Here is a 115,228-nt window from a genome sequence, read left to right as displayed (position 1 = left end):
GTCTTGGGGTGGTCCTCTTTGGATTCCTTTTGTTTGGGGTTCTCTGCGCTTCTTGGACCTGTAAGTCTATTTCTTTCACCAGGTGGGGGAAGTTTTCTGTCATTATTTCTTCAAATAGGTTTTCAATATCTTGCTCTCTCTCATCTTCTGGCACCCCTATAATTCTGATGTTGGTACGCTTGAAGCTGTCCCAGAGGCTCCTTACACTATCTTCATATTTTCAGATTCTTTTTTCATTTTGCTTTTCCAGTTGGGTGTTTTTTGCTTCTTTGTATTTCAAATCTTTGCCTTGATTCTTGCACTCCTCTGGTCTGCTGTTGGGAGTCTGTATAGTATTCTTTATTTCAGTAGGTGTATGCTTAATTTCTAGTTGGTTCTTTATCACAACATCGAGGGTCTCATTAGATTTCTCGAGGATGTCATTAAGTTTATCGGCGGCTTCTAGGCAGTTCTTGAGAGACCTTAAAAGTGTGGTTCTGAACTCTATATCTTCCATTGACAATTTTGTCCTGTTTCTTTGTCTCCGCATTTTTTATGCTTTCTTGGTGCACCCCCTAGTGGTCTTTGTGCGCAGTCTTGTAGTTAAGCCTTGATTGTTGTAGCTAATACTAGGGGGGATTTGACCTCCAGGCCAAGTGGCTGTGAGAATCAGCTGTGTCTGCAGTGAGAGAACTTCTGTCCTCTAGGGAGGTGCTAATCTGGCATTTGCCTGAGGCTATCCGGCAAATGCCTTTGTGCAGGGCTTGGGCAGGGCAGGTGGGTCGCACGGGATCAACAGGGTGGGCCGGAGAGAGCAGTTATGGCTGCTCTCAGTCCTGTCCCCAGGGGCTCTGCCTCTCTGAGTCCCAGCAACTGCTGTAAACCTTGGAGAGAAAGCTGCACTCGCTCCGACCGAAGCCAGACAGTCCCGCTTCTCCCGTTTGAGTCTGGGTCCCTAAAGACTCGCCCGGATCTGGAGCTCAGAGTCTGCGACTCCCTCCCGATTGAAAACGCCAACCGCGCCCTCAGCCACCAGCCCGCTCTGCATGCACTCCGCACCTCAGTATTTGACTTCAGCACTGCGCCTCCTCTGAGTGTCGGTATGCGTTTCTCTTTCCTCCTAGTTGTAGGACTTCCACTCAGCCAGCGTTCCTGTGGTTCTGGGTGATGTCCGTTCCATCTTTTAGTTTCACTTTTGAAGTGGTTGTTCGAGGCAGCAAACTCCGGCGTTAACCTATGCCGCCATCTTGGTTCTCTGTAGAGCCGCGAGTTGTTATCTGGTTGTTTCTGAGTGACAGCAAGACTGCTCCTCTAAGTGCCTCTGGGGACTCCAGGAAAGGCGGGCTCTGCTGGGGTCCTGTGTCCTCAGTTACCTCCCCAGGCTCACAGGTTCCCACAAAAGAGGGGATGGAACGGGCCAGTGAGAGTCCTCCTGCACTGAAGCACCCTCGTGTATGTGTGCGTGCACGGCTGCATGGGTGTGCCTGATGGTGGCTCCCCCTCTCAGCTCTGCTCCGTGGGCCTTCAAGCTTCTCACTTCTCTGTGAAAGTGAGGAAGAGGCAGGTGTGCCCTGAGGCTGCTGGAGCTTAACCATCAGTACCTCTACTTGATCAGGCTCCTTTCAAAGCCCTGCATCCAATGCTGTGTTCATGACGTAGGTCCCCTTTCCTAAAAACCGGCCTCAACACTGTATAAGCTTCAGGCCTGTGATAGATGGTCCCACCCTCTGCTCTTTACTCCACCGTTGTTCTCACTGAAGGGGAGGGTCTACCCCTACCCTCACCCCCACTCCTTGAGTCTGGACCAGATCTGTGCCCTACTTTCCCAAGAAAACCCAGCAGAAGTAACGGTGCACCAGTCCCAGACTCAGCCTGCGGAGGCCTCCTGTGCTCCCTCTTGCTCTCATCCACCTCTGCCTCTGCCGTGACAACACAGGGGCCAGCGTTGGGTGGATGGAGGAGACACACGTGGAGCAGAGCCAAGCTGCCCCAGCCAACAGCCGATCAACCCTCAACGCCCAAGGGAGCCCACCTGAGCCCAGAAGCGCCTCCCAGATCAAACCGTCCCCTCACAGACTCACTCTGTGCCACTGTGTTTGGGACCATTCATCGCAGCCTTCTTGTGGCAACAGAACATTTAGAGCAGATCCTGCAAAACCTAGACCCGCCCTTCAGTAGCTGCCTCACCCCCCACTCTGTACCCCTTTAGCTGCCCCTGGCTCGGTCCACCCAGCTGCTCTCTGCCCCTTCGACGTCCCCTCGCAGCTCCTCAGGGATGACCCCCGCCCGCACCTCTTTCTCGGATGTGGTTCAGAAGGGAACAGACCAGTGTCACCAGCGGGGAGAGGTCCTCGTCTCCCCCGTTGCTCGTGGGAGTGGACTTCTTGCAATTTCCCGAGAAAAAGCATTTTCTGAGACTCGTATGGGAGAACGAGTGGCTTTTATTCGCACGGAATTAACTCCCAGAGTTCCCCTTTGTCCCACAAGGAAGAAGCGTGGCTGTGGCTTCCATCGGGCTGGTGTCCAGCGTTTCCTCGCCGCGTACGCGCCGCGACTCAGAGTCAGGCAGGCTCAGCTCGTGCCCCCCCTGCACCCATCAGTCCATTGCATGTGGGGTCCGCGTGGTCGTGGGCCCCACAGGCGGATGCAAGGAAGCTTAGAGCAACACGGCCAACAGTCACACCAGCCAACTCCTTTGTTTCGGGGATTATGTGTTCCCCAATTTCCCTGGGCTTGCCTTGGCTCCACCCATTCTGGCCAATCATGGTTCCCCAGGCTTGATTGGCAGGCAAGTACCTTCCCTAGTCACCCCAACTTCGCTGCTCATGCATCTATTTTCCCTTTGTTGGACCCCTCCCCGCAGTGGTTCTGCAGGGAATGGGCTGGTGGTTCCCTGGAGAGTGCAAAGTGGCAGCTTCCTGGTGAAGCTGCCCAAATGACAGCCGTATAATGTCTGGCCTTCCCTTTGCTCCTTTCCTGTTATTAATAACTAGCGAGTTTTTTACGAAGATGGCGACGAAAGGTAAGTTGGTCTTTTGGGGATCTTGAAATCTGGGCATAACACTAAGAAGGAAGCCCCTGCCCCTCCCAAAGCCAAAGCCAAAGCATAGGCTTTGAAGGCAAAGAAAGCAGCGCTGAAAGGCGTCCGCAGTCACACAAAAAAGAAGACCCCCACGTCACCCACCTTCCGACGGCCAAAGACACTGAGGCTCTGAAGGCAGCCCAAATATCCCTGGAAGAGCGTCCCCAGGAGAAACAAGCCTGCCCACTGTGCGATCATCAAATTCCCCGACTGCCGAGTCAGCCATGGAGAAGAGAGAAGAGAACAAGACACTGTGTTCCTTGTGGATGTCAAGGCCACAAGCACCAGCTCAAACAGGCTGTGAGAAGCTCTAGGACATTGATGTGGCCAAGGTCAACGCCCTGATCAGGCCTGATGGCGAGAAGAAGGCATATGTTCGACTGGCTCCTGACGATGATGCTTTGATGTTGCCAACAAAATTGGGATCATCTAACCTGAGTCCATTGCCTAATTCTAAATACAAAAATTTTACACTGAAAAAAAAAAACCCTCGCTGTGGTATCACTTGGACCACTAGCACCATCTGTGGCATGTGATTCAAAACAAGAAGTTGGTCTAAATTACAAAAGCAATACATGTTCATGTTAGGACAATAAATTGTGAAACACACTATGAACAACTCCATTCCAACAACTAGGCAACTTGGAGGAAGTGGACATATTCCTAGAAAAATACAACCTCCCAAAACTCAATCAGGAAGAATCTAAAAATCTCAATAGGCCGATAACCATGGAGGAAATTGAAGCAGTCATCAAAAAGCTTCCAGCAAACAAAAGCCCAGGGCCAGACAGCTTCACAGGGAAGTTTTACCAAACATTCAAAGAAGAACTATAACCTATCCTCCTCAGACTATTCCAAAAAATTCAAGAGGAAGGAACACTTCCAAGCTCATTCTATGAAGCCAGCATTACCCTAATTCCAAAACCAGATAAAGACAACACAAAGAAAGAGAATTACAGGCCAATATCCCTCATGAACACAGATGTCAAAATCCTCGACAAATTCTAACAAATTGGATCCAACAATACATCAGGAAGATCATACACCACGACCAAGTAGGATTTATCCCGGGGATGCAAGGATGGTACAATATCCGCAAATCAATAAACATGATACATCACATAAACAAACTGAGAGATTTAAAAAAACAATTGTGAAAACACAGATAAGGTAAAAAAAAAAAGAGAGAGAGAGAGAGAGAGAGAGAGAGAGAGAGAGATTTAATTGCCTCTAATCTCACCACCCCAAGATAATCACTTTAACATCTTTTATCTCTTCCTGCAGAAATGCATTATTTCAGAAATCAAGCAGAGTCGCTGATGTGTTACATGAGTTCATGTCACTCATTGCTCAATAGATTTTTGTTGTCAGCTTTGGGGAAAGATGACCTATAAACAAATACTGTCAATGTATTTGTCTTGGTGGAAATGCATACAGGGACTGCAAGCCCACACCCCTCTTGGTCAGGGTAGACTTGCAAACTACAGCTAATCTGCTATCAGAACCCAATCTGTCCATAGGTGGCAGAGCCCGGTTAGTTGCATATCTCCCACTCTGTATTATAGGGCTGTGTCCCGAGTGGCTAAAACCACATTGGGCACATAGTAGATACTCAATAAATAACTGATGGAAAATGAATAAATGAATGAACTATTTTTACTACATTGTTATTCTTCCCCTGGGTGCTTGCCTTGCAAAGTAACTCTTGTCCATTTTGAAAGTAAGGCATTTATCCACTTATTTACAGTATTCATCCCTTCATTCACTCACTGAGAGACTACTGGGTACCAGCCCTTGGGTGTGTGTACAGAGTGGGGCAAAAGTAGGCTTACAGTTGTGAGTACAGGAAACACAGAGTTTATTCTTTTCTTTTTTAAAAAAAATCCTCACCTGAAGATATTTTTCTACTGATTTTTAGAGAGACTGAAACAGAGAGAGAAAGGCAGAGAGAAACACTGATGTGAGAGGAACATCCATTGGTTGCCTCCTGCACAGAGCCTGGGCCGGGGAGGAGCCTGCAACCGAGGTACATGCTCTGGACCGAAATCGAACCCGGGACCTTCGGTCCGCAGGCCAACGCTCCATCCACTGAGCCAGACTAGCGAGGACCAAAGTTTATTCTTGTACTATTACGTATTAATTATTCAGCACCTGAACTTCCACGCTGATTCTCCCCGCTTCTTCCTCCCAGTACAATGTGTCCTTCCCCTCTTTTCCCAAACTCTGCTTCTCTTTGAAATGTTCTCTCCACGGCCTTGTTCCAGGGCCAAGTGCAAACTCTTTCTTCCCAAGGCATGTAGCCTGGCGTGCTGATCTTTCCTGTCACTCCTGTTTGAGACTTCCCCACACTGAGGGCCCGTGGTGCTAGTCCAGGTCTCCCAGGAAGCAGGTGTGGAAAGGGAACTCGCTGTGCAGGGACTGTTTTAGGGGAAACACCAGGTAGAAACCAGGAGAGGCAGGGAGAGCCTGCAGACCATGGTCTGACCCCAAGTGAAGGACAGAGGCCACCACACAGTCTCTGGAAGGTTCTGTAAAACCATGAGGAGGTCCCCCAGCCGAAAGCAGCCATGAGGAGGTCCTGTATCCCCAGAAACAAGCCCCGCCTCCGAGTCCCTGCCACGCTCCGCCTTTGGCTGGGATTGCCCGTGTGAAGTCGCCTCCGGGCACACACACCAATGGCCAATGGTGATTGCAGAGCCCGGGGGGGAGAGGGGGGGCGGGCAGTTATGCCCCTGAGTTTAGGCGCCTGAGAGGCACCTTCTCATGGTCACCTCAGACGTGTCTTAACTTGGGGTGAAACAAGATTTCCTCTATGCTTTCCTGCCTCCTTCAGCGAATGTGCATCTGTGTGTATGAGTGTGTCTCTGTACATGTTGTGTGTATGGGCATGCCCTCTGTCTATGTGTACATCTGTGTGGATGTGTCTGTGTGTGTGTCTGTGTGTGGGTTTGTGTGTGTGTGCACACATGTGTATGTGTGTTTACAAGGAGCCCACTGTCCCAGCCACAACACCATCTCAGAAACCTGCTTCACACTGCAGCTCCGCCTCTCCGTTGCTCCCTTCAGACCATCCTGGTGGGCGACAGTGGCGTGGGGAAGACATCTCTGCTGGTCCAGTTCGACCAGGGCAAGTTCATCCCCGGCTCCTTCTCGGCCACTGTGGGCATCGGATTCACAGTAAGTGCTCCCCGCCTCCGGGGCCCCAGGTGGGCTCTGTCAGGGTCCCAGCAGGAAGCAGGTGGTCACTCGTGTTGGATCATTCTAGGAGGTTTAATAAACAGACTATTGACCAAGATGTTGACAGGGTGCTGGGAAACCAGGAGGGATGGTGCAGTGTTTTGGGGTCCTTATAGGGCTTCCATCCCCCACCCCACTCCCCAGCCTAAGAGAGGTGAGAGGAGGGAACCATCACAGACCCAGGGACCAAGAGGGCTGTGTGCAGGGGGCTGGCGGGCAGGAGCTGTGACCATCAGTGGAGGAACGCAGCAAAGCCTAGTAACCCTCCCCCCACACTGCCCTCCTCCTGCTCCCCCCATATCCTATGGGGCTCCCCATTGACTGCACACAACCGGAAGCTGGAAAACAAGGACATGTGTTGATACAGATTGCCCATGTCCACCTCCAAGGCAATAAGAACCTGGGGAGGCAAGGGTGTGGCTTAAAATGACAAAAACAGTCCAATCCTGGCATTGTGGTCCTAGGGCACTGGGAGGGCAAAGTTAAAGTTCTATTTTTAGCTCTTGGTCTCTCCCTGGACACAGCACGGGGGCAGCTCAGATTAGAGAAGTGGTCCCAACCCATAGCCCCTCGTGGGCCAGGAAGGGCTCCCTCCACCCCTCACCCTCTGTCCACTCTCACCAGGGCTGCGGCTGCTCGGTAACCCCTGGTCCCGGGAAGGCCTCTGAGGGGACTTGGCTCTGGGCATGGACTATTCTCAGGAGCTGCAGGGCCTTCTTTGGGGTCTCCAGCGTCCTGGGGAGGAGCCCATGGCATTTCCTGGGCGGCGTGGGTGTTTGGGAGGCCAGCCTCTGGGGCCAACAGAGCACAGGCCTGCGAGGCCACTCGGCTGGGACGCGGCAGAGTCCCGCTCATGGAAAGAGACAGGGGAAACCCCAGACACTGAGCTTGCCCGGGTCACAGGGAGGAAGGCCAGGGCCCACCACGGACAGGGCTTCCGAGTGAGGCTGAAATGTGAGCTCAGCCTCGGTGCTGAGCCCAGAATCCAACCTGACACACCAGTGCCCCCAGCTCTCCAGCCACTGGGAGCCGCTGGGCTCCGGAGTGCAGGGCTGAGCCCCAGGAGGGCGAGGCTGTGCTGACGGCACCTGAGGCCTTCCACGACTCGAACCAGGCTGGCTGGTGCTGGGCGTCCCCCACCACGGGCACATGCCCCGCCTGCCCCCTCAGCACACAGGGCCCACGGTGCCCTCAGAGTCACACTCCACTCCCTGCCCTCTTCCCACCGGTCAGACTCAAAAGGCAGAGTGTGGGCTGGACATGGGTGTGGCTACGGGTGCACAAACTCTCATTCACGCTCGGCAGATGCACGGGGTGGGACCTCCAAGTTTTGCCCCTAACCTGTGAGAAGGAAGGAAGTATGTGGTTCAATTGAGAGCCTGGCACTGCCTGAGACAGGACAGGCTGGGCTCTCCCTCTCTCCTGGGCTGGACCTTCACGGGATGTCCTGGAGACTCTGCTCAAAATGCTTCATAACTTCATGAATTCACCTGATACCAAACGATTAGGGCCTACTAATTGCCAAAGGCGGAGGGCCACGCGTGGGAAGGCCAGCCCTGCCTTCAGGAGCGCCAACTTAGACGCAGCCACAAAGGCACTGCGTCCCGGGAGTCCCAGGGTCTCAGGGCAAAGGGCGCGGGGAGGGGTGGCCCTCAGAACCCGCACAGGAGTGCCCAGCCCACCTTGCGCGTGGGATCGCAGCTTGGACTGCAGGGCGGGGAGAGCTCAGAGGCGGGGAGAGCCCGTGATGGGACATTCTGGACGCAGCCCCGCAGGTCAGGGAGAAATGAGAGGCGGTCTGCGCTAAAGGGTCAAAGTTCCAGCACCAACCAACCAGCGCCCATGGGCTGCAAGATGCATAGGTCGGTAACTAAAATTATATTCACACGAGCTCGGGCTGGGCTGCGTAGTAACAGTGAGGCTGCCTGGGCTCGAACGCAGCACCGCGAAGGTCAGGGGCGGCCCAGCCTCTCCCGGACCCCACACCCGGGGCACCTGTGGGCCGCCAGCTGGCGAGGCTCGGGCGCCGCCTGCTGGCCGCGCTGCGCAGCGACAGCGGAAACCCCGGCGCCGGTGCGCGGGTCCCAATGATGCCAGACCTTCCGTACCAGGCCGGGCGCACAGGCACTGCCGACCGTGGGAACTTAACCCCGACGGCTGGCGACTTTGGGAAGCCGGTCCTCGGGGTGGATCTGGCCCCCGCCTCAGAGCCAGAAGCCGGTCAGTGTTGCGTCGGGGTCCCGCTGCCCCCCGGGCGCGGCGCTGGCGGGCGTGCGGGTTGGCGGGGCAGAGGGAGGAGCCTGGCGGGGTCCCGGCAGGGGCGGGGCCGGTAGGAGTGGGCGGGGCCGGTAGGAGTGGGCGGGCCTAAGGCGCAGCCGTTCCTGCTCCGTCCGTCGCGCGCAGCGGGGCCAGCTCACCTCTGGTCCAGGAACATGACGGGCACGCCTGGCGCCGCTGCCACCGAGGATGGCGAGGCCCCCGAGCTCTCGCCGCCCTGCAGCCCGAGCTACGATCTCGCGCGCAAGGTGGGTGGCCACTGCGTCCAGCGCTGGGGGCGCCTGTGCGGGTGCCGAGGGCCACCCCTCCCCGCGCCCTTTAACCTGAGACCCTGGGGCTCCCGGGACCCTGCGCCTTTCTGGCTGCGTATGTCCTTCCCCCCAGCCAGGCAGCCGGTGTCCCGGAGTAGAGGCTCATCCCAACTTCTGGTACCTGAGCTGGCTCTGCCAGGCCAGGGAGAGGAAGCTGGGAAGTGACTCCCCAACCCAACTTTCTTCTGCCACTCCCGGCTAATGTGAGTCCCCGGGGACCCCCAGGCTTCTCGCTGAGGGTTAACGCTCCTGGACGCAGGCACCCACCCTGGGTGCTAGGAAGCTGGATGCCTGGACACCCAGAGAGGCCGGCCCCTGGCGGCGAGCAACGGGGTTAATGCCCTTCTCCCAGCTAAGCTCTTAGCTGAGACTTGACATGGGTTCCTTAGGCCCAAAACTCCAGCTGCCCCCAGGTTCTGCCTCTTCCCTTCCCACTGCTGCCGCTCCTTCCTCCAGAACGCAGGCCCACCTGGAGGTTTGGGAACCTGAGAAGGATCTCAGTGATTGCTCACAGGTCCCCCCACCTGGGGAGTGGAAGTCCGCTCTCTGGGCGCAGTCCCTCCACGGGTGACCCATACAGAAGCAGGCGAGGGTGGCAATGGACGCTGGTCTGTGTGCTCTCCTTCCAGGCCCTGGGGGCAGCCGGGTACCAGGGACCCTGAAAGAGGTGCAAAGGGAGCTGGGCGCTCCCAGCCTTCTCCCAGGCTCGCGTTAGGTGGGCGGGTCGGCGCCCCTCTCAGGATGCAGGGTCTTGAAAGAGACCTGCTCTTTCTGTGCCTTGGTTTCCTCCCCACACGCGGGGCTCACTAGCCAGGAGCTGGGGCCTCCGCCCCCATTGTTTCAGGGGAAGCCACTCCGCAAGTCACCCGCCCAGAGCCGTTGAGATAGGCGCCCTGTGTGGGCTCTTGGCAGGAAGTGGGCCCCTGGGCCTTCGGTGGGAGGGAAGCTGGGGGGAGCCAGCTCAGGCTGGGGGGACTGCCTGACCTCCTGGCCGGACAAGCCAATGAGCTGTTTGCTTAGGAGGTGGCAAGGCTGGGCAGTTGTTTGTGTTTAGTGGTCGGTGGCTGGCAGCGTGTGCTCAAGGCAGCTGTCATCTGTAAAGTACACAGGAGCTCACTCTCCTTCCCTCCTTCTTGGGGGCTGGGACCTACGAGTCCAGGAGCAGTGTGGCGACAGAGGGCTCCGGCCCCGCCATCTGTCCCCTGGGCCAAGCGGCCTCCACCAGCCTGGGTGCCCCAGGCCTGCCCAGGAGACTGGGTCCAGGACAGCCTGGCAGGAGCTCCTGGGGCTGCCTTAGAAGGAGGGGGGGGGCTGCAGCAGGCAGTGCCCCCCTGCACCCACTCGTCTTGGGTGCTTCATGCAACATGATTGGTCCTGGCCATTAACAGGCTCTAGAGATGCCTCAAAGAGAGTCTCCCTCCGTCCTTCTAGCCACTGTGGGAGCCATGCACAGTTCAGGAATCGTCCCAAAGCCCCCCTTCACAAGCAAGCCCTTCACAAGCCAGGACCCCAGCCTTCATCACCTTTTGCTCAGCCCCCTTAGCTTCCAGCTCAGTTAGCTCATCCCCATATCCCACAGGCTCAGCAGGAAAGCCTTTGTCAAGGTCAGAGCCTCAAGAATAACACAGGCCTAGTCCTTCTCCAACCCATTAAGCTCCTAATGGGCCAGCTGGGAAAATTCCAGCATCAGGTCCAGACCTCTGTTCTCCAATATTGAGGGATATCCGGACAGGGGGCTCGTCTCCCCGACCCCTGTGCTCCCCAGTGAAGATGAGCAGAGACTGGCCTAGCGATAAAGGGGCGGGACACACCCCTCCGCCCCTCACCCCTGCCCGACAGTGACCCAGTGATCCCAATTTGTGGCCATTTGTCCCACTTGGGAGGTTTCTGCTGAAAGAACTTCAGACTAAATGTCGCCCCACCTCGGTATAAAGTTGAATCTTTGCTGGCTCATGCAATGTTTTTTTTAAAAAAAGTTTTTTTTAATTTTAAAGAGAAAGGACAGGAGAGAGAGAAAAAAAAATATTCATGAGAGAGAAACATCAACTGGTTGCCTCCAGCACGTCTCTTACCAGGGATCGAGCCTGGAGCCCGGGCATGTGCCCTGACCAGTAATCAAACCGATGGCCTCTTGGTTCATGGGTTGATTCTCAACCACTGAGCCACACTGGCCAGGCCATGCAACCTTTTTATAAACATGTAACATCAAATAAAGAAGAAAAAAAAACATGTAACATCATCAGAAACTTCCAAATAAGTGTGGTGACCAAAAGGATAGTGAGGTTAGAATGTGCCTTTGCAAAAGCGGGGCCCCCGCCCCATCAGGTGGTGACACCTCCCTCTGCTGGGAATCCTGTCCCAAGTATTAACATTTCCTGATTTTTTTAAACGTTTATTGCCTGTTTCTCTGCCCACGCATGCGCGCAGGCACAGCTGGAACACGCAGTGCGAGGGGGTCTGGGCCCGGTGGGGCAGGGCCGACGTGTCTGAGACCGATGGGGTGGTTCTCCAGGGCCAGGGAACACATCTGGGGACCCGGTGGTGCTGACGTCTCAGCACAAGCTCCCAGGAAGTTGGGGAGGACTGAGGTCAGAGGGAGAGCCGAGAGGCGAGAGTGTGGAGGGAAGAGGTAGAGCGGTAGCAGATGCCCCCTCCCCCCATGTCAGCCTCCTCCCCTAGCCCTCTGCCTCTCTGTCCGGGGCTTCTCTCCCTGGAAGCCCAGAAATGCGCCCCAGCTCCCCATTAACTGCCTCTGCCCCCATCTCCTAGGTGATGCTTCTGGGAGACTCGGGCGTCGGGAAAACCTGTTTCCTGATCCAATTCAAAGACGGGGCCTTCCTGTCCGGGACCTTCATAGCCACCGTCGGCATAGACTTCAGGGTGAGGTGGCTGCCGGCTCTGCCTCCCGCAGCGAGCCGGGCTGTGGCTCAGACCCGGGGCACTGCCTTGCCCTCGCCTGTCCCCAGCTGCAGGACGGTGGCTCACTGCCCGGAGGGCACAAGGGCTGCCCCAGGGAAGGGACCACTGAGGTGGACCCGTGTGCGGAGGTCGGGCTGGCTCCTTGCCCGCTGCAGGATATGAACATTGAGAGACTGAGTCTTAAAGTTCAGCTCCCAGTGGGGCAGACACAGCCCCTTGCTCGGTGCCCCCTCGCCGGGCTTTCCTGGCACTCCGGGAGGCACCGCCACACCAGGTGGAGGAGCTGGGCTGGCCAGGTGGGGAGAGAGCAGCCTGCCAGGGTCCCTCCTCTCACCTTCAGGGTCCTTCTTGACAAACCAGGGTCCCCTTGCATCGGGACACTGAGGCCTCTGAGCGCTGCTCCCCCAAAGGGTCAGGGGAGTGAGGGCCTAACCCTGGCAGGGGTCCACCAGCGGTGGGGGGCGCCTCCCATGGAGGGGAAGGCAGCCCACTAGGAGGATTGGGGAGCAGCCAGAGGAGGTCCCCGGGATGCTGGGGCATCTCACCTCTCAGAGCTTGGTTGCAGGATGGGACCCAGCTCCTGGAGAGGCAGGCGGAAGTGGGGGAGGGGTGGGATCCCCAGTTCTCAGCCCTCTGCCAGGGGAGAGCCAGGCAGGTCCTCAGGCTCCCTTTAGCCTCGTATAGTGAGAACAGACAGAGAGAAGAGGGCTCCTCAGCAGGACTCTCTGGGGACAGGGGTCCACTGCCCTGATGGGGTGATCTGGCTGGGACAGCTCTGAGGCTCACCACACCCCCTCCAGTCCTGGGGAACGACCAGGACAAGACGCTCCTTCCTCGTAGGACGTCAGCAGAGCGCAGGAGCCGGGGCTGCCCTGCCCTCTGGCCACCCTGTGCCCTTTTCTCTTTCAGAACAAGGTGGTGACCGTGGATGGTGTGAGGGTGAAGCTGCAGGTGAGAGGCAGGCTTTGTGGGAGGGAGGGGAGGGGAGGGGAAGGAGGGGTGGATTGGCCTGCCCTGGCTCTACACCCCAAACCACAGGAGGCGTGGCCTGCCCCGTGCCTGGCCTGGGGTAATTTCCTGTGGGGCCCGCAAGAAGCAACAGCGGCTTTTGTTCCTTTGATGTCTGCAGAAAAAGCAGTTCCCAGGCGCCCTCCCTTCTAACAAAGGCGCTCAAGTGCCTTCAGACAAGCTTAGGCTGGCTCCTCCTCCCCTGCCTCCCGCTCTAGTCTCCTGGGCTGGGGAAGGGGCCACAGCACTGAGGAAGCTGGAGGACTCGGACCTGTCAGCAGGCAGGGATCGGCAGGTGTCAGGAGCCCGTGAGAAGCAGAGGCGCAAGGAGGTCGCCTTCCCACACACCTCGCACCACGACACGAGTTTCCTTGCCCACCCCCGCCCCTGCACCTGCCTCCTTCTGACCGTGTGTCCGTCCCTTCCTAGATCTGGGACACCGCCGGGCAGGAGCGGTTCCGCAGTGTCACCCACGCTTACTACCGAGATGCCCAAGGTGAGTCCCAGGTGCACGCCAACTCCTTCCCCAGCCCACCTGGGACACCCGCCCTTCTGCCCCAGTCCCCGTGTGACCTCTCTCTCCCCCTGCAGCCTTGCTCCTGCTGTATGACATCACCAACAAGTCTTCCTTCGAAAACATCCGGGTAGGTCGCTCTGTCCACCACCACAGCAGAAGGCAGGGCTGCGGAGTTCAGGGCTGCCTCCTGCTCTGGGGCAGGGGGTGGAGCCCGGAACGCTGCTGCCTTCGCAGATACCTGAGCTGTGACTCAGGCGTAATACGCTGCCTCTGGGTATGCGATGGGCATATGGGCATGGAGACCAGGCAGTGCTGAGCCTGATGGTGATTCATGAGTGTGCTTCATGACAAAAGTTCAGAAAGTACCCAGCTCCACCCTGGGCAATTACCCCCAGGAGCCAAGGGGAGGACAAGCAGAAAGGTCTATCCGAACATCTAGTCCAAGTTGCAAGAAATGACTCAGACGGGCAGAGTGTGTGGCTCTGTCCTCACCACCAAACTATTGAAGAAAATAGACGATCGCTCAACAAATATAAGCACTGACCCTGTGTGTAACCCCGTAAAGGTTTCCCATGCTCTCTGACCTCAAGGGGTCGACAAGCAAAGTGGGGGACAAGACAGATATAAAACAGCTTATAAAGAGAATGGAGCCCTGGCTGGTGTGCCTCAGGCAGTTGAAGCATCATGCCCTGCACCAGAAGGTCGTGGGTTTGATTCCTAGTCAGGGCACATACCTAGGTTGCGGGTTCCTCACCCGGTCAGGCACATATTGGAGGCAACCAATTGATGCTTCTCTCTCCTCTCCCTCTCTCTCTCTCTCTCTCTCTCTCTCTCTCTCCCTTGCTCCCTCTCTAAACTCAAACAAAAGAAGAGGATGGCACTCATACTGCCACTGCCAACCCCATGCTCATGGCAGACATTACTAATCAATCATCGTATTTTTTATCACTGAGCCCTTATGCGGCCTTAGAATCCTCAACGGGAAATCACTGGTGACTGCCAACTGATGTCTGAGACAAAGCTGCTGCCATCTCTATAGAACTAGGAGTCCGCTGTGTGGGGTTTGGAACCACTCAGGACTGGGGAGGCCAGAACAAGGATGCGGATACGAGAATGAATAGGGCATCGGGGTTGGAGGGGGCAGTGGGTAGCCCAGGATAATCAAATAGGGCAGAAGGAGGAGGGGCAAAAGGGAGGGGAAGAATGGCTGGGGCGCAGCCTTAGCCCGGCTCAGCTCACCCTCTCCCACAGGCCTGGCTCACTGAGATTCACGAGTACGCCCAGAGGGATGTGGTGATCATGCTGCTAGGCAACAAGGTGAGTGGTCCATGGCAGGACCAGCCCACCTGCACCTCCTCTCCCGCTGCCACAGCATTGCTTGCGCCCAGCCTCATCACTACCCGAGAGTGTTAGCTGGCTACCCTTCCAGCAAAGGACCCTTTCCGGTCTCCAGTTTAGGGGTCAGACTGTCCCGGCGGCTCAGTCCATCTTATCTGTCTGTAAGCTTTGGAACGGCCCTTGTGGGGGAAGTTTAGCTGCTGCCTGTGAGATCCAAGGCTGCCCAGCTGCTGGGCCCCTATTAGGTCACAGTAACCAGGGTCACGGATACAGAGTTAAGAGCAGAAAAGTTAGCCCCAGCTACTGTCACCCTCTGAGGCTGGGTCTCCGCGCCCTTGCCTAGGAGAGTTACCCACCTCCCCAAGAGGGAGTGAGATTCCAGGGCTGGCCGCTGGGGAACTGCTCCTGAACCAGGTGGAAACCTCTCCCGGTGCCAGTCATACAGGCCGCAGTCCCACAGGCCACCAGCAGGGGGCGGGCAGTGCCTACTCCTAGGGCAACAGATGGGCCAGAGGGGGCAGGAGAGGGGCGGTCTGGGGCTTCCTTCCCCAGAGTGACCCTCCTGGGCTTACAGGCAGATGTGAGCAGTGAGAGGGTGATTCGCTCGGAAGACGGAGAGACGCTGGCCAGGGTAAGTGGCTGCCTTGTGGGCAGGGTGACGGGTGGGGGCAAGCAGAGGCTGGCCCTGAGGACACACTCTCCCTGGCAGGAGTACGGAGTTCCCTTCATGGAGACCAGCGCCAAGACGGGCATGAATGTGGAGTTAGCCTTTCTGGCCATTGCCAAGTGAGAGCTGGGCGGGGAAGGGAACGGTGCAGGGCCAGGTGGCACCATCTGTGGGTCCAGTAGGGCCCGGCCCCTGGGCTCAGCTGCACCTGCAGTCTGAGGTCCCTTTGCCCCCGGCCATGGGAGAGGGGAGGATGCTCCCCACCCGGCTCGCTGCCCAGCCCGTTGCCTCTTCCTCTTCCAGGGAGCTGAAATACAGGGCCGGGCTGCAGGCCGGCGAGCCCAGCTTCCAGATCCGAGACTATGTGGAGTCCCAGAAGCAGCGGCCTGGCTGTTGCTCCTTCCTGTGAAACCCAAGGGGCTGAGAGACGGCTCCCGAGGCCCACGAGGATGCAGCCTGCTCCCCAAGACCTGGTTGATTCTGAGCAGCTGAGCCAATGGGGGAGAGAGTTGGGGGCCTAGTGCACAGCCCCTTCCCAACTGGGGGCTGTACCCCCACCCCTACCTTCGTTCCTGTAGCTTCCCTGCATCCCCAGGGAGGGTAAAATATATATTCAGTTTAGTGATACATAATTTAACACACACACACACACACACACACACACACACACACAAAGGGGGCACCAGAAAACCAAGGTAGGGACCTGGTGGCCTTAGCCTTCTGGTAGATACTAGGACTCGGGGGCTGGGCCTCCCTCCTAGCCATGATGAGGGCAGTAATGCTCCAGCTCGCTACCAAGGAACATGCGCTTCTGGGGCAGGAGGGCAGGCAGTGACCCTATTCCCACTCTCAGTTCAGCTGGGGAGAGGCTGAGCAGACCCGGGCCTTCATTTCTTCCAGCTCCCCAGGGAGCAGTCTCCCCCAGAAGATGGGCCCTTGTGCTGGGAGCTGCTAAACCAAAGCCTATCTCTTATCAGGGAAGATAAGCAATGTGGAGATTGGGCGGCGGCCCAGCTCCCTCCCTGGGAGGGGAAGAGAGGAGTCGCAGAGATTGGGTCTGTTTGGCTACCTCTAGCCTTACGAGCCCCCCTCCAGGAGGTGCGGCCCTTCTCCTCCTGCTCACAAGCACAACGGGGCCCTTGGGAGCATTTGGTTGCTATTCTCTGGACCCCCCTGGATCCCTGGTCTTCCTTTCCTTTCTGCTATGCCCCTGGGCACCTCAGGTCACAGTGAGAGAGAGTTGATTCTCCGGTCTCAACCCTTTGGCGGGTATGCAGTCCTCTGGCTATTTCTTCAAACAGCTGTAGTGCTTCTACTGGGGAAAGAGCCCTTAAAAAAGAAACCCCCATCTCCAGAGTAAGGGGGAAGCAAACCTGAGCAAACCTCACCCCCATGTCTTCTCCTCAACCCAAGTGCTGGCTCTCCCGATGCCCTTATGTTCTCAAACAGACCCAGGGCCCAAATTGCTTCATCTCCCCTCCTACTGAGACAGGGTCGGGAAGGAGAGGCCGCCCATTTCTGGGTTAACCAGAACGTGTGCAACACAAGGTCGTGTGGGGAAGACTGGGGAGGGGGAAGGGGCAGCAAGGAGTTTATGTGGGGCCGGGTCACACGTCTCCCAGAGCCCTGACCCCAGCAACTGGAGGGGGACAGGAGGCCTGCATGTCCCAACCTAGAGGCGCCTATGCCCTGGCTCTCCGGGCCAGGGGCAGGGGAGAGGGGCGAGAAAGAGGCGTGCGCTGGACGTGTCTGAGGCCACTGCATTTGCTTTCAAGGCAGAAATCTCGCGGTCCGAGCCGAGTCAGCAGCTCCGACTTGGGCCCTGATAAGGAAGCTCTCCGAGGCCTCTCCCAGGCAGCGCAGGGAGGAGCCTGACCTTGCCCAGGGCAGGTCACTGGGGACCCAGTCCCTCGGGCTGCTCTGGGCCTCTAGCATTTGTTTTTTTCAGAATTAAATTGCAGTATTTTGGAAAGTACATCCTGTCCACTGCTCCTTTGAGATGCGGCATGGGAGCGGGGATCATGTTGAAAGGAGTGTCCCTGCTGGAGGAACTGCCCTGAAGTGCCAAAATCATCTGATCTTCGTCCTTCAATGGCCCCAAGTAGTCACCTCACCCTTTAACAGACTGCCCGGCCTCTGTGACCAGCCTCTCCTCTGTGAGGAGCTGAAAGGAGGCTTATCTTAGGGTCCTGATATTTTTTTTTTTTTTTTTTTTTAATGGAAGAAAGCCAGGGCTCTTTCCCTGTAGACTGTACTGCGGTTGGTTACCTGACTCTGTTCTGCCTGCCCCCACCCCAATTCTCCCGTCCAGCGCCGAGGCCAGTGCCCATGCCCATGCCATTGCCCTGATGGCCTCTTCAATGGGCAGCCCCGCGAAGTGTCTCTCCTGGGCCCTCACGCCGTCCCAGGGAGGATCAGAGCACGCCCCCCTATAACCAGGTCCCGGGACAGCACAAAGGGGCTCCACAAGCCGAAGACTTCGTTATTCAAACAACGGTTGAGTCCGAGGTGGATCTCAGTCTTTTTTGTACGACCCCTGGGACCTCGCAGCCTCGTTCCCGAACGGGATCGGTTGCCCCAGCAACAGTCGCTCCCCCCCGCCCCCCGCCCCCCTCCTAAGCCCCCGACTTGAAGCTGCACACAAGGATTTGCCTAAAGGCTGTTTAAAACGTTAGGGTCCCGGCTTAGCTCTCCTCGACCCCCGCCACACACGGGTGGGAGAAATCAGAACCGAGCCAGCGGGCCCTTCGGCCCAGCACCGGGAACTCGCCCCGCCCCCGCCTCAACTCGGGCCACTTGGTAACAAACACTTCCACTTCCTGAGCCTCTTTCTTCTCCCGCCGCCGAGCGCCGCGCGGAGCGCAGGGTCCCGCCCCTGCGCGTTCTCATTGGCTCGCGTCGTTCACCCGGCCCGAGCGCCCCCTGCCTGTGGTCCCTGATTGGCTCAGGGTGCTCCACACCCTCGGCGCGGCCCCGCCCCCTAGGAAAAGGGGTCGGGGCGGGTGCTGGGAAGCTCAGACGCCGCGCGGGCGGGGATTGGTCCGTTCGCTTGTAGTGCAGCTCCCCGAGGTGCGCGGCGGCCTTTCGCGGGCCACCTGCTCGCTCCGCCGGCGCGGGGAGTCCTCGCGGCGCTCCCTCCAGCTTCCTCGTCCGCGGGGAAAGGGCTGGGTCGTCCCGTCTCCGGACCCCGACAGGACCCCGCGTCGAACCGCTGAGCCGTCGCAGGGCGAGATGAGCGCGGACGCGGCGGCCGGGGCGCCCCTGCCCCGGCTCTGCTGCCTGGAGAAGGGTCCGAACGGCTACGGCTTCCACCTGCACGGGGAGAAGGGCAAGGTGGGCCAGTTCATCCGGCTGGTGGAGCCCGGCTCTCCGGCCGAGAAGGCGGGGCTGCTGGCCGGCGACCGGCTGGTGGAGGTGAACGGCGAGAACGTGGAGAGGGAGACCCACCAGCAGGTGGTGAGCCGCATCCGCGCCTCGCTCAACGCCGTGCGTCTGCTGGTGGTCGACCTGGAGACGGACGAGCGGCTGCAGAAGCTGGGCGTCCAGATCCGGGAGGAGATGCTCCGCGCCCAGGAAGGGCCCGGACAGGCCGAGCCGCCGGCCGCCGTCGAGGCGAAGGGGGCTGGCGGCGAAAATGAGCCGCAGGCCGCCACGCCGGAACCCCGCGAGTCCGAGAAGAGCCACCCCGAGCGGGTAAGTGGGGGCCCGGGCCGGGCGGCGAGTTTGGAACGGGGCGAGGGGAGGGGGATCGGGGAGAGACCCAGGCGCCCGGACGCCCAGCCCCGCGCCCAGCCTGGTCTTTTTGGAAACTCGATCCTCTAGGGGGAAGCTGCTTCCGCCCGCCTACCGGGCGCTCGGGCGGTTGCAGGCTTGGGGCTGCTTCCCACGACCCCCACCCCTTCCCCGCGCTGGGCTGGGACTCTGAGCTTTTCTTGCCACTTGTTCTTTGGCCTTTAGAAGTGAGAGGGAGGGAGGGCGGGCGGGCGGCCCAGTCCCCTCTTTCCTCTGTTCTGTTTGTGGTGGCTGCTCCCGTGTTTGGGGAAACCTCTAATCCCGCCCATCCCGGGGCCGGCTTTTCGGCCACCCGATTCCCAGCCTGCCCAGAGGTGCCAGCTTCCTCCGTGGCCCCAGTGGGTGGTAACTGGAGCTGGGATGAAGCAAGTGGGACCCGCGGAGCCCGGGCGCTGGGAGGGGGCGGGGGAAGGGGTGGCAGGCAGGGCTGTCTCCGCGCCTCCCCTCCAGCCCTGGTATGTGTATCATTAACTTCAGCGGCTGGACTTCATCCTCCTCTTGCAGTCCGGTGTGACTTCTAAGAAAAGAGAGGAAGCCCCACCAACCTGGGCGCTGTGGGGTGGAGTTCGGGGAGGAGGTGCAGAGGTCTCCGGCGGCTCTGCCTCCTAGGATTTATGATCCTCAGGAATGTGAGGAGTAAGCGCTAGCTGGTATCTGAGCGCGGGAGGGAGGATCTTGGAGGAGAAAGATGGCTGGGGAGGGAGGAGAGGGAGTGGTCGGTGGCCCTGGGCCATGCAGGGGCCAGCCAGCAGCTTCGGGTAGGGGGTCCTGCCCAGGCAGCCGCCTCACTCCAGTCCCCGGACAGCAGGACTGGAGTTTTTACTGGTTGCTTTTACTCATGTTTAGAGTTTCCCAAAAACGATCCCAGTCTGGGTCAGCTGCAGGATGAGCAGTGGCAACACTGGAGTTGTACTCAGGCTCTGTCCCCAGAGTCTGAAGGGGGAGGCCTCAGGGTGCCGACTGGGGGGGGGGGGGGGGGGCAGGGCGTGGGCCCATTTGGTGGCTCTCCACCTGGTGGCAGCATGTGGCTCAGGTGTTCCTGGCGCCAGCAGGAGCCTCCCCTGGTCAGAGAAAGGGCACAGCTCAGCCTAAAGGTAGAAGGTGGAGCCAGAGAGGACCAACTGATCAGTGGAAGTAACGGAAGTGAGGTCACTGGGAGCCCTGTCCAGCGGAGTGGAGTGCCAGGAATGCCAGGGCCACCAGGCTCCCACTTCCTGCCATTACCGAGCAGGCACTGGCAAGGGTGGGGCAGGGGCCAGAGCACCCCAGCCAGGGGTCAACACCAGGGAGTTGGAGCCCATGACCTCTGGTCCCAGGCAGAAATCCATTCTGCTGAGTGCATCTATTTGCCATTCCATTATTTTCTGGACTTTGGCACTCCCACAAGTAACCCGCCACCCCTCACGCCCCACACCCGAAGTTGCATCAGGTCAAGCTCCTCCCACTACCCATTTGGTTTTGCTGCTGGGTGTGGGAGGGCCCCGGGGAGGACCTAGCACATGCCTCCCCTCCTCCCCCGTGCCATCTGAAAGGCAGCAGCCTTGGCTTCCTGCTCTCTGGGTGAGCACAGAACCCCAGTCCCCCGGCGGTTTGTGTGTACCGGGTTAGGGAGGAGAACCAGCCCCCAGTCCTGGGGACACCGTCACCAGGCCTCTTGGGGTTTCAGGTCAACAAGCAAATCAGAACTTCCCTGAGCCTTGGTTCTCCCATCTATAAAATGGGGGCCTTGGATTACAGTGACACCTGTCCTCTAGAATTCTACACTTAACAGGAAGTACTCGCACCCCTGTGGGATGCTGAATGGAGCTCCTTTAGGCCCAGGCATTGGAATCCGAGTGCTGTGTAGCCACTGCCTGTAGCCTTGGGCACAGCCAGCCAGCACTCCTACGTCCTCCAGTGGGAAATTCCCATGAAATCTGGTGGACTTGAAGGTGACCCGCCCTGTCACCGCAAAAATGTTAATAAACATCGTAAATTATTTTCCCTAAAAGGCCTCTCCGTGGGGCTGTTTTGGTCTCTCCATTATCCTCACACGTGGAAAAGCTGTTACTTGGAAAGGGGCCTGGGCGGCAGGGGACATCTGATGGGGAAGACCAGCCTGGGGCGGGAATGCTACAGGCAGAGGGTGAGGGGGCCTGTCGCGCTGTGTGGAAGGAGGTGGAGGTGTGCCTCTGGCTCTGCCCCCCTTTGTGGTGGCTTTCCCCGCCTCCACCCAGAGGGATGGGACCTAACCCCCTGGAGCTTGGCGCCTGGCACAGGGACTCACAGCGGCGAACGGGCAGGCCTAAGCCAGCGCCACTGTACTGGCGGGGCCACCTCAGCCTCCCTAAGCCTCCCATTTCCTCTTGTGTAAGTTGGGGGCGACAGCAGCAGCCTCGAAGGGTTGTCGGGATTACTCAAGGGTGTCTGTTAAGCTCAATGCCTGGCACCAAGTGGGCGGTAAACGTTGGTTGTTGGTATATGAATTAATAAATATTCCACAGCAATTGTTGCCCCATCCATGGGGCAACTAGCCCTGGATCAGCCTCCCTCGTTAGGCAAGTGCAGCTGCAGCCACACCTGGCACGAAGTATGTGCTCAACTAAGGGTGTCGTTCCTATTGAATAATCACGTTCCACAGCCTGTCACAACCTGGCAGCCTCCCCCCACCTCCCCGCTGTCCACCCAACCACACCAAGGGTCCAAACTCCCTGCTAGCACATTGTGCTGGCTTGGCCTTTGAGCCTTCACACCTGGTCCCCTTCAGCCCCTTCACCTCGCTGCACACTCTCCAAGGCCACTCGCTTCCCCAGGAGCCTCTCCTCACCTCCTCCCACTCCCTGTCCTTCCGCTATTGCTCTGGACAAACGTGCAGGATTTGAATTCTCTGTTTATGATTGCTGTCACGGCGTGGCGAGTCCCCAGGGCCACACCTGCCCTTATTTGTGTTTATGTCCCCGTCATTGTGCCTTGCACAGAGTAGGGAGCGGCTCAATCAAATTTTGTGAATTAGTGAATAAATGCATAACAGCCACCAGCGACCTTTGTCCTAAGCCATCTCGTTCCAGTACACCTGGGCCTGTTTACGCCTCAAAGCCTCAAACACGCCCAGAGATCGGAATTCCAGAAGAAGCTACCCACTCCTTTTTCTTGCCTTCTAGCAGCTTCCATTTTAAAATTAGAAAACTGGAAAGCTTGGGCTTTGGGGTCAGTCCTGCCAGCCCGCTGGCTCTGGGCCCCTCATTGTCCATTGTTCCCTGTGAGCCTCAGCTTCTACGTCTCTGAGATGGGACGCCAGCACCCAGGGTTGCTGAGAGGGTTCAGTGGTGGGGTGTGGCTGTGTCAGTGCCCGGTGTGGGGTGGTTTCCACCAGACCTGACCCTGACCCCAGGGGCAAAGATGGTGCAGGCACCCCAGCCAACAAGGTGGGTGGGCGGGCACAATATTTGGCAGCCTAGCAGCCTCTTCCCCATTTCTGGGGGGACGGAACCGGGTTTGAGCTCAGGATGTTTGGATGTGAAATGGACAGGGTGTGTGACCTTTTTGTGTGTTGGGTCCTCCTTCTAGGCCATGTTTTGGGGGTCTCTCCTCCCCTAGGGATAGCCCCTGGCTCTTACTTTCAGGGGTGTGTCTTGGAACCCAGCTTGCTCTGACTCCAGTGTCTACCTGCATACCCATTTGGCCACACATTTGGATTGTGCTTGGGGGCGTACTCTCCAGCTGGTCTGCCCATCACAGTGGCACAGATTCATGCTGCTTGGACCCTCTCCCTGCAAGGGTCCAGGTAGCTGAGCCCTTTGGGCCAGAACTCCCAGGTGCTCCTGTCCCCCGCAGTGTCCTTCAAGCACCTGATGGAACACCTCCACCCAGAAAGGGCAGACTCCTTGGACCCATCCATCCCTTCTCCTGAGATGGGCTGGGTGGGGAAACTGGTGACTAAGTCTCTACCTTCACCCTCGGGTCCTTAGAATCCACCCTCACTATCTCTGGGCTGTCCTGAAGTACAAAGGGCTTCCCTGGAGGCTGATCTTGACTATTGGCCTTGGCCTTCCTTAGACCCCTAGGCAATGTTTAGGTTCCTGCCCTAGAAAAAGACAAATGCTACGGTCCAGGTTCAAGGTGCTGCTCTCTGCTGTGCAATTGAGCTCCCATCTCTCCGTGTTATAAGGTCATGGGTGGGGATCTGGGAATGTTTGGGGCTGACAGCCAAATGGGTGAGGACCTAAGCAGGCCATTGCCACAGCCACTGGCTGCGTGTGGCTCCTGGTACATGAAATGTGCCAGTCCACACTGAGAGGTGCTGTAAGCCTAAATGCCAGATTTTAAAGACCTGGTACAGATAACAAGATGTAAAATAGCCCATTGATAATCTTTTAAATGGATTACCTGTTGAAATGATAATATTTTGGATGTGTTGTGTTAAATAAGATAATACAACTCGTTTCTCTTGTTTCTTTTTACTTTTTAATGTAGCCAATAGAAAATTTTTAAATTCCCTGTGCTAAAAAACAAAATTCAACCAAGTAAATTTGAAGGTCAAATTGGCTTTATTCGGTGATTCATGGGATCGTGAATACAATACAATTGTATACAGGTGACGTATTATACAAATAATACTGATATAACCTGAAACTGATATAATTTTATTAACCAATGTAACCCCAAAAAATTCAACCAATAAAACGATGCGTGAGTTGGGCAGCATCCCAATAGCAACTGGACGGCTCACTGAGGGTTGGACAAAATGGAGGAATTTTATAGGAAGAGGATGCGGCCAAGGAACTATCGGCAAAGGAAAAGAAAGGGCGATTTGGGGCCTGATAGCTGTGCTTTGGGAAGGGCTCTAATCCTGCAGATTGCCTCTTCTCTCTACGGGGAGAGGGCCCGGGGACGGTTACCTTACTGGTGTTTGTCCAGAAAATTCCAGACTGACTAAGATTATTTTTCTTGGAGAGGTTGAATCCGCAGTTAGACCAGGTAGTGAGTCGAGGTGTGGTGTCGTGGGTTATTAGCATGAGTGATGCCATATTGGGCCTGTGGAATGGTTTCTTCTTTAACGCCTAGATGACTGGCGTTATATTCCTATTGGATAATGCTGGTCTGGATCTGCGTTTGGAGCCTGCTCTCTTTAAACCTGAGTTTCTTCATCTGTGAAATGAGGGCAATAATACCTTCCTTGCAGGGTTATAATTGAGTTTTAACAAGAAAATACACATAAAGTCCTAGTGCCGTGATAGGCGCATAGCAAGTGCTCAGTAAACAGTATTTCAGTAGAGCTCCAGTGTCACAAGCTCCCGGAAGGTTCTTACAAGTAACCTCGTGAGACAGGCCACAGGAGTTAAATCCAGCGGCTTCTCTGGGGGAGGAGGAGGAGGGATCAGGGGGGCTGAAGTGGAGTGCCTGCTGGGCTGCGGGCATGGGGTGGCCAGCCTGGAAGGTGGCCAGCCAGGCAGCAGCCCACGTACCAGCCTGCTCCATCCCAGACTTGCCCAGCCCTGGGGAGACCTGAGCCAGCCTCTCCCTCAGATGGGTCGCTGGACAGCAGTGGGAGGAAAGAGCCGGAGGGGGATCTGGCTCAGGGCCCCTACTGGGGGCTGTTGAAGAAGTGGCCGCCACTTAAGCTTATGTCTCCCTCCTCGATCCCACCCTGCTGGGCTCCAGAAAAGTGCCTCTCCACAGAGAAACAGCAGGAAGTTCAGGGTCAAGGGCTAGAAGCAGCTCGCTTTTTGCGAATGGAGGTGTCTAACATTCCTTAGACGGGAGGTCCTGTGGGGTGAAGTGGAGCCACTTCAGGGCATGAGTCAGTGGCAGCCAAGCCTCTACCTCCCCCGGGGTGAGGAGAGGATCCATGAGCCTAGAGCTGTGGACACTGGCCAGTAGTCTGGGTCCTGGTCACTTCCCGGCCTGCCGTAAGGACAGTGCCCGCATGCTCCCCGTCACGCGTCACCCCAGGCAGGGCCAGCTCTCCAACCTGGCTTCCTTGAGAGCACTGAGCTGCTCCCTGAGCAGCCAGGGTTCCTTAGCCCAGCACTCCCTCTGCCTGCCCACCAGGACAGCCAGGCCCTTCCCCTGCCCTGTTGGCTGGGGCTCGTTTCTCTGTGGGAGGCAGCTGGGCACCATTCTTAAGTGCATAAACAGGAGCCCTGGGCTGGGTGGGGCTGGGGCGGGGGTGGGGGGATGGGCAGCCCTGGGAGATGAGGGTCACCTCTATTGTTCCCCCTAGCCACCTGGTAGTCTCCCCTCCTGCAGCCCGCCCCTTGCAGGAAGCTGCCTGGCTGTTCTAGATGGGCTCTTCACCATGGCACCGGCCAGGGAGGGGCCAGGCCCAGCGGGGCGTTGGCCCCCCAGCCATCCTCCCCTGGGCCTGATCCCCAGAGACAGTCACTGGGATTAGGGTATCGACTTTCCCCGGCTTTCCAGGTGGCTGCTGGTGGTGCCTATTGAATTCCGTGCCCGCCATCCGCTCCCTGGGCTGCGGGGGTGGAGGTGACTGGGCGGCCACTTGGGGTGGGGCTGGGCTCCCTGGGAGAGAGGAGGCAGGCCTGGGACAGAATTTGGAGCAGCCCGAGAACCTGGTGGTGCCATGAGTCTGGAGGCAGGTCTCCTAGCAGGGTCTTTTCCAGAAAGTGGATCTGGCGTTTTCTGGAAGTGACTCAGACTCATGCCGCCCCAGCCCGTTTGCACTGCCCACTGGCCACCATTGCCTCACGTTCCTTCCTCTCGCTTGCGGATCTCTGCCAGTCTCCTCACTGAGCAGATCCTGATTTTTACTTCTGAGCTGTGCTCCCTGAGGCTCTGAACACCCTGAGACCATGTTTCCCTTGTAGTGACCCCCAGCCCGGCTCTGCGCCCCTCAAGCACCAGCACAAGGCTCCCCCCCGAGCCCCTGGGGCCACACTGCAGGCCGGGGATGGCTTGGACTTGCCATTTCCCCCTCTCCCCAGGCCCTGCCCAGCTCTAACCCAGGACCCACGGTGGCCAAGCTCCGGGCAGCTGGCCCCTCCCATCTTCTCTTCTCAGGACTGGACCAGCCCCACGACCCCCAGGGAGGCTGCCCCCAGGGACTCCTGTCAGCACCAGCCTCCACCCAGGATGGGCTGGGCTGACTCAGCAGCTGGCGCTGACACCTCCTGGAGACAGCGGGGAGGGGAGGGGGGCGGGGAGAAACAAGCTGGTCTCTGGGAGGAATGCAAGCCTGCAGCTGGCCCTGGGAAGGAAGGAGCCTCTGGGGACCTGGGAAGGCGGGTGCAGGATGGGGCTCTGTGGGTGTCCAACACTTCAGAAGGGGTTTCCTGTCTGCCTGCCCAGAGGGCAATGAGCCTCTCTAGCTGGGTCCCTTATTTCTTCCATCCTCGTGGCTCAGTGTGGCCTCCAGCTTTAAGGACAGGTCACCAGCAAGGCTCAGTTAAGGGGAGCCCGAGACACAGAGCCCCGGGCAGCAGTGCAGCTGTGCCAACCTGGAGAGCACCCACGCTGCCCCCTTCCCCGCCCAGGCCCAGCCCAGGCTGCTCACTGTCCCCGTCATCGCCTATCCCAAGCTCAGGCTTAGCTCTGGCTGCAAGAACCTTTCGCGCACCCGGAAGGAAGGCTGTGGTTTCATCAGCTCCCAGGCCCCTCCCCGCAGAGGCTGCAGGCACCTCGGGGAGAGGACTCCAGTGCTTGTGACCCTGCTGAGGCCCCAGCTCCGGGGTGGGGGCTGGGGGGCGGTGCGCACCTCCCAGTCTGAACTTGGGTCTTCAGGTGCCAGCCCACAGATGGTGGGAGGAACACGGGCTCCAAGTCAGAGACAGGCTTGGGGTTCGGGCTCCTCCCCTGTAACGCCGTGTGTGACGTCAGGCAGTGGGCATGGCATCTCGAGTCTCAGTTTCCCCATCTTGAAGCTGGGGGTGACCAGCCTGGGCCAGGTTGCTCTGGGAAGGCTCTTTGGAGTGAGGGCAGGTGGGGAGAGGCAGACATGGGAGCTGCCCCTCCCTCCCCACGTTCTCGGGGCTGTGGTGGAGCTGAGCCTGGCTGGGCCGAAAGCTGAGCCTGCCCAGGTGGCGGCAGCTGGTCAGACCTGTTCTGCTCACCTCGCCTGGGGGAGGGCGGCCGACAGCTTTGCGGAGGGATTAGCTTGAGGGGAGAAGAGTTTGTCTTACACCCGGAACGGGAACGAGATCCCAGATCCCAGAGGGCTGTGCTGGCCGGATAAGCAGGCATCAACTGGGCATGCTGGTGAGGCCCTGCCACGAGGAATGGGAAGGAATGAGAACTCAGAGAAAGGGGGGCCTGGGCCTCTAGCCCAGATTAGGGTACCCGCAGGCCCAACTGTCAGCCCTCCTTCCTGTCTTGGCCTGTTCACACCCCCCACCAACATCCTGAAGCACAGAAAGATCCGCCCCAGCACTTAACGGAGGCAAAGTCACCCTGAGAGTGAGGGGTGGGGACTGATGGCGCTGCCTCCTGGGCCAGCAGTAGAGACAGGTGGGCTGTGAACCCTCCTCACCTCCACTCCCAGCTGCGACTGGGGTTTCAGAGCAACCTGGACCCACCCCTGAGCCCCAGAGTCTCACTTCTCACTTTCATTTGACTGTTTGTGAGTGTTCACAACAGTGGGAAAGTACTCCGCTCAGGGACTGTACGCTTGTGGGGTGTCCGCTTGTATGTTAAGAGCCTCAGGAAACTGGGGCTCTGAGAAGGAAATCGCTGCCTCAGGTCACACAGTGGGGCAGCTGGAACCTGGGCCAGGGCCTTGACTTCAGCCATTGCTTGTGGCCTGGTGTCCAGGGGCAACCCAGAGCTCATAGGCTGGCTGCTGTGCCCTGCCCCAGGCCTGGGAGTAGGGGGAGAGGGACCCCAAGTCAGCCCTGGTGCTCAGGCTGCAGTGTCCTGCCCACTCACACCCGATTCCCTGCATCATGTACACGCCTTCTGGGCTGCAGCCGCGAGCTCAGCTGCCTAAGGCGGCCCGAGGATGGCGGGATGGTCCCAGCTGGGTGTCTGTGTGCTACTTGGGGACCAGCAGGATCTCTGAGCCTCTGGTATTCTCTGCTAGACCGGTCTTGGCTCCACCGGTGGGGTTCTTGTCCTGTCCAGGACCCCCAACTGTGCATCCCCCTGATCTGTGGTCATCGGCCACTCGGCTTGGCAGGGGAGAGACAGGAGCCTGCGTGAGGAACGGCTTTACTGTAAACACGCTGCCCAGCTTTCAGTAAACACCGGGCCTGCCTCCCTCTGCAGACAGGAGCCTGGATGGGGAAGGGGCCCTGAATAGCAGGGCTGGGCTGAAGGAACCCCTTGTGGCTGCGGCCGTGGCCTGGCCAGCGCCACCTGTGAAGGCACAGGCAGATCTCTTGCACTGAAACGGCTCTCACATCTTATACAGAGGCCAGGGTTCCCCACCCCATGTCAGGTACCCACCTGTCACCCCCCAGGAGGGCCAGCTGAGCCGTTGGTAGGAGGGACAAGGTATCAATCAAAATTATTAACCATAGAATGTCAAAAGGGGAGGGACTTGAGCTACTCTGTCCCCACTTCTCATTTGCAGAACAGGAAACTGAGGCTTGGAGAGGAGCCTTATTGCCCAGGGTCACCCAAGCATTTTGCTGCAACACGGGGTCTTCACGCAGTGTTGGGAGCCCCAGCCAGCGTTCTCCCCGGTGCAGTTGGATCTCAGCAGATTTGCCTGTTATCAGATCTTCCTGGTGGGAGCTGGCGCCGGGCACAGGCAGGGAGAGTGGGGCCCAGGACACTAGAACGACACGGACTGTGCTTTGTCCCCACAGCGTGAGCTTCGGCCTCGGCTCTGCGCCATGAAGAGGGGTCCCAACGGCTACGGCTTCAACCTGCACAGCGACAAGACCAAGCCAGGCCAGTTCATCCGGTCAGTGGACCCAGACTCCCCCGCCGAGGCCTCGGGGCTCCAGGCCCAGGACCGTATCGTGGAGGTAATGCCTCTCGCCTTCTCCCCAGGCTCCTCCCCACAGAGACAGCCAGCTCCTGGGGCAGCCATCACAGCAGCAGCTCCTTGGTTAGCCCCTGATGCGTAGATGCCGGCGGGAGGGATGGTGGGCCAGCAGGAGGGAAGGAAAGATGGTGGGTAGGCAAAGGACTGGTTTCCTCCCTGCCTCCCCTGGGAGCCTCTTCACTGAGCAGACACACTTGGCAGTTCATGATTCACCCATCGATCCAGGTCGACATCCGGGGCCACCCCCAGAGCTTCCTGCGTCCTCCTCGCCAGGCGCAGGGATGGAGTGCGAGGGTGAAGTCCTCTCCCAAGTGAGGCTGTTGGGCAGAGAGGAAACGCGAGCCAAGGCCTTGGGCAGGTCCCAGAATCTCAGTCTCCGAACCGTAGAGGTTCTCATTTTACACTGAGCAAGCCAGGGCCGGGGCGGGAGGCCGAGGCAGGTCCACAGGGAAGCTGGGACCCACCCAGGCTCCAGGCCTTGCCCGTCCGTCTTCCCAGCTGTTTGCTTAGTCTCCCCCGGATATTTTCCTTGGCTTTTCCCATGTGTCCTGCCTCCCATCTGACTATCAAGTGGGAGGACCCCTTGCCTCGTTCAGGACTCTGGGCAAGGGGGGCTCCGTGTCCCTGGATTGCCAACTGGCTGAGGACGAAGAGGACCACTTGTGCCTCCTCGCCCGACGCCCCCAGAACCGAGAACTGTGCTGGTAACCACGCCCCGCCCACAGGTGAACGGCGTCTGCATGGAGGGCAAGCAGCACGGGGATGTGGTGTCTGCCATCAAGGCTGGCGGCGAGGAGACCAAGCTGCTGGTGGTGGACAAGGAGACCGATGAGTTCTTCAAGAAATGCAAAGTGATCCCGTCTCACGAGCACCTGCATGGTAAGCTGGGCGGGGTGGCTGGAGGCCCCCAAGGCAGGGATGTTGGCCAGAGTTCTGGGCGTGACTGGGTCCCAGGTGAGGGCTGACAGCTTCCTGCTGCCATGCTCCCTCCCTCTCCTTCCGGGAAGGCCAAGGGGTGTGGGTGGGGAGGGAGGGGGGCTGAGCTAGTATCAGCAGGAAGCAGGGATGGGCCTTGGGTTTCTGAGGACGGCATGTGACAGGTAAGCGGGCACAAGGGATGGTGAGGTGGGCCAGAGCACAGCACTAAAGGAAACCCAGCCCCTCACCCCACCACGTTCTCAGGGCAGGGCTACACCAGGAAAGGGTTAACTCTGGGGCTGCCGCCTGGTCAGATCAGAGTCCAGTGACAGGGGCCCAGTGCCTCCCCCTCCCTTCTCTCAGGTTGTCTTGGAAACCCAGGCTTGCTGGCTGGAGAGAGCAGTGGGTCCCCCCTTGGTCCCTGGGCCCCTGTCTTCCCCACCCCCCACGGTCACCCTGCCAAGCCTGGCACGGCCCCTTGATGGAGCCCAAGCTAAGTGGGGGCAGGGAGGAGTTAAGCAGCGCTCTGCTCCCTGGTCTGCATTTTCTCCCTGGGAAGATGGCTGGGGGGGGGGGGGGGGGGCGCGGGGGGCGGGTCAGGGATAGAACCTCTTTGGTCTTTGCAATGGGCGGCCCCTCCCTGAAGGTGTCAGGGTTCTGTTTGTAAGGGGGGTTCCACATGAAGGACATGACATAGGCTTGGATCCCTGGCTGGAGGGGCCGACTGGGAAGGCCCCATCCTATCAAGCTCAATCTAGGGTGCTAGGGGTGCTAGAGTTGGGGGTTAGTTGGAAATCCCTAGCAGACTCTGCATGGGAGGTGGGATGCCACCTCCCCCTGTCTCAGTGAGGGGAAACTGAGGCCCAGAGAAGCCCCAGCCTGGCTCTTGGGGACATGGCCTGAAGGAGACACAGCAGAGGTCTGGGTTCCTCCCAGCTCCTCAGATTCCTTCCCAGCCTCCTCCAGCACCTTCTCCCCTCAGCGCCAGGGCACCAGCCCACACCTCCCTCCCTCCCTGCCTGGCTGGGGGGGGGGGGGGGGGGGGGGGGGGGGCCTGAGAACAGGGTGACTGCAGCCCTTCCCAGAGGACCTGCACTGGGAGAGGCCCTGGGACAGGTCTCCCCAGTGTCCCTCCTGGTCTCTCCAGAATGATGTCACCTCCCCATTCAGCCTGGGGGCAGTGGGAGTGAGCGTCCCCATGTCCTAACAGTCCCCTGCCGGCCACTGTGGGAAGGCCGAGGGTGTTGTAAGGGAGGAAAGGTGAGAGGCAGGTATGCCTGGCTGCCCAGACTGGGGTCCAGGGTCGGGGGGAGAGGACATACACAATGTTAAGCTAAGTTCAGAAGAAATCCGCCCAGGCTGACTAGTCCCCAGAGATGGAGCAGCTCCCCTTGCAGCCACGTGGGGCCTCTGGCCAGATGAGCCCAGTGAGGGTGACCCCAGGCAGCGTCCTCTCCCTCTGACCCCTCCGGCCACCTCCCTGTTCCCATTGGCTGGGACACTGCCCTGAGCCCTCCTGTCCTCTCTCCACACTGGCCAGTAGAGGCAGGGGCAGCTGGGTGTGGTTCTAGTTCCGTCTCCTAGGAAGCCTTTGGAACATTCAGATTCCTGGGCCGCTTCAGCCCCACTGGACCAGAGGCTCCGGTGCCAGGGCCCAGGAATCTGTGCTCCTAACCCGTTTCCCTGGTGATTCTTAGACGGGCGGCCGGCCCTCTCAGCCCCATCCGGGACAGGGCTTGGCTCAAGCAGCTGATGTTGCATCAGGGGCTCGTGCGATTGGGTTAGTAGGCAGCGACCAGCACACTCTTTCTCAGGAAAGCGAGTAGAAACCGTCCGTGAGCTTTGTGAGGCCGCGAGGGAAGGCGGGGTACGGTCAGAGCAGGTTGTGCTATGAAACTTGTTACACTCACGCACAGTGTGTGTGCCGGGCCATCAGAGTGGCAGCCGCGCTTACAGTGGGGTGCAGCCAGGACACTGACTAGGGAACGAGATCTCTCCCAGCCCCACACCTCTCCCTCCTCCACGCTCCACCCGCCCGTGTGCCCAGAGCTTCTGGACTCACCTCTGCTTTTTCCCTTCATTAGGTCCCTTGCCTGAGCCCTTTACCAATGGGGAGATCCAGAAGGTAAAGGTGAACCCCTAACTGCTTCTCTGGCTCCTAGTCTGGGGGCTGCGGGAGGAGGGTGGAAGGGGGTGTGGTTGGGAGGACAGCCAGCTGGCCCCGATGGAAACTCATTTCCGAGCTACTCCCTCCTGAGTCCACACTATATACCTACCGGTGTGCCCTCGACCCCTGCCTGGGACCAAGGAGAGACCTGGCACGCCCCTCTGCACCCCGCCATCCTGGTAACAAGCCCTGCCTCCAAGTCCCCCACACAGAAGAGGCCATTCTTCCCCCCAAGAACAGAGCAGCAGTGTCTGGCCGCCTGCTGCCCGGCTACTTCCAGTCTGGGTTGGAAGAACAAAGCCCCCCGCCCCTCCTTCTTCCAGGCAGAAGGGAAGGGAAGGCAGTGGAGGCCAGAGCTGAGATGGCAGGGCCCGGCGCCAGCCTGGCCCCAGGAACCCAGGCAGGGGCTGAGCGCCAAGCTGAAGGCCTGGCCAAGGCCTTCACTCTGGGGTAGACTGACCATGGAGCGAGGCTCTCTGCACGGTCTGCTCAGTCTCCCCTGCCCAGGGCCTCCTGTTGGGGGACACAGCAGGGGGCGTCCCCGGACCACCTGTCACTCTATTTGGGGTGCAGAATCTCATGTACCTTACTCCTCACTCCTAAGCCCTTTTTAGCTGCTTTGGGGTTAGTTTTAAGATTCCTGGGTCAAGTCCAAGTAATTAGGTGGCAACAGGAGATTCAGGGAACATCACAGGGGTTTCCCACGCCAAGTCGGCCCCCAGTGTCCCCACGCCCCAGGAACCTCTCCTTGGTCACTGGCCCAAAAGGCAAGGCCGTCCTGAAGGCCTCACTGGGAGGACTGGGAACGGGCAGTTCAGCTAATCCCCAAAGGGTCCTCCAGCCTGCACCCAGGTTCCCCTCAGGTCCTGGGAGGAACGTAACAATGGAAGTCCCCTGAGGGCCGCGGCAGGCTCAGGCCCTGGGCTCGGGTAGATGGCAAGGGCCCAAGTGGAGGTTCTCAGACAAGGCACCTGTCGTCCCTGGAATCTCCCTCTCCCGCTCGGGACTTCCCCAACCCACTCCCCGCCAACCCATACCTGTCCTCTCTCTGCCAGGAGAACAGTTATGAAACCCTGGCCGAGGTGGCCTCCGAGAACCCCAGGCCAGCCCTGGCACGGTCCACCTCCAGTGATACCAGCGAGGAGGTAGGCCGGCGGGTGGGCAGGGGTGGCACTGGGTTAGTGGCACCCCGTTCTCAGGCCACACTCGTGCCTGGCACACCAGCCTGCCTCGGGGTCACATGCTGAGCCACGTTCTGTTCTTGTGACCTGGCTTCCCTGGGCACTGCCCCAAGGAGCTACCTCCAAGGCTGAGGACCAGGACGCCTCGCCCGGCACTGACTCCCGCTCTGCCTCCCCCTGCTCTTTCAGCTGAACTCCCAAGACAGTCCCAAGAAGCAGGACTCCGCAGCACCCTCATCTACCTCCTCCTCCGACCCCATCCCAGACTTCAACATCTCCCTGGCCGTGGCCAAAGAGAGGGCCCACCAGAAGCGCAGCAACAAACGGGCCCCGCAGATGGACTGGAGCAAGAAAAACGAACTCTTCAGCAATCTCTGAGCGCCTCCTCGCACCACCCAGCAAGCTGGAAGGGCTGGGCCCCCATCCCACCCAACCCCCCCCTCCTCCCCACTGACCCCCTGAATGGCAAACAAATCAGCACCAGCAGCCCCCTCTTGGCAAATGTGATTCTTCTAGAGAACTGTTGATTGATCAAGGACCGGGATTGCAGCGGCCACAGCATTTCAAGCGCTGTGGGTTGAGTATCTTATTTTTGTTCGTTGGATTTTTTTTTTTTTTTTGAGTTCAGAGTAGAGGGATTTTTGTCTCCTGATTAACATGATTTTCCAGGTTGCTGCATGCAAGACATAGCAGCGGCCTCAGCCTTAGACTTTCTTGTTTCTACTCCCACCACAGAAACCCTGGCAGGTGGGGGAGGGTTTGGCCACTCCCTGGCCAGCCCTGAGCCAGGCACCACCATTGTAAGGAAACTCCACCAGAAATTCAACTGGTTTCTCCAAACCTCCTCAGCCTCTGTGTCTTCCTTTAGAACTCTGTCCTCCCGGCCTTGAGAGGTGGCAAACCTGTGTTCCCAGGGTGGCCTCTGGCTGGGAGGGGAGGGCACCCCAGGCCTGGGAGCGGGAGGGCCCTGGGCCTGTCTATAACTGTCCGCTGGCCCCACCCACCAGTTCCAGGCGCTTCCCCTGGTGGTCAACTTGCACAGGCATGTTCGTACCAGGAACTAGGGGCCCAGAGCACATGCTGAGGGCCGAGCCTTCCTAAGTCCAGGAGCTTTGGGGTGTGAACCCGCTGGGGCCTGACTGGGAAAGTGAAAGCTTGCCTTTAATCCTCCCGCCCTCAGCCCATGGGGTGCAGGATTCCCAGGAGTGGCCTGAGCTGGCGCCAAATACGCTCTTATCTGGCCCTGGCCCGGGTTGGAGGGCAGTTCCCAGGCCTAGGCGAAAACAAACGCCCTCCCCGGGCCCCAGGATATGCCATGTGGCAGGTGGGTGCGCGGACTTGCCAAGGGCGAAGTGCCCTGTTCCACCACAGGAGACCCAGGTCCTTTACGTCTCTGGCTCTGGCAGCCTCATCCTGGAGGTCTGCCAGGTGGCCTGAGAGCTGAGGCTGCCGGGCCAGGAGCTTCCAGGGCAGGTGCTCAGAGAAGGAAGGCAGTTGGCCCCAGGCAACTCTCCACCCAACCAGGAAACCTCCGAAGCCAGGCTCCTGGGACTGAGGAGAACAGGGAGACCTTGAACCAGGGAGGGGGCCTGTGGAGAGAAGAGCTAGTCACTCTCTGGCCACTTGGCCTCTTGTTTGGGTTTAGGGCCAAAATCCTTTCACACCCATCGCCCCAGGCCCTGCTCAGCTGGCCTGGCCTGCCCCCACCCCACCCTCGCTCTACGCTTTGACCCCTGATGGAGACTCCACGGGTGAGCAGGCCCAAGGACTTCCCCGCTAGGTCACTTACTGGGTGGGGAACCCTAGGGACCTTTGACTAGTTGAGCGGAAGACAGGTGGCTCACAGGGAACTAGTGAAGTGGGGCTGGAGGCCTGGTATAAAGGGGGCCCCAGCAAGTGGAGTTTCTATCTTGGTTTCAGGTGTGTTTTAGATTCTATTTTTACAGGATCAAGGGGACTGGGAGGCTTCAGCGTTAGTTCGGGCTCTGCTGTCAAAGCTCAGGCCTTAGGCAAGTCGCCCGAACTCACCTGGGGCTGTTTCTTACCCTTGAAAATGCCCCAGGTGTCCCCCAGAGTCTCTTCCACGACTGTTTTGAAACCTGACTGGCTTTCCTTGACGCCACTGCAGATGATGCCAGGGAGGGCCTGAGCAGTTAGAAGTCAATGGGCGTCCTCCCTGCTCTGAGGTGGCCAGACCTGGCCCAGCTCTGCTAAGCACAGGTTGCCAGGCATCCATGCCATCCCGAACCGGTACCTCTGGCGCCCCCTTGTGGCCTTGACAGGTGCAGCAGCTCCCGGAGGTGGAGGGATGGAGTGGAGGGCAGGGCACAGGAGGCCTCAAACTCAGCAGAGGGGTGCTGTCCAGCCACAAGGAGCTGGATCCAAAACTAATTTACTCAAAACTGGCTCCAAAGAAGAAAGGGGGAGCAAGGATTTTCGCCCACTGTCCAAGCCTCCTGTCCAACAGGGCCACCCTCATTCGTTTCCTAACCTCTCAGGGCCACACCCAGCCAGCCTGCTTCCATAGGATGACAGGACTGAGCTGTCCTGTTGCTCCCACGCTGGACGGGACAAGCTGCAGGTGGCCTCCTGGCAGCTCACCTCCACACAGGCTACGGGCAGTGAGGAACGGAAAGCTGGCTGTGCAGTGCACTTTACTAGAGCCAGGGCCTCAGCCCGAGTGGCGCCGCTGGCCTTCCAGGAAAAGGGAAGTCCGGCCTGTTCACCAGCTCCCCCCCCCCCCCATCGTCTCCAGCTCTGCCTCTACTGATGGATTCATGCCGTCCACCCCAGGTTCTCAGAGTCTAAGTCAGGTTTGGCCGGGAGGAGGGGCTCCCTGGAGTCGCTCAGCCCCACTGTCAGCCTGGGGGAGGCCAAGGCAAAGTCCTGCCCCGCGTGTGAAGGCCCTGAAAGGAGAGCCCAGCCTGGAGAGGGTTGGCCCGGTCCGTTCACTTCCTGGTGCAGGGCTCTCAGCCGGGCTCCTAGGACCCATCTCTATAGGGCCTCTCTTCCACGTGGCTGGTCTGCTCCAGAAGCCACTGCTGCTCCGGCTCACTCATCGTCAGTCTGAGTGTCACCTCCTGGAAGACGCTGCTCACGGCCACCTAGGACAGCCAGAGATCAGGGGTGGCTAAGCTGCAGCCACAGGTGCTAGCACCAGCGGGCCCCACCACCCAGAGCCAGGCTTCACCTCCGGCCAGCCTCATCCTTACCTGCTCAAAGTGAAGTTTCTGGAACATCCGGATGCTCGGTTCATTTCCTTGCCCAATTTTAGCCTCAAACTTGGTCAGACCTAGCTTGGTCACTCCTCCCAGAGGAGATGAGAAAGGGACAAGCTGCAGGAGGAAGGTCTCTCCAACACCCGCTGCCCCACCCGCCCCCCGCCCTGTCCCAGTGTGCAGTGCAGGCACCTGTCTCCCGTCTTCCCCACTGCCCCGCCTGCACCCTCAGACCTGAAGAAGGCTCACTCCCAACCTGCGCTACCCTCACCTGGGGCCTGGCCAGCTCTCCCCACACTGTCTGCTCTGACTTCCTTACCATAGGACATCATCATGAGCGCGGCCTCGGTGCCAAAGCCCTTGCCCCTGCAGCTGGGCTCTAGGAGAAAACGACAATCATGGACACCATGTGCCAGGCTCCCGGGCAGGCACAACACATGCGATCTCACTTAATCCTCACAATTCTACCAAGTCTGTAAATATAATTACCATTCTGCAGATGAGGGACAGAGGCACCCAGAAGGGAAATGACTAGCCCAAGGTCTCGGTGTGGAGACACCCAGCAACCTGACCCCAAAAGCTGACTCTTTAACCTCAACATGCTGCCTTATGAGGAGTCGTACAGCCTCTTAGGAGAAGGCTAAGGACCAAGAAGGACACAGAAACTGGAGGGGCTCCTCCCACAGCCTGGGAAGATGCTCCAGGGAAGATCAACTATTTTAGAGGATCCCCCAGACCACCCCCAAAATAGGGCAGAGTAAAGTTCGAAGACCCTAAATCCAAAGGCTGAGTTCACACCCACGCATAAGACAGGAACAGAGTGACCTGCAGGCTAACAGGGTGCCAAGTGGCAGTCTGCCCCAGCCAGGTGCTGGGCTCCCCAATGCCAGAGCCTCCCATTGAGCCCCTGGAGGTCCCTATGCAGCCTCGGCCGCCTTAAGGTTCAGCAGATCCAAGGCCCAGGAGGGAGGAAACGAACCTGCAATCATGACCTCGATCTCCCCCAAGGAGGGGTCCCCTAGATCTGTGAGGAAGAGGTTCACATCCCCCGCCATGCAGCTCTCTTCGGTGGTGCCTGGCTGGGCCAGCCACTTCGCTGCGTCCAGCACAATGAAGGTACACTCTACGGAGGGAGGCCGCAGGGTTAACATCTACACGCCCAGTGAGGCCAGTCTTCCTACCCGAGCCAGAGCACTAGCAGCGTCCCCGAGTCTGGCAGGAGAAGGGGGGCCAGAGCTTCCTGCGGCTGATTAAAAAGCCCTCAATCTGCCTCTTGCAGGAAATGATGGCCTTCTCCAAGCAGCAAGTGTATTTTCAGACTGCAGGGGGCTCAAAGAAGAGCAGGAACCACACTGGGCTTGCAGCTAAGGATGTGAGGGGCAGGCCCTCAATTACAACCACAGCCCAAAATACTTCCTTTAAATCCTTCCAGCCGGGCCCAGGGAGTGGGGGAGAGGACAAAAGTGTCTGCCACAGGGACCAGCTTCAGCGGGCACCAGAGTGTGAGGGTTGCAAGCACCTCTCAGGCTTTTCACGGGTGTCTGTGCCTCAGAAGGGCTACAGCTGGGAAGAATGGGAGGGACCCTGGAGGCTGCCTCTGGCGTCGGCCCCCCCACTGCCAGCCCAGCCCAGCCCAGCCCAGGGTCGCACTCCTCACTGTCCGCATCTTCCCGCCAGCTGCGCTGCATCACATACTCCTGCTCCAGGGTCAGCGGCTCAGAGGCCGTCAAACGCTGCAGCTCCTCTGATTTCATCCACTCGTGGTACCTGCAGGGCCAGAGGGGCGGCCTTCAGCAGGCAGGACTGATCCAGGGGCATTGGGCCTGACACTGAGATGAAGAAACAGGTGGTAGAAAGGAGAACCCCAGAAGGCTAACTCAAGGGCGCAGAGAAGACCCAAGAAAAGGGTTATAGTTGCTCCTAAGGCAGAGAGCCACAGGCACAAGACCTAGAGGCAGGCTAGACCCACAAGAGAACAGCAGGAGGGGTCAGTTCTGTCTGTCCAGTTTCCCATCCTGTCTCTGGGGTCAGTGTGGGGGAGTGGTATAAAGCCAAACATTCCTCGAATTCCTGAGGGAAAGAATATGGCAAGCTGACCGCTGCAAAGAAGGCTGGACAGAGCTCCACAAGGAAACCCCAAACAGAAAACTACAAGTAGAGACCACACCCCTACACCACCACCATTCCAGTCTACCAGACTTTGCCAACTACCCCCCAGAGTCCCACCCTGCAACTCAGTCCCCGCCTTTCAAAACAGGAGACATCAAACCACCCCCCACCCCCCAGCTCAGTTTATGACAAGCTGAAGTCTCCACGAACAGAAAATTCACTGGCACCAAAGGAATGTCGCTACTTCACAATCAGGTGAGAAGGCAATTTTTTCCTTGCATTTAGTGAACATTAACTAATTCCTTGCTGAGAGGGTGAAAGGGAACAGCGGGGATGGGTGACCTCTTCCAGGGAAGTGAGTCCTCTGCTTCACTGTTCACTTTTTCCTGCACGTAATCACTTCTCACACCCATGCTTCTCCTCCGAGGAAAGAGCCTCTGACATTTGGGCTGCGCCTCGGAGAGCCGCCTTGCACCCATGTCAGGTGGCACGGTTACCTGGGCACATGCTCTGCGGTGTAGGGTACCAGCACCACCTTCTTCCCCAGGAGCGAGACGTTCTGGTTTAACCTCATGGTCGCAGCCTGAGGGTGGGGAGCGCACGGCCTTCAGGACCCTGAGTTTCCTCCCACGTAGGGTGGGAGTCCAGGCTCTCAACTCGCTAAATGCCTCCTGGGGCCGAGGTGTCAGGAGAGCCTTCCCTTCGAAAGACTGCAGAGAACAGGGGCCCTAAACCCCTTGCGAGAAAGGCGGCCGGTTTGGCTACAGGTGGTGAGACATCCTTACTCGCGCCTTCAAGAGCCAAGACTGAACTGCCATTCCGGCGGGTTCCTCCCGCCCCACCTCCCAGAACTTCGAAGCCTCCAACCCAAAGCTCCCATCGCTAGCCCAGTCCTGAGACCCCGCCCCAGCCCGGCCCTTAAACCTCCTTCCCATCACCCCACTGGCCTCCGGCCTCCGTCTCCCACTTCCCACGCCAGGTCCCCAGGCCACGTCAGGGTAGGGGAGCTCACGTTCTCAGCCCCCTCCCGGATGTGCGGGGCTACAGGCTGCTCCCCTGTACCCTCACCCCGGACCCCAGCCACCGGGGTCCCTGGGCGGCCAAGTTCACACCCACTTCCCTCGGACGAAGGCGTCCCTAGAAGAACCCGGGAGCCGCCTCTTGCAACTAGCCCCGCTTCCCCACCCGGCCGCCGGGCGCCCCTCCCGCTCACGCTGGGCGCACACCCCGCCCACTTCCGCCACGCAGACGGCAGCCGCCGGGGCCCAATCCCGGTCCCGCCCCCACGAGGCGCCCAATCAGCGCGCCGCACCCCGCCCGAGGCGCGCGCCGACCAGGTGGGCGCCCGGCGCCGGCGCATGCGCGCTGAGGGCGCTGGTGCGGGACAGCTGGCGCCGGCAGCTGCCCGGGGGCTGGAGGCGGCGGCCGCGGCGGCCCGGGGCGCGCCTCGCTGCAGGTAAGGGGCCGCGCGCGACGGCGGGTGGGCTGGGGCGGCGCAGGTTCCGGGTTCTCTCTGGAGGGAGGGAGAAGTCGGGGAAAGGCTCGGAACGGGGGCTCTTGAGAAGAGGGGGAGGCTTGAGAGTGGGGAGCCTTACGGCGGGGAGGGCAGAAAGCCGGTTAGGGGTTCAGGAAGTGGAGGTCCCATTAAAAAGGCGAGGCTTTGGGGGCAAGAAGTTGGGTTGGAGGGCGACCTGGGAAAGCCCCCGGCCCCTTGTCCTAGGCGGAGAGGCGGACAGTGACTTGGGCTGCCCTGTGCGGTAGTGAGCTCGCTGTCCCTGCATTCAACGGGGAGCAAGCGTCCCAGAGTGTGGCAAGGGGGCGCTTGTGGTGCCCGAGGCTTCGTGGCTCCCAAGGCCTCTTATATGACTCGAGGTCCGAGCGGCAAGGAAACTCCAGCCAGGTGGGCGTCATCCCGGGAGACCTCCCCCCGGCCGCCTTGTCACAGACGTGGACACCGTGAGCGTCTGTGATAAAGGACCGGGGCGCGGGGGGCGCCTGCAGACCTGCCGCCACCTCGGTCGAGGCCGGTCCGCACGCTGACGTCTGCTCTTTGCCTTAGGGAGCCGCAGCAGCCGCCGCCCCCGCGAGGAAGAACGCCCCGCCCCGCCGGCGCGCCCTTCCTCACTTTTGGAAATGGCGGGTGAAATCACGGAGACCGGGGAGCTCTATTCTCCCTACGTGAGTTTTACTTTTAGAACCTGTTTTGCCCACATGAGTTGCCCCTGGCTCCTGAGCAGCCCTCTGCTCGCAGTGGACTGGCCCCGTTCCCCCGCGTGCCTAGACCCTGGGGAGAGCCGGGTGGGGGACCTCCAGCAGCAGCAGCCCTGGTGGCTCAGTGTGATGAGACTCAGGTTTGTTCACTTTTTTAAAAATATATTTTCATTGATTTCATAGAGGGAGAGAGAAATAGAAACATCAGTGATGAGAATCATTGATTGGCATGCACGCCCCCTACTGGGGATCAAGCCCATAACCCAGGCGTGTGCCCTTGATAAGAATCAACCCAGGACCCTTCTGTCCGCAGGCTGCCGCTCTATCCATTGAGCCAAACCAGCAAAGGCAGGTTTGTTCACGTTTTACATGTTGATCAGAGAGCGGTGGAGAAAACTAAATTGACTTGCCAACTCTGTACCTCAGGGCCGCTACCCGCTCCACACTGTGCTGCCTGCCTTCCAATGGACAGTGATTGACAGCTGCTGCCTGGGTTTTGCTCACGTCTGCAGTTTGAAACGCCTTGGGTTTTTAGCTGAATTTTAAGTTGCACAACTTTTGCAGCCTTGGATGGCGTAAGAGGCAGAGGAAGCACGCAGACGCTTCAGTTGCAGTTTGGTGGAGTCTGTGATTAGAACAACTGGAATGATTGATTTCTCCGTCTTAGGATTGTGTTACCCCCACCCCCACCCCCCCAAACACACACACACACACACACACACACACTCAGTTTATCTCCTTGGTGTGATATAAGATTGGCCATGTTTACATCATGGAGTGCTCTTGCCTGGATAAGTAGCTGGAGGGAGGGAATAATCAAAGGACTGACTCACGTTGCTTCCAGGTATCCAGGGAAAGCAGCACCGTCTTAAGCAGCGAGAGTCCTCTTTCTAGAACTTACCTAGCCTTTAACAGCCGCCCTGCTTTGCACTGACCTTCCCGGCCCGGGATGCCTGCCCTGCTCCCGTTAGCGTCCCAGCCTCTACAGCTGTGGTGTGATGGCCGAGGAGGGGCCTCTGAGAACAGCTGGAAAGGCCTCCACAGCAGGGCCTTCTTGCCGGGCACGGGCCATCCGTGTGCAGCACAGGAGGAGCCTTCTTTATGTCAGCAACGTGCGGGGGGGGTCTTTCTTGAACTTGGGATGAACTGAATCGCGTCCCTCTGATCTGAGCAATTGTGTCACAGCACACATCCTCCTTTTGGCACCAGCAGGGTGAGGTCCACAGTGTCCATCAAAGTCCCTGGGGTTCCTGCTGCTGCTCAGAACATCAGAGCTTAGAACTGACTCATTTCTGCAACTGAGTTTGAGGAAGGAAAAAACTGATATGCTCACTTTTCTTGTGCCTCCAGCTGAACTGTAATCATTTCACGTATCAGCGTGTGCCCACAGGCAGCAGGGCAGTGAACCCTAAACGCCTCAGTGGGTTCTGCTTTTTTTAAAGAACATGTTTTTATTAATTTTCGAGAAAGAGGAAGGGAGAGGCATAAATGGAAACATCGACGAGAGAGAAACATACATCCAGTGGTTGCCTCCTGCACGTTCCCTACTGGGGATCGAACCCACAACCTGGGCGTGTGCCCTGACCAGGAATCAACAGGTGGCCTCTTGGTGCATGGAATGACACTCAACCACTGAGCAACACCGGCCGGGCTGCTTTTTTCTGTTTTTATCCTTCATTTCCTATGTGTTTGGGGGTTTTTGAGGGCCTGCTCTGGGCATTTGCCATCAACAACTGCATGTATTCTCTTATCCTACTGGTAGGGAGAGAGGGCCTGTGTTGAGGATGAGGTGGCATTACCAGGACTTAGTGGTCAGGGTCTGAGGAGCGAGCATGCCTTCTTGCTGAGGTCTCCTTCACCCCGTCATCCTGGGAGAACAGTTCTTGATCCCCTCTGAGAGCAAGATCTTGGCTCAGTGGATAACGAGCCTTGCAGAAGGGTGTAGGGGACAAGGCTCCAACCACCTGGACCACACCGGCCAGGGTAAGGGTTGTTGCTTATAAAAGTGATAGAGAACAAAGCTCCAGGGAGATCAAATGTTAGGTCATCGACGGGGCCTGGTCTGTTAGTGCCCAGAAACCCTGCAAAACGTTGAACCCCCGTCACGGGCACCAGGGCCCCACGCCGTTCCACTGCCTGGCTGTGCTTCAGCCTGACCTGCCTCAGAGCCCCTCGGCCGTACCTCCCTTCCCACCTCAGGCCTCTACCTGGAGGCTCTTCCCTGGCCCGGTGCCTGGGCGGCTCCCTCTCATCCTTCAGGTCCTGGCTTGAGTGTCACCACGAGCTCTTCCTGAGTGTCCTGTAGTTAGAGTGTTCCCATGATCCTTTGTCACGGTGCCCTGCGCCCTGCTTCTTTCCTTCAGGGCACTTCTGCGAGGCGCTCGTCACCGTTCCCCTGTTGCCTCTCCCCCCACGTGAGGTCAAGGTCCTGCCTGTCTTCCTCAGTGTCCTCCCCAGCTCCCAGCACAGAGCCAGGCCCATGGGAGGCTCTGGGAAGGTGCTGACTAGACGAGTGAATGAGCAGAACTGAGCTAGCCGGGGAGTCGTTCCTGCACTGGGACACACCAGCCTCAGCGCGATGGAGTCAGCCAACAAAAGGACAAGTTAGTGTGTGGTGGACACCCAGAGTTCCTTGTGAAAAGCCAGCTCTGGGAACTTCCTGTTGGGAAGGCCAGGTGGGCTGTGTGTCCTGTTTCTCACCCGGCTGCCACCCTCGGGTTCTCGCAAGTCCCCGTGGGCCAGGGCTCCCAGCAGGGCGTCACCTGGCAGTAGTGTGGTGATCCAGTCCTTCTGGGCTCTGTCCATGAGATCACATTAAGATAATGATGCTTCAGACCAATGAAACTGTCAGCCTCGTGTCCGAGGGGACCTGAGCGAGGGCCCTGCGGCCCCGCTGAGGACTCCTGTCTTGAGGCTGTGTGCCAGGCCCGAGGGGTGCGGAATAATTGTAATTAACGGAGCTGGAGTCGGGTTGGCATTAGAGTTGAGTTTAAACCCTGAAGTCGGTGACCCTGCGATTGCACTGAGCTTGGTGGCCAGGGACTAGCAGGAATGGGGAGCAGCTGCAGGTGGGCGCAGGGTTCCTTTTTGGGGGGATGAGGTGGAATTAGATGGTGATGCTGGTTGCACAACCTCATGAATTTACTGAAAACACTGAACGGTGTGCTTTAAAGGGATGGATTTCATGGCATGTGAATTCTATCTCAACTTTTAAAAAAAATCCCTGAAGTTCGTGTGGGGAGGAAGACAGGGAAGGGGAAGCAGCAGGATTGTCGGGGTCCGGAAGGACGACGGCAGAATGGGTGGAGAGGAGGCCTGGGCCCCGTGCCTGGTGAGCTAGGAAAAATGGAAGACCACGGTCTGGTTGGGCAAAGAGCTAACATCTGTGACGCAGCTCTGAGGAATGAAATGACAAGAGGTGGGGCGGTGGCGGCAAAAATGGAGCATAAAACTGATCAGCCCTAACTGGTTTGGCTCAGTAGATAGAGTGTCAGCCTGCGAACTGAAGGGTCCCAGGTTCGATTCAGGTCAAGGGCATGTACCTCGGTTGCGGGCACATCCCCAGTAGAGGGTGTGCAGGAGGCAGCTGATTGATGTTTCTCTCTCATCGATGTTTCTAACTCTCTATCCCTCTCCCTCCCTCTCTGTAAAAAATCAATAAAATATATATTTTTTTAAACTGATCATCGGAGACATTGGAAAGGATCCATGGGATGTGGGGCTTCAGTCATCCAAGTGTTGGGGTCTGGTCCCCAACATGCCGGTGCAGGGCTGGCCTGGTGAGCACCTGGGTGGAATGCTCCTCCTTCCCTGCCTCCCTGCCTGGAGGCGGGCCTCCTGGCCGCCGTGGTCTTGCTGCCCCTGGGTCGTCCTTGGGCGCCGTTGTGGGGAGAGGTTAGTTAATGCCTGGGCTTGACTGTGGCTTCTGTGTCCCAGGTTGGACTGGTGTACATGTTCAACCTCATCGTGGGCACCGGCGCGCTCACCATGCCCAAGGCCTTCGCCTCTGCTGGGTGGCTTGTCAGCCTGTTCCTGCTGGTGTTCCTGGGCTTCATGAGGTAAGAGGCTGTCACTCGGGGCTCGGGGCTGGGGGTTGGGGGCTGGGGGCCGGGGCAAAGCTGAGCAGCCTGCCCAGGAAGCGCAGGGAGGTGGGGAAACGTCCTTGGGGGCAGGAAGATGTTGGTGATGAGTCTTCAACAAGGTGGCTGGGGGGAAGGGAGGGGGGGAAGGGGGAGATACAAAGGTCTCCAGTGCCTCGTGCGTTGCACAGCCCTGACCAGCTAAAACGGGAGACTGGAATGTCTCACGTGGTTCCACCCCGGCCGGGGTGCCTCCCCTCTTGTACATTCTTGAGGAAATATCACCGAGCCACAGGAGAAGAATCTGATAGTTGTTGAAGGTGCCGGGGAATCGGTTTGGAATTTAGAATTTGCTTCAGATAGTTCACGGAGTAGTAAGTGGTAAACACACAGCACTCGCGTAGCCGGGTGTTGCCCTCACCTGCCTCGTGCCCGGCAGCACCCAGGCCGGCGCCTCCCAGCCCTCCAGGGTCCTGCTCCCGGAGCCACGTGGGGGATGCAGGCAGGCAGGTCTGACGCCGGTTAGCCAGTGCCCAGGCTGGTGAGGGATTCAGGACGAAGCCCTCTCCCCCGGGTGGGAATCCACAAGCTCTAAGAAAGAGGAGGGAGGCACCACCTGTCAACACCCCGGAAAGGTGACACCAGGCGGAGAGGTGACACCCCGCGGTCCTCAGGTGCTGGTACCCCGCTGAGCAGCACGGAGCCCTGCCCTGCACTCTCCTTTTTGGTGGGAGACAGGCAGTGAGGAGTAAGATAACAAATAAGTAAACCGCAGAGTCAGTTAGAAGGTGATGTAGTAACAATGAGACAAAACCCCACAAACATAGTGGGGGAGGGCGGGTGATCACAGTTTCAGGTCGGTGCTCAGGGGTCACGGAGGCGGCGTTTAAGCAGATGGCCAGGAGAGAGGAGTGGAAGAACGGAACATGGGTAGTTGAAGCCGACTGAGACCTTGAGAGGCTCAGGGCGGGTAGGAGAATGCCCGAGTTCTTCAGTCCGTTCATGCCTTATCTTTAGGGCGGTTTGGGGGCCAACCTTGGTGCTATTGGCTCATAATGACGTACGTACTGTGAGCCTTGGCAGCCAAGAGCCCTAAAAGTCCTTGTCCTTCTGTGACTCTGCTGTCCCCTCTAAAGGCCCTTCAGCACCGGCAGCCGCCTGAGTGGGGAGTGATTATTGGGGGCCCCGGGTAAGGGCCACCATGCCCCCGCCTTGCTCACCCCATTTATATTTGAACATGATCAATGAGTTGGCTTTGTGCAACTGTGAGAAGCCTCTTCATGCCTTAATTAAGATTGATTTTAGTTTTACTTCCAAAAAGAAGGGAAAATCTAAAGCCTTAAAATGGTCACTTAGGCAGGATAATGAGAAACCGTCCTAGGAGATGCTGAGCTGGCTGCCCGCCCCCAGCCTGGAGTGGATATGGATTTAACTCCTATTGCACTTGCCACCTGACTGCTGGGCTGAGGAGTCTGCCTACGGCAGGTGACAGCCCTCAGAGGGCTCAGGGTCAAGTCCAGCGGCAGAGCCGTGCTGTCCAGGTGGTGATGGCAGGGACAGAGCCCTCCCTCAGGTCTGTGGCGGGAAGGCCGCCTCCCCTGAGCCTCCTGCCGACAGAAGCATCCGTGCGTCCCAGCTGTCGTCTCGGCCTCTCCGGTTTCTTTACGAGGAAGAGAAAGGGTGATTTGTCACTGTAGTCTGACTTCTCAGCAAATGTCTGGTGCCGCCTCCCAGCCTCCCTTTTGATGGAGGCCATAAAAATGCAAGCTTATTTTCATATTAGCCAGGTTATTAGGAAAGTGAAAATACACCACCCCCAAAAGGGCGGCAAGGACAGGTTCCAGAGCCAAGTGATCCTTTTCCATTATCCTGCCTGTGCTCTGTCATCAGCGTGTGTCATTGGAACTTGACCATGTGCCTGTGTCCCAGCAAGGAGAGTGGAGGCTGCCTCTGCCCTTCCCGGCACCTTGCGGGCCCGTGAACCTGCCTCCTCCTTCTGACCTAGAGCACCAGGTCACCACCCCTGCCCCCAAAGGCCCCTTTTTGGTGTGCGGTACTGCATGGCCCTGTGTCGCCTCTGCTGTGCATCCGAAACACCTTTTACATGGGGACGGGGACATCAAGGCAAGCACACGAGGCAGCCCGTGTACACACACACACACACACACACACACACACACACACACGCACACGCACACACTTCTGATCAGGCCAGACCCACCGTGAGAGTTTCCCAGGAAACAGCTCCAAGGAGGGACAGGGCTTCGGTCTGGCCGGGTTGTTGGTCCAGTCCGGTCTTTGAAATGACTTCCTTTTTCTTTGTTCCTCCTCTAACCTCCTGCCTGCCTTTGGCGATTCACGCGTGGCCTTCCCCTGCAGCTTTGTGACGACGACCTTTGTGGTGGAGGCCATGGCGGCAGCCAATGCGCAGCTCCGCTGGAAGAGGATGGAGAACCACCAGGTGCGCCCGTTGCCCTTGTCTCCGGGCAGTGCCCCTGTCCGCTTGTGTGCCACTCACTGGCCAGTCCTTTCCCCCCGATGCGTGGCGGACCCGTGTCCACAGCACTGCTAGGGACCCTGCCCCGAGCAAAAGCTTAGCAGCCACCTAAGCTCAGAACGCCTGCAGCCTCTGCTCTTTCCAGTTTGCCTCCTGGTCCCTCCTGCCCCACCTTGACCCAGCTCAGTCCTGCTGAGCTTCTGCACCAGGGTCTGTGCCGTGGCCTTGGACCCGACGTCCGACTGTGCCTGCGCCTTCTAATGTGACCGAGGGGATGTGCCGAGAGCTTCCCAATCAGATCCCTTCCAGAAAGAAATAACAGAGGAGGCGGGTGCTCCGTTGTCATGGGGTTTCCTGCCGTAACGGACCCCTTTCCTGTGCTTGTCCCCCTCCCTGCGCGCTCTGTCCTAGGAAGACGACGACAGCTCCTCCGCCGCCTCTGACAGCGACAGTCGGGTCCAGGACAGCTACGAGCGGGCAGAGCAACGGCCCATCCTGTCTGTGCGTAAGTCTTGGGGCTCCTGGCCGGCCTGCACTTCCCTGGGGCCACAGGGTCCCTTTCCCCGCAGAGAGGACTGGGGAGTCTCTGCAGAGACCCCGTGGCCCTTCTCGCCTGCAGGTGGCTCCTGGGAAGGCTCCGTGGTAAAGAAGGAGTCCAGACCCAGGCTTCCCCCTGCAGGCTCAGCACTTAGTAACGCTTGCACCCCAGCTTCCCACCTCGGCTGCCATTGTGGGAATAATGAAATGCCTGTCTCAGTGCTGGTGCACACTGGGCGTGCCAGTACATCTAGGGTCTCCGAGTTCTCTCCTTCCTCCTGTCCCACCACACACACGCACACGCACTTGCACTGCACGTGCCCGAGAGTCTGATCCCTGCTCTGGCCGAGCAAGGGCTAAGCGTCCCCTTCTGACCCCACGACCAGCATCCCTGAGGTCCCTTTCTAGATATTTTGAACCATAAGCATTAAGAAAAGTTTTCTCAAGAGTTTAAAACGCGGGGATTTCATTATTCTGGAGAGTTCTGAGCTCAGTCGCCCCTTCTAGAAGCCAAATGAACCAACCTCCTCCTCTTCCTTGTCCTCTGGCTCCACAGAGAGACGCGGCTCTCCGAACCTTTTTGAAATCACAGACCGCGTGGAAATGGGGCAGATGGCCTCCATGTTCTTCAGTAAAGGTACACGTTACTTCCAAGGCGGCGAGGGAGGGGGAGCTCGCACTTCTACTGACCCGGGCGCTTGGAATGAGGGTCCCGCCTGGACAGTGGGACGGGGCAGGCGACGGGAGGAGCGGATTGCTGACCGGCTCCCAGTGCTCTGAGCAGCCAGCTGCCGAGAGACCTGGGCGGCTTCAGGTGGTTTCCTTGGACTCCTCTTCGTCATCGGCGCTAGGAATAGGGAGGCGGCTGCTTATCTCCTGCTGAACACAGAGGTCAGGAGTCCTAAGCAGCTGCCCAAGGAAGGGGACCCATGGAGGCCGGCTGGTCACGTTGTGCCTCTTGCTTGATTGCCTCTGACCGGTCTCTCTGCTTCTGGACTCTTCTGTGTAGAGGCTTCGCTGCGTGTGTTCTCTGTCTCTTCCTGGTGGCCAGCAGAGGGCGCTGGGAGCCCGTGCACAGGGCCGCTGTCTGGGATCTGAGCGCCTTAGAACCTCTCCCCACTCTCTACCTGCCCACTGCACGGCTTGGGATTCCTGCCCTTCCCTTCGGGGGCTTGGCTACAAGCTGACAGGACCCAACGAGCTCAGGTGCTGGGTTGTTGGGTGTTTCACCAAAACACCTTATGCCTCCGTGGCCAGTCTTGTTCTTTTGGAAGAGGAGCTATGCAAGAGTCGTTTTTTAATGCTCAGACCTGTTTTTCCTTCTTAGAGTCCAACACATCTGACATCCTTGCCTTTGCGGTTCCCCTGGGAGGTTTTCTGCCCCTTTGCCGGAGCCCCTGGCTGCAGCGGGGGGCGTTGCCACCCGCTCTTTTCCGTTTTGAACATGGCTGTACTAACTTAGAGCTGGGGTGGGGGTGGGGGTGTAGGAACTGGAAGCTTCTTGCTGCTTTTTAGGACACTGAGTGTTCTCTTCCCCACTGGTGGTGTGATGGGACTGTCTAGTCCAAAAGGTTGTCAGCAGCAGGCAAAGGTGGCCCGAGCGTCCACTCCCATCCCCCGTGCCAGCCTCACAGAGGGTTTCCAGGATTCATGAAAACCAGATCGGTCGTGTCTGCCCACTTCTGTGTCAATTTGTTCCATTTCTGCCTCTCCCCACCTCACTAGACTAAGATAAGAGATCGTAAACATGTCCCCCCAGGAACCATACGTGGTCTCCTTCCAAATGCAAGCTTTTGAAATAAATGCACATTAGAGCCCGGCTGGTGTGGCTCAGTGATCGAGTGTCGACCTATGAGCCAAGAGGTCACGGTTCAATTCCTGGTCAGAGCACAAACCGGGTTGCGGGCTCAATTCTCAGGTGGGGGGCGTGCCGGAGGCAACCAGTCAGTGATTCTCATCCTTGATGTTTCTATCTCCCTCTTCTTTCCTCTCTGAAATCAATAAAAGTAAATATTTTTAAAAGCACATTGGAGGGCAGACGCTTACCTTTTAAACCTCCTTTCTGATTTGCGTGTTTTGTAGTCCGCGCTGATTTCTTAAGAATTCTAGGAACTTGTGGTTTGGCTTTGTCTTCCCTCCCCGTGCGCTAGGCTCCTGGTTTACCTCAACTGTGTGCGAGCAGCGCCCGCTTAGAGGACGTCGTCTCCGGTTTCCGCTCAGCACTGCTGCCGTCTGGGCCGGACCACCCTTTGCCAGGGGGCCTGTCCTGTGTGTATCGGGTGCTGAGGAGCGTTTCTGCCCTCTGCACACTGGTTGCCAGCAGCACCTCCCAGCTATGACATTGTCAGATGTCCCCAGTAGGGGTTGCGGGACAAAATTGCCCCCTGATGAAAACCACTGCTCTGCTCTCTTCCCGATTTACAGATTGTCACCTACCACCCTCACCAAGGGCCGCCACCCCCCACAAAATCAGACCAGCCTCATCTCTTGTCATTAGGAATGCCAGGCCTCCATCATTGCTGTCCTCTCAGGAAATTCATTGATCTTCCAACATTTTGTGTCTTGTAATGAAATGTATTGATCAGGGAGGGCCAGTGGCAGTTTATAAACAGAGCTGACCCCGGATTCTGTGGCAGGTGAAGGAGAGGCTGGGGGGGGGGGGGGGGAGTTCCTCCCTGATTCTGTGGCAGGTGAAGGAGAGGCTGGGGGGCGGGGGGGAGTTCCTCCCTGATTCTGTGGCAGGTGAAGGAGAGGCTGGGGGGCGGGGGGGAGTTCCTCCCTGATCTGTGGCAGGTGAAGGAGAGGCTGTGGGGGAGGGGAGTTCCTCGCTGCAGAAAGACAAGCTGGGGCGCGGGCTGTCCTTGGAGCCTGGGTGAGTGGCAGGCAGACCGCGGGGGCTACTGAGCTTGGACAGTGAGGCTGTCTGAGGCTCCTGGGCTCTTTCAAGGCCTGTTTTTTCCTGGTTTCTCCCCCCCCACCCCCCTCCCCCCCAGATTCCTAGGAGCAGAGCCGCCCTCAGAGAGCCCAGGAGGAGCATGTCCCGGCTTTCCCCTGGGGCCCCGGAGGCTTTTCTGAGCCACCGGCATCGGGAGGCAGCTGTCACTTCATTTTTCTTTCTGTTCCCCGTGAAGCCAGCCGCTTGAGATCAGTACCATCAAAATGAGCAGCCAGTCTGAACGGAGGTTTGAGACTGGCTGTCGGACTGTGACCCTGGGGCTGCAGGGCCCAGACCTTTCTTCAGCGTCTTTATAGGTGGAGGCACGTGGCGTTTAGCGCCGGTGGAGTCCTCAGTGTACGGGGTTGGAGGCGGTCAGGGTGTTGGGAAGTGAGGCCAATGGGATCAGGACCAGAGCCTGCACTCCCAGCTCCGAGTGCAGGCCCCTCCTGCAGGCCAGGGGACCAGGGTTTGCCCCTGCACAGAGAGCCCCATGTGCCCCGCCAGAGCCTGCGTCCGCCCTGGCCACGCTTCGTAAGGGGAGTGGCCCACCTGAAGCACCGCTCCTGCACTGCCTCTCCCAGCACCTCTCCTCGCACGCCTGGCCACCCCACCCTCCGCGGCTTGGCCATTGGTCTTTGGAAATGGAGGGCTTTACCCTCCCGATTGTAGCTTTAGAAGCTGGGCCTTCTGTTACCTTCTCTGCTTTTCAATTCCCTGGCAGCGTCTTCTGTCTTAGAGCCTGGGCTTGGCTGTAAAGGGGGCCCTGGCCCAGGGGCCTCACCCAGAACATCTCTTCTCCTCCCCTCCCTCCCTTCCCCCTCCACCCCTTCCCTAGACACCCTGCCCTGAGCCTGAAGGTGCCTGTGGTTCCTCCCCAGCCCATGCCTCTCACTCACCGGGCACCTGTCTGGAGCCTCACTTAGCCCCTCTCGGGTGAAAGTCGTGAGCAGATGTGTCTCCTGCCTGCATTACAGTGTAGCTTTGGGGTCGTTTTCTCATCCTTTTGGGAGAGAACAGGAGCCAGGAGAACCAAAAGCTATGGGAGGGGTAGAAGCTGAGTCCTCAAAAAAGAATGCAATGCTCCTGTGGCTGCCTGACCGGTGACTTTGTTCCTTCCAGTGGGGGTCAACCTGTTCTATTTCTGCATCATCATCTACCTGTACGGGGACCTGGCCATCTACGCTGCCGCCGTGCCCTTCTCCCTCATGCAGGTGTCCTGGTGAGTGTCCCCTCCCACCCCCACCCCCCTCGTGTTGCCACACGGGCTTCCTGGGCGGTCAGGGGAGGGTTTTCAGAGTAGAAACACACACCGAGTGAATCTGTCAGCACGACCCAGCCAGCTGTGCATACTGTCCCTCAGAGACCCACTCCACAGCTGTCCCCTGCCCTGCCCCATCGGGAAGGTGACTGGGAGTCCCCCGGGGGCGTCCTAACGGTGCGACAGGAACAAGTGATGCATGCCCTAAAACCTAGGAATATTCGGTTTGTGGATCAAAAGCTGCTATGGGGGGAGTGGGGAGCTCAGTGGTTGCCGGTGATTAATGATGTGACCTGCTGTGTGCTTCCAGCCAAGCAGGGAGGGCCACTCTGAGCCCCTGTTCTCTTTATCAGCAGCGCCACTGGCAACGACTCCTGCGGTGTGGAGGCCGACACCAAGCACAACGACACGGACCTGTGCTGGGGGCCCCTGCGCCGAGGGGACGTCTACCGCGTCTACTTGGTGAGTGGCCTGGCACCTGCCCGTGGCCCCGCCCCGCCTGGGCGTGTGGGCTGCCTCTCACCTCTGGCACAACCCTCCCGGGAGAAAGGTCTGCGTGGCTCCACACTCTGCTCATTACTGGGGCCTTGGTCCTGGCCAGAAGGTGGATCGTGTCACTAAGACTCTAGCCTCAGAGTGTCCTGGCGGCCAGCCTCCGTCATATGTGGTGTGGAGTTGGCATTCCGATCATTGCCAGCTCCAGGGCGGCGAACGTCGCTCGGGTTTTGAGGGGCAGTCTTAGCAAAGCCCCGTTGGAGTGAGTGCCAGGGCGACTTTTCTGGAGACGTCCATGCTTTGACCTCCCTCCTGGCCAGCCCAGGAGCATACGGTGGACCCCAGGTTTCCCGCGGGCAGGCAGGACTGAGCCATGTTAACTGGCTTTCCAGGGGGACCCCGGAGGCTTTTTTGAGCCACCAGCCTTCCCTGCCATCTGAGCTCCCCGTCTTCCCTGCTCCCCGCCCCCCGCCGACAAGGGAAGATGATGAATCTCCAGGCTCCTTCTTGATTGCTTTGTGCCATTGGGCGGGGGCGGAGGGGAGGAGAAGTAATAAGATACAAAACCAGACAGTTATTTATCTCTGCCTGCTTTGCGGGCGGGACTGAGAAATGTTTCTCTTTGCCTTTTGCAGTATCTATTAATATTCTGCTTCCTCTTGGTCCTCAGCCTGACACACATTTCGGTGTGCTGGGTGACACACAGTTTGACACGTGGCCACTTAGCTGATTTGGAGAGTGAGCGATTCGGGGAGCCGGCCTCTTAAGTTAATTACGCCTATCCTGGCGAAGGTTCGCGCAGGCCCTGCCGGCTGTGTCGTTCGTTCGTTCGTTCGTTCGGGTCTGAATTCGTTAACCCCCAGGGCTGCTGAGTGGTTGTCCTGCCTTCCCCAGCCCCACCCCAGAGACCTACCAGAGGAGTCCTGTGGCCCAAACCCTGGGAGAGAAGTTTTCCCTCTGCATTTCCAGAGCTGTCTCGTGGTCTGTGTTTCTTCTCTCCCACGTTCGGCTCTGGCTGGGAATTGATCTTTTAGTGGAAATGCATCTGAGCTCCTACCCCCTTCCCTGCCTCCCCACCTTGGGGGTGGGCAGCCAGGAGAGCCCAGGTCTGTTAGCCTCTTAGCATTGCAACAGACAGCGATTGGTAACATTAGCAAAAGTACCAGGAAGTGTAGCAACCCATCTGGATCTCTAACTGGCATGGGCAGGCTCACACAGACACGGAGCGCGTGGGCAGAGGGAACGTGTGGGCAGAGGGGCGATGCAGAGCCCTCGGGTGGGTCTTTCCCAGGGGGCCGCTGGCCCCTGTGCAGGCTCTGCCCGGCACATCCCCCTCCCACGGCAAAAGAGATACGGAGCCTGGGAATCTTGGCTGCTGCCGTTGGCCGGGTGAATTATTTAGAAGCATCATCACTGTCTTACTCGATTGTTCCTGCACTTCTTCCTGCAAACCTTCCACATCCTGGAAGCCTCGCTCCCCGAATCTCAATAACTCCGACCGAACAGAAAGAACCTTCAGGAAAGCAGACGGGCATTAATTACTGCCTTCGCCGCCCAGATACGTGCTTATAGCTCCTACAGCTAATTGCCACCGGGCCTGCAAAAGCTGTAGAAACAGGAGGGGGACGGGGAGCGGACACGGCCTGTTCTCTCTGGGCTATTGCTGCCTCCCACCCTGCCCACTGCTGGGGGCTCGGGGCTGCTGGAACGTCTGCAGTTCCGACGTGCTCTTCCCCCTCCCAACCCCCCCCTACCCCCGCTTTGGAGAGTTCACGGCAGGGGGGCCGTGCCTTTGTTTCCAGAGTTACTTCACAGCTTTGCGTGTGGCTCCCAGGTCCCTGGCTGCTGCAGGACAGTGTCTCCCGACCCTAAGTACTGGGTGCTCTGCGTCCCTTTTTCTGAGATGGGAGGGGCAAAGTGAGTGGAGAAGGGGTCGGCAGGTGTGGGTTCCTTCCTGAGTCCTGGGCTCTCGGTTGCTCGTGATGATGGCATCTTCCCCAGCGGCCTCTTTGGATCATGGGGAACCAAGGTCGTCCTTCCCCTTGCCCCCCAGTCACCCTCGTTCAGAAGGTTGTCCTTCCCTTCTGGAGGCTCCCGTGCCCCTCTCTGTGCCCCTCTCTACCAGCCGTTTCTGACTTTGCTGCCAGCCAGGCTTCACCCAAGTGTCCGGCAAGGCAGCGAGCGGACTAAAAGCGCCCTTCCCACCCCGGCACAGCCCTCTCTCTGTCCTGGGCAGAAGGCGCACCTGTCCGGGCCTGCGTGTTTGAAAGGGCCTCCTGGTGACCACTTCTTCATTGCTATTCCGGGACAGTGTGTTCTGGGGATAAAGGTACAGGCTTTCATTTTGCGGTTTAATTTTCAGAGCCTGCTGCGTTGCACATGCAGAATGAGAATATTGGGGATATTAACTCCGTGTGCAGCGTCAGGACCACACACAGGGAGGGAGCTTTCTCTCCCAGCAGCTCCCCGTCCCCTCTCCAAGCCCTTGACCTTAACAAATGGAAAATTCCTCCTCCCCTCGCGCACCTGGCGACCCCACCCACGTCCTGCGAGTGCAGTGCAGCCGACGTGGTGAGTTTCTCCCTCTCCCTCCTCGGAGGGGCCGCATCACAGGTGCTGGGAGGTGGGGGTCCTGTGAGTCAGGTGGCTCCCCAGGGCGCCCCAGCAAGTGGCCGCAGCTGGAGCCAGCAGCGACCCAGCCCTGTTATGAGGACCCATGAGAACTGACATCAGGACCTACTTTCAGGCCTCAGCCTCTCAGGACCCCACCCGCCACCCCTCCTGCTCCTTTGAAGGATCAACTAGCAAAGTGCTCTTTCAAACCCGCAACCTTGCCTCTGGCTGGGATATCTTGGGATGCTTTCTGCAGAGCTTCTGCGGCTTTGGGAGCAAACAAAGCCGGAATTTAGCATTTCATTCCTTCCTCTACAGTGAGCAGGTGCCAGCGACCATGGTGAAGTGCTAGGATGCTCCGTAAATCAGTCCAGTCCAGGCTCAGACTGTCCCCAGTGCCCGGGAACCAGAACATGGGTCGCAGTCCCCAAGAGTCAAGGGCACGGCCAAGTGTTCCTGTTTCGCTTCCTCATACCCACAGTGCTTCCCAGCCTGCTCTTCACCTCCTCTGCCCAGGGCCTGGGCCCCGTCACTGCCTCCTCCTTTGCAGTGTCAGAGGGAAGCCTGGGGGGACATGGGACTCCCCAAGTGCTGAAGGCTCCTGGCCAGTCACAGGAGCAGCAACCGCCATTCACAGGTGGACAGGGGCTGCTGGGTCACCAGCAGCCCAGCAGGCACGGGCCGAGCAGAGCTGGGAGCGCAGATGGCAGAAGGGAGCTCATCCTGGCTGGAGACTCGGCCGCACACGGCGGTATTGGGGTGGGGGGGGACCTCGTGGGCTGCCTTGGAACAGGGTAAGGTCACCCTGGCTTGCCACCCTGCCTTGAACGCAGGAGCTGTGAGAGCCACCTCCAGGGCATGGGCGACCAGGGAGAGAGATGCAGGTGCCTGGCCAGTGACCCGCCACCCTCTGCTGGACAGAGGGGTTCTCCCCATACTCCCTCCGGAAATGCCCCTGAAGAAGCAGGTGTGTGTTGGGGGCCGAGGGGGAGTTCTGCCTGCTGGACTCTCTCTTCCTAGAGCAGAGTCTGGGAACCGGCTCAAGGCAACATCAGAAGGGTCCCCCGGGCCTTCCCTGAGAATCCTGGGTTCTCTTTCTCTACCGGGAGGCGTGTCCTCTGTTTCCCTCTTGGGTCCTTCTTACTCGGCGACACTTGCCACTGACCATTTGCAGCACTTAAACCAGTGTGCAGCCCGCTTTTCAAACCAGCTGGTTCTTTCCTAAAACAGTACTGTCTGAGGGGAACGCATCCTTTGGGGGGCTCTAAGGGAGCAGTGCACCCCGGGTAGTGGTGTGCCAGGCCGTGACTGGTCCTCCCTGCTGGGTTTGTCTTGCATTGGCGTAGCACGTTGCCAGCTACCTTCTCGTTTCTGATTTGGTCCTCGGGTCACGCAGTAAGGTCCGTGACATCTTATCCCCGTTTTACAGCAGAAAAAAAACAAAACAAATCTGAGGCTTGGAGGCTGTGACTTCCCCCAGGGCCACAGAGCTGAGGCAGAGCCTGGGGCCCTGCTCCTCGGCCTCTCAGCCACGTCCTCTGGCCCGGGAGACAGACCTGCTCAGCTAGCAGGGCAGCCCCGCTGCCAGGCCCAGGGAGGAGGGGGCCAGTCGCACCTGGGCCTCAGCCCTTGGTGCTTGACGTTTGTGGGGGCCGGGGCGACGCGGCCCGAGGAAGGTGCCTGTGCAGTGATCCTCGTCCGCACATCCTGCGCGTCACCGGATTGATTAGCTGTCGCTCCGGCCGCCCCTCGCTCGGCTCCTAGATGGTGAAGCGGCGCTGGAACAGAAGGCGCCTTCCCAAGGACGTGTCCCTCCCTGCCACGTCCCCCTCTGTTCTTTCAGCATCGCCGCCGTGCCCTGGGGCTGTGACATCTGCTAATAAGTGGGTCACCGCTGCCATCACTTGAACACATATTCTTACCAGTTATGGGGCAGGAGGTGGCCTAGAGGCCTCAGGACCAGTGAGGGGGGAGGTTGGTGTGGACAGGTTTCAGCAACGGCAGTGACTTCACAGGACGTGGAGACTCGGGGACACTGCTGTTCACCTGCAGGGGCAGGCACCCTAGAGCACAACTCCAGCAGGATACGGCATCAGCGCTGCCCGTGTTTGCACGGTGTCGGGGACCTGGAGTGGAATGAAGCCCCGTGAGCTAGGAAGGTGCCCCCCACTGGAGGCTAGCAGGACTGGCAGGACAGTGAGCTGTCCTCGTGGGGGCGTCTGGTGGGGTGGCTGAGTCTGGAGACAGAGCAGGGTCCTACGCTCAGTGAACGGCCAGTGGTAGCTTCCCTCTCTGGCTGGCACCCCCCACCCTCAAATATGAAGCAAGCCGAGAGGAGATTCCGGGCTGCCTGGGAGTGTTGCTCATAGGGGCTGAGGCATCCGAGCACCTCCTTCAGAGGAGGGTGCCTGTTCGGGGACCTACCAGGGAGGCCCACCTTGTTTCTTTCCCTTTCATTCCTTCCTCCCACAATGCACTTCTTGTCAGCTCCTCCTCGTTCAGTTCTGGAGGCTCCCGAAAAGGCGGTGTGGTCTTGCCTCTCACTCTTCTCCCCACTTGCCCGTGGGAAGATGCCAGTCACGCTGGGCGGCCACTGTAGGTGCGGCAAGCGGAGCGGCTCTCCTGGCCACGCCCCTGCCTGGCCAACCCCAGGAGCGTGGTCTGCAGTGTCTTCCACCAGCTCCTCTGGCCTGTGTGGGCGTGACCTCTGGGAGGACCCCTGTCCCCGTGTACGGCCCCCTCCCCTCAGTTGCTGACCCTCTGCTTTCATCCCATGATCCCGGGTCTCAAGGAAGAATGAATTTCTGCCCACATCCCAAAATGCGTGAACCCACTACCCAAACAGTCCCCTCTGATGCTGAGTGAACCTGAACTTCAGCCAGCGATCAGCACTCGGATTGACATGACTGGCGTTAAAGGATTAGCTGCTCTCTTTCTTTTTCAAGAAAATCAATAATACAGGGACAGGCCGGTGTTTTTCTTTCTGTCTTTTTTTTTTTTTCCTGTGGAGCTGTCTGTGTATCTCGTCCCGGGAGTGACTCCTTGTGGCTTGGTGTGCTTCCCAGCCCCAGCCCCAGCCTTTCTGGATGAGTCCCGATTACTCTGTCACTCACCCCAGCGCAGTGCTTGTCTAGCACACTGTCACCAAGGAACCTCGTGAGTCCCCACTATCTCATCACCCCACTGCCGCTGCTCTGTCTGGGCACCGCCGCCAGCCTTCCCCAGTGCCTGCCCTGCTGCTGCCCAGCATTGCTCTGGGCCAGCCCCCCCTTTCCCAGGAGGTGGGGTCGCGCCTCCCTGAGCCCCAGTACCACCGTCTGGGCGCTTTTGGGTGTTTGGCCCGCTCCCTCCAGCTCAGTGAGAGAGTTGTTCTCTGCCGTGGTCGGTACCTGCCACCCCAGCTTAGAGGACGATGCTCAACCCGCCGCGCCCCTTTCTCCACCCTCCCAGTAAAGACACCAGGTCATGGGAACCTGGATCACTAGCCCGTGCGCGTGGTTTCTGCTGGACAATCTCCTGCCCCTCCCGCAGGCCTCAGACGCTGCCCTTTGGCCTTAGTCGAGGTCCTGCTGAGTAAAGGGAACATGGTTCTGGCTCTTGAATTTTGCCCCAGACCCCGTCCCCACGATGGCAGTGTAAGTGCCCCCCTGCCCCGTCTCCGTCCCCGTGGTCTGGAAAGTAATGAGTACATCTTGCAAATACCACTCGCCCGAGCAAGCCGGCTTTGTTCCTGGGCAGTGGGAAGAGGTCCGTTTGACTTGTCTGGTTTCTCACCCTTTCTCCTTGTGCCATAACCTTGCCGCTGCCCCAAGGATACTCAGCCTTACTCAGCGACGCTTAATAAACCCCATTATATGAATATCCAAATGCATAAAGCAAACTAGGGGGTGGCGATGATTGGTTACAAAATGAGTCGATACTTTACAGCAGGGCTGCCACTGCTTGGTTCCCCTCATGCGTGCATTTAAAATGTTACTCTGTGAAAATGGAGCCTTTATGAATTGGACATTCAGAAGCCCGGCTCTTGTCTAGAGAGGCCTCCACATGTTCATGCGCAAAAGTGCAGAAACCTGAGCCCCAGTTCCCGCAGAAATAGGCATCGTGGGCAGCCCCCCCCCCCCCCCGGCAAGAGAGCGCTGGGGACACACGCCCGGGCTGGAGGCTCCGTGGAGCCTAAGGACATGCCCACGGCCCACGCTCCTGCACAGGCCAGCTTGTTGGGAAGCTTCCAAACCAGTCTCCGCGGGGAGCCTCATCCCTGCGGGGACCTTCTGCACTGCGCTTTTCTGGGACCGTTTTTATCGCACGTCAACCCGGTCCAGGCAGCTCGGAGCTTGAGGCTCGAGCCTTCCCTATCAGGGAGTCGCCCGTCGGGGTGCAAGCCTGGTGCTCCTGGTCGTTGACCCGTGTGTGTTCAGTCTTTGCCCCTCGGAAGCTGCTCCAGGCGAACTCCTGCCGCGCTGCCACCAGGTCGTCTCCGCTCGCGGCCCTCCGTATCCACACCTCCATTTCTGGGCCAGGAGCTAAAAATGGCTTTGTATTCTATAAGGAAATGTCCTGGTCGTTGATTTCAGATCCCTTGCTCCCCTCCACCCCCCCCCCTTTTTTTTTTTGCTTTCCCAAAAATGCAGGGAAAAAGTATAGTCCAGCGGTTCTCAACCTGTGGGTCGCGACCCCTTTGGGGGTCGAACGACCCTTTCACAGGGGTCGCCTAAGACCATCGGAAAACACATATATAATTACATATTGTTTTTGTGACTAATCAGTATGCTTTAATGATGTTCAATTTGTAACAATGAAATCGGGCGTCACCACAACATGAGGAACTGTATTAAAGGGTCGCGGCATTAGGAAGGTTGAGAACCACTGCTGTGGTCTAAAGAATCCAGCAGCCTCCTCGTAGTCCTACGCCATCTGGAATGTCCTTAAATGTCTTGTGCTAACTAGAATGGAAACGATGCCAAACCCCTTTCCTCCCCCGGCTCGTGCCTCCCTGATGCTCAGCTTCCGTGGATGAGTGCAGGGTCCTGGCGAGGGCCCTGCAGCACCGGGGCTGCGCCTCTCCCTGAAGGCAGCGCGCTCTGCCTTCCAGGGTGTCTGTCAGAAGCGGAATCTGGTGTCTTTCTGGAATGGTGCCCCAGGGCCTCGGCAATAATTGTTTAATTAAATAAAGCACTCATTCCAAAGTAATAACCGTGCCCCTCCGTGGGGCTGGCTTCCTAGCCGGCAGCCTGCCTCGCAGACCGTGCAGAGGATAAAAGTGTCTGTGGGCACGTTCTCCAGTCTGCAGGCTGGCCCCGAGGGCACAGCGGAGCGAGAACCCCCAAGGGTCTACAGGAGCCGCAGAAAGGTGCCTGGGGCACGGGCATGATGGGCATGAGGCGGAGATGAGCAATTAGGGCGCGCATTAATGACTAATTGCTGATTAATTAGCATGAGCTCCGGATGCCGGTGGATTAGCTGAGAGTAGACCAAGGTCCATTTTAATAAGCCTGCAAGTGCAGGGGAGGTGCGGCGGGGGGTGCTGCTGAGCAGATGCTCTGTGGCATGTGTGAGCCCAGGGCACAGGCCACGGCAGGCATAGTGGGTTTGCCAGGGGAAGAACTTCCTGTAGGCGCGATTGAGATGTTCTCTGGAAACCGTGACAAGATCAGGGAAGAGGCTGCTGGGCCAGGTGCTGGGTGCTGCCCAGGGCTGGAGGACACACACACACAACCTGGGGCATCCAAGCAGTTCTGGCACCTTCCTCCTCACCAATGTGGGCAGGTAGCCGGCCTCAGGAGCCCGGCCCGCTCTTGCCCTTCCCCCAGGTCAGGAGTAGGAGCCTCCACTGTGTCTCAGAGTTTGGTTCCAGGATCAACTGGCATGAGAACGCCTTCAGGCTCTGGTTAAAAGTAGAGATTCCTGCCCTAACCGGTTTGGCTCAGTGGATAAAGCATCAGCCTGCAGACTGAAGGGTCCCGGGTTCGATTCCAGTCAAGGGCATGTACCTTGGTTGCAGGCACATCCCCAGTGGGAGGTGTGCAGGAGGCAGCTGATTGATGTTTCTCTCTCATTGATGTTTCAAACTCTGTCCCTCTCCCTTCCTCTCTGTAAAAAATCAATAAAAATATATATATTTTTTTTAAAAAGTAGAGATTCCTAGGTCTCACCCCAGGCCCCATGGAGCAGAATCTAAGGCTGCAGGGCCAGGAATCTGCGTTTGGACCAGTTCTGAGGAGGGTCCCCTAGAGGACCCTTCTCAGGCGTAAATGGTCCTGTCAGCCTGGCTTCCCTTAGAGCAGCGGTTCTCAACCTGTGGGTCACGACCCCTTTGGGGGTCGAATGACCCTTTCACAGGGGTCACCTAAGACCATCAGAAAACACATATATAATTACATATTGTTTTTGTGATTAATCACAATGCTTTAATTATGTTCAATTTGTAACAATGAAATTGGGGGTCACCACAACATGAGGAACTGTATTAAAGGGTCGCGGCATTAGGAAGGTTGAGAACCACTGCCTTAGAGAATGGCTGCCCCAGTGTATCTGTGAAGGCAGCGGCCAGAGGCCTCCTGGGCCTTGGCCCTACCAGGGACAGGCGGTGACCAGGTTATTAGTAAACCCTGGGGTCCATGCCTCAGGCACTCGGTGCAGACAGACGGCGTTGCCTGCTCTGATCGGACGCTTCCAGACTCTTAGGGCTCCAGCACCATCCCTTTGCCAGTGGCTGCCTTGTTACCTGGGACTGACAAGTCCCTCTGGGGTCCCTACGGATGGTGCTCTGGGCTTCCTCTCGGAGCCTTCCGTGTGCCAGTCACTGAGTGTCCACGAGGGAGGACGCTGGGGCTGTTGGTCTAGTTTCTGCAGCCAGTTGCACAGAGCAGTTAACCAGCTAGCCTGGCGTGCTGTCTCCTGTCTTCCCACCTCCAAGGTTACTCAGTGCCGGCAGAGACTCCTGTTCCAATCCCGCTCTGTGTGGGTCTATTTCGAGGTCGCACGTCAGCGGGGAAGGGGTGGAGCCAGCTGGGCTCCCGTGTTCTGGGCACCTGACTCCCTTCCCTCCCTGCCCCCAACTCCAGCTCGGCACCCACCCCCCCCCCCCCCGCCCTTCCTGCTCAGAGACAGCGGTAGAGCTAGAGCGAGTGAGGAAGGGAAGGAGCGGAGAGCATCTGCAGTGATCACCTGGCACCTCTCCTCGAGCGGCTGGAGCACCAGGCAGTGGAGGTGACAGAGAGCGATGGCTCTGCCTCCTCACAGGCACCACAAGCAATCAGATTCCTACGGGAAACTAGAGATGCAGACAGACAGCCCTGCAGGCTGAGGCCCATGGGGCGCGCACACCGCTCATCGCCAAGGGTGTCTGAGCAGCCGGTTCCTGGCAGGCAGGTGGTGGCGAGGGCCGGGGGTGGGGGAGCTTTTTTCCAAGGGGACTGAGGGACAGGATTGATGGCCCAGAGGCTCCCCACCCCCCCTGTCACTCATGACACAGTCCATGGGGTACAGAGCACTCCCGACTTACCTGTTCCCAAGTCCTGGTGTTCTAAGGACCTGTCAGGACCAGCTGGCCCCCCTCCCCAATGGCCGTTCCCAGCCCTGAGTCGTGTGGCCAGGCAGGTGAGTTCCTCCAGCTTTCTCTGTGCAAGGCAGCCACCCGCCTCCCGCAGGCCAGCCCTCCAGGAACCGTGTGCCCATCTCTCCCTTGGCTGGCATTCCGCATAAACGGTTTGATTCTCCACCAAAGGTTTCAGTGGCTAAAAGTGAGAGCCAGTAAACTGAGCCTCGGTCCCGGGAGTTGTCATCTTTGCATCTGCTCACTCAGCCCACAGAGAAGAACCAGGTCGCTGCTCTCTCTGAGCTTCCAAACTCCCCGCGGGAAAGCCCTGCCTCCCCTATAGACCCGTTTCCTTTGGACACAGAGCGTTTATTGCTGCCCCCTGGACACATCACCTTCCTCGCACCGGTCCCCTGGGGCTCGCTGCAGGGACCTGAGGGCGTAGACACGCATTTACCACCGCAGCCCAGCTGGGTGGACAGGCACGTTCTCTCCCCGCCTCCCAGACCTGTGGCTCAAAGGACGAAAGTTGTTTCAAACCTCCCCTCAGCAGAGAGGACCCCCACGCAGGGGACACACTATGTGTGTCCACAGTCCTGCTCCCTGGCGTCCGCCCTGGCCCTCCCAACATGAGGATGGCCCGAGGTCATGGTATTTCGTTCTTTCAGCCCTAGTGACTCCAGTGCATCCGACTGTCGTGTCCCTGCTCAAAACCCTTCAGAGGCGCCTCTGTACAAGGCGGTGTCTGAATTCACGTGGCACAGTCGGCTCCAGTCTTCTTCTGGGACTTTCTCTCACCACTGCCCCACCTCGCTGGCCAGTGTCCTCCGAAGATGCCCTTCACGAACCTTGCTTCCTGCAGACGGAGCTCGGATCCCTGCCCGAGACTCCTGCAGCACACGCCTGTCCCCTCCCGCCGTGGCCTTCCTGGGACCTGTTCATGGGACTTGTGTGCGTGTGCTGCTGCTCTGCCTCACTGTGAGCTCCGCGGGCAGGGCTCTCCTTACCCGCCTTTGTGTCTGGAGCCAGCCTGGGGCCTCACAGCGACTCGCTCCAGGAATGTCTGAGTGGATGAGACCGCCCTTGGGTGGCCTGCCAACGCTGGGTCTGTGGGCAGGTTCTTCCGTCAGCCCTCGACCTGCTCACGCCCAGGGCTCACCACAGCTGGCGGCCACCACTCCAGCCAGAAAAACTCCATGTCTCGCCGGCCCCTTCTTTCCTGGAGGCCCGGTCACCCTCTGCTCTGCACTGCAGGACAGGAGCCACCCACCTTCAGCAGGGCCATAGGGACACCCTGCCTTTGGGACAGGAGGTGGAGGGGGCTCACCACCCATCTGTCTCTCTGACTTCTCTTTGGTGCCTGCAAGGTGAACAGTGAGGTGTTAGAGCAGGTGTCAGATCTGGTTCTCCAGGCAAAGGCCCCAGCCTCCGCCTCCCACCTGTTTCACGCCCCTTCCCACAGCCTCAGGCACACGCACCTCGGCCCCACCCAGCGCCTTGTCATGTCCTGAAGCCCACCTCGTTCAAGTCCGGCCTGTCTTTTCCCCTGGACACGGGGTGTGCTCTCTCACGCGATGAGGAGCCAAGCTGTCCTTTATAAACCCCGGTGGCTGACAGTCATTGAGTGAGTGACTGTGTGGGTTTTCCACAATATTTATCTTTTCCACCCAAACCACAAAGGTTGTAGGTTGGGCATCAAATCCTTGGAATTCTGCCCACCATCCAGTACCATCTGGCCTTTCAGCTGCAAAAGAGACAACACAAGTCCAGTCTTGTCCAATAAGAAGGCCGGGGGGACCGCAGCGGTGCCAGGCAGACGCCTTTGGGCCAGCCCAGCCCCCGAGGGGCCCTCCAGGGCAGACTCACCGCCTGTGGGCAGGCAGGGACGCGCCCTAAAGAGGGACTGGGCAGGGGGCCTGAAGCCCGTTGTCCCTCCCGGGTCCTCGCTGCCTCGGAACTCGCCTCCCTCTTTTGGATGAAGCCGCAGACGTTGTCACTCTCGTTGGGAAAATGAAAACTCCCAAACCAAAATGCTCAGAGCCACGCGAGCAATAAAAATAGAATCCTTGAACATGTCTTCACTGCACTTCAAGGACGCGTGGAAAGTTCAGCTCCCGGGGAGGGAGGGGCTCCCGCTGCGTTGCCATTAACCCCAATTAGCTCTTAACCCCCAGCTCCCCACAAGGACAGCCCTGTAGTCTGGGCATCAGTTTCCTTGACCACTTAGTCTTAGAGTAACCTCCAGGGGTGTCCAGACCACGCAGCTGTGCCATCGGCACACTGCCCCCTGCGCCCCAGCTAGCCCCGACCCCCAGCCTGCCTCGCTGTGTGTCGGAGTCCGCAGTCAGCCCCCGCAGGTCAGCACTCGCCATGCAACCTTCTAAGACCTGTTGCTTCCTCGCCCTGTTACAGAGCGAGGGAAGGCGACCCGCTGGCAGGAGGGGTGAAGGGGAAGCCAAGGCCTGAATTCTTGGCTCCTGGAGGCTCCATCTCATGACACGGGAGCCACAAACAAACCCTTTATTTTCACAGGGAAATAAAACTGGCCATCGAGCAAGTCAGCTTCAGTTTTATTTATTTTTAATATATTTTTATTGATTTCAGAGAGGAAGAAAGAGGAAAAGAGATAGAAACATCCATGAGAGAGAATCATTGATCGGCTGCCTCCTGCACACCCCCCACTGGGGACCGAGCCCACAGCCTGGGCATGTGCCCCTGACCGGAATCAAACCCGGGACCCTTCAGTTCGCAGGTCGATGCTCAATCCATTGAGCCAACCCGGCCAGGGCCAGCCTCAGTGTTAGAGGCACCACGGAAGCAGTGCCTTCGCGCCTCATGGCCACTGCTGGCCTCACGACCGTTGGCGTTCGTCCCCAAGGATGCTGCCCATGGCTCACGTCTGGGTCAGGGGACGGGCTGGGAGGAATAACCCCAGCTGACTGTCCTGTCTTCTAGAATATTCCCTCACGGGTACTTGTTGCAGAAGGTAATTGGTTACCGTGCTTAGGGCATTTGTCCTGTGTCGTGGCCGTCACTGTAGCACGTCCTTCCCTTCTATCTTCCCTTTCCTCCAAGAACAGCGCGCTCTCTGTCGCCTCCCCCCTTGAGGGGAGAGATATGGACTGCGTACAAGGGGACCTGCAGCCCTCGGCTGCGACCCGATCCCGGGACAGCTTGGACGCGGCGGGGTGGTCCGCAGGAGCAGCTGGAGAGACGGGGCCGAGGCTGATGCGATGAATCCGCAGGCGGAAGGCGGGGCCCTGAGGGTGTGCAGTCTGTTCGCTGGGGTTCAGTTGGGGATTGACTCCTAGTTTAAGTTTCCGTTTTGTTTCTCTGACCAGGGAAAGATGCAGAGGAATTTGGGGGTGGGGAGAGAGGCATCGAGCTGCTTTGCTTTTGTGCTGATGTTGACACGCGCACCCCAGCTTTCGCATTTTGTGCAGTTAAGCAAGGACACAGTGCGTGCCTGTCCTGGGCTCTGGGTGTGCAACAGGACTGAGTGGCGGTGGAGCCTTCCCCCCGCAGTGCGGTGGGCTGTAGGGGCAACACTCAAGTCGGAGGGAGGCAGGTGGGGGACGCAGCTCCGTCTCAGCAGGTCTGAGCTGAGAGCCCCTGACTTACAGATCCACCTCTTAGGGAGCATCGCGTATGGCTCCCATTCCCTAGTGGGTGCTGGCTTTTTATTTCTTCTTTTTTAAAAGGAAAGGGCCGCATGTGGCTGTACTACGTTCGAGATGAGTTCTGTCCCTTGTGCCCCGCCCCCTTTCTTCCTGAAGACCTGGCAGCCCGGCGCTGCTGCTCTGGATCCTCCGTCCTTCCCCAGTCGGAAGCAGCCCTGCCATTGCCCAGCCGGCTCTGGCTCATTTGCAGAGGACACCTGTTCCGCGATGAGCCCCAGCTTGTGCCGTGCGTCTGGGCCCGGGCGCACTCTGGTGTGGGAGCCAGCGGCCGCGTGCAGGGGCTGCTGTGCGGCAGGCGGTCTGGGTGCACTTCCTCCGAGTGGCCCTGCACCCACCCTCCCCCGCGGCACGGTCAGCCTGTGGTCCTGAGCATTAAAAGAAAAAGAAACCGCATCCCAGCTGCCGCCCAGCCATGGATGTCGCAGCTGCTGAGCAAACGGGGCTCCCAGAAGAGCCCTTCACCACCTGTTCCCACTCGGAGGCTAGAACTGGACACGGAGTGCCCGGCGCAGGCAGGGGCGGGCCCTCGTCTGCGGGCCTCTCAACTCTCCTCCTGTCACTGCACAGGCACCTCACGGGCAGCTCTTACTCTGCCTCCTCGAGATGAGATGTGTCCCTACGTGTGGTCTCTTTAACTAGAGCAGCGGTTCTCAACCTGTGGGTCGTGACCCCTTTGGGGGTCGAACAACCCTTTTACAGGGGTCGCCTAAGACCATCGGAAAACACATATATAATTACATATTGTTTTTGTGATTAATCACTATGCTTTAATTATGTTCAATTTGTAACAATGAAAATACATCCTGCATATCAGATATTTACATGACGATTCCTAACAGTAGCAAAATTACAGTTATGAAGTAGCAATGAAAATAATTTTGTGGTTGGGGGGTCACCACAACATGAGGAACTGTATTAAAGGGCCGCGGCATTAGGAAGGTTGAGAACCACTGGGCTAGCGGATGCTCTCGTGGGCTGGGTCCCGTCCGACAGGCTTATATGAATGGCCTCCTGGTTGGTAGGGTCTGGATAAACCTCTGCTGGGAGGACGAAGGTGGGTTCGGCAGGAGGTGGCCTCCTGGAGGAAGGGCCTGGTCAGCCTGCGGAGGCGGAATCCCCTGCCTGGGGCTGGCTCTGCTCCTACTGCTCCCCCCACCCCCCATCCCCATGTTTACATAGCGGGACTTTCTAAAGCCCAGTCCTGAGCCTTCAGAGGTGAGAGCTGCCCTCTCGTGTAGGCCACCCCCAGGAAACCCCCAGCACCCACAGCCGGAGCGCCCGTTTCAGTGGGAGACATCACAGGTCGGAGGCGAAAGGCTGACCACCTCGCCCCGGGCACAGTAGGCGTCCAGGTCAGGCCACGGTCACTGGGGGACTCTTGTGCCCAGTGGCTTCGTATGTGTCTTCCACATGACAACCCCTCCCTTCCCTCAGAAGGAAGCTCATCGGTGGACGGTCTCCCTGAAGCCGTCACTTTCCTAAATGACTCGCTGACGGCGCTGCTCACAGACTTGCTCGCGAAGCGGGGGGTGATCCCGCCCCTTCCTGGCCCCCAGCCCCCTCCCTGGCCTGATGAGACGCTCTGTCTCCCGGAACAGAAGCAGATCTGCTGCTGGGCCCCAGCGGAGCGGAAAGCTCTTGCCAGAAGCCTCCCAGCCCCGTGGACCATGGCCAGGCCCGCGACCCCCGCTAATTAGAGCCTTCTCAGCCGCCACTTTAGTCCTTCCTGCCATTCACTCGCACAGTGATGACGGGCTTGGATAAGAGGTCTCAGCTTGTTCCACATCCTGCTCTCCGGGCCACGGGGGTGGTGGAGGGGCGGGCTCGGCCCCCCTTCTGTGGGGTCCCGCCTGCCTGGCACAGGGCAGACCCCGCAGCTGCGATATGTTCACCCAGATCACAGGACCGGGCCGGCTCCCCAGGGTGGGCCCCGCTCCCCACGCTCGCCTTGGGAGCCGGCTGGCTGCGTCTCTCTGGCGAGTGTCATTAGCATTAACGTGGTAAAATGGCACCGTGTAAATGTTAATAAGGTCTGATGCCGCCGCCGCTTCCGAGTGGCAGATTGGAAATGGTGCCATCAGCGCAACGCCAACCAGCGGCGTTTAATTCCTCTCTCCTTGAGCACCCAATTTGGCGTGGAAATCCTGCCCTCCCCCTCCCAGCCCCAGGCTCCGCGGTGCCGCGTGTACCCCATTTTCTTTTGCAAAGAGGATTCGCATTTCCCTGTTAAGACAGGCTTTGGATTTCTTCATTTTTTTAAAGTAAACATTCGCTCTCCCCTGTTCTCCCAAGAGAAAGAACCGAGGAGCCCGCAGTGCCCCCTCTGGGTCCGGCTCCCCACTCCCAGACTCTCCACGCCCCCTCCCGGAAGCGGCCCGGCTCTTCTGGGGCTGGGGTCCTTCTCCGAGGACCTGCCCTGGAAGCCAGGGGCTGTTCTCCCTGCTTCCCCTTCTCTGTCAGGTAAAAACATTGCTGGTTGCCCGGCTGGCGTGGCTCAGTGGTTGAGCCTCGACCTATGAACCAGGAGGTCACGGTTCGATTCCCAGTCAGGGCAAATGCCCCCTTACGGCTCGATCCCCAGTAGGGGGTGTGCAGGAGGCAGCTGATTTGTGATTCTCTCTCTCCCTCTCCCTTCCTCTCTCTGAAATCAATAATATTTTTTTAAAAACACACACACAAAACATCGCTGGTTAATGACATCCTGATTGAGCCTTTCCTCTGAGCCCTTCAGAATGGCGCCCCCTCCCCTCCACTGTGTTGTCAGGACCCTGCCCCCTCCTCCCAGGAGGCCTTGAGTGCCCGAGGCAAGGCGAGGCGTGGCTGGTGCCACTTCCCACCCTCCTCTTCCTGCCGCCTCAGACCTAATCCACGCTCGGGCCCACTCAGTGCCAGGCCGTGCCTCCCTCGTCAGTGTTTGCTGAAGATAAGTGAATGGGTGACGTCCCCAGGGTGTCGCCTGGGACTTGCCTGGAAACCCCTTTCCAGAAGCCTCAGGACAGTGAGTGTGAGGACGGGCAGAGAAGCGTGGCTCTGGCTCCTGTGCGCATGACACAGGAAATTCACACGGATGCTGTCTGATCCCGGGGAGCCTCTGCAGTCCAGGTGCACCTGGGTCAGGACTGGCCCGGCCCGGGGCAGTGGCTGCGTGAACAGTGTGTGCGATACACACTCACACTCACACACACACACACTCACACACACACACACACACACACACACGGTGTGCCTGGTGCGGCCCAGCCCCTGTGTCCCTCTCACTCCTGTGTTTGTCGCCCAGGCTGTCTTCACTCTCCTCCTGGGACCCTTCACCTTCTTCGACGTCCAGAAGACCAAATACCTGCAGATCCTGACCTCCCTGATGCGATGGGTCGGTGAGTCTGACAACAGCTCCATCTCTCGCTTCTCCCCTCGGCCCTTCCTTCGCCCTCCGAGACAGCCAGGAACATGGTGCAGGTTCTGTGGGCTCCCCCCAACTTGGGACAAGGAGGGGCCGTGCTCCACCTGCCTTCCTACTGGTGGGGAAATTCAGTCCCAAAAAGTTACGTCACTTCACGATCAGGTAGTGTGGACGGAGCTGGAGCCAGGCCTGGGACTGCGGAGTCTGGGACCAGCCTCTTTCACACGCCCACGCCGATCCCTCCTCACCAACCTGGACTGGAGGCTGGACCCCTGAAGGCCTGGGTCAGGGCCCTGCTCCCTTCGGGCATGAGAGCTGTGCCATAAACCAGCGGGCGTGGCGCCCCTCCATCGCATCTCCAGCCACCAGGGTGTGAAGACCCCTCATCCACAGTGCCCTCTGACTGCCTGGCTCCCCTCTGAGCAGGAGCACTGCTTTCCTGGGTTGGGGGGTCTCCCCTTAAATCAGGTGTGTGGTGGGGTGCTCATTCATTCCTCCACTGCATCCTGCCAGCCACCCTGGCGCCCGGGCTGCTGACCACCTGGACCCAGGACAAGAGGGTGTGGGCTCCCTGCTGCCCCCTCTGCTGGCACGTGCTCTGGGACCAGTTGCACGCTTGTTTTTTTTTGTTTTAATATATATTCTTATTGATTTCAGAGAGGAAGGGAGAGAGAGAGAGAAACATTAATGATGAAAGAGAATCATTGATTGGCTGCCTGTACACCCCACACTGGGGATCGAGCCCGCAACCTGGGCATGTGCTTTGACCGGGAATCGAACCCATGACCTTCTGGTTCATGAGTTGACGCTGCAGGCTTGTTTTGATCTAAAAGCAAAACTCACTGTTGCTGTTCTGGTGGGGACTCCCCCTTCCTGTGAAAGAGGATGGTCCCAGACTCCCTCTGACCCCCATCCCCCGCTCCCTCTCCCAGGCACCACCCCTCATCGCTCCGAGATTCTGGCACCTGCAGTCCCCTGGTCCCCACTCGCGCTGACAGACCCCAGCGTAAGGGGACTTCTGCCTCACGGGAGTCCTGGCATCTTCAGCTGGAAGGGACGTGGCCGGGCTCCAGGCCAGCCCACCCTGCAGGCCATGGGGATGGGAGCTCCCGGTGGGAAGGCTCCCACGCGCTCAGAGCTGCTCAGTGGGGTTCTTAGTCAGTGCTGGGAGTTCTGCCTTGGCGTGAGCCAGACCCCCCAGCCTGTAACTTCTTCCCGCTCTTGGTCCTTCCTTGCAAGGGAATGGGCGCGGGGCTGAGTGGTCTGGAGGGTGAGCTTTGGGGCCTCTGTAACTGGATGAGCCTGTCCGTCAGCCTCCATCAAGATGAGGGACAGGAGGACACCTGGGTGACATCTGGGTGAAGCGCGATTCCTGTCTGCCCCGTCATGGGTCTGAGCTGTCCTCACCCGCAGGGTGCTGTGTACACGTTTCGTTCACAGGCCCCACAGTCCTGGGTGAAATGAACGCGACCACCTGGGGAATGAGCACGCGTTGCTTAGAACATGAGGGTCGCGCCAGCTCCAGGGCACGGTGTGGGCATGGAGCCTCCCTGGGTGCAGGAGGGATTGTGACCAAAAGTCCGGGATCAGTGGCCGTGTCTGCGAACCCTAGTGACCTTCAGAAGGAGTTTTCTCAGGAAAGCAGCGTTTGAGGAAAAACCTTCTCCCTCCTGGCCTCGCTGGCTTAATCTGCTGTCCCAGCAGCCGGGCCCGAAGTCCTAAAAACCTAGCCCCACGGCTCGGGATTGGCTGTCCCTGACGTGCTGCCTTGATGATGGAAAGGGGCTAGTTAAACGCCACCGGTGCCCGGCCCGTCTCCCTCTCATGAGGCGGCGGCAGGAGCAGGAGGTGGGGGAGGGACGCCGTGCGTTAGCTGGCATGATGGATTCCCGTGCCACCCACGAGGGGATGGCGCGGATAATGGCCGTTAATGGCCTCTGCAGCACCCCAGTGCCTGTTCAGTGTAACAGCCCTCTGTCTGATGAGCAATACGCTCATTAGAAGAGAGAAGATTGTAAGAGGGTGGGGAGGAGGCTGACTGGATATGAGGCTCCCCAGACTCGGGTCAGCACAGCCCCCACCTGCAGAGGAGAGGCAGGCCCCGGGGGCCTCCGAGGGAGTGGAAACACCCTGACACCCCCCCACCCCCCACCCCCAGCTGTTGGTGTCCTCGCACAGAGCGGAGTCGGAGGCTGGGTTGCTTTAGACAACCCACTGCTCTTTGCCAGGGCTCAGGCCACCCAGCCCGGTACCCATTCCGCCTCTTTCTCCCAACCAGGGCCCCTCCCCCAGAGCAGCAGGGTGGCTGCTGTTTGGCGCAGGGACACAGTGGGAATCCTCGGGGTCCCCACACCCTGGAGGCCCTGGCCCTCCCAGGGAGGCAGCCCCTGAAGCACAGCACAGCCGGTGGCAGTGGCCTTGAGAGGCGTTGGGCCTTGAGAGGGTTTGAGGCGGAGCCCAGCTCGTGAAGGTCACCCCCATCATGTTTGGGAGGTGACATTGTCTGGGCAGCGTCCTCTCTGCAAGTCGTTTGCCTCTTTCCTCCCCTTGATCCGAGAGATAGCCAGCAGCCTGTCCTCCAGAGGCTCTGGGTGACGGCACGGGCAGTTTTCTCCGAGACAGACCTCTGGGCTTAGGAAGTCAACCTCTCACGTAAGAGAAGGTCGCCCAGTCAAGTCTAAAATGCAGCCCAGCCGAGGGGCCCATTCCCAGCAGGCACCGCAGCCCCCGGGGCACTTCTCCTGTGGAGCTGGAGGGAGAGAGCAGCGGGCATCAGGGGGGACCGGGGACACCAAGCACCCTGGCCAGGCCGTCCCGCTGTGGGAGGGGCTGCCTGCCCCCTGGGGGTCTGCAGGCCGTTGGAAGGGGGGGCTGTGGAGGGCGTCTTCTCTAGCCTAGGTGCACCCCAGGGGAGATTTCTAGAACCCCTCAAAGGCAGTGAGCACCAAAGCCTTGTCTCTCCTCAAGTCAGCACCAAGTTGTCAGTTATATGAACTTGCTTTTCACGTTGCCTTTGAAAAGCAGCTGCGCGCCGTGGCCCCGGGACCCTCCGGCACACTCCCCCTCGTCCCTCTCCCGTCTCAGGGCCCAGGCGTCTGACCGTGAGTAAGGCGCTCAGGGTGACAGTAAGCTGGCTTGGGTTCTAGAGAAACAAAAGGGGGAAATGAGCAGCAAAGGAACTGGAAAATCATAGATGTACTGAGCCGGAAGCTTTCTTGTGCTTAATTAGGAATTTGTTCTGCCATCTGTTGAAACCCCAGGCGGGAGGACTGCAGGAGCCCGCCCCAAGCAGGCCCCGGAGCTCAGGGCCAGCCCTGCTTTCTCTGCACCCTCCGCCCTCCCTCAGCCATTAGCCGGAAGCCCCTCGCGCTGCCCCAATGGGACTGAGAGGGCTGGATGGCCTTTTCCAATAGCCACTTGTCGGCGAAAATGTCAGAACACGTAGGACAGGCACCAACCAGTGCTGATGCATTTCTTTTGCTCCCCACACAAGTCCTGGGGAGACGGGGCTGGTCCGTCTGGCAGACCCAGGCTGCAGATGCCTCTGAATTCACCCGTGCAAGGAGGGTCTCCGGTGGCCATACGGTCACTCACCCCCGGCAGCTGCTTCAGGTCAGCCACAGGCTCCCGGGCACACAGCATGGGCTCCGGCCCGGGTGCCACCCCTGCCAGCCTCTCCCTCTGCACCTCCCCCCCGTGTGCGCTTCCTGAACAGGCCAGCGCTGGTCCCCGGGGCAACCCCAGTGCCCTGGAGGAGGCCTGAGCCCCAGAGAAAGGAGAGGCAGCCCCCACACAGAGGTGCCGGAGGCTTCCTCTGTAGCTCCTCCCGTTCTCCCTGTCAGTGGCCAGCAGACCAGGGTCACTCAGAGAGCCGCAGCCCAAAGTGCTGTCCTTCGTGCCCCCAGGCCCAGCGGCTGTGGCTTTAGAGCCCACGCCCCAAGCCACTCAAATGATGAGTGTAGACCAAGCGTGTCAGACTCGCGGCCCGCAGGCAGCGTGCCTCGTGTATGTGGCCCGTGTTAGCCTTTGAGTTTGTCATGCTTGGTGTAGACCTTTCCCGCCTGGGACACTGGCTGGGAGTGTCACTCCTTCACTCCCATTACCAGCTTCCCCCAGAGACGCCAGCAGACGCCTCCCAGCTGGGGACACGGACAGCTGGCTCTGCTCAGGGCGCCCCATTTGGCGTTATTAAAACACTGATTCTTTCTAATAAGCACTGCTCTGCAGCGCGGCTGCCCTCCTCGGTCTGGGTCTGGGCTGCTGGGACCCACAGGGCTGCCTTCCCTCTGATTGTGTATTCAGAGCAGCCACCACGCATGGTGCTCGTCTCCTCTCTCCTCCCTCCTCCGTCTCCTCCTCTCAAAGTGGGTCAGGCATCCTCCCCGCGAGCCGGCGAGCGTCCGCAGATCAACCTGGGCTGCCTTGGGAAGTTCCTCGGCCCTGCCCTCCCACCCGCCCTGGCAGGTGCCCCATATTTGTCCTCTAGTCCGAGGGGGGCGGGGGGTGTAACTTGGTGGCCCAAGTGGCAGAAGGTCTCCTCCTGGGGACCTTCACCCAGGAGGGAACATAGGGCTCTGGTTTCACCTGTCCCCAGAATGATCTGTGGCCGCGTGCTGACCCCCCTGCAGATCCCTGACGATCTCAGCGGAGTGTCTCCTGCTGGGACTGCTCTGATCTGTCACCACCAGCCGCCGGGGTCTCTGTCGGGGCCATCTGTTCACATCCTGTTGGTTCCGCACGCCAGCGTGGTGCACGAATTCCTTCACAGCCTCTCCCTCCGCGCGTGCTCCTCAGAGGGCAGGGAAGGACCCCCTTCCAAAGTGAGGATACCCACCAGCCCCTCTGGGCCACCGTCCAGGGCTCTCCTGGGCCCTGGAGCATCCAGCTTCTCTGGTCACACAGCCCATGGAGGGGATCCAGGAAAACCTTTATGTGTATATTTCATTTTGGTCTTAATTTTATTCTTAGTTTTTGAAAGTTCTCTCTGTAAACGCAGAGGTCAGTTTAAAGGAGAGGAACCCTGGGTTTCTATCTTAAGGCTCTTGGGGTAGAATAGACACGTAATTAAAGTTTGGTGAGGCGTAGGCATCGTGCCAGAAGTGAGCCTTTTCCTTAGCAGCAGGACCAGCCTCCGAGCTCTGCCTGGCATTCCCCCCCGCCCCGCACCCCCTCCCCAGCAGCCCTGGTTGTTGGCAGCTCTGCTGTGTGAGTGGCTGAGACTGGCTGAGACGTGCGCTGATGGCAGGAGGACTCCTTCTCTGCCCAGGAAGTTGATGGGCCAGCTGTCAGGACAGGGGCAAGGGAAGGGAAGATAAGGCCCCAGTAGCTGATGGGGTGAGGCATCTGACCAACAGTAGGTACAGGGGTGCCTCTGCAATGCTGGGCTTTACACGGACCCGGGCAGCTGCAGCCTCGGACGGTCCGGCAGCCACATACGTCTGCAGAGCCAGTGTGGCCCATAGCAGGCCCAGGGCCTGGGAATTGACATTCAGCTCAGGGGATTCCAGGGACTGCATCAAGCCCCCCCCACCCCCCCTCCGGCCTGGCATTCTCTCTGATCCAGCGGCTGCTTAAGAGCCGTCTTAGCTCAGGCCACCATAACATTCCACCACAAGCTGGCGGCTTCAACAACAGAAGTGTGTTTTCTCAGTTCTGGAAGCTGGGAGCCTAAGATCAAGGTGCTGGCAGGGTTGGTATCTGGGGAGGCCTCTTTTTCTGACTTGTCGACGACCACCTTCTCGCTGTGTCCTCATGTGGCCTCTCCGTGCAGGGAGAGAGCAGCTGGCGTCTCTTCCTTCTCTCATAGCACCGGTCCTGTCAGATTAGGGCCACCCCTATGGCCTCATTCCACCTTTCTTACCTCCTTCTAGGCCCCATCTGCAGGTACAGTCACCCGGGGGGTCAGGGCTTCGACACAGAATTGTGAGGAGACCATTCATAACAAGAGGAGTCGGCTGACAGCCTGTAGGAGAGGTGACAGTGCCAGGTTTTCGTTTCCAACCTCAGGAAGATTAGTCCGCCGGCGGCCAGAGGCCCCTCGGCCCATCTCCCGGCGATGACAGACGGAGCGGGCTGTGACAGCCGGGGATGAAAAATGGAGACCCTCCCCTCCCCAGCGCCGCGGGCACGATGCGGAGAGTTGAAGGATGAAGAGGCCCGAACTCTTGATCCCCTACTTAAGACTTGATTGCCTCAGAGACGCCAACGCCTGCCCTTTATCAGCAGCCTCCTCCCGACATTCGGAGGGGAGGCTCTGCGCTGAGTCCTTCGGGATAAATAATGTAGCCGCAGAGCAGAGTCTCCGGCCTGCAGCTTCGTTATGGCAACATCCCTCTCTGCTTCCGGGTGAGGAGGAGGAGGAGGAGGGAGCTGGAGCCCTCCAGAAGCTCAGGGCTGACCCAGCATGGGCTACGAGGGGGGTCAGGTTCAGCAGAAGCCCACGTGGTCCCTTTTTGTGGGTTATTCATACAGCAAGACCAGCCATCTCTGAAGATCTTCAGAAACCTGCTTCATAAACTGGTTTATCTCCAAGAAGCAGAGCCCAGCCAGGGCTGCCCAGCCAGCCCACAAGCCAGTTTCCGCCTGCGTTTCTTACAACCTCTTGGAGATTTAGGGCCGAGAAGCACAAGCCAGCATCCCGGCCGGAGAGCCGTGATTGGGAGACACTCGCATCCGACAACCACTTCTGCCTCCCACGTGCTCACCACTCCAGAGCCTGAGGCCACGGCCAGCAAGAACCAAGCGGGTTCTGCACTGGCCTCTTTCCGAGTTGGGGCTGACCTTGGCCCAGGCCGGGAGGAGCACCAGGTCACGAGGGGACACCCCGAGACGGAGGGCACAGCAGGATCTGAATCTCGCCTTACAGCGGCTGTCCCCTTTGCTCTGACCCCAGTGCCCTGCCTGTGGCGACAGCATCAGCTGCAGCCTCTTGAATAGCTAATCACCAGGCAGCCAGGCCCGGTCTCCCCGGTCTCCCCGGTCTCCCCGCTGCAGCCGCCCGACTGCTCAGCTCAGCTTTATAATCCTTTCTGGCCGAGGACAGACTCCTGGCACAGGGAACTCCACCTCCACCCCCTCCGGCCTTCCCCCGGCCCACCCTCACATCCTGGCCCTGTGCGCACCCCCAAAATAACGAGGCAGACGCCGGGGTCCTGGGCATCCTGTGGAGCGGGGAGGCCCCAAGGGTGTCCTGTCACAGGCCCCCCGGCCCCTCGAGGGTTAAGCCAGCGGCAGCTCCTGGGCTGCGACCTCTAGAGAGGAAGAGGAAGTGGCTGCCGTTCCCCTTGACTGACCAGAGCTGGCGAGATTGGTGGTGTCCCTGGGGCAGCGAGAGTCGCAGGCCCTCAGTGGCGGGAGTGAGCGGCAGGGCAGGCACTGGGGTGGGCTGAGAGTCTGAAACAAATCATTTTATTTATTGGCAATTTTCATAGGCCTGTCCCCTCGCCCCCTCCTTCCTCCTATCCCCGATGGTGGCAGGCAGCTCTGATTTAAAGTAATGGATGGTGTCCCTGTCGGTTCCACTTACCAGTGTCATTGTGGGAAGGCAGAGCGAGGGTCACCCTGGCTTCCTGTGAGTCCCAGCAAAGGGAGCCGGGTGTGCAGAGACCACAGCCTCCACCCGGGGGAGCTCAGAGCCCCTGAGGGGCCAGCTGGCAGCCCACTGCTCCCTTATGCCTGTGTCAGTCACCAAGAAAGGGCAGGTGTCACCCTGGGCTTTACCTGCTGGTGTGGGAGGTGAACAGGACATGGGGAGGGGACGCCCAGTGCATTCATAAGATCCATAGCAACTGCTGACCTGCTTCAAATGTGGCTGTCAGGGTCACGTGCATTGAACAGTTCTTGCTCCTGGGGCTCCAATCCCTTAGGGGTGCCCCCAGACCAGACACTGTCGGGTGGGCTGCCTCCTCTGCTGCTGACACCCTCTCGTTTGTTTGTTTTGCAGCTTTCGCCATCATGATCGTGCTGGCCCTGGTCCGCATCGGACGCGGGCGCGGGGAGGGGCACCCGCCCCTGGCCGACCTCTCCGGGGTCCGGAACCTGTTCGGGGTGTGCGTGTACTCCTTCATGTGCCAGCACTCCCTGCCGTCCCTCCTCACGCCCGTCTCCTCCAAGCGCCACCTCACGCGCCTCGTCCTCCTGGACTACGTGCTGATCCTGGCCTTCTACGGCCTCCTCTCCTTCACCGCCATCTTCTCCTTCCGCGGCGACAGCCTCCTGGACATGTACACCCTCAACTTCGCGAGCTGCGACATCGTGAGCGTGGCCGCGGTGCGCTTCTTCCTGGGCCTCTTCCCCGTCTTCACCATCAGCACCAACTTCCCCATCATCGCCGTGACCCTGCGCAACAACTGGAAGACGCTCTTCCACCGCGAGGGCGGCACGTACCCCTGGGTGGTGGACCGCGTGGTGTTCCCCACCATCACCCTGGTGCCCCCGGTGCTGGTGGCCTTCTGCACCCACGACCTGGAGTCCCTGGTGGGCATCACGGGGGCCTACGCAGGCACGGGCATCCAGTACGTGATCCCCGCCTTCCTGGTGTACCTCTGCCGCAAGGACACCCAGCTGGCCCTCGGCCCCCGGGCCGCCAACAAGCACAGGTCCCCGTTCCACCACACCTTCTGGGTGGGCTTCGTGCTGCTCTGGGCTTTCTCCTGCTTCTTCTTCGTCACCGCCAACATCATCCTCAGTGAGACCAAGATCTGATGGCGGGCATGTCTGCTGACGAGAGGGGTGGGGGCCCCGCCGCGTCCCCCGCCTGCAGAGACCGTGTCCAGTTGCCTCCCAGGTCTCCCTCCACAGGGTGGGTGAGGCCAGGCTCTGGGAGGGGACCCTGCACATCTAGCTGGGATCACCCCACTCCAGCTTCCTTCCGCCCAGCCTGCACCTCACTGCACAAGGCTCTCCCAGACTCCAGGACCGGCTCCCGGAGTCACCCCCTGCTTTACACACACGCCCCATCACCCCGCCATGGGCGGGCTCCTCTCCCTGCTCCGTGGAGACGCAGCGCTGGCACTGCCACTATTTATACTAGTCTCCCTGTCCCCTACTCCCAGCCCTCCCGCCTCCTGGTCTGGGAAATCCACTTCATAGACGCTGCCTCCTCAGGATGAACCCCGGGCCCCAGCCCCCCTCCCCACTGGGCCTGCCAGTGACTCCTCGGGGAGGGCCTGGCCCGCCCTGATGACAAGAACAGGAGGTGCTGATGGGCACCAGGTTCCCCAGACCAGGGCTGTGAGGCCCCTGCTGTGGGCACCAGCTCCTGCTCGGGGCTCCTGAGCCACCACAGCACAGAGCAGCCCTCCCACAGGCGCAGCAGCACGTACAGATTTAGAGCCCAGAGCTGTGACCCCTGGAAGGGTCCTCTGCTCTCTGACTGCCCTGCTGGGGCGCTCGGGGCCTCCTGCAGGGCAGGGGGCAGTGTGTAAGGGCCAGTAACGGGGAGCTAGCCCCACCACCACAGCTGCGACTTGGGGGCACCACGGCATGTAGCAGTGTGTGGCCTCTGTGGTCCACCCTGTAGGCAGCCAGGCCTGCCCGGCCCCTGCCCCTGCCCCGGCACTGACGGTGCCAGGCTGTGGGTGCTCAGTGCTCACACACTGCATGTCCCTTGGGCGCCATGGGGTGAGCTGGAGCACAGGCCACCGTTCCCATGGAGGGACGGCCGGGGTCCCACCCACCTCCCCGCCGTCATGCATGCACCTCCGGGCAGCCTTCCCGGAGCAGGTGACTGATGAACTCTGCATTTCAATGTGCCTTCTGCTTCAGGCCTGGGCTCCTCTGACCTTCCTGCTGCCCCCGCCCTGGGCCTGCCCTCACCTGTCCCGGAGCCCCGGCAGCTGGGCCAGGAGCTGCCTCTGAGCGGGGCTCTCAGGCCCCTGCCCCTTTCTCTCGATTTCAGTGCCTTGCTCAGCCCTCATGAGGGAACTTCCGCTGCCTCCCCCGCATTGCACCAGCTTTGTATCGTGGACAGAGTGGCGACACTGGGTGTCCTGGGGCCCGTGGTGGTCTTAGGGGCAAAAGGACACGGAGTCCACTGGCAGCACTAGCCCCCACCTTTGGCCCAGCCTGTGAGAACCCTGTGACCCACTTTCTCACTGTGGTCCCACGTCTTCCGATCTCATCTTGTCCCCGTGTGTCATCGTTTTCCATTCACCTCCATCTGCCGTTGTGGCTTCTTTCCAGGAGGCCTGGCCTGAGGTGGGCAGAGCAGGGAGAGCCTTGAGGTTGACCAGCCCGGTGGTGCCGGGCCTCCCTGGAGCTGCCCCGCTGCTGACAACTCAATTAAAACATCTGGACTTACCTTCTCCGTTGCGTTTCCTTTTGCTTAAGGACAAAGCAAATTAAATCACCCTGCTTCCCCGGCGCCACCCCAAATTCTGGATGTGAGTGTATTAGCGTCATAAAGCCCAGGTTGATTTATGTGGCAATCTGGAGCCACAGCGGTGGAGTCTGTTGGCCGCAGTTCCCTCCACGCCAGGCAGCCCCGTCCTGGAGGGAATTGGCCCGAGGTGACCACATCACTGATAGCAAGCCGGGTGCACCCCACTGCCACTGTCTGGGCTCCGAGTCCTGCTCTCTGTGCCGAGGTCAGATGGGGTCACAGAGCCACGGGGCCCGGTGGAGGGAGAGGACACGTCCCAGGGGATGCTTGCTCACCGTGTGCATCAAGCACATTTGTCACATCTGCTGGGTGAGGCGGGCAGTTGGGTCATGGTTTCCACTTTCTAGAAGGGCCCCAGGGGGTCGGGGGTGGGAGGGCAGAAGAGGAGGCCGGCCCGGCCTGGCCCAGGTGCAAGCTTCACTGTGGAGGAGACTGAAGACTCCACAGCCTTCACACAACATCCTCTGCCCACCGGCCCCGAGGTCAGGCCAGGCCAAGGTGGGAGCTGGCGTTCTCTGCCCCGTCCCCTGCCGAAGCCCTGGAGCTCCATGCCAGCAGCTCCTGCTGCTCCCTCACCTGCGGCCAGAGAGGCCGCTTCGGGCGTATGGACGGGGCAGGTGGCCGGCTGGGAGGCCCTGCTGAGCGGTGGAAGGTGGGCAGTGGGCGCCTTGCCAGGCCCTTAGTCACACAGCTGTTCTCGCCACAGGGGCTGGGAGCAGCCCCAGCAACAGGCTGAGGCTAAGCCCACAGAGATAAGGACAGGGCTGCCCCTCAGAGGGAACCAGCCGAGGGCGAGAACCGAGCAGTGCCAGGCTCTAGGGCTGGGAGATGGGGACGCGGGCACCAGGCCTGCCAGGGGCTTGGGTCCTGAGCAGGACTGAGGCCTGGCCCCGCCATGCTCATGGCCGCTGGAAAGCCTCTTCCAAGGCCGAATTCAGGGCTGCGGGGGCCACAGACCCCAGACTCGCTGAGAACGCCCTGTTAGGGTCCCCAGGCACCTGTTGGTTTCATAGCCTCCTAATTAGTCAAGTGTCTTCTGGTGACAGCTGCCTGCTACAGTTCAGAAACGGGCACTGAATTCTCGGGATCTAGGGGGCTTTGGGAGGGCGTGGTCTCTGGATCCCCAACCCCAGGAAACTTGACAGCCGTCTCCTTTCAAAGAGCCAGGCTGGGAAGGGAACCAAGGCCTGTACTCACCGCCTCCCACAACCACATCAAAACTACAACTAAAATACAGGACAACCATCATTCAGAACCGCCGTAGAGCCGGCGGAACGGAAGCTCTACAACTAGAGAAGAAAAGGAGAAAGCACTTCAAGACCGGTGGGAGGGGCGGAGCCCCGGAACCGGCTGGTCTGACCCCCTCATGCGCCTTTTTCTAATTGGGAGGGAGGTCGTCTATGCAGAGGCCCCCCATGAGGAGCAAGCGGTCCGAACCCCACACCAGCCCCCCAGCCCAGGCTCCCAGAGCTGGGAAATGAAGTCCCCGTAACTACAGGCTGAAAAAACCAGCAGGGCCGAAACCGGTTTGGCTCAGTGGATACAGCGTCGGCCTGCGGACTGAAAGGTCCCAGGTTCGATTCCGGTCAAGGGCATGTACCTGGGTTGCGGGCACATCCCCAGTGGGAGATGTGCAGGAGGCAGCTGATTGATGTTTCTCATCGATGTTTCTAACTCCCTATCTCTCTCCCTTCCTCTCTGTAAAAAAATCAATAAAATATATTTAAAAAAAAAAAAAACCAGCAGGGATTTGGGGGCTGAGAGACACGGAGGCTGCTGGAGACAGCTGTTCCTTTTAAAGGGCTGGCACATGAGCTGAACTTACAAGGTCCCGCTTCCTCTGAGCTCCAGCACCAGGGCGAGGCTCTGGAGAACCCAGACACAAACAGGGAGGAACTAGATTGGCATCAGGGCAGGAACTCGGGTGCGGCTTTCTCCCAGATGGAGATGCTCCCAGAGGTCATTGTTCCTGTGCTAGGACCTCCCAGGTCTCAGGGCTGACTGGCAGCCATCTCTGTTTGCTCTGCCCTGGTGACTCCCTGAGACCCCGCCCCACCCAATTTACAGCCCCACCCAACCTGTTTGCATATGACTGGCCTAGCCTTGCTCAGGCTTCGACTGCTGAAACCTCTAAACAAGCTGCAGCTGGCTCAGCGCGCCCCAAGCCGATCAGTAAAAGGCCCAGGACCCAGCACTAGCAGGAGCCTGCCTTGCTTCCCAGCTGGGCCTCCTCTGGGCACCTCCAAGCCCAATACAAATAGCTCCTGTAGGGCGGCCCCAGGCAGGGGCTGACTGCACCTCCCTGGAGGCCCTAGAGCCGGTGCACCCCGCGGACAGCTTCAGACCATAGCAGGTTACAGCTCTACACGTCCATGAGTGACACACTCAAGGGGCAGACTCAGTGATCACCAAAGTCCCACTGAAGCAAGTCCTGCCTCATAGAGGTGTTTCCTACACAGCAGCGCTCCCACTGTAGCTGCAACTGGTCCTCACAGCCGCCAGTTCCTCCCAGTGACACCAACAGCAATCAAGGCTCAACGACAAGACTGTGTACACAGCCCACACAGGGACTTTCAAGGATCTTAGTGAGAATGTCAAAGACATGAGAAAGAACCAGTCAGAAATGAAGCAAGCACTAACTGAAATAAAGAATAACTTACAGGGATTCAACAGTAGCGTAGAGGAGACTGAGAATCAAATCAATGATGTGGAATATGAGGAAGCAAAAAAACACCCAATTAAAAGAACAACAAGAATCCAAAAATATGAAGATAGTGTAAGGAGCCTCTGGGACAACTTCAAGCATACCAACATTTGCATTATGGGGGTGCCAGAAGGAGATGAGAGAGAGCAAGATACTGAAAACCTACTTGAAGAAATAATCACCTGGTGAAAGAAATAGACTTACAAGTCCAGGAAGCACAGAGAGCCCCACATCAAGACACATCATAATTAAAATGCCAAGGGCTAAAGACAAAGAGAAAATCTTCAAAGCAGCAAGAGAAAAGCAATTAGTTACCTACAAGGGAGTACCCATACGACTGTCAGCTGATTTCTCAACAGAAACTCCGCAGGCCAGAAGGAAGTGGCAAGAAATATTCAAAGTGATGAATAGCAAGGGCCTATAACCAAGATTACTTGACCCAGCAGAGCTCTCATTTAGAATTGAAGGTCAGATAAAGAGCTTCACAAACAAGAAAAAACTAAAGGAGTTCATCACCACCAAACCAGTATTGCATGAAATATTGAAGGATATTCTTTAAGAAGAGGAAGAAGAAGAAGAAATAAAAATATGAACAATAAAATGGCAACAAATACATATCTATCAACAACTGAATCTAAAAATCAAAATAAACAAGAAATCTAACAAACAAAATAACCTGGCGAATAAAATAGAATCAGAGGCCTGGAAGCATGGAATAGACAGATGAATCTCAGAGGGGAGGGGGGGAGGGGGTGGGAAGAGATTAACCAAAGATCTTACCTATGAACACAGACAGTAGGGTGGTGAAGGCCTGGTGCAGGTTGGGAACCGGGTGGAGGGGGAGCAAGTGGGGGGATAAGGGGGGGCAACTGTAACACTCTCAACAATAAAGATTAAAAATAATAATAAACTATAAAACAAAGAGTCAGACTGAAGCTAGGTCTCCTGACCAAGGACATCATGCCTGTTCTTTTCTAAGCTCTGCGCCCTCCCCCCACACACATCTCAGAAAGACAGAATGGGGCCCAGCGACAGCAGCAACAGGAGGGAACAGGTGAGATAGTGAGGATGCCCTGTTCCTGAGACCAGTGACCAAGGGCCTCTCCTGGGTCCCGCCAGCGTTGGGGTGTCTGTCTGGGTGGACCCACCTTGCTCTTTGCCACACAGGCCCTTGTGTATGATGATTGGACATCTCCGGCCTCCCTGACATGGTCAGCCCCCTCCTCCCTCCTGCCAGGCTTCGTCCCCTCCCCTGGATAGTGCAGGACCCTCCTCGTTGCCCCCTCGGAGGGGCAGGAGGCTGGGAAGCCAGACCAACACAGCTCTGAAGCTGCAGAAAGCGTCCTTCCTGCCCCTACTTCCCATCAGGCTCGCTTGTCCCCAGAATTCATTCCTAGAGAAGGAACGAGGCGGCCAAGAGCCTGGCCCCAGGAGCAGGACCGGCACCTCCTTGGAGCCGGCCAACAGCAGGCTCAGTTCCACATTTGGCCCTTAATTGTCTTTCCAGCTCTTGGTTATTAATGATCCTGGGCACCGAGCGAGCGAGCGGAGAGCAGCCTGGACCTCGTGACTCCTCCCAGCCCCACCTGCTGCTGCCTTCAGCCCAGGGCTGTGCTCAGACCCCAGGGGTAGAAGGGGTCAGGCTGGTGGCCAGCAGTTAACCCTCTCACCACCAGTGGCTGCCACCAACGTCAAGCTCCCTTCCAGGTGCTGGCCTGGCACTCACCTAGACTCGTACCCACCGCCTGAGACAGAGCCCCAGTCCTGGACCTGGGTCCATGAAACGCCAGAAGGCAGAGAACAGGAGACTGACAGCAACGGGCCGGCCGCCCGTCCGGGGGGTGTCAGGCTCTCCGGCCAAGAATGGGAGGGGTTAGCAATGTCCCACACACTACCGCTTCAGCTCTAAAAACCCAACAGAACATGGCCAGGTTTCGTGGCCCAGTCCCAGCAGTGGAGCCTGGAGACTGACGAGGGGGCGTGAGGAGCTGTGTGGGAAAGGGCACTGGGCAGGGGCCGCTCGCGGTGTGGGCATCCAGCTGTCCTCCCGGCCTCCTCCCCCCTCCATGGGGCTAATTTCTGCCCTGCCTCACTGAACTTGAACTTGTCGAGAATGGCAAGGCCTCAGGCTTTCTATGCTCTGCAGTTAAGGGGCCTGATGGCAGCCATCACGCTCACCGGGTTCGTGTTTGTGGAATGAATAGAAGAACGAGTGCCTGCTCGCTTGCTTCACAGTCATTGTGGGAGCTAAATGGAACCGCAGATGTGGAAACATTGAGAATTGCAAGCAAGAGCCATCAGGCCCGGGGCTGATGACATGTGACGGAGAAAGGAGGGAGGGCCGGGAGCCCCAAGGGAGGAGCAGGACTGGGGCTGTGGGCCGATTCTCTGACCTCCTTCCCGAGGAGTCCCAGTACCGGCGAGGCTGAGCCGTGCCAACCTGGGAAGTCCCTGTGCCAGGCTTCCAGGACCAGCAGGCCGTGCGGAGCCATCATGGAGAGAATGCCAGCAATGCCACCAGCCCCACAACAGACCTCCCTCTGCGTCTCCACCACGACAGTCAGGCTCCTAGACGGGCTCCTGGCAGGAAGGACACCCACAGCGCCTGGCAGCAGCCTCTTTTAAAGGAAACTGCTGGAGGCGCTCCATCCATCACCACCGAGCCCCGGGATGAGCACATGGGTCACACCTGGCACCGGGTGGGTGGGCCTGGCTCTGAATACCACGTGGCTCTGCCCCTGGAGCCTCCCTCAGCCTCTCCTCCCAGACACTCACCCAGAGGGAGCTCCGGCCTGCTCTAGGCAGGCGCCCCGCCTGGGAGGCTCCCAGGATGCTCCCAGTGTCCAAAGGTGCAGAATGAGGAAGCCAGGACCAGTGGGTTGTAAAAGGTTTGTTTAATGTCCCCACGCTCTGAGAAGAAACTCCAGCCAGCGGAGCAAAGGGGCGGAACCGCCCTGCGCCATCCCCGAGTTCCAGCCTCCGTGCTCCCACACCAACCCCCACCCCCAGCCAGGACCAGGACTGGCTGACAGCAGGAAGGGAGACGCCCTGCTCCCTGACTCCAGGTCCTGGGAAGGTTTGGGCACGATGAGGGGACAGCAAGAACCGAGCCCACACTAGGACCCGAGCTGCTGAGGTCACTCAACTGACCACGGAGGACACTGTCACTGGGCTCCATGGCCAGGATTTCATGGCAAAAGTCAGAAAAGCCCACGCCTGTCCTCCCTGACGCTGGCAGCGCCCCGTGGAGGACCCAGCTGACCAGGAGCCAGAGCAGGCGACACCTCACACTTCCGACTCCAAGCTGTTGATGCGCCTCCAGGTGCAAGGTCCCAGGAAGCCCTGCGTCCCACAGGCCGCCCTGCTGACCTCTCCCGGCCCCCCACTGTCCCTGTAGCCTGTCCTCAGGCCCAGGGTCCTGCTCCTGTGCCCCGGAGGCCCCCCGGCCCCAGCGAGCCAGGGGCCACGGCTGGCACAGGGCGGGAGGTGAGGGCAGACAGCCCTCCAGCAGAGCGGCAGGTGGGCATGGGCGCAGAGGCAGGCGTGCTGTCTGTGGGGCCAGGCGGGGACCCCTGCCCACGCGCGGTCCTGACAGGCCTCCCTGTAGGACGGCAGCCACAGGGACTGCGCCTGCGCCAAGCGCCCGCAGGCCGGGCGGCCGCACCGGGCGGACAGCGCGCTGGGCCGGGCGAAGGCCTCGCCGACCGCGCTGGGCAGGGAAGCGTGGCGCGCGCGGGGGCCCCGGGCCCAGGCGGCGTGCAGCAGGGCCTCCCTCCGGGCCAGCTGCTCCGGCCCGAGCAGGGGCAGATCCTCCGGCTCCGGGGAATCCGGGAAGAGCGGGAGGAAGGGCCGTCCCGACCGGTCGACTCGGGGGAAGGAGCTGTAGCGGCAGCGCTCGGGCGACAGGGGGCGCTCCGGGAGCGCTCGCCGCTCGGAGGCCGCGAGGTGCCGCCCGCAGCGCCGGGTCCGCCCCGGCCACCGCACCTCCCAGGCGGGCCGGCTGCACACCCGGGAGCCGCTGGGCAGGGGCGGCCTTGGCGTCGGGGGGCGGCCCGGCAGCTGCGGGGTCCTGCGCCCCAGCGCGGCGCGGCCGCTGCCTCCGGAGCCCGGGTCGGGGGGCCGGCGCGGGGTGGGCGGCCGGGGGCCCGGGCCGGCGGGAGTCAGGGGCGCGCGGCGGCTGCCCCACTTCTCAATGGTGCGCGTGGCGCGGTCCAGGGAGCTACTCACGCCGGCCGAGGTCACCATGTCGCGCGCCGCCTGCAGCATCTTGAGCACGCTGGCCTGCGCGGAGCTGGCCGACGGGTCGGGGCTGGGCGGCCGCGCGGGGCTGGCCGGGCTCTGCACCCCGCCGAAGCAGCTGTAGATGCCCTGGGCGGGGGCGCGAGACCCGCTGTGAGCGCGCCCTCCTCTCCGGGGCCCCTCCCTGTCTAGGCACCAGCCAGGCACCTCTAAGTCCTAGGAAGCAACTAACACTTGTTCCGCGCCCCCCTGTGCCGGGCCCTGGGCGGCTGTGAGTTACCCAGGACTCTCTGCGTCTCCAACAAGTTGACCCCTTTGAAAGCCGCGCGGGGAGTCAGGCAGGGAGGGTCCCCCAGAGGAGCCTGGCCGCCGCCGGGAGCCACCTGCCTGCGGGCGCAGCGCTGCTTTCCCGGGGCTGGGATGCCGCCGGCCAGGCCACTGGGGGGCCCTCCGTTTTTACATCTGTGAGCGGGGCCATGGCTACCTCTGACTTATCTGCGTCGGTGCCCCGAACGCTGGCGCTGCCTAGGGCGGGGCGGTACCCACCCTGCTGAAGGCCAGCAGGAGGTCCAGCCGGGACGTGCTGGGCACCGAGTGGCGCAGCTTCCAGTAGACCAGGTGCTCCCACGCGAAGACCAGCAAGGCCAGCCCCATGGCCACGAGCAGCATGTAGAAGACGCCCGCCATGTTGTCGATGTCCAGCTTGCTGCTCATCACCTCGTTCTTCTCGTTCTGGCAGATCCCCGAGAGCCACACCGTCTCCAGCTTCTGGGTCTCCCCTGGGCGGGGGGCACACCTAGCTCAGGAAGGACCCTCCCAATGCTCACCCACTTCTTGAGCAAGAAGGGTCTGGAGCCAGGGTGCCAGGCCTTGTAGGGCCACACGGATAGGGCCAGGCAGGGACAGGATTCGGGGTCGGGGCGTCAACAATCAGGTAGAAAGGACAGCACAGTGGGGCTGAGTGGGCAGTGCCAGCCTTTGACATCCCCGCCCCCCTCATGCCTAGTAAAACCTTGCTGGCTGGGTACATGTTATCAATCATTTATTCATCGAACACTTATTGGCCCCCACATGCCAGGCATGGAGCTGGGCACACAGACACAAGGCCTGGGCCCCCGAGGAAACCACAAACACCCCCGTGGTCCTTCCTCTCGCCGCTCTCTGGTCCTGATGGAGAATCAGACCATTATTATCGAATAGGGTTGGACTCTGAACTCAGAGCTCCCTCTGGGTTTGGGGGCAGGTTCAGCTGGACTCCTCACACATGGGAGCCCTGGTGCCAAGGCCAGCTGGGCCTCGACTCTGGGACTAGGCAGGCCCTTGGCACTACCCAGGTCATCTCATGATGGAAAAAGAAAGTTCAGCCACCCCCAACCCCACTGTGGCCTGAGCTCCTTCCTGTCTTCCTGCCCTCGAGGGACTCCCCAACCCTATTTCTCATTCCCTCCCTGCAAAGCCATCTCTTCCCCAGGTCTCCATCCAGTCCCTCCAAATCACCCCCCCACCACACACACACACTGTTCTAATCTCTCACCCCGGAGCCCTCTTCCTGGGGCTCGAGAACGGTGGTGATGCTGACCAGCCATTGAACAGCCGTCCCACCCAGGCTCGGTGGCCCACCCTGGACCCCCCCAAGCCCCCAGCAGCAACAGCACCCACCATCCCCCAGGAACTGCAGGAGCGCCAGGTCGATGGCTCGCTTCCAGTGGGACTCCTTCTGCATGGCGATGCCATAGCCAGTGGTGGCAAAGACCTTGCCGGAGCCAATGGTGACCAGCTTGCAGCCCTCATCCTTGCCTGCCATGTAGTTGAGGACAGCGGCATCATAGATGAAGGCGTCCAGCTTCCTAGGGACAGGCGGAGCCCTCAGGGCAAGGATCGTATGGGGGCCAGCACCCAGGAGGGATGGATGGCCACAGCCCCTCCCACAGCTCGGGGACCCCACCTACCCTCCTCCTCAGAGAGGCCAGGGGACTCTCTACCCCCAGAGGACACACCCTCTCTGCGCAGCACTTCTTGTCCCTAAGACCCTAAGAAGGTCACAACCTCCACCTCAGGGCAAGGTCGCACCCTGGTCAGCACCACAGCGGCACATCTGGATCACCTGAGAGCGTCCATTTTTGTTTCCGCCTCACTCTGCCCTAAGACCTCCTCACCGCCTGCCCCCAGGAGTCCTACAGGACAGTCCAGCCTCCCTGTCCCCAGCGAGGGTTGCTCAGGCCGGGACGGAGCTGGCCACTTGGGGAGACGTGAGGAGAGACAGAGGTGAGTGCAGGGCTGAGGACCCACCCCATCTTGAGGCTGGTGAGCGCGTCCTCCACGGAGCGCTGGTTGAACTTGACCATGTGGGTGTGCATGTCCCGGTAGTTGCTGCGAATATTGCGCTCCGTGCTGCCGTTGGGCACCGTGCCGAAGCGAAAGGGTGGGTACTGATCCTGAGGCCGCTGAAACTGCGGGCAGAGGGCGGCCGCCATCCGGGACCCTCCCCCAAACCTTCCAGGCACCACCTCCCCCACCCCCCAGTCCCAGCCCCATAGTCTGCACTTGAGCAGAATGGTCTTAGATTCTGCTCAGGCCACTCCTGTGGGGAAACTGAGGCCAGGATGAAGAGAGACTTGCCCAAGGCCACTTTGTCAGTGGACCTGAGCCATCTCTCCCCTGCCTCCCACCCCACCCCACCTCACCAGGCTCCCCAGCTCCTTCCTGCTCTGGCCTCCAGGTCACATTCTACCCACTCTGTCCCGTGTCCCACCCAAGGCCTGCTCCTGCCCCCGGCCTCCCCCCACCCCCTACTAGCCGTGGCCCCAGAACCTTCTTATCACTGAGGCCGGACACAGTGTCGATGTACTGCTCCTGGATCATGAAGGCGGCCAGGTTGGCGGTGTAGCTGGCCAGGAAGATGACGGCAAAGAAGGCCCAGACCAGGACCATGATCTTGCTGGTGGTGCCCCGGGGGTTCTCGATGGGCACCGAGTTGTTGAAGACCAGTGCCCACAGCAGCCACACGGACTTGCCAATGGTGAAGGATGGGCCCCCAGACTCTGGGGGTGAGAAGGGTGGACGCTGGGGTTCTTCTTGCCCAGCACAGAGGGGCCAGGTCTCAGCCCACCCGACTCCTCCGCTCTGTCCCCACTCTATCTTGGGTGGGGACCCCCTCCCTGGCCAGCCCCGCCCCAGGGCAAGTCCGCCCACCCCTCTGAGGCGCTCCGGCCCTGCCCCCTCCTCCCAGGCCCGCGGGCCAGCTTACTCTTGCCGCTGGTGAGGTCCCGGTTGTAGCTGACGGGGCTGAAGTACTCGAACATGAAGACAGTGAGGGCCACCACGGTGAGGCACATGACAAACATCATCACCCACACGGAGGGGCTGTAGGGCTCTGGGAACCGAGGGAGGCGGCTCAGCGGCCTGGGCCCGGCCCCTCACCCCACAGCCCAGAGCACAGGGTGGACAAGTGGGTCCCCATGGTCAAGGCAGGTTCCGTCAGCCCCAGGACTGAGCAGAGCCCCAGGAGAGACCCCACCCCCCAAGGGAGGTCAGGCTCTCCCGCCTTCTTGGTCTCTCATCCCAGCTGCCCTGGAACAGGGTCCCATCAGCCTCCTCCCAGGACACCTCCCTTTGACTTCACACGGCCCCTGGCTCTCATCCCCTTCTTCCCCCCACTTTCTTTCAGGAAAATGTCTATCTCCACGCTCCTTCCCGTCCCCCTCGCATCCCCCTGCCTGCAACTGCCTTCACCTGTACCCGCCGCCCCCCCCCCCCCCCCGCCCCGGCGAGCCTCAGCCCAGGAAGCCACATCAGCAAACCCAAGGAACTGCTCTGTCCTCCTCGCCACCCTCTGCGCCAGCCCCACTGCCCACACTCCTGCCCTGGAGCTCCCCTCCCTGGCCCCACGCAGATGAGCTGGCTGTGCTCCCCGAGCCTCCTGTCTCACTCCTCCTCCTGACACAGAAGCCAAGGCCCGAGGAGCTGGGAGGCCGACCTGAGGTCTCTGACACATCCTTTCAGGCCCCCCGAGTAGAAGCCATCGCTGCCATGAGCATCTGCTCCTTTGGTGCGATGCCTATCTATGAAGTGGCAGAGCAACCCTGCTCAGAGAGGTTCAGCGACTTGCCCAAGGCCACACAGCAGGAAGGAGCAGAGCTGGGGTTCCCTCCTCTGCTCCTGGCCAAGAGGTTCACCTGTCCTCACGGCTCTCTGTAACCCCACACTGCAAGTCCCAGCTGACCTCCCGGCGGGGCCTTGGGGCGCTCTGGGAAGGCCAGGACTGTCGCTGTGTCCCAGCGCCCAGCTGGCACCTGGCACAGGGGCTGCCCTACAAATGCCAATTTCCTAATCAAGTCAGAAATGAGCACCACTTCCCATGCTGGGGCGGGGGGTGGTTTCTCCAATGCCCCCAGGAGCTTCTCCCTTGTCCCGCTGTCCCAGCCGACTAGGCGTGTCCTGAGGCCAGCTGCCTCCTGGCTTTCTGTCCCTCACCTGGGACCACCCTCTATCCCACTCCCCTCCCGCCCCCGCCCGTGCACCACACCCAGGCTCAGAGGCACCCAGGCTGCTGTGCTTGCCCCGGAGGGCCCACCCCACACTCCTCATCTTACTCCTCATCTACCCCGAGCTCCGCACAGCCCCCGTGTGGGCCCCTCTGCCCAGAGCTACCCCTGCCCACCGAGCCGCACCCAGGAAGGCCGACGGGGACACGGTGCCATTGCTTCTCGCCACCATCACGCTGATGCCCGTCTCCACGAAGGGCACCGAGAAGTCCACGATCTCGGAGCGCTCCTCATTGATGGTGAGGGAGCCGATGGCCATGTCCGCCCGCTTGTAGTACACCTGGGGCCATGGGGGCGGGGCTCCCACACTGGAGCTCTCTCCCCGCCGACACCCCCCCCCCCAGCACCCCCAGCCGAGTCAGTTCCCCCCTGGGGCCCTCAGAGCTCCGCTGGCGGGCTCACCACCCCAGGGGGCTTCGTCCGTGACAGCCCAGTCGCCCCTGCCAGCTGGGAGACCCTCAGGAGCTGGGCCGGGGCCTCCCCTCGAGGATCCCCAGCCCAGGAGGAAACCCCTTAGGACAGATGGGGTGGCTGAGGGGGTGGGGCTTGGGCAGCAGGGCTGGCGGCCGGCTCAGGTGGACCCCGGGGCAGGCCTACCTCGCCGATCATGCCGTTCCACACGCCGCGCACCCTCTTGCCGTGCTTGCCATTGGTCACCAGGTACAGGTCGTAGGAGAACTTGACCACCTTGGCCAGCTTCTTGAGGATGTCGATGCAGAAGCCCTTGCAGCAGAGCTTGGTGTAGGGGGCTGTGTCCCCGCTGCTGCCACCGAGAGCGCCAGGAGTCAGCCGGCAGCCCCTCCCCGCCTGGCTCTCCACCCCAGCGCCTGCCACCCCCACCGCAGCGCACGCTCCCGCCTCCCGCCAGTCCTCACCGACCTGAAGGTGTGGTTGCTCTGCCTTCGGCAGGGCACGGTGTTGGGCACACAGCCGCCGGTGCCAGGGTCCGGGCTCTCCACGATGACAAAGGGCCGCTCTTCCAGCGTGGCCACCGTCAGGTGCCGGCTGTCCACCACGGGCTGCAGGGACGCACTGTAGCGAGGCCACACCGGGTACTTCATGTGGAGGACACCGTGGTCCCAGCGCCCCACCTGCAGAGGGTGATGGGCCTGAGCCTGGGACCTCCAACCCTAGGACTCCCACCCTCTGTGAGGCCTCTGGGGGTGGGGGGGGGGGGCGCCAGGGCCTGAATCCCAGTCCCACACTGGAGATGCTTGGAGCAGGACAGAGCAGGGCCTGGGGCGGGACATTTGCTCAACAGAGGGACTGGGCAAGGGGCTGGGCCTGGGCCCCAGGGAAGATCCCTGCAGCCTCCTCCCACTCCAGCACCTGCCTAGAGCCCAGCCCTGAGTCTGTCAGTCATTTTCCACACTCACTTTCCTGAGCTTAGTATGAAGTCCTTAACCCAGCACCCCACTCTTCTTCCTCAGTCTCCACACCACCAAACACATCACTTACAGATGCCCCACACCCTCCTGCTCCTGTGTCTACACCGGGTTAGTATTCCTTCCTGGCGGGCTCCTACTCACCCCTCCACAGCCCAGCCCCAATGTCCCAACTGCTGTGATGCCTTCCCCAGTTTCCTCCTTTAAAAGCAGAACTAATTCCTGCCTCTCTTCTCTACTCCCATAATGCTGTGCACGCATCTCTACTCAAGCCCCCATCTCCCCAAATTCTATTTGTTTACATGTCAGCCTGGCCAGCACAGCTGTGGGTTACTCCTCCCACAGGGGCAGGACTACGTGATAAGGTAAGTTCTGCAGTGGAGGGGGGCCGGGGTGTGTGGGAGCCCAGAGCTGAGGGGCCTCACCCAACCTGGGGACCCGGAAGGCTTCCCCGTGGAGATGTTTCAGCTGAGACCTGGGGATGAGGGGCTGGATGAGGGACAGAAGGGACTCTCTGCTCAGCTGTGGGCACAAGAGGGGGCGGGTACACGGTGAGAGGAAACGGAGGGCCCTGGGCTCACCCCCTTCTCACCATCTCCCAGAGGCGGTGCCGGTTGAGGGCGATCACCACCATGGTGGGCTGGACTAGGTACCCGCCGGGGCTGAAGGAGAAGTCCCGGCCCTCCCAGGTGACGTTCAGTAGGTGCCTGTAGGTGAGGGAGAAGCCGGCCATTCCCTTAGCCCTGCCTGCAGCCCCCTCCCCCCGCCCACCTGCCTCACCACCTGACAACAGGGAGCATTTATGGTGTCTTCTGTTTCCCTGTATTGACGGCCACCATTCTCACCGCACCCTCACACCCCCTATCTTTTTTTTTTTTAAGATAAGAAGCTAAGGCCCAGAGAAGTGAGGTAACTCGGTCCCAGGCACACAGCCAGGGAGAGATGTGGCCAGCGAGACCAAGCTCACCGCCACCCAGGTCCCCTGAAGCGCGCACCCCCTGCCCTGGGCAGGTGCCCACCTGTGGAAGGCCTCCCGGGCAGGGCTCACCGGCCCGGGGTGGCCGCGGCAGTCCCCAGCCGGGGCGGGCAGGGCGCCGTGCTGGCGCCGGTAGCCGTGGGCGCCGAGGGCCAGGATGGCCACGCCGTCGCGGACCTTCTGGCGCAGGCTGAGGCGCCAGCTCTCGGTGACCACGCTGATGAGGCCCACGGGGAAGACGGCGGGGGGCGCGTCGGTGCTGCCCAGAGCCAGGCTGGGCACCAGCCACACGTGCCCGGGCCCCACCAGGCCGGCGTGCGCCGCCTCCTCGAACAGCACCTCGGCCTCCTCCCGCGAGCAGTAGGCCACCAGCACCGGCGCGTCGATCTGGCGCAGCAGGCGCTGGGTGTGCGCGCGCGTCCCGCCGGGGCCCAGCTCCAGGGTGAGCACGTCCAGCAGCCGCCAGCCCAGGTAGCTGGCGTCGGCGACGGCGCGCACGCCCTCGAGGAAGAGCGCGTGGCCCGGGTGCAGGCTGGTGATGACGGCGAACGCGCTCCAGTCGTACTCCTCCAGCACCTTGAACAGCACCTGCAGCTGCTGCTCCAGGGACACGCCCAACTGCAGGAAGGCGGAGCCCGGCTCCTGGGGGCGGGGCGGGGCCTGAGGGGCGGGGCGAGCCGAGCCCCGCCCCGCGCCCCAGCGTCGGCGCCCCGGTCAGCCCTTAGATGCCTTGGCGCTGAGTCCCGGGAGGCCCAGCCCCGCAAGACCGCCCTCCCGCCCCAGACGTGGTTCCGTGGTTCCGTGGTTCCTAGCCGCTGCCGCCCGTTAGGTCACCTGGAGGGTTTTCTACACGCCCCTGCCCGGCCCGCCCTGGAGCAGTGTCAGCGTCACCCGGGAGCTGGTGGAAATGCAAATTCTGGGGCGCCTCGCCCACCTGCGGGATCAGAACCTCTGGGGTGGCGCCCGGGAATCTGTATTTCAACAAGCTCTGCGGGTGATTCCCGAGCGCCCTGCTTTGGGAAGCGCTGTTCCAGACCAACCGAATCGCAGTCTCGGAGTTGGGGCGCTGGCTGTCGGGTCTTTGGAAAGAACTGAGGGTGGAGAACCACCGGGCTGAGAGCTGACATCGGGCCCAAGGTCACGGGGCAAGGGCCAGCCTCCACGGAGCCCTGGGAGGAGAACGTTCCTCCTCCACCTCCGCCACCACCAGTGCCCAGGGCACCGCCAGCTCCAGCCCGGCCCCTGCAAACCACGGCTCTAAGGCTAATGCCAGCCACTCCCCTAACTGAGGGTTCCCTTGCGGCCACCGCCGCCCCTCCAAGATTTCACCGAATTCCGACTGCCCCAATCTTTAAAAAGAAAGAAAATAAAATTTGGGAAAACTCTACAGAGCAGGTAACCCAGTTCTTTCAACAAACAAATGTCAAGGAAAAAGAGAGAGATGGAGGAGAGCCTAGAGACAGACTCTGAAGTCACATCAACCAATTCCACAGGGGAACCTAACTTGGCTCCTGACTCAAGCAAAAATAAGCTTCTCTGGCCCTAACCGGTTTGGCTCAGTGGATGGAGCGTCGGCCTGCGGACTGAGGGGTCCCGGGTTCGATTCCGGTCAAGGGCATGTACCTTGATTGCGGGCACATTGCCAGTCGGGGGTGTGCAGGAGGCAGCTGAATCGATGTTTCTCTCTCATTGATGTTTCTAACTCTCTATCCCTCTCCCTTCCTCTCTGTAAAAAATCAATAAAAATTAAGAAAAAAAATAAGCTTCTCTGGCGTTTCTGAGACAATGGGGGGAATCTGAACAATGGCTGGCTATTTGATGATGTTCCGGAATTTTTATTATTTTTGGGTGTGATAATAGATGGTGGTTTCTTTTAAAGCCCTTATCTAGCGGAGAGACACACGTAAAGATTTATGGATGGAATACTAGGGTGCCCGGGCTTTGTTTTAGTAACAGCAGGGGCGGCCTGGGTGGGGGTAAGGATGGGCAGGGTCGGGCAGGGGTGGATGGGGGCACATCCGGTCGCTATACTCTTCTACCTGTCTGTGTGCTCAAGGCTCTCCGTAACAGAAATAATCATAAAGAAAGGCAACTCAGATCAGCCTCCCCGGAGCACATTCCTCGGCTCCCCACTTAGGGCAAAACCCAAATGTCCTCCCACGTGGTCGGACTCCACCTCCCTTTCCAGGCTCCTCTCCGTTCTTCACCTCGGGGTGCTCCCGCCGCCTGCCTCTGCCTGGGACACTCCCTCCCATCCGCCACACCCACACCGCATGCCCCCTCCCCTCCGCCTCCAGGCCTCGGCTTCCATATCCTTTCTTAAGAGCAACCCCCTTCTCTGAGCAACCCCCTACCCAGACGGGCCCGCTGCCTCCCCTGTGGTGTCCTGTGTTTTTCCTCCAGAACAGTGGACTGTTGTCTAGAACTTTCTCCCCACAGGATGGAAGCTCTTTGAGGGCTTGCCTCCCCCATGCTTCAGACAGTGATGGCCTCTGGATGCTCTCTCCTGCAGGCACATCTCCTGGGTCCCATGCCCAGCCTGGCCCTCCACCCCCGAGTCTAGAGCCTGAGCAGGGAAGGCCAGAGAAGCAGAGAGAAGGTGGCACAGCCAGGGCTGCCAGCACAGACAGAGGTAGGCTTGCCACCTGCCCACCTCTCATCTGGAGAACAACAGGTGAGAGCAGCCCAGAATGGTGATCTTCTAGAACAGCGGTTCTCAGCCTTGGCTGCACATTAGGATCACCTGGGAATCTTTTTAAAATCCTGATTTCTGGGCCTCATCCTCCGGAAATTCTGTTTCTTTGTTACTAATGTTGTGGCCTCACCCCATAACAAAGAAACAGAATTTCCGGAGGACGAGGCCCAGAAATCAGGATTTTAAAAAGATCCCAGGTGATTCTAATGCGCAGCCAAGGTTGAGAACTACTGTTCTAGAACATCATTCCCACAGCCTTCTCCTCCCTCCCTCTCCTCCCTCAGTCTCCACCTCCCTGTCCATCCCACCCTATTCCAACTTCCCAAGGCCTGAGTCTCCCCCTGGCTCAGACTCAGCCCTGCTCCCCCAGCCTCAGCCTGGCTCCAGACCCAAGGGATGAGGGGAATGAGTTTGAATGGGCACCTTGGGGGTGAGGACCACAGCGGAGCCCCCACTGATGCTGAGGATGGGCACGTGAGTCTGGGAGGAGATGAAGTCGAGGATCTGGGCCACGGCCTCGGTACCCACGTTGTCCTCAAAGACGATGCCATGGACGCGAGCTGCACCCAGGAGCGTGCAGATCTGGGTGAGGAGGCTGCTGGGGTTGGTGTTGTTGACCCCCACGGTGAGTGGCTGGATCTCCAAGGGCAGGTCCAGGAAGCTCTGGGGGGTGAGGCGGGTCCGGGTCTGGGCCTGGGCCTGGGGCGGCCCCGAGCTGCCAAACACTACGGCCACCGTCACAGCCTGCTCGCCTGGCCCCGCGCCCAGCCCTGCCCAGGCACCGAGGAGTGAGGTGAGCAGCAGGGCTGGCCCCAGGGCCCCACCCATATCCACGGGCGTGTCCTGCAGAGAGATGAAGAGAGGCACAGGGAGGGAGAGGAGGCACAGAACAAGATGAGCAGACAGACAGGAGGTGACGGCACAACCAGAGGGACACACATCCAGAGGATAGAAGGGAAGAGGGGAAACCCCTCCACAGAGAGGCAGAGAGGCGGACAGACAGACACAGACAGACAAAGAGAAAGAGGCAGAGGTTAGCTGAGCCTCCCCAGGGCAGCGCCGAAGGGCAGGGCCTGGGAAGAGCTCGAGCCGGGGTCCGTGCTCATTAACCCCATTCACCTGTTGAACAGCACGATTGGCTAGAAAGCCAGACCTTTGGGAACCTGTCCAGCTGGGTTCTGCCCGAGGAAGGTTTGGTGTCCAAGTGCATGGATTTGAGTCGAACAGACCCGAGTTCAAGTCCCAGTTCTGCCGCTTACTAGCTGGGTGATCTTGGGGAAGTTGCTCACCCTCTCTGAGCCAGGTTCTATTGCCTACAATAATCACAGAATCTACTTACAGCAGTGTGAGGGCCACCCACTGTGATCAGCATCCTTATCCTACAGGTGACAGCCCTCAGCCCGGTAAGAAAGACAGCTCTGTGACACTCCCCTCCCCTCCCTCCACCGCCCCCCCCCCCCCATTCTCCATTATAAACTGAATCTAACATCCCCAGGGGCCTTGCTCTGCGAGGCCCGCCTGGCACAGAGCCCCCTCCTCCTGCATGGACACCCCTCCCCTCCCCCACGGCTGCAGTCGCAGCAGCTCTTCCACAGCGAGTGGGACACCGCCGACCTGTGCAGGGCGTGGGTCGGGGTCTGACACACGAGCTGCTTCCCGGCCACCACTGCTGTGTGGGACCTTTTAAACCGACCCCAGAGCCTGCCATGTGCATCTGCTACACGAATGTCATGGCTTTGGGTTGGGACCAAGAGCCAAGCCAGTGAGCGGTGCCCACTGACGTAGCTCTCCCTCCCAGCTGGCCACCGGCCATAGCTTTGCAGCCCGCTCCCTCTTCATCTCATCCCCAGCAGAACTTCTGAACAGGGGAACGCCAAAGGGTGACTGGGGTGGGCCTGCTTGAATCTCCGAGAAGAGGATTTGGGGCTCATTTCGGTGCCCTTGAGACCTCCCCCGTGTATGGTCTCCTACTGGCAGGATGTCAGCCTGGAGACACAGTGAGTCGGGGAGGGGTACCTAAGCGTGCCATGCCACGCCACACTCAGCCACCACCCATCAGGGATTACAGGTTACACCTGCAAAGGACCCTGTCATGCTCACCTGCGCCCACACCGCCAGTCCCCGCAGGCTGCCTGCCCTCTGGGAAGCCCTGAGCTCCCCCCCACACCTCTGCCTTCCAGCTGAGCTCAGAGACGTGCTGACCAGTACAGCGGCCACCTCCCCTGGGACTTGGGCACTAGAAATGAGGCTTGTCCACATGGAGGTGCCACAAGTGCGAAATGCACACTGGAGATTGAAGACGTAGTAAGAAAAAAAGAAAGTAAAACATCTCCCTAAGCGTTTTATGTTGCATTGCATTAGTAACATTTTAGATGCATTGAGTTAAATAAAATAGACTATTCAAATCAAGCTCGCCTGTTTCTTCCTTTTTCTAAGGCGACTACTAGAAATTTTTAAATTACACATGCAGCTCTCACGTTCTCGCCTGTGGACAGCACGCCCCAGGCTCTCAGCTCCCAGGCACGGCCCAGGGACGCTCTCTGATGGGAATGTGCCCTCTGGGAGCGGAGCGGAGGAGCAGAGGAAGTTGAGGCAGGGCGTGCCTCTCACCAGGAGTCATCACAGACACCCCTGGAAGGAGGGGCCCGTGCAGGCCAGTCTCTGAGTTCAAATAGCAATGGGGAGATTCCAGGAGATTGTCACCGCGCGGCACCCCGCCAGTGCCGGACAGGAGGGTCAGACCCCAGCCCTGGCAGCCCCACCTCCCACTCACCTTCCCCTGCCTCTCACCTCTCCACCCCCTCCACCCACCCTGCCGGCCGCACTGGCCACAACACTCCTCCTCAAACGGCACAGTGGCTTCCTAATGTCCACAGATGAAGTCCAGACATCTGGGTCCCATGGACAGGTCTCCATACACCCTGACCACTTGGTCCTCCCCTCCTTGGACCCCACTCTCCTGCCAGCCTGGTGGCCAGACAGCCCCCACGTCCTCATCTCCAGGCCTGCCTGCTGCTCCCGCAGGCTGTTCTCCACCACAGAATTCCAGAATTGCCAGAGCCCAACCTCGGTCCCTCTCCCACTTGGCACCGGCCTTAGTCCATCAGGCTCTGGACACGGGTCGGAGGTAAGAAGACCTCGGGTCTGGGCTGGGCGGGGCTCTAGGCCAGGTGCTCTGCCTCCCACCTCCCCACCACTCAGGAGCATCCAGGCTCTGAGGTGGCTCCTGTCATTTGCCCCTGGCAGGGATTTGCCCCTCAGTATTGCCCCAGCCCCACAGTGGACTGTTGCCTTAGAGAGCTCTGCCCACCCACTCGCGGTCCATTCGTTTCACAAACGCGTAAGTTAATGTTTGATGAACATGGGCCCCCTAAAGGGTCCGGGGGAGGGTGGCAGTGGTCAGTCCTCAGGGACACTCAGCATCCCCTTGACTGGCCTGGGCACCTGCTTAGGACTCTTTCCCTCACCCCTACCCCAGCTCCCCCAATCTCTGGCAAGCTCCGAACACACACACACACACACACACACACACACACACACACACACACACACCCCGGCACTGAGGGCTCCCCTCTGCCGGGTCAGGAGCCCCCCAGCTGCGTCGCTCGCTCCCGGATCGGAGGGACCGCAGCTACTGGAGGATCCACTGCCCTTCCCGCGAGCGGCCTCTGCTCTGCCGTCGGGTTTCCCTCCCTCCCTTTTGCGGAGCCCAAACCCGAACCCAGGCGGCAGGGGAGAAGGCGGCCCTCGGGCCGGCCCCCACCGGTTCCCGCACGGAGGTCTTCCTCCTCCAAGACCTACCCCCGCCTCCCAGCTGCTCCCGCGTCGCCCCCGCCCCCGGGCGCCCCCCCCCCCCCCTTCGGCAGGAGTCTCTTACACCAGGGCTGCGAAGTTCGGGTATTTTTAGGCCGGCGATAAAGGCGATAAATAATGCACAGGGAACGCGGCATCAGGCTCCCCCCGCGGAGGAGGGGGCTCGGGCGGCGAGAGCCACCGTCACCCGCGGCTCAAGGACACGCGCGCGATGCAGCCGTAGCGGCAGCGGCAGCCGCGGGGTGACTCCGGGCTCGGGATTCGCGCCACGCCTCCTGGCGGCCAAACTGGGCACCACGCACTCCGCGCCCCCCGCCTCGCGGCCACCCACCGCGGGCGTCCGGGGTGCTAGGCCCCCACTGCCACTGCCACTCCCCCAAGCTGAGTGGTCGCCCGCAACCCCGCTGGCGGTGCGGGGCTCGGAGCTGCCCTGCAGGCGGGGCTGAGGGCGGGGTACAGCTGGGCCTGCCCCCCGACCTGGAGGAAACCCTTGAGCCGTTTCCGGCCGACCCGTCCCCTTCAAGTTCTATTCAGATGCCTAGTAGGGAGTTTAGAGACAGACTCTGACTGGCTGGCATCGCTGGACACTAGACGGGCTCCGAGGCAACAGACCGACATAGAACAGGTTCCTTCTCTCGAGCTCCCCCGGGCCCAGCGTTGGGGACCCAGCCAAGGGGGTGCCACCGTCCGAGGGCTGGGGGGATGGAGCCAGAAGTGCCATCGGGCTAGCAGGGGTGGGAACCAGCGTGGACATGCTGCGAGCACAGGGCCCGGCGGAATTCCCGCTTCACTCACCCCGCAGGACCTTCGGATGGGTCGGGAGGCGCCCCTCGGGGATGTTCTGTCCGCTGGAAGCCGTGGCCTGACACCCAGCCTAGCCAGGGCCGCCTTCCGCAGCGGCTCCGCTTCCCTTCCCCGTCGGGGATCAGGGTCGTAGCCTCGGGGACAGAGCCACCTGCTGGTGCGGTCGCCCAGGCCAGCGCCACGGGCTCCCCAGCGCCACGGGCTCCCGGCTCTCCCAGGGCCTCTCCGTCCCGCCTTTCTCGTCCTCGGAGCCCGGGTCCGTGGGGCGCAGGGCCAGCATTTGGGGAGATCCCGCCACCCCCTAAAGCCCACGCAGATCCGCCGGGGTCAGAGGAGGGAGCTCACGCCCGCCTAGGAGAGGAAGGAGGAGCGGGGTGCTGTAGGGGGGAGGCTGGGGCGCTCATCGCGGTGGAGGGGAGGGGCTGAAGGCAGGCGCGCTCTGAGGGTGCTCAGTGGACCTCCGGGAGCCGCGAGGGCGGGCGCCTGGAGCACCCACAACCGCCCCCCCCAACCCCGTCTTCCCTGCTTCCTCCCCGCTCCAGCCCACCCGGCTCTGACCCAGCCGCGGTCCCAGCTCACGGCTCCGCTCCCCGCCCCAGCGGCTTCCAGCAGCAACAGTTGGGGATTCCGCAGCCCAGACTCCCGCGTCCCCTCACCGGCCCATCCCCCGCGCTGTCGCAGCGCCAGGCAAGGAGCTGGCGGGAGGGCCGGGCGACCCCGGAGAAAGAAGAACCTCCTGGGCGCCTCGCCCGCGTCCTTCCCTCAAGTCCGCCGCGCGCCCGTCACCGCGGCCTCTCTTCCTCGCCTCCTCGCCTCCCGCCCGAGTCCAAAGCCCAGGCCTGGCCCGGAGGGTCCCGTTCCCCCGGCCGCCCCCTCCTCCGGCCCCTGCCCCGGCCCGACTCGCCCCGTGCGTCCCGCGTCTGCCTCCGCCGTCCTTGCCCGCGCGGCCCCCGAGACCAGCCCCGAGTTGGCGAAGTTTGCGCCCCTGGCTCTCCTGCCACTCACCGGGGGAAGGGGCGCTGCGCCCGCGCTCAGAGCCGCGCCGGCTGCCTCCCGCGCCGTGCGCCTCCTGGTGCCTCGGCTCGGCGCTGGAGCTCAGAGCTCGGCGAGCGCCAGAGCCCAGGAGCGCGGCCGGTGCCCGCTGCCCGGTGCCCGGTGCCCGTGCGCGGCCTGGCGGGCTGGGCTCCGCTGGGCCCGCCCCCGCCCCGGCGCCCCTCTGGCCGGCCCTGTCCCGGGCTGGGTGCGCGCCGCGCCTGGGGCTCCCGGGGCTCGCCCGCCGGCTGTGGCAGAGCCAGCGCTCACCCGGCCCGCGCCTCCGCCCCGCCCCGCCCCGGCGTGGCCCGCCCCGCCGCCCGGCCCGCGCTCCTCCACCCCCTCCTGGCTGCCCGCGCGCCGCGCCATCGCCTGGATCCCTTCGCCCCTCTTCGGGACGGTGTCTCCAGACCGAGGCTGGAAACCAAGGCGGCCTCGGAGAAAACACCGGCCCGGAGCCCTGGGTTCGAGCCCGCAGCTCCGAGCTGTGTGACCTTGGGCCAGCTAATTTCGAGGGTCCCTCAGTCTGCAAAGCGAGGCCAGCGTCCTGGGGACTGGCATGTAGACGGTGAACGTGCTGTGTGAATTGCGAAGCGCTGCGGAGATTTTAGTGCTGTCGGCCTGGGGGCCTGGCTGGAAACGGACAGGTTAGGGGGGGCACTGGGAACGGAGTAGGGGACCCACCCCCACTAGACGGGTGGGCAAGCTGCTGCCCAGTCCCTCACTCCCACTCTTTCTCTTTTCTTGTTTTGGTTGTACCAGTGAGACCAGCAGGCCGGCCCGGGTGCCAGGGTGCCTGGAGTGTGGGCAGAAGGCCGGCAGGCCACAGCAGCAGGACCAAGGAGAGAGAAGGCAGGGTTCCGGCCAGGCCTGGCTACCAAACCCACCTCCAGCCCCCCGAGGCCCCAGAGCAGGGAGCTGGCTCTGCAGCGCCACCTGGGGGCTGGAGGGGAGCTGCGGCTGGAAGGTGACCCAGGCCCCAGAAGAAATCACAGGCACATCAACCATTGGCTGTCCGTTGTGGCTGTTTTATTTTCAGCATCTTCTGGACCTGGTGACCCTCCACAGTCCAGCAGGAGGGGGCGGGAGGGGGGAGAGGGAGGTCAGCCTACACCTGCACCAGCCCTAACTGAGGTCATCTCCTCGCTGAGAGTGAAACCCAGGCTGGCAAGGGTGACCTTCTGGCAGGAGGGAGTGCTCATTGGTCCCTGGAAAAGAGGCAGCCAAGGCCCTGGGCCAGGGCGGGCAGGGGGTGCAGCTGTGTGCAAAGCCCTGCTCAGACCGGCCCTGGCGCACAGCACTCCCCTCCCAGCCGGGCTGGTTTCCGGGCTCAGCGCCCCAGCAGCCGAAGCATCTCCTGAGGATCCAGCAGCTTTTCCCTGGGCTTCCCAGCGCTCTGGCCCCGGGACACCTCCTTAGCATCCAGCTTCTCCCAGTCGGAGAAGGAGATGGGCTGGACCCCTGAGGCAGAGGGAAGTGAGTCACTGCCCCGCCTCTCCCTCCATCCCAGCCCAGAGCACCCCCTCCCATGGAAAGGCCCAGGCCGCCCACCCCCCTCCCAGGAGTCACCAGGGCCCAGACCTCGGCTGCTGAGCAGGGCCTTGATGGCCGCAGAGCCAGGCCTGGGGCCCGACGGCAGCAGCCCGGCCTTCAGGTCCTGCAGCAGGGTCTGGCTGGTGAAGAAGCTGTCGGTCATGGTGGTGGCGATGACGCCCGTGGGCCCCCGCTTCACCCAGCCGCTGCAGTAGAGGCCTGGGGGGGGGGGGTAGCGAAGGGGTAAAGGAAGGGCAGGGGGCTGGACAGTCGTGTGCCCATATGTCCAACATCCTAAGTCCTCCCAGCAGCCCCAGCAGGTGGGCCCACTGTGGCCACAGGCCCATCTCCCCGACTCTGCTGGACCTGTTTACCATACCCTCTCCCCTTACACCTGTTTCCCTGGAGACCAGGAGCGCCCTGGGGGTAGGAGCTGGGTCTTGCCCGCCTCCAGTTTCAGCAGGCCCTTCGTAAACTTCTACTAAAGGGACAGACAGGAGTGTGGATAATTAATCCGACTGCAAGCCCCTGGACGGGGCTGCTTTTTAGTCTCCAAACCCAGCGCTGAGCGCAGGGCCTCGCCCAGCCAGGCCTCCCTCCGTACATGGAACAACTTAGGAGCATACATAGGGGGGCATCGAGCTAGACTGGGAACGTCCCCCAGGGCCAGGAGGAGGAGGGGCTCGGCTCAGAGCAGTTCCCCAGGGCGTGTCCCTGGATGAATGAATGAATGAATGAATGTGAACGGCCCAGGAGGCAGCAGCCTCCCTGTCCCCCAGCAGTGTGGTGCCTAGCCTTCGTGCACCCTCTCACCTGGCACATCCACAACCCGGCCCTCCGTATTGGGGATGACCCCAAGTTTGGGGTCAAAGGGCACACTGGGGTCAATGGGGCGGCTCTTATACCCAACGCTGCTCAGCACCAGCCCACAAGGGAGGTCCTCCGTGTCGCCAGTGGGCACTGCCCAGGCGGTCTCACCGACACCCTGTTGGGGAGAGTGTGGGCAACACCCGGCCGAGGTGAGGAGACTTGAGACCAGGGGTGTCTCTGGGTAACAGGAAACTCACCTCCAGTCTGGTGACCGCCAGGCGGATGCCTGCCACCCGCTGCCTGTCTGGTGAGGGCAGCACCTGCTGGGGGCTTCGGAAAAAACGGAGACCCCAGGCTCGGGCGGCCACTGCCCGGCGGGCAGCCTCCTCCCCGTCTGGCTTCTCCGTGGCGGTTCGAAGCAGCAGCTCCGTCAGCCGCTTCCTCGGGCGGGGCATCTCTGCCAGCAACACAGAGCATCTCAGGGCTGCCCCTGGGGTACAGCCCTCTCCCCAAATGCCCTCCCCAAGCCCTCGCTGACCTAGACCATCCCCTCCCTATGAGCTGGGGGGTCAGGCCAGGGCCCTCACCCTTCATTCTGTCCTGGAGGCCCAAGAAATCCGCGGGATCCAAAATGGGCCGGGTGCCTGGTAACTGAATCATCTCTCGAAGCTCCTTGGGGGTGGGGTGGGGGTGGGAAGGGTGAGGTCAGACCCAGAGCACTATCCACCCCTGAGCACACCCCAGAGCCCAGGCCAGGTAGGGGACACCGTCCCCCCCACCCTGTATGGCTCCCCTCTTCAACCCTGGGCAGCCGCATTCCAAAGGCTCTGTCCTGCTCCCCCTCCCAAGGGAAGAGCACCTTCTTGGGGCCCAGACCCCCTCTCTCTGGCCCCAGCACCTTAATGGTGAAAGCCACTTGCAGGGGTCCACGTCGGCCCACTATCCACACCGTCTTCACCCGGCTCTGCCTCAGTGTCCCCAGGGAAGCCTCCGTGATGTCCGTTTTCTGGCACAAAAGGAGGACCTTAAAGTCATCCAACACCAAGCCTCTCCACTTGGTCATGTCCCTACCCAGAGCCTGCGAGGAGACAGCTGGAAAGTGGAAAGTGTACCTCTGCCCCCACCTGGTGGCCACATGGAGCACTGCCGCCAATTCTGCAAACGGCTCAAACCAGTAGCAACCCGGGTGCATGCTCTCACTCAACAAGTTTACCCCGTGCAGGGAGGACACCGTGCAAGGGGCAGGGGGAGGGAGGTGCTGATGGTGCACAAAAGAGGCATGGCGCCGGCCCTCACAGAGCTTCTGAGCTCATGGAGGAAGAGATACTCATCAAATACTCACTGATGATAAATGTAAAATCAAAGTGGTCGCAACATGCTTTGAAACAGTGGACAAGTCTATGAGAGGGAGGCATAAGGCTTCCTGAAGGGACAATTGAGCTAAGAACGTAAAGATTAACCAGCAGGAGGTGAGCTGAGAGGGTTCCTAGCGGCGGCAGTGGTATGTGCACACCGAATGCTTTTTTTTAGGCCCATGTAGCCAGAGTGCGGAAAGTAAAGGGCAGCTGTATGAGTGGAAGCTCCCGGCTGCCTTCCAGGAGGCACTGCCTGACGCCCGGGGAAGGAGGCACTGAGCTCGCGCGCAGGGGTGAGTCCTGAGCTGCAGCAGGGGCTTCCTCTCCCCAGTGTGCCCCCCCCCTCCTGCCCCTAACCTCCCCACTCACCTCCAGCTGCTCAGGTGGGGTCAGCAGGATCCGGGCCACGTCCAGAGCCACGTTCCCCTGCCCCAGAATCACGGCCGTGTCACAGCTCAGGTCCGGTGCCAGCTGGAGGGGCGAGGTCTGGATAGGGTGTCCCTAGCCTTGGCTCTGGCTGGGCTCCCCCACACTGGAGAAATCCTACCATCTGAGCCTCCACTCAGGCCCCCCACACCTGACCCCACCCCTCTCTTCCACAGCGTCCACAGCTGACCTCCCACCTCACCAGCCTGACGCCTCTCCTCTCATCTCCCCGGGAGCCTTCCAGTCCTCGACCATGGCTCCTTCTTCCCCCAGCTCCGGCATCTAAGAGCTGCCCCCGCCCTGGCCGAGAGGTGCGAAGGAAGCGGCAGTAGGAGGGCTCCCCAGACTCACCTCCCGGTTCTCAGGGAGCCCGTTGTACCAGCCCACGAAGGCCCGGGCCGAGAACACGCCAGGCAGCTCCTCACCGGGGATTTCCAGGGCCCGGTGGTCCTCTGCTCCGTAGCTCTGAGGAAAGAACCAGGGCCCTCAGTGCCAGCCACGGGGCCAGACAGCCCACCAGCCCCCTGGGCTTCCACCCTGACCCCCGCCCAGGGCCTCACCCTATGCCTTCCATCCCTCAGCCTCCGCCTCCTGCTGCTGCCCTGCCCCCGGCCCCCCTCCCCCGCCACGTGCACTCACCAGCACCACGGCGTGGTAGGCCTCCCGCAGCTCCGGCACGGTCACGTCCCGGCCCACAACCACGTTGCCGTGAAAGGCACAGCGCTCAGAGAGGGCCGTCTGGGTGAAGGTGTGGATGACATTCTGCCAGGCCCGGAGTGGGAGGGGTCAGAGGATGCGGCAGCTCCAGGGACCATGCTTGTGCCACCCTTGCCCCACAATGTCCCCAGGATGGAGTCTCGGGGGCATCGACAGGGTCTGGGGTCATCCATGCAGCCAGGGAGCTTCCCTTCCCTCCTCGCCTTGACCAAAGCCTCCAAACCTGCCCTCCGCGCCCAGAGAGACCCACCTTCACCTCGGGGTGGTCGGGCGCCACGCCAAAGCGCACCAGGCCGAAGGGCACAAGCTGCTTTTCATAGATGTCCACGTGGGCCTGGGCGTGGTGCTGCGGGAGGGCAGCAGATGGTGAGTGCAGGGAGGGCTGGGCCCCTCGGGTCCCCCTTCCCAGGCAGAGCAGTGGGCAGAGGACGCAAGGAGGCCCTGACTCCCCATCTGCCTAGAGAGCCAGACAAGAGGGATGGGGCCGCTGAGGTCAGCCCTCGAGGCCTGCCAGCCAAGGGCGGACGGAGAACTCGGCCACAGGAAGGTGGCGAGCGGTCCCTCTGTGGCAGGGGACAGGGGAGCTGCCTCAGCTCCGTGGTTAGATGTTCCACGGGCCCCGCCTTAGAGCCTCGGCACCCCGAGACATGCCCAGTCAGGCTGGAGGCCTGACAACCACCCTTTGCAAGTCACGCCTGCCTTCGCTCTGATCTCCAAGACCATCCTGTCGGACAGGGGACCGAGCTGGGGCTGTGGGGGCTGAGGGAGACAAAAGTGGCCCCCATCTCGGGCTTGGGGCACCTAGAGGGGCCAGGGGAGGGCACAGTGTGGGGGTCAGCCACCCACCAGCCCTGTGAACTGGGACAGATGCACCCCCGTCAGGGAGGTCAGGGCAGTGAGGGGCTCTGGGCCTTAAGCAGGCTCGAAGTCAAGCCGTGTCCCAGGACACACTGCCCTGCCTCGCACCCCATCCTGGCTCCTGCTGTAACGCTCCCAACTCAACGGGACTCAGGCCTAAGGGGCTCCTGCCGCCAGGCACCCTCATCCCAACAAAGGCTCGTGCTCACCCCCTCACGTTTGGCCAAGTCCCCCTTTCCCGCCAGCCCACTGCCTGCACTAAGTCCAGGCCGCCCACCACCCACCACCCGTCCGTGTTTCCTGACTCTCCCCGTCCCAACCCCTTCAAACCCCGCTGATGTGGTCCAGGTAGAGCTGGCTTTGGAGTTCAGAGCCACGGCGACCCCACCCCTCTTTGGCTCTCCACATTCTCTGTACAACAGGACATGGCTCCAGGCGTGAGGCAAGGCCTGAGGCACTCAGCCCAGGGCTTGACCACAGTGAGTGTGCAACCCGCCAAAGCTAGCATTACTATTACTGTTGTTGTTGCAAGTCACGGCCTCGCCCATGAACCTTCCCTGGCTGCCCACTGCCACAGGTCAAAGTTCAAACTGCTGAGCCTGGCGGACAACTTACACAACCCGACTTTATCTTCCATTCTTCCTGCTGTGGGTCCTTCCCTCTAGGTCACACCGCTCTCTCCAAGGCCACCCCCATAAAGCTAAATCCGCTGGATGAGTTAGCCTGCACGGCCGACCTCGACTCCCAGGGAGCCCTCTCCTCCCTAACCTTGAAGTTCCCTCCTCTCCCTCCAGCTGCTCTTTTTCAATCCCCTCTTCCTCTGCCCCCCCCACCCCCTTTCTTCTTCTTTTTTAAATATATTTTTATTGATTTCAGAGAGGAAGGGAGAGGGAGGGATAGAAACATCAATGATGAGAGAGAATCCATTGATCAGTTGCCTCTTGCACGCACACTATGGGGATCGAGCCCACAACCCAGGCATGTGCCCTTGAGCAGAACCGAACCTGGGACCCTTCAGTCCACAGGCCGATGCTCCATCCACTGAGCCACACCAGCCAGGGCATCCCCCTTCTTCCTTTTTATTTTTATCTACTCTGTCCCCTTCTAACAGAAACTTTCTCTGAGGTTCTTCTAATCTGGGACCCCCAGTTCCCTCTAGGCGCACATCCCCTGGGGAAGGTTCATTGGCTCCCACCTGTGACCTCAAATTCCCATGGACTTGATGATATTCCACTCTCTCCCTCCTGCCCAGAGCCCCCCACAAGCTCCAAACCTGCGAGCCCTGGACTCACCCCAGACACCTCAAACCCATACGATCCCAACCCACTCCCTTTCCCCCAAACTGCTCCTCCCTGCTCCTGTACTCCCTTCCATACACCCATCCGGAGCCCAGACCTGGGGCTCCTCCACTCTGTCCAGGGGGCTACCCCACTCTCCCCTCCTCCTCCCCACTGCCGCACAGCAGCCCCCCACTCCTCCCAGCCACCAGCCCTGCCTCCCCACCCACTGTCTGCCCTGCAGGCAGCGAGAGCTCCAAATACAAAATGGGGTGCTGGCCGTCCCTCCCCTAAAACCCTTCAGTGAAGGAACCACCTGTGGCAGCGGGCTCCGGATTGCCCCGGGGGGTTCAAAATCATGGACTCCTGGGCTCCAGCCACAGTTTGATTAGGCCTGGGCTGGGCCCAGGAATGTGCATTTTAATAAGTCCCCACAGGACTGTGGAGGGAGGGGGGTGGGCAGCACCAAGATAAACAGTCTGAGCCAAGCCTGGCTGCTGGCTTCCGAGCCCCAGGATCTGGGCCCCCCGGCCTCAGGCCTCAGGCCTCACTATGGCTCCCCCGCCCTCCCTCCCACCAAGGTCCAAGGTCTGGCAAAGTCTCAAGGGTAATTCGTAATCTTGGGGCCCTGCTCACCAAGGCCAACACTGTCAGCCTTGAGACCCTGGCCTTTGGGGGAGGGGAGGGGAGTGCAGAGCAGGCTGAAAGAACAGCATGGCGTGGGGAGACTAGGGTCAAGGGTGAGGAGAGCACAAGGAAGTGGAAAAAGTTCCAGAAAACCCTGAGAAGAGGGGGCAGAGCCTCGAGATGCAGGATACTGGGGGCAGAGCGGAGGCAGAGAAAAAAGGGAGGATGAGTGAGGGGCAGGATCGAGTCATCCTGCAGGTCTGCATCAGCTCCCTGGAGGGCTTGGCCAAGGAGGCACAGCGCACCTTCTGCCCTGACCATCGACCATCACTCATGAGGCACAAACACTTCTCTCACAGCTGAGGACCTAGAATGGGGAGCCCCCAGTGTAGGTGACAAAGTATGTAGAAAGTGTCCTCTCTAGATGAGCTGGGCGCCCCTTCCCCATCAGGGACCCAGAAGTGCTTTTAAAACCCAAAGGGGTGGGCTTGCCCCCAAGATTGGAGCAGCAAGTGACTGGGTGAGGGACCAGAGGGCCATGGCTTACCTTGAGCAGGTGTTGGGCAGTGTAGAAGCCAGCCGGGCCACTGCCCACCACACAGATCTGGGGGGTTTGCTCCTGCGTGGAGAACTGCTGGCGGGAGCCTGGGGGTGGGGGAGGGGAGGGGGGTCAGAACACACTCCCTCCCACTCCCAAACCAACCTCAGTGTTAAACACGAGGTGGGGCTCCCCTCCTTTCTGTCCAAGCTTTGCTGTTTGCAGGGTTCCTTATTTCATCTGAACCCAAAGGCCGTGTCTTCACTCAGAACCCCACAGCTCACGCATGAGCTTACCATGTCGCAGGAGATGGCCTACTCAACAAGCCCCCACCCACCCACTCTTTTTCTTACAGTGTTTCCTGCCCGCCCAGCTAGAATAGCACATCCAGCGGACCCCGCATCACCCCAATCTCTCCCCGCGGACCTTCCCACGGTGCTCCAATTACGTCCAACCCTTCCCTCCATGGAACCTACATTCCCCAATAGACCCGCCTCATTCCTATCGACCGCTGGTTCCCCTGACTTCTCTCTTGCCCTCAGACCTCCATACACCCTCATTCACCCCTTCTCCCACCTGTGGAATCATGGTCTCCCCCTTTCACCTTTGTTGATCCTCATCTCACCCTAGGCACCTCACCCCCCAGCCTCCCGTCCGCCCCCGTACACCACCCCATCTTGTCCCTGTGAGTGGACGCCTCCAGTCTGGCCCCCGTCTCCTCTCTCGACCCCCTCCAGCTCTGCCCGCGTCGGGCTCCAACCCCTCCATTCGGCGCTCGCAGGCCTTCCTCCCCGCGTTCCCATCCAGTCCTAGGGGTGCCCAGCTCCTACTCGGGGTGCTCCCGGCGGGAGGCGGCCGGGTCCGAGGCCATGCCGACCAGGGCCACCAGCGCCAGCAGCGGGGAGCCATGGCTGGGACTTGCACTCAGCCTGCGGAACTGGAGCTGATGACCGCCCCGCTCCGCGCCGGGCGCGGGCTTCGACCTGGCCCCTCCCGGACCCCGCCTACAGGTGCCGCCCCGCCCCAAACCCCGCCTCCCACGCGCTGGGGAAGCACAGCGCTGCTGCTCCACCCCAAGCCGGAAAGAATCCCGCCCCCAGAGGAGAAGCCCGGCCTTGGATCCACCCCCTTCTGCTGAAGGCCCGCCCCCAAGACTTCCGGTCCCTGCCTGACTTAATAAACTGCTCCCCAATCTTCACCCTCTCTCCCGTTATCTGAAGTCCGGAGTTAAAAAGAGCAAATCCCCATCGCTGTTTCAACCCCTCTTGAAGAAGGGAGCCAATTAGAGAAGAGTTTATTTAGCCTCTCGTCGCTGGCTGATGACGCAAGCGCCTTTCCCTTTTGATAGGTAGTTCCTGCCTGGCTGGTTTCCTGCTAGCCAATCACCAGTGAGTTCAAGCAAACCCGGAAGTCCCTTAAAAAGGGACTCCTCCTGGAACTCGGCGGCCCTTTTCACTTATCAGGGTGCTATACAGGTGTGACCCCGCCAAGATGCCCACATAAGAAATGTCTAAACGTGTAGAGAATTTTTATAAAAATGTGTTTGAGCCAAAACTGATGACAATTTGCCAGGAAGCAAGATCTCAGATGCTCCCGAGAGTAAGTTTTGCTGTTTCTTTTTTTAAAAAAATATGTTTTATTGATTTTTTACAGAGAGGAAGGGAGAGAGACAGAGAGTCAGAAACATCGATGAGAGAGAAACATCGACCAGCTGCCTCCTGCACACCCCCCACTGGGGATGTGCCTGCAACCAAGGTACATGCCCTTGACCAGAATCGAACCCGGAACCGAACCCAGAACCCTTCAGTTCGCAGGCCGACGCTCTATCCACTGAGCCAAACCGGTTACGGCTGCAGTTTCTTTTATGCATTTGAAATTAATAAGGGAGATTATATGAAGGTGGGAGAAAGCAAGGTAGGGTTTGGACTACAGGATGGTTAACTAGGTTGTGTGCTGTCTTGAGGGCGCTTACCGCTCCGAGAGGTATTACTTGTGGTATTTCAAAAATGTGTTAACCTATATGCACAAAAGCAATGGACAGGGCTGGCTTAAAAGCCTTTTGCTGAAGAAGTTGTAGGCCTGGGGCATGACAACCCACCAAGACCTGCCCATTTAGGAATCTATGATCGAATCACCCTGTGAGGTTACCTTCTGTAGAACCCCTTTTTCGTCCACAGAGACCTTGTCCTGTCTGGTCCCTTCCCTTTCCGTAGGTGAGGAAGTGGAAGGAGCGATTTGCCCCAGGTGCTGTGGACAGAGATCCTGACCCTGTCCAAGGGCTGGAATAGTGTGCGGTGAGGGGGGCACTGGCCTCCAGTGCAAAACTTAAGAGAGTACCAAACACCACAGTGATCAAGATAAATAATCACTTAATGCAGCATTTTAAAAGAGCAAAATTAATGCAAAAAACAAAACACACACCCACAATGAGCAAAGTATATTTTTGAATGACAGGATCCGTGGTCCCATCTGACCCAGCAAGCCTAACACCAGCTCCGGCTTCCTTTTCTCCTGAGGGCCCTCTGTCAAACCCTTCCTTGGAGAAGCCTTCCCTGACCCATCCTCTCCCAAGCTGGTGTCGGGCCCCTTCTTGTCTTCTAACACTCGACCCCATTATTACCTATTATGTTGTCTTATTATTTTTAATTGAAGTATAACAAAAAAGTGTACAAATCAGAAGTGTACTGTTTGATGAATTATCACAAGATGTTATCATGTAACCACGACCCAGGTCAAGAATTAGAACATGGCGGGCACCCCAAAGCCCCTGTGCCCCTTCTCATCACTTCCCCTCCCTCCTAATGTTCCGATTTCTGATAAGCCGTTGCATTTTGTGCTTGTCCCCCTAGACAGGAGTGGGCAAACCATGGCTTGCAGGCCAAACCCTACCCAACACCTGTTTTTGTACTATCCACAAGCTAATGGCTTTTACACTCTTTTTTTTTTTTTTTTAATCCTCACCTAAGGATATTTTCTTCTTATTGATTTTTTTAGAGAGAGTGGAAGGGAAGGGGGGAAGAGAATGAGAGGGAGAGAATGAAACATCGATGTGAAAGAAATACATCAGTTGGCTGCCTCCTGCACAAGTCCCAGCGATCGAACCTGCCCTTGAACGGGAATTGAACCCGAGACCCTTCAGTGCAAGTGCAACACTCTAACCACTGATCCAAACCGGCCAGGGCAGGTTTTTACATTCTTAAGTGTTGTTATTTTTAATGGTAAGAGTAATATTTTGTGACATGTAAAACTTACACAAGTTCAAAAGTTGTTATTAGAATACACTCATGCTCATTTCTTTCCGTCTGTCTATAGCTGTTTCACACTTTAATGGCACAAAATATTTTGAGTTTATGTGACAGGGACCACATGGTCCACAAAGCCCAAAATATTTACTATCTGGTCCTTTCCAAAGAGTTTGTTAACTCCCGCTCTAGCCTGTAAGCTCCTGGGGGTTGGGGCCCAATCTCATTCACTCTTATATCCCCAGAGCTGCGCAAAGGGCCTGGCTGGCACATAAAAGATGTTCACAAAGAGTTTGTCTTTTTTTATTATTATTATTATTGTTATTATTATTAATCCTCACCTGAGGATGTTTTCCACTGATTTTTAGAGAGACTGGAAGGGAGGGGAGAGACAGAGAGAAACATCGATGTGAGAGAGACACATCAATTGGTTATTATTCTTTCCATGGGAGGAAGAGAAGGAGATTCAGGGTCAGATATCCCAGAAAGCCCTGCACGGCTCCCCTCCCAGAGGCACTGTGTTTGGTAGTTAAGAGCAGGGAGTCTGGGGTTGGACGCAGGGGTTCGAATCCTTCTCCCACCATTTACAGGCTATATGACATTCGGAAATCTAATCCCGCCAAGACTTATCTTCACAACATGTCGCGTTAGGAAAAATACAATCAAGTGCTTGTAAAGATTAAAATTAAATGGAGTAGGTAAAAAATGTGCCTTAAGATACCATCGAGGCCTCAGTTGTAGTTCAGCTCCAGGCCCATCGAGGCAGCAAAACCAGCCGTGGCTGACCTCAGGCGCAGCTGCACTGAGTACCGACCCTGTGCCCTGGTGCCCGCCAGTCAATCAGTGGAGCCCACAACCCTGAAAGGACACACCTGGGAAGCTGCTGAATGCTCCATTATGACCCTCCCCTGGGGCCGCCCCTAAAACCTCCGCCCTTAAAACCCTCAGGATGGGGACCCCGTGCCTCTTCCTCCAGGGAGCAAGCCTGTGCCTTTTTCTTTCCCCTGCCCCCTCCCCCTCCAGCCCCGCCCCAGGCACCTCACCATTAGCCTCCTCACTCCCAAGCTCCCAGGGCCCTTCCTTTGCCCCTGGAACTTGTTTCCTAAGCCCCTTTCTTCTGGGAATTACTTTTTCTACCTCTGTGATTTACCAAATAAATAAATGTTCTCTTACCAAAAATAAAAATAAAAATGTGCCTTATGTTTTGAATAGATGTCAGCTATCCTCACCCTCATCAACATTATCACCTCTGACGGGTCCGTGTAAATTAGGTCTGAGGTCACCGCAGAGCCCAGGAAGGGCTTCATTCCCTCCTGCCGCCTCCCCGCCCCTCACAGCCCCGTGCACCCCAGTCCACATTCTCTGAGTAACAAAATCAGGCCTCA

General features: G+C 59.7%; 6 protein-coding genes across 25 annotated transcripts; 3 read left to right on the top strand and 3 right to left on the bottom strand.

Moving 5' to 3' along the window:
- Positions 1 to 8,382: 8,382 nt before the first annotated feature.
- Positions 8,383 to 17,310, top strand: RAB37 (RAB37, member RAS oncogene family). Of its 6 annotated transcripts, XM_036338980.1 has the most exons (9): positions 8,677 to 8,823; positions 11,656 to 11,766; positions 12,715 to 12,756; positions 13,243 to 13,309; positions 13,405 to 13,457; positions 14,582 to 14,647; positions 15,243 to 15,299; positions 15,378 to 15,454; positions 15,639 to 17,310. In XM_036338980.1, exons 1-9 carry the CDS (start codon positions 8,731 to 8,733, stop codon positions 15,742 to 15,744), a joined length of 672 nt encoding a protein of 223 aa, XP_036194873.1. In that variant the 5' UTR covers positions 8,677 to 8,730; the 3' UTR covers positions 15,745 to 17,310. The 6 variants fall into 6 exon arrangements, with proteins under 6 accessions (XP_036194874.1, XP_036194875.1, XP_036194870.1 ...); XM_036338981.1 differs by lacking the exon at positions 8,677 to 8,823 and adding an exon at positions 8,383 to 8,518 and having other exon boundaries at positions 15,243 to 15,454; XM_036338977.1 differs by having other exon boundaries at positions 8,670 to 8,823; positions 15,243 to 15,454.
- A 1,028-nt stretch (positions 17,311 to 18,338) lies between these two features.
- Positions 18,339 to 34,158, top strand: SLC9A3R1 (SLC9A3 regulator 1). Of its 4 annotated transcripts, none has more exons than XM_036338971.1 (6): positions 18,340 to 19,028; positions 28,871 to 29,032; positions 29,778 to 29,931; positions 32,055 to 32,101; positions 33,193 to 33,282; positions 33,508 to 33,823. In XM_036338971.1, exons 1-6 carry the CDS (start codon positions 18,567 to 18,569, stop codon positions 33,694 to 33,696), a joined length of 1,104 nt encoding a protein of 367 aa, XP_036194864.1. In that variant the 5' UTR covers positions 18,340 to 18,566; the 3' UTR covers positions 33,697 to 33,823. The 4 variants fall into 4 exon arrangements, with proteins under 4 accessions (XP_036194863.1, XP_036194864.1, XP_036194865.1 ...); XM_036338972.1 differs by having other exon boundaries at positions 32,055 to 32,095; positions 33,508 to 33,821; XM_036338973.1 differs by lacking the exon at positions 33,193 to 33,282 and having other exon boundaries at positions 32,055 to 32,095; positions 33,508 to 33,825.
- Positions 34,159 to 36,263: 2,105 nt separating this feature from the next.
- Positions 36,264 to 39,865, bottom strand: NAT9 (N-acetyltransferase 9 (putative)). Of its 4 annotated transcripts, none has more exons than XM_036338989.1 (7): positions 39,658 to 39,865; positions 39,143 to 39,228; positions 38,194 to 38,303; positions 37,516 to 37,659; positions 36,856 to 36,915; positions 36,531 to 36,625; positions 36,264 to 36,422 (listed from the first exon to the last, which is right to left on the bottom strand). In XM_036338989.1, the coding sequence occupies exons 2-7, from the start codon at positions 39,217 to 39,219 to the stop codon at positions 36,300 to 36,302; spliced, it is 609 nt and encodes a 202-aa protein (XP_036194882.1). In that variant the 5' UTR covers positions 39,220 to 39,228; positions 39,658 to 39,865; the 3' UTR covers positions 36,264 to 36,299. The 4 variants fall into 4 exon arrangements, with proteins under 4 accessions (XP_036194882.1, XP_036194884.1, XP_036194883.1 ...); XM_036338991.1 differs by having other exon boundaries at positions 39,766 to 39,865; XM_036338990.1 differs by having other exon boundaries at positions 39,762 to 39,848.
- On the top strand, positions 38,303 to 80,191 carry TMEM104 (transmembrane protein 104). Of its 6 annotated transcripts, none has more exons than XM_036338967.1 (11): positions 38,303 to 38,900; positions 40,705 to 40,823; positions 43,220 to 43,459; positions 44,793 to 44,914; positions 47,315 to 47,396; positions 47,848 to 47,937; positions 48,526 to 48,606; positions 52,027 to 52,126; positions 52,519 to 52,627; positions 69,768 to 69,861; positions 77,830 to 80,191. In XM_036338967.1, the coding sequence occupies exons 3-11, from the start codon at positions 43,435 to 43,437 to the stop codon at positions 78,588 to 78,590; spliced, it is 1,464 nt and encodes a 487-aa protein (XP_036194860.1). In that variant the 5' UTR covers positions 38,303 to 38,900; positions 40,705 to 40,823; positions 43,220 to 43,434; the 3' UTR covers positions 78,591 to 80,191. The 6 variants fall into 6 exon arrangements, with proteins under 6 accessions (XP_036194860.1, XP_036194857.1, XP_036194856.1 ...); XM_036338964.1 differs by having other exon boundaries at positions 47,844 to 47,937; positions 52,522 to 52,627; XM_036338963.1 differs by having other exon boundaries at positions 47,844 to 47,937.
- Positions 80,192 to 85,866: 5,675 nt separating this feature from the next.
- On the bottom strand, positions 85,867 to 98,136 carry GRIN2C (glutamate ionotropic receptor NMDA type subunit 2C). Of its 3 annotated transcripts, none has more exons than XM_036341789.1 (13): positions 97,931 to 98,032; positions 97,235 to 97,654; positions 94,160 to 94,758; positions 93,733 to 93,847; positions 92,635 to 92,846; positions 92,353 to 92,515; positions 91,882 to 92,035; positions 90,459 to 90,584; positions 90,023 to 90,252; positions 89,501 to 89,661; positions 88,871 to 89,058; positions 87,758 to 87,990; positions 85,867 to 87,340 (listed from the first exon to the last, which is right to left on the bottom strand). In XM_036341789.1, the coding sequence occupies exons 2-13, from the start codon at positions 97,637 to 97,639 to the stop codon at positions 86,258 to 86,260; spliced, it is 3,669 nt and encodes a 1,222-aa protein (XP_036197682.1). In that variant the 5' UTR covers positions 97,640 to 97,654; positions 97,931 to 98,032; the 3' UTR covers positions 85,867 to 86,257. The 3 variants fall into 3 exon arrangements, with proteins under 3 accessions (XP_036197682.1, XP_036197681.1, XP_036197683.1); XM_036341790.1 differs by having other exon boundaries at positions 86,258 to 87,340; positions 92,353 to 92,518; positions 97,931 to 98,136; XM_036341788.1 differs by lacking the exon at positions 97,931 to 98,032 and having other exon boundaries at positions 92,353 to 92,518; positions 97,235 to 97,639.
- Positions 98,137 to 103,467: 5,331 nt separating this feature from the next.
- Positions 103,468 to 111,610, bottom strand: FDXR (ferredoxin reductase). Of its 2 annotated transcripts, none has more exons than XM_036341987.1 (12): positions 111,432 to 111,610; positions 110,611 to 110,708; positions 107,558 to 107,647; positions 107,224 to 107,346; positions 106,936 to 107,049; positions 106,528 to 106,629; positions 105,702 to 105,809; positions 105,391 to 105,475; positions 105,061 to 105,260; positions 104,807 to 104,978; positions 104,042 to 104,212; positions 103,468 to 103,921 (listed from the first exon to the last, which is right to left on the bottom strand). In XM_036341987.1, exons 1-12 carry the CDS (start codon positions 111,508 to 111,510, stop codon positions 103,791 to 103,793), a joined length of 1,473 nt encoding a protein of 490 aa, XP_036197880.1. In that variant the 5' UTR covers positions 111,511 to 111,610; the 3' UTR covers positions 103,468 to 103,790. The 2 variants fall into 2 exon arrangements, with proteins under 2 accessions (XP_036197880.1, XP_036197879.1); XM_036341986.1 differs by having other exon boundaries at positions 107,552 to 107,647; positions 111,432 to 111,609.
- Positions 111,611 to 115,228: the final 3,618 nt, after the last annotated feature.

The sequence above is a fragment of the Myotis myotis genome, unplaced genomic scaffold (assembly GCF_014108235.1).
Source record: "Myotis myotis isolate mMyoMyo1 unplaced genomic scaffold, mMyoMyo1.p scaffold_m19_p_17, whole genome shotgun sequence".
NCBI classification, from domain to species: Eukaryota; Metazoa; Chordata; class Mammalia; order Chiroptera; family Vespertilionidae; genus Myotis; species Myotis myotis.
Note: the sequence above shows the minus strand (reverse complement) of the source record. Positions and strands in the feature narration are given on the sequence as shown.

What these genes read in the sequence shown, in the direction of transcription:
- TMEM104 (XM_036338963.1), top strand. Translation starts at nt 43,373, where the DNA reads ATGAGCAGAACTGAGCTAGCCGGGGAGTCGTTCCTGCACTGGGACACA. An exon ending in ACGGCCCATCCTGTCTGTGC is followed by an intron (nt 47,938 to 48,525) that starts GTAAGTCTTGGG and finishes CTGGCTCCACAG; the next exon opens with AGAGACGCGGCTCTCCGAAC. An exon ending in CTCCCTGATGCGATGGGTCG is followed by an intron (nt 69,862 to 77,829) that starts GTGAGTCTGACA and finishes TTTGTTTTGCAG; the next exon opens with CTTTCGCCATCATGATCGTG.
- NAT9 (XM_036338989.1), bottom strand. Translation starts at nt 39,219, where the DNA reads ATGAGGTTAAACCAGAACGTCTCGCTCCTGGGGAAGAAGGTGGTGCTG. An exon ending in GATCGAGGTCATGATTGCAG is followed by an intron (nt 36,916 to 37,515) that starts GTTCGTTTCCTC and finishes GTTTTCTCCTAG; the next exon opens with AGCCCAGCTGCAGGGGCAAG. An exon ending in GCTCATGATGATGTCCTATG is followed by an intron (nt 36,626 to 36,855) that starts GTAAGGAAGTCA and finishes CTCCTCTGGGAG; the next exon opens with GAGTGACCAAGCTAGGTCTG.
- SLC9A3R1 (XM_036338970.1), top strand. Translation starts at nt 18,567, where the DNA reads ATGAGCGCGGACGCGGCGGCCGGGGCGCCCCTGCCCCGGCTCTGCTGC. An exon ending in AGAAGAGCCACCCCGAGCGG is followed by an intron (nt 19,029 to 28,870) that starts GTAAGTGGGGGC and finishes TTGTCCCCACAG; the next exon opens with CGTGAGCTTCGGCCTCGGCT. An exon ending in CCCAGGACCGTATCGTGGAG is followed by an intron (nt 29,033 to 29,777) that starts GTAATGCCTCTC and finishes CCCCGCCCACAG; the next exon opens with GTGAACGGCGTCTGCATGGA.
- RAB37 (XM_036338977.1), top strand. Translation starts at nt 8,731, where the DNA reads ATGACGGGCACGCCTGGCGCCGCTGCCACCGAGGATGGCGAGGCCCCC. An exon ending in GCTACGATCTCGCGCGCAAG is followed by an intron (nt 8,824 to 11,655) that starts GTGGGTGGCCAC and finishes CCCATCTCCTAG; the next exon opens with GTGATGCTTCTGGGAGACTC. An exon ending in GTGTGAGGGTGAAGCTGCAG is followed by an intron (nt 12,757 to 13,242) that starts GTGAGAGGCAGG and finishes GTCCCTTCCTAG; the next exon opens with ATCTGGGACACCGCCGGGCA.
- GRIN2C (XM_036341790.1), bottom strand. Translation starts at nt 97,639, where the DNA reads ATGGGTGGGGCCCTGGGGCCAGCCCTGCTGCTCACCTCACTCCTCGGT. An exon ending in GGCACCGCCTCTGGGAGATG is followed by an intron (nt 92,847 to 93,732) that starts GTGAGAAGGGGG and finishes CACCCTCTGCAG; the next exon opens with GTGGGGCGCTGGGACCACGG. An exon ending in TCCTGCTGGCCTTCAGCAGG is followed by an intron (nt 87,341 to 87,757) that starts GTGGGTACCGCC and finishes GCCCCCGCCCAG; the next exon opens with GGCATCTACAGCTGCTTCGG.
- FDXR (XM_036341986.1), bottom strand. Translation starts at nt 111,510, where the DNA reads ATGGCTCCCCGCTGCTGGCGCTGGTGGCCCTGGTCGGCATGGCCTCGG. An exon ending in CCGACCACCCCGAGGTGAAG is followed by an intron (nt 107,347 to 107,551) that starts GTGGGTCTCTCT and finishes CGGGCCTGGCAG; the next exon opens with AATGTCATCCACACCTTCAC. An exon ending in CCTCCAGGACAGAATGAAGG is followed by an intron (nt 105,261 to 105,390) that starts GTGAGGGCCCTG and finishes TGTTGCTGGCAG; the next exon opens with AGATGCCCCGCCCGAGGAAG.